The sequence below is a fragment of the Lissotriton vulgaris genome, unplaced genomic scaffold (genome assembly GCF_964263255.1).
Source record: "Lissotriton vulgaris unplaced genomic scaffold, aLisVul1.2 SCAFFOLD_1203, whole genome shotgun sequence".
Classification (NCBI taxonomy): Eukaryota; Metazoa; Chordata; class Amphibia; order Caudata; family Salamandridae; genus Lissotriton; species Lissotriton vulgaris.
In genome coordinates, this window is record NW_028248146.1 from 57513 (window position 1) to 201691 (window position 144179).

The window sequence follows — 144179 nt, forward strand, 5'->3', positions numbered from 1 at the left end:
GGCCAAACCAGCAACGTTCCAAGATGCAACATTATTATCATAAATGTGCAAGCACCCATCATTTTGCCCTGGTGAATCCTGTGGGGCTGTAAAATTCTCCGAGTTCAACGGGGGGTGCTACCAAGTCAATTACAGACATCCATGTTAGACAGAGGAGTATACCGATTAAACAACTACACCGGTGGTGGACCAAAGTCTTGTCACCATGTGATCATCTGACTTTAATAGTCCAAAAATGGACACAAAGTCGATTGAACATTCCAAGTAGATGGAAATCTCTGCAGAGGACTATCACGTGGAACCATATTGGTGGTGTTTGATTATGTGCACTCTGGATCTTCTGGTTTATAAAAAAACCAGAGTGGAAGGGCCACGATGGTTGACTTTGGACAACTAGGAGTAAAATGTGGGTCTGAGAATGAGATCCTTTCTGTTATGTGAGGCCTGTTGAAATTTACGATTGCACAATCCCCGTGCTAGATTTTCGAGAACTACCGATCCAGCTAACTCTTCGCACTATGTTAATGTTTTTCTCCACCTTTAGACCCAGGGTTGTTTTGTGCGATAACTAATGTAAAATCTTGTTCTTTAACTGGAAGAAGTCTTTCTTTATACCCTGTGTGAGGGTTGGCACGTTCCCCAATACCACTACAGAGGGGCTAGATTCCGTTGGAAGCTGAATCACTGGTAAGCGCTGCAAATGGGCTTCCCCTCGCCCTTGAGGCCGTCCCCCTGATGAATAGCTCTCTTCCAGGGGCCGAGCCTGCAAGGGCAAACTGCCCCTGTGGGTATGCTTGTCACTCTGGATGGGCACTGGGAGACTTGCAAGTGTATGTCCCCCCAATGGCTGGGGCTGTCCCCTGATGTTTTTGGGCAAGCTGTCTGAGTTGGAGGTGTGGGGGGTCCGGTACGATACTTTGACCTGGTTGGGCAGCCAGCACTCCCATTACTGGTGATGAGACACAACATTTAAGATCCAATAAACTCTTTTCGATTAAGGTCAAGCAATTGATTATCGGTCCCAGCTTGGAATCCAACAAATTCATCATCGTTGCCTGAAAGGATTCATGAGCGTCCGTCAGTTCTAGCTTGGATAGTGTTTGCATAGTTGTTGAGACTCTAGGGATCATATTGGGTTTTGACTTTTTAACTTTACCCCGTTGATTGGGATTTCCTTTTAGTACCTGTCCCTGTCCCTGTGCCTAGCCCTCCAGTCTCAGCCAGCGATAGCCTCCCTTGAGTGGTTACTTTTGATGTAACCGTGTACTGTTGTATAGCATTTTAGGACCCTACTGTAAATCATAGTGTGTGATTCGTATTACTGCGTCCAGTCTTACAATGAATATCTGCAGAACTGGGTTCAAAATGGTTTTAAAGACGCAAAAGGTGGCACAATCAATCATAAAATGCAATGGGAACAAGTAGTTCTTTTACAGGAAGAACTACAAAAGACTCACATGATCCATACACTGAGTCATCAGTGTGATGGCATTCACGTTGAAGGGAATTAATTTGCTGATGAAACCTCGAAGGCAGCTGTGCAAACGGCTTCCGTAGCTGCAATCACTCGTTCAAAAACAAAAATAGACGGTGGAACCATGCTCGCTGTCAATGCCACGAGCAAAGACAGAGGAGCTGCGTTACCTCTAAATTATCCACTCGAATATACATACATAATTGATGCAAACTCTGTTCCCTTCGCTCGAATCCCAGGAGTGGGGGATAGAGTAATCCCAAACAGGAATTGGAGAGATGCTTTGATTCAAGAAGCACATATGGGAGAGGGTCTGATACATCAAGGGATCTCAAAATCTCTACTAGAATTATAAGAGATGTACTGGTGGCCAGGGATGAGCGCTCACATTTACGAATTTGGAATTAATTGCGATGTCTGTTACAGAGATCACAGCTTGGAACGCCACCAGATTCCTTACTACAGTGTAGCCAGCCCAGTACAGACACCATTGTTAGATAGCATTAGACTATCCATGCTCAGACGTCCATATGGACAAAAGTGGTGCCACAATTATTAGGACAAGATTCCTTTGGATGAGGCCTCAGTGCTCAAATGACGCCCGAACTGTTATAAAAGATTTGCGAGTCTTTATCGGCACATATGCAATCGGCACGCTACGTTCTGACCAGGGTCCTGCTTTTAGCTCTAGGGCTTACAAGGAAGCCATGGCCAGCTTGGGCGTTGCATTGCAGTACTCAAGTCCATTCCATCCCGAGGGAAATTCAGTTGTGGAAACAAAAAACTGTGACATAAAGCAATCTAAAACATCCAGGGTATTAGGTTCGGGTGACGGGTAGGTCAAACATCTAATAAATGTCCAACGTAGTCTTAATTACCTGCCAAGAAATTCTCTGGGTGGAATCACTCCATATAAAATCCTTTTTGGTACTAGAATGATGGTTGAAGACCTCGATTGTCATACTTCAGTGGTAGAACAAAAACCCTTTGATATCAAAGAACGTTTGGCTGTTTTGCAGGACTTAAATGAAACAAGAAGGAGTCTAAGCAACACCATACAAAAGCCAACAACCACTGAAGAAAAACCACCTGTCCCAGCAAGACCAGTCTGGATTCCAAAGATTGGGGATCTGGTCAGAGAGAAAATAGCGATAAGAAGGAATGTGGGCCTTCTTGTAGAAAAGCTGTACCTGTACTAGCAATATACGGATCAAGAACAGTGTTACTGCTGCCCCTTGTGGAAGAAAGGAGAACCAGTTTGTGTTCATTGACCTGGTAAAACCACATAATGTGGCCATTAATAAGTAGCAGGCACAGTGGACTCCAAAGATGTAGCAGATGACCAAATCTTGCTACTATCCAAGAGGTTCAAACTGAAAGACTCATCACCTTTGAAGAATCTGCAGTGAGGAAAGAAGGACTATGCAGCAAAGCCATGGAACTTGTGCCTCTTGAAGCCCAAATAACAGTTTGTCAAGAAACTCCCGTTTACAATGATGTAGCATCTGACTATACTAACATGTCAAGGGAACAAGCAGCTCCAGCGATTTCAAATAACCCGGATGCGATACCAACAATTGACAGAACTGCATCCGGCTATTTCATCAACTTTGATACCTTTTTCTGAGGATACTAGTGAACCAGAAACTACACCAACAAACAAAACTTTCAAGAAACAAATAACGGAACTTGGTCATCAGCTTGCAAATACATATCTGGTTTCACCATTGGTTGAATTTTGGATTGGGTTAGGTGTACTTTTTCTTCTACTATGGCTCATTCTTGTTTTAAGTTTGGAAAAATATAGTAAAATGTAAACAGAAAGTAAGAACATCAACTTGCTCCTGAAGCCACATAAAGGATCTCATCCTGAACAATGAGACCTGTCATCAGTGAACATCACAGCCGTTACCCTACCTGGAGGAATAGCATGGGATAGAACTGATTATGACATTCATGGCAAGGTCGAGCTGTTGAAGATTCCACACCAATTTAAGGTTTTATTGAGTGACTTTGTTTCACCGAGTACATTTTCTGATGATTGGGACTGTGAGACTGTTAATAACATAATGGCTGACTCAGAAATGTTAGCAACATTTGGGAAACATGAATACTTAGAAGGTTCATCAAATTATGAAAAAATGTATTGTTTTAATCATTTTAGTCATCATTATTTGCACAAATCTGCAAATCCTAGAAATGTTTTAACTTGTAATCAATGGGAACATTGTCCAATGCCACCAAAAGGTAGCTCTAAAACATTCTATGGAAAATGTCCATACTTTACAGGTTTTAATGTCACATATCCAGAAACCTTTTACTTTAAAAATGTTTATATGACAGGCATGAAAACTATGTTAACAAATAATAATCACATTTATTCTGTGGCCTTTTATGCTCAATTGTCCACATTAGGTTAAGACTTTTGGAAAGACAACATGGAGACAAAAACTGTCTGGGCTGTGCAATGAGTGGCTACAAAAATCCACACTCCCAGAAATAAAACAACACTTAAGTTTACTTAAAAATGACATTGACTTGCGAGAATTCTTTCTTGGACCTCGCAAACCATGTCATAAACGTTTCATATACGCCGGTATTTACGCTGCTTACGCTGCTTATAATAAATCATGGAAAGTCACGCAACTGGAAACTGCAGAACGAATGCGAGAAATTGATTGTATTAATTTAGAGAAAGCACTCTCTGTAGTTGACAATGGATTAACAACTCCGTCGTCCTGAATTTATTCTTTGGACAGCATCGTATTCTCTGCCATAGACATAATGGAACAGGACTTGCTATTGCTACAACATGGCCAGTCTCAATTACGTTCTATAATGCTGTTAGCCTGGACTTTACAAAACCTTTGTTCTGGCTATGTGCTTTGGCGTCTAATCAACACCACATCATTGTTTACTGTATTTAACCTTACAGATAAACAAATCTCTTTGACACAGAGAGGAGCACACTATACGGTGCTAAGCCTAGAAAAACTGGAGAGATTACCATTGACAGTTTCTGAGAAACGATCCGTTGAATGGATAATACATGGCACCAACACGATACCAGTGACGATTTTCCAGTTTCAGTATTGCTTAAAACACATACCAGCAGGGCTGTATGAAAGGTTGGGTAAGGAGTACATAAAGGTGACCTGGGATTTACCATACACACACAAATGTTGGAGTGGGGGAAAGTAGGTATTTCTTAGTGGTAAAAATTGCAAAACCATATTAAGAGGTACACTTCTATATAAAAGCATTAATTTACATGGAGCCTGTGAGGGTTGTTCAAACAACTTACCATGCCACCTGCTGGGTTCCCCGGCAGCAGTGATAGATCCAATTTTTAGGCAGCTTTCCAATGGAAGCTACATAATGCTGAATGATCACAGCTTTTGTTGAATGATGCCAGGGACAGCCTATCTTTATAGTGTGTCAGCCAGTGTCACTTGTTTTATGCAAGTATTGTTTCCAAAAACTAAGACAGACGGGTAGTCGCCTTCACTGAACATCTCTTCTATACAAATTGATACTTTAAGCAGAATGAAAGCCATTCTTTTACAAAAAACTGTGCCACTGACCTCGTCCAGAGAGACGTATGATCTGCAAGTTGCAAGGTCCTCTGCGGAGATACATGCATTATTATCAACAAACTGCCCTACACATTTTGCAGAAATGTTAGGTCTTATCTTAAACATGTCTGATACCGGTGGCATTGTACATGTATTTAAGACAATTTTTTTGGGACTGTTAGCACCCTTTGAAGCAGTCCTGAGCATTTTTCCTAACTTCTTTGCACTCTATGTTCGGCGGCTTGCCTCTCATCTTGGGACTAGAAGCAGGGATACTATTTTTATTCCTCCTGCTTCGTTATGGCAAGTCCAGTCACCAGCGATACCCAAATTACCATGGAGAATGCTCTTCTGGCAATGCAGTATTGTGAACGCAAAACACAGATCCTTGGCTTTGAATGTTTGAGAGATCTGAATACCACATGGCTCCGGTCATTCAGACCAATCTGGCAAGATTGCATCTTACCTGTTCTATGATTCCTGCTTTGTGGAGAGAAATGAGGGTTAGATATCTGTCTAACACTTCCATCGGCAATGCCAACGGATGTTGACGCATTACTGGGTCCAGTAACGGCTCATGTATTGTGTTGCTCCCAAATGATACCAATCCAGATGGTGGCATTCATTGATATCTCACCGGCAATTCCAGCTGTAGGTGTGATACGCGGACCAACAGGCACACTGGTACCATCAACTGCAAACATTGCTAATGCGACTTACGCTGACGGCGATGCTTCTCATCTGTGTAAGATTGATCTACTTAATGAAGTGGTTCAACTTTCATCTACTGTGGTAGACAATTTTTTTGAAAGCCTAGACAAATTAATGTTTTCTCCTGACACCGAGAATAACTTTTGAAGTTAGCACACAGCGTTCTTTCAACTCTGAAATTCGACCTCCACTTTTTTAAAAACAAAAGCTTCTAACTTTGGAACTTTATTTTTTCTATAATTTGATTTGACTTTTTTACAACAATTATCCTTGGCACAGAGCAATCTGCTTAAAGTAGAACTATTCTTAGAGACAAGAATTCTTTGAACACTTCCTAGAAACAATATTGACATAATCAAGAAAACAAAACAGCTTATATATTCTGCCATGGTATGGTCTCAACCTTTTTTCTGTATTTAGATCCATTTCATGAATGTAAATTTTGTAATTCATTCGGTTAGCATTCCCAATATGATATTATGTGCTTACGATGAAATCATTGCTTTTAAATGCGTTCAGTACAAATTCAAATTTTTCGTGTACAACCATTACAAATGCATTTAATATGTATTTTGGGGTGGGATTGTAAACACATGCTATATGTTTTAGTGCTTGAACTTAGTTGAACATGATAACGTGGAGTGGGTTTTGTATAGCATTTTAGGACCCTATTGTAATTTTCAAGATTCCTGCCCTTATATAGGTATAAATCACCATATCCTTATATAGGCATAGAAATCATAACCATATTTAGACATAGCTCATACAGTCCAAATACGGCAGGGATACTTCCACTAGTTCCAAAAATCCACAACAATTTCTTGGAAAACTCAGCTTCAGCAGCTAGGGACTTCCCCTTGCTTGAATACTGACTTGTCCAAGAACTCATGGAGTTTTCAAAGAACTGAGACTCTTTACTGACGTTACTATGTCCACCTTTACGTCAAGGAATAAATATGCCCACACTTCCCTTAGCAAGCACAAGGTGGTTTGGAGCACTTCGACTATCTACCTCCACGACGCACCTTGCTACAGCAAGTGCCGAAGGAAGCCGACCCTTCAGCGGACGCACTGAGAGAGACGCAGTCTTTTCTCTTGCTGAGAAATCCAGCTCCAGTATTTCCAAGCTACCCTTGGGGGTTGTTGGGAAATCGAATCCTGAGCCTGACCTTCTTCATTCTAAACCAAGGTACGGAGCTGATTAGGCCCTTAGAGAAATCTTGAATAGATTCTTGGCAAAGAATACTACATTTATGCTACACCTCACTTACTCCTTCCCTCGTACTAGGCTTAGGTTAGGTACATGGGGGTAGGCGTATTTTAGACACACTAGATGAGTACTTTTTAGCCTCTGTTATTTATGTATGTATTTATCTATCATCTAGGAACCATACAATGCTCTTACAGTATTATTTTATTCTCCTCTTTTTACTGTATGCATTATATTTTGCAACCAGTATTACGATTGTAGCAGTTCATTTCTTATGCTTGAGAAAGAAGACTGTTCAATAAATACCTTTTATTGGAAACGCCCGTCTATCTACTTCTCTGCAACTATGTTGAAACTAAGCATGCACGAGGGCTGAGTAAAATATCTATCTATTGTTTCCACGACCCTGAAGATCAGCTTTATCTTGGGGAAATAAAGTTGTCATGTTTATACGGTTGTCGAAAAACTAAATCCCTTTTTGTGAACTCGAGAACGTTTCTAGTGACCTCTGAGCTAGCTGGCACTCACAATTAAAATTGTAAAAAAAAATTGTAAATTGTAAATTGATACTTGTATAGCGCACTACTCACCCGCAAGGGTCTCAAGGCGCTTGTACGAATACCGCTGTGGAACCCATCCTGGCTTTCCCTGTGAGCCGTCCACTCCTGGGCACCCCCAAGGTGGAGGCCAGGCATCCTTAGCATTGTGGGGGCCGTTGTGGAGATTAAGCAAGCTATTGCCCAGAGTTGCAGAGTGGGACTCCATGATAGGAATAGGCACAGAGGCGAGAATTATCAGGTCCATGGAATATTTGAGCCCAAGACCCGCCGAGGCGGGGTATTGAACCCTGGTCCCGGGCTAGACCTCTGCATCAGGGTCTGCCGCTCTAACTATTGAGCCACACTTCTCCATTAATTAAGTCTAATATATTCAATAGAGACCTAGTAGACATAAGTCCTACATCACATCTATAGGATATATTATTCCAATGCGCAGAGCCTATTGGGAATATAAGAACTGCACTACAGTACTTATTTGGGGTAATTATTGCGCCGCCTATGGTTTGAAGATACTTCGTTGACTCCCTTAATTCAAATGATAATAGCAGGAGAGAGGAGCAATCGTTGGGCTGCAGATTGATAAATTGTCCCGGAACAGTCCTGTGCTACCTCGTTCACCTCGGTGTTGTTTTGATGAATTGAGAGATCACCATCTTCAGTGCTGGCTGACAACACATTTGTGCCAGCATGCATAGGTAGCTGAGACAGAACAGGGGACCTAGAAAGACGTTGGTTAACCAACTCGATCTCCTTATCCAATACAGCTACAGCCTGCTGAAGGAACAAATCCATTGTGGTCACCGATGCAGTAGTATCAACTGCAACCATCCCTGGGGCTAGTATCACCTTACTCTGCCCATGATATAATCAAGGTTCAATGTTGCTCAGTGTTGCTTCCGAGGTTTAATACGTTTGTAATCTGAAGGGTATGTAACTTCATGGTGTTCACAACACAGAAAACTCTGCAAACCAACACGCTCCTTGCCAATCTGAGTGGTTAGTGCAGCTGCAGGTGCAGAAATAAATAATATAGAGTAAGGCCAGGCACCTTCCTACCTTCTCCTTGTCTTCTGGAGATACCACAGAAGTCGGATCTATAATGGAGCCAATCAGTGTTTCCAAGTAAGATGATAATCCAACATCGAAGCTGGCAAAATGACTTAATTGGGGCCAAGAGAGTAGGCCCAGCTGAGCCGCGTCCAGTCTCGGTTGGGCGCAGATGGGCCCTATCTTGGCCAAGGCATTGCCCGGGCATGGCCCGGGCATGTGTCCTTCGCTGCAGGAGCCCTAACTGCTAATTGAGCACCTCCTGGTGTGTGTGGTGATGATAGCGGCGAGCCTGCTGCTTGGCAGCTTGGGGATGGTAGTTCCCCTAGGCTCGCTCCCTTGCTTCCTCCAGGGTCAGTCTGGTGGCAGCATTCAGCAAAACAACCGCAGACAAAAGGAAAAAGAGCTCCCACACATTTATTCGTTTTTTCATTTAGCATATGTGGGTTTTAGATTTAGTTAGCTGAATATTAAAATCAATTAGAGAGTATATTCACTTTGCTTTGTTGCTGTGTAATATATTTTTTCAAAGTTGCTGTGTTGAGGAAAAACAGAGTCTTGTTCTTCTTCAGGGTTGGCTGTTTTTAGGTTGTTTGTTGTAAATTTTCTGGCATCTTATATATTGTTTATTTAATTGGTGGAAGAAGTTTATTGGTTGTTGTTGCCTGTAGTTTGATTTTATTGTCTGTTTTAGCATCTGCTTGCTTGTTATGTCAGTTAAGTCCTTATTTGGAAAACGCTATTTCATTATTTTTTTATCCTCATTTCCGATAACGTTCCCACCCTGGTCTATCCAAAGACTCAATTGCTAGAGAAAGGAACAAGAAGAGGACTCACCCTTGTCACCCTTGGATAGCGATGTCCCACTTCTTTATTTCCAATAAATACTCAATCTCCCAGAGCCTCTCTGCCCAGTGGAGAAGGTGCCAGCTGAAGTGGACAGAAACGTAATCATTGGACTTTTGTTTTTTACTTATTGTTCGTACCAATGTAGAAAAGTTATCCAGAACTCATATCTCTTTTTCCATTTATCTGAATGCCCAACTTGGAAACACTCTTAATAGCATATAACCAGTCTTCCTGACTTAGGGGAACCGAAGACACCCACCATTTGTAAATCTCTTCTTATTGACTATAATTTGTGGTTCCAAAGCACCAAAGATAACTAAAAAGGTGGATACCTTAATTTGTAGGTTAAAAAAATTAGAGAAAACCATACTCACGACCTCCCAAAAAGGTTGGATCATCGGGCAGTCAACAAACATGTGCAGATCGTCCTCCTTCATGCTACCACATTTTTGTCAGTCCACATCACCTCCAGACCCAAACTTGGACAATTTTTGGGGGGTCCAATAGGCCCTATGAATGGTAAAAATATGGTTCCTCCTCAAATATGCAGGTTTGACTATTTTATACATCAAAGACATAGATACTTGCCAATGATCTTCCAAGCTGAGCTCTGGCAATCATCTTCCTCAGAGATCCTCCGGTAAAGCAAAGACCCTGCCTTCTATGTTTATCATCAGCCAATACCAAAGCATGATTTCTTTTTTTTTGGTATGATCCCCAACACCATTTTCTCCTCATACTCATTTGCCCCACTGCCTGTGAACACCAATCCCAAGTAATCAGATGATATTCCTGGAATAATTGTTTCCACCTTAATCAATCAATCAATCAATCATGACACTTATAAAGCGCACTACGTACCCGGAAGGTCGCAAGGCGCTGGGGGGGTGTTGCTAGTGATCGAAGAGCCAGGTCTTGAGCCTGCTGTAGGTTGGTGGGGAGGGTGTTCCAGGTCTTGGCAGCGAGGTGGGAGAAGGATCTGCCGCCGGCGGTCATTCTTTGGATGCAGGGGACTGTGGTGAGGGCGATGCCGGCGGAGTGGAGCTGGCAAGAGGGGGAGTAGAAGTTGAGTTGTCTCTTGAGGTATGCTGGGCCGGTCTTGTGGAGAGCTTTGTGTGCGTGGATGAGGAATTTGAAGGTTATCCTCTTGTTGGGGGAGAGCCAGTGCAGGTCTCTCGGGTGGAATGTGACGTGGCTGCGGCTAGGGATGATGAGGATCAGACATGCCGAGTCGTTCTGGATGTGTTGCAATCGTCTCAGGAGCTTGGCCGACATTCCTGCGTGGAGGGTATTTCCATAGTCCAGCCTGCTGGTGATGAGGGCCTGGGTGACTATTCTTCTCGTCTCGGTGGGGATCCACTTGAAAATCCTGCGGAGCATTCCGGCTGTTCCTCATCCATTCGGCGACGGCCTTCATTCCTTTGTGGAGGTTGGTTTTGGCGGTGTGAGGGTCTTTGGTGAGAGAGATGATCAGCTGGGTGTTGTCAGCATAGGAGATGATGTTGAGGTCGTGCTGTCGGGCGACGTGGGCGAGGGGTGCCATGTAGATGTTGAACAGCATCGGGCTGAGGGAAGAGTCCTGGAGTACACCGCAGATGAGTTTGGTGGCAATGGAGGGGAAGAGGGGAGGTGGACGCTCTGAGTTCTGCCAGAGAGGAAGGATGTGGTCCAGTCCAGAGCCTTCTCTTGGATCCCGTTGTCGTGTAGGCGTGTACGTAGTGTGCAGTGGCAGACCGTGTCGAAGGCGGTCCAGGAGGATGAGGGCTGCTGCTTCTATGTTGTGAAGCAGGGTCCTGATATCATCGGTGGCGGCGATGTGGCCGGTTTCAGTCCTCGGGTTGCTGCGGAACCTGGACTGGGACAGGTCCAGGGTGCTACTCTCCTCTGGGAAGATGGTCAGTTGTTTGTTGACAATTTTCTTGGTGAACTTCCCCAGGATGAGGGAGATGGGTCGGATGTTCTTGAGGTCCTTGGGGTCCGCCTTGGGTTTCTTGAGTAAGGCGTTAATCTCGGCATGCTTCCAGATTTCTGGGAAGGTTGCTGTCTCGAAGGAGAAGTTGATTACTTTAGTGAGGTGGGGTGAGATGGCTGTGCTGGCTTGGTTGAAGATGTGGTAAGGGCATGAGTCTAATGGTGATCCAGAGAGGATGGTGTTCATGATCTCGCTGGTGTCCTCATCAAAAATGCTGATCCAGGAAAACTGGCGGTTGGTGCAGGTGGTGGGAGTGGGGGCGTTGTTTGTCGGGGCGGTTGTGGCATTGAAGCTGTCGTCAGCGCGTCGCACAGGTCTTGAAAAGGTGGGATGTCGTTGGTGTTGGAGCTGGGGTTGGAGAGTTCCTTCATGATGTTGAAGAGCTCTTTGCTGTTGTGTGCGTTGTTATCCAGGCTGCCTTTGAATGATGCCCTCTTTTCGGTTCTGATGAGTTAATATTCTTAATATCCTTAAAATTCAAGCCTCTTTTAGTGTGGCTGCGATCACATCCTTTGACCATTCTGGGGTACCCGGTACCTCCTAAATGGAGGCAAGCTACCTAAAATATAGCAAATTTACAGTCTTCCTAATTTTGTACCAAGTCTCGGCCATACCCATTAAAGTCTTCAACCTAACCTTTTCAAAGTACTATGGATCAGCGCACCTGTACATAAAGCCACAGTCTGCTTCCTTCTCTTTCTGCAACATTGCGTCAAATATTTTGCCAATCTCAGAATTTGTGGGTCTATTCAACACCATTGGCTATTTAATTTTGTTTAAAGGTGAATGTGGTAGTAAATGTGTACTTATGAAATTAAATGTATTTGTTTTATGTAGTAAATATTGTTAAATAGTGTAAAAGATATATTCTAGATCAAAAATTGTTCTTTAGCAAAAACTGTTAGGATTGAAGTTAATTTCCAATGATTCAAAATGTTTAATTTTAAGGAAATGTGTTTATTTATACGTGGGATAGGTTTTTATGTTATTGTTTATTTTGTTATTGTGATATTTAATGATTCATATAGTTTATTTGTATGTGTTACTATATTTATGTAGTCAATATTGTGAGTTCTGATATTTTGGGGATTTACTATGATCATTTAATGATGATGATATGGTTGTTTTTGATATATATGTCTTCGATATTAGTAAAATCGATGTTATTTATAAAGATATTATTCCTCAATTTTTTTGTATTTTTTTAAAATAAGTCTGACAATATGTTTGTTGTTGATGTAAGTTTGATGTTAGGTTTGTAGGTCTATATTAGTAGTAATAATATTATGTCAGTCAACCATTTCAGCATTTCACCTAATTATAATGTCCCTTTAACGTTTGCTTTTTCTGTGAATGTCTAATCTTGTTTTAATGTTTGGTAAAATGTTATCACAATTCCTATCTATGATTTTTTCATTGAGTTTCTACATGTTTTTAATGTAAAGTATTGCCAGGTCAGGACCTATGCCAAAATATCTGTGGGCACCCAACACCCCAAAGGTTGTATGTGCCATGGCGTTGGAGTTCCTGGTTTAAGACCAGCCCTTCACCCAACTCTCTGTAGGTATCCAGCACATGCCAGGCACAGCCTTCCCTAAACTGCAATGTGGGCTTGGGCTTGCATTTCACCCCTCGTAGGTTCGCAACCCCATTTGTTAATTTTTTTTAGTGCCTCTTATCATGAATTCTACATATTTTGCTGTCCATTAACAACGAAGATAAGCATACTCATGAAAGTGTATGACCCACCCTGTCCATAGCCAAAACTATTCCTATTCGGAGCCTGAAGTTTTAATAGACTTTGCCTTACCCAACTCTCACTTGCACCTTAGCACAATAATAACATATGTGTTACACATTTAAAAAGAGTGGTGTGGTGAGTGTAGTTATAAAGTTGTACAAAATATATAGTCAAATACATTATGCAGCATATATTTTATACACCATATTTTTCTACAGAAAAGTAAATGTATATTTGTAGCATCATCATTTTTAAGAACATATTACGTGATTGGAGAAAACTCTTGTCATTTAAATTTTGTATCCATATTAGCAGAAATATTTGTTTTTAATTTGGTTGTTGATTAATTCATTGACGTGCTGCAGTATGTGAATTATGTGTCATAAAAATGCCTTGTGACAAAGAATCACATAAACAAAATTAGAAGTCCAAAGGACACAGCAATGTTGTTTTGCTCAATGGTAGTGTTATCTTCTTCTTCCTCAGGATCAGCGTGTAGATAAAAAGGCCCCCTCCAGATCTATCCAAACCCAGTGTGATATAAAAGCCTTGGGCTAAGGAAGGATCAGATGAAGGCTGCAGGAACAAACGGGAAGGGAAGGAAGGGGACGGCAGGGAGGGAGAGCTGTAAGACAAAGAATAAGAAGGTTAGAAACTTTTCTTGTACGAATAATTAGTACTAACAGGTAAGGTCAGTTTGATACTCTCCCTACCTTTATAACACTGAATGACTGCTATACTCAGGAGATACCCCTCTTCTACTGAGAGCTGGCCTTGGCAGCCTAATGGAATCTTCCCCTCCTGTACTCCTTCCCTTCATGTCTCCAAAATATGGGGGTTCTAAGACAATGCCATAACGGTAGTCAACGAATGGTGGGGGTTACGTCACCCAAATAATGTATAGAAGAAATAAACAAGTACCTTTTCTTAGGAAGACTCTTGCCTGAAACCTCCGAGAGATGAAGGAGGGCGCCTGGTTAGACTCACCAGGACCAATTCCCCAATGAAAACGGACGAAGCAAACCCCCTGCAATAGCCGTGGAAAGAAGGCTCGCCAACAGAGGGTTTGAAAAGCAAAGAATAATAAACAATGAACCACTTCCGCATTAGCCGTGGAAAGAAGGCTCGCCAACGGAAGTGGTAAATGGACAAGGAAATGACAAACCCCGTTTCCGCATGAGCCGAGGAAATAAGGCTCGCCAACGGAAACGGAATGCTCACCTTGAGCACCTTTAAGTAGAATGTTCCCTCCGCATGAGCCGCGGAAAGAGGCTCGCCAACGGGGAACACGGGAATACTGCACTCGATTGAATGCAAAGAGCACAACTCCTCGGAGTAGCGGTTACCTCACCGCCGGTCTTGTTGGCACTCCGAACTCCTCTGTAAATCCTCCAGGGTCTCAGGATAAGGATCACGAACTACGGGACGGCCAGAACCATCAGCAGCAACCAGATCGAAAATGCGACATCCGGGTCAAGATTCAGGATATCCGACACCGGGCCTAGGAGGGTGGCTGCCTATATACCCCGCCTCTCGGCCGCTAAGCATTATGGGCAATGTAGTACTTTCCTCGGCGGCCTCACAGTGAGGCGTGATTTATTCCATAACAGTACATCCCCCTTCAATTAGAGCGCCGAACAGGACCAGGACGCAAAGGATGCAGCCTATGAAAGTCGTTCACCAGACGGGGAGCATGTACTCCGGACGCCGGTTCCCAGGAGTTCTCCTCCGGCCCGTATCCTTTCCACGCCACCAGATAACTCAAACCCCTTCCACGCCATCTAGAATCCAAGATACCACTCACTTCGTACTCCACCCCATCGGGAACAACCAATGGCGGAGGCAGTGGACGTACAACAACAGCTGCTGGCTTCAGTAAAGACACATGGAACACAGGATGAATACGGAGATGTTGGGGTAGCCTTAGTTTCATGGCCACCGGATTGATGCATTGTACTATTGGAAAAGGCCCGATGTAACGTGGATTGAACACACTATATCTTTTGAACCGGAAGTTTCTGGTTGACAACCACACTCTGTCCCCCACCTGATACATTGGCCCTGGACGACGTCTTTTATCCGCCGAAGCTTTATACGCCACCTTGGTCGCCTTTAGATCCGTCCTGACTCTTACCAGTATGTCCTTGAGCTTTGCAATCCTCATAGCTGCCTCAGGCACCGAATCTTCCTGAACCGGCTGTAAGAAAGGTAGAAACCTAGGATGACGGCCATACGTGCAGTAGAAAGGGGATACCTTAGTGGCCGAATGCATGGCGTTGTTGTATGCCACCTCAGCCAGCCACAAATATTCCACCCAATTGTCTTTCCCCTGGGATACAAAGCACCGCAGATACTGCTTCAAAGTTTGGTTGAGCCGCTCGGTCTGTCCATCAGTTTATGGGTGGAAGCTTGTGGACAGAGCAGTCTTAATGTGCGGTGAGGAACACCAAGACTTCCAGAACCTGGCGGTAAATTGAGAGCCTCGGTCCGAGACTATAACTGTTGGCAAACCATGCAGACATACTATGTGAACCATCAACAACTGTGCCAACTGACCTGCTGTGGGAACCTGAGGGCAGGCGATAAAGTGACCCATCTTAGTCAAAAAGTCAATGACCACTAACACTGCAGTACATCCCTGATCTCTGGGCAAGCCCACCACAAAATCCAAAGAGATGCGTTCCCACGGGGCTGAGGGGGTAGGCATGGGACAAAGAAGACCAGCGGGACGCCTATGATCTGCCTTTACGGTGGCACATACAGTACAGAACGATATCCACCTCCCGACATCTGACCCTACAGACGGCCACCAACATTTGCGAGTGATCAGTTCAACTGTTTTTTCCACTCCCATGTGACCAACACTAGGAGAGGTATGACACCACAAGTACATTTGTTTTCGAAGAGGTTCTGTAGGGATCAACAAACATCCTTGTTTGACAGGGAATCCGTCCCTAAGTTGCCATTCCGGATGTACCTGTAACCACTTCCTCCAGTGCTCCGAATCGACGCCCCTGCGTACTCCCCGAAGAAAAGCATCGGGTTGTATGGCGCCTATCACCCTAGCTGGACTCACTATGGAGGTGTCTACTCCCTTTTTGGGTGTTTTTGAGGATGACTGGCGAGTGAGTGCATCCGCCTTTCGATTATCCACTCCTGGACGAAAGGTGATGGTGAAATTGAATTCCGAAAAGAAAAGCATCCACCGTAGCTGCCTTGGGGTCAAATGTCGTGCCGCAGACATAAATTGCAAGTTTCTGTGGTCAGAATAGACTGTCACCTTATGTTTGGCACCCATCAGAAAGTGACGCCATTCGGTGAAGGCGATCTTGATAGCCAAAAGCTCTTTCTCAGCAATACAGTAGTTACGTTCAGCTCCATTAAGTTTCCGGTACATGTATTCCACCGGATGTAAGAGCTTAGTCTGTTCGTTCCGTTGGGACAGAACAGCCCCTATCGCCACCTCGGAAGCGTCTGCCTCAACGATAAACGGCAATTCAGGGTCAGGGTGCATTAACACTGGTGCAGACACAAACGCTTGTTTCAACGTAACGAAGGCATCTTGAGCTTCTTTACCCTACACAAATCCGTGATCCTTGCGCAACAACTTGGTAAGGGGTGCCACAACTCTGGAGAACTGATCTATGAAGCGGCGATAAAAGTTGGCGAAGCCCAGGAAGCACTGAATATCCTTAACGTTCCCGGGTACTGGCCAATCACGCACCGCCTGTACCTTTCCCTCAGACATTTCCTGACCCTGAGGGCTCAGCATGACCCCCAGAAACTCTACGGTAGACACGTGAAAGTCGCATTTTGACAGCTTGCAGTATAGTCCATGTTGACGCAGAATCGTCAAAACGGCTTTCACATGTATTTCATGCAAGGCCTCTGTCTCTGAATAGATGAGAATGTCATCTATGTATACTATGACATATCTGTCCAGAATCTCCAGCAGCACGTAGTTGAGGAAAAATTGAAACGCCGCAGGGGCGTTACAGAGCCCAAAAGGCATGACCAGGTATTCGACTAGCCCATACCTGGTCTTAATTGCCGTCTTCCATTCGTCTCCCGACCTCATCCTCACTAAATGGTACGCCCCTTTTAGGTCCAACTTAGTGTATATCTTAGCTTTCTTTACTTGTTCCAACAACACATTAATCAAGGGCAGCGGGTATCGATTCTTGATTGTTATCTCATTGAGGGCCCTAAAATCCACACACGCCCTCAATTCTTCATCCGCTTTGGGAATAAAGAAAAGAGGGAATGCAGCAGGTGATTTAGAAGGACGTATGAACCCTAATTCCAACAATTTGTCCAGATAATGTCTCAAATGGATGTTCTCTGGTTCGGTTAAGGCGTACAGGCGTCCTGAGGGCACCACGGCCCCTGGCACTAGGTCTATCTGACAGTCGTACTGTCTATGGGGGGGTAGTTCTTCTGCCAACACATCGTCAAACACTTCCTGATAGGCACTACAGACGTCTGGTAATACCACCTCTTTTTCGGCCGCTGTGGCCACGCTATTCCCGTTAGCAAGGGAAAAGAAGGGACTCTGAATATTATCGTAACAGTGATTCCTACAATACTCCGAGTTCATGTGTACAGTGTCTTTACCCCAATCGATCTCAGGGTTATGCCTCTTTAACCATGGTAAGCCAATTATTATTCCATACTGGGGGGCGTTTATGATGCTGAACGAGACCCTTTCACAGTGCCTCCCATATCTCATTTCCGTTTCAGCTGTCCGATAACAAACGGGACCTAAATCCAATTTCCTACCATCTACTGCATATACCTCATCACAACTCTCATTAGGTATTAGAGAAATCCCAATCCTCTCTGCCTCAGCTTTATCCATGAATATACCAGTGGCCCCTGAGTCCACCATAGCACAATTGGAAACTTCCACCATGCTGATCAAAAGTATGATGTTTATGAACAAATTATGTGCTCCCACTGTGTTTTTTACCATTGAAGGGATACAAACGCGACTCCAAGGAACCCCTTCTTTCACCCTAGAGTCTGTCAGTTTTCCGCTGGTTTTTCCAGGACATTCCCTAACAAAATGTCCTTTTTTCCCGCAATACAAGCAAAGACCATGTTTGCGTCTCTGTTCCTTCTCAACGGGTGTAAGAGCGGCACGTACTGCACCTATATCCATCGGTTCTGTGTTGGTGGTGAGGGGGCTATCTGAGGCTCTAGCAGGGCTGGATATTGGAATGGTTCTGGACCTGGCCTTGGAATCCCCCTTTCTGTTCTTGAGTCGGTGATCCAAGCGCAATACTAAACTAATTAAGTCTTCACATGAAACTGGCTGGGGATCGATTTGAGCAATGACGTCTTTCATTTCTTCTGTTAATCCCTGGTGAAACAAAGATGTCTGCTTTGCTTCTGGCCACTTAGTCTCCGTAACCAGCCTCCGAAAGGAATTCAGGTATGTCAAGATGTCCTGATTTCCTTGTCGGAGTTCCAACAACTCTTTTTCTGCCGTATAGACGAACTCATCCCTGAATGCCTCCCAGTCATGTATCAAGGGATCATTCCATTAAATCAGGGGAACCGCCCATTGAGCAGCATCCCCAACTAGGTACGATATTACAAACGCCACCTTGGACTGATTCGTGGGAAATGAGCGCGGTTTGCACGTAAAATGCATCAATACTTGTGTCAAAAACACTTGTACCGTACCAGCATCCCCTTTAAACCGTTCTGGGTTGGCAAGTGGGACGCTGGTCGGTATTTCTATTACCACTGGACTGGGAGGATTAGAACCAGAAGCCCCTGCGCTAAAGGGATTCCTCTGCATGGTGTCTAACCGATTGCGTAACTCAGTGTTTCCTGTCTAGAGGATAGCAGCTCAGCCTGTACTGCTACCAACGCAGCCAATACATCATCAAGAGAGGCCATATCTACACACTGAACGGGAGGATGTATAACCGTGGGTCGGATATTCTGTTATCTTCTTCTTCCTCAGGATCAGCGTGTAGATAAAAAGGCCCCCTCCAGATCTATCCAAACCCAGCGTGCTATAAAAGCCTTGGGCTAAGGAAGGATCAGATGAGGGCTGCAGGAACAAACGAGAAGGGAAGGAAGGGGACGGCGGGGAGGGAGAGCTGTAAGACAAAGAATAAGAAGGTTGGAAACTTTTCTTGTACGAATGATTAGTATTAACAGGTAAGGTCAGTTTGATACTCTCCCTACCTTTATAACACTGAATGACTGCTATACTCAGGAGATACCCCTCTTCTACTGAGAGCTGGCCTTGGCAGCCTAATGGAATCTTCCCCTCCTGTACTCCTTCCCTTCATGTCTCCAAAATATGGGGGTTCTAAGACAATGCCATAATGGTAGTCAACGAATGGTGGGGGTTACGTCACCCAAATAATGTATAGAAGAAATAAACAAGTACCTTTTCTTAGGAAGACTCTTGCCTGAAACCTCCGAGAGATGAAGGAGGGCGCCTGGTTAGACTCACCAGGACCAATTCCCCAATGAAAACGGACGAAGCAAACCCCCTGCAATAGCCGTGGAAAGAAGGCTCGCCAACAGAGGGTTTGAAAAGCAAAGAATAATAAACAATGAACCACTTCCGCATTAGCCGTGGAAAGAAGGCTCGCCAATGGAAGTGGTAAATGGACAAGGAAATGACAAACCCCGTTTCCGCATGAGCCGAGGAAATAAGGCTCGCCAACGGAAACAGAATGCTCACCTCGAGCACCTTTAAGTAGAATGTTCCCTCCGCATGAGCCGAGGAAAGAGGCTCGCCAACGGGGAACACGGGAATACTGCACTCGATTGAATGCAAAGAGCACAACTCCTCGGAGTAGCGGTTACCTCACCGCCGGTCTTGTTGGCACTCCGAACTCCTCTGTAAATCCTTCAAGGTCTCAGGATAAGGATCACGAACTACGGGACGGCCAGAACCATCAGCAGCAACCAGATCGAAAATGCGACATCCGGGTCAAGATTCAGGATATCCGACACCGGGCCTAGGAGGGTGGCTGCCTATATACCCCGCCTCTCGGCCGCTAAGCATTATGGGCAATGTAGTTCTTTCCTCGGCGGCCTCACAGTGAGGCGCGATTTAGTCCATAACAGGTAGGCAGAGATCTTGTAACTCTGCCTCTTTCTCTGCGGCAATAGCTTGTTAGTAAAGCTAATTACAACGTACAAGGAAGAAATGAAGCCTATTTATTGCACTTTCACTTTTCACTTTCAATAGATCTTAACTGATGCGGCAATTTGAGGTGCTATCTCTCTTTATTTGATTGAATTGGGTATTTTGTATCTGATGGCTTGTACCCAAACTAAAATCCAAAGGTCTAATAGTGTAGATAATCAATGTCAATAGTATGTTATGTTATGTTATGTTAATATGTACTTCTACAGCGCACGTACACCCGTAGGTTTCATGGCGCTATCTGCAAGGAACACAAAACACACACTCTAGGCGTAAGCTTGTTGGAATAGCCATGTTTTCAAAGACTTCCTAAATGTTAAAAGGTCATGGCAATGTCGGATGGTTAGGAGGAGGGAGTTCCAGAAGGTTGCAGCCAGGCAGTAAAAGCAGCTGCCTTCTTGCCGCTTTTTCCTGACTAGAGGGACTCTTACTGAACCAAGGTGGGCAGAGCGTAGGTAGCGTCCAGGGGAATAGTTAGTGATCATATTTCTAATGAACTTGGGTCCACTACCATGCAATGCTTTAAAAGTGATGCAATCCTTTGTGCCACTGGAAACCAATGAAGTTTTTCCAGTCCGGCTCTAATTGATAGCCACTTGAGTTGCTTCCAGATAAGTCTGGCTGCCTGATTTTGGACTATCTGCAGCCGTTTCAGCAAGCCTGCTGAAATGCCTAGATAAAGGCTGTTGGAAAAGTCCAGGCGAGAAAGTACAAGAGCAATAACTACTTGGATGCGTGCTGAATGTGTAAGTAGGTGAGCAATTTTTTTGATTTTCTGTAATTGAAAAAAGCTTGAAGATACAACAGCTCCTACCTGTCCTTTAAGTGACAGGTCGGTACTACGCGTTGTGGTACTGAAAATTCTGGACTCTGCTATTGTGTGGTACCGAAGCTCTACACTCGTGTCATAAATATCATCGTATCATGACGATTTTGTTACTAGCAGACCGGAAATGGCTTAAATACTAAACCTAAGCATTTCCGTCATGATCGAGTGACGAAATCACCCTGAAATTGTAGTTTTCGTCTTGAACCCTCAGGTTCCATTTTGTGAGCGGCATCCATTTTGTGATTGCCCTTACATAGCCAAATGACTAAGGCCGAATTCGATCTGAAAGGACACGTACACCTCTGCTGACTCCTCTGTGACCTGGGCGAGCTGACTCCACTGCCTCAAGCCAAACCTGTTCGGGCAGTTCCTCTCCGAGTGGCCGAATGAGATTAGTATCAAGGCACAACATGTCATAAACCATTCATCGCACACAAGCTATGCTTAATCTCACACACACCTGTCCCTGTTTCTTCTTTATGACTTGTTTTACAAGGAGGAGGTACCCGATTTTATTAGGGGTCCTTCGATATCTCATGGAAGTTCTGGGCCTTGCCGGGTAATCTATCATGAACTGTACAAACTGAAATGTGGGCTTGTCATCATGACTCTGCTTTTTCTTTGTAGTAGAAATATTTGTATGGTCAACTGTAAAATAGGGAATGTTTGCCTGAAGCTCATTATTTTGTATAAAAAGAGAAGGCTGGTTCTGTAAATTCGAGCAGTCTCCTGAGAACATACATGCTGTTGTACTTCTAGGATACCTGTTACTGGTTGCAGCCAATAAATACGATCTTTGACTTCACCTAGAAGACTCTGTGTTTCTGTAGTCTGAAACAGGAAGGACTCGAGGTCTTTGGGTGTTCTCCCTGGCACCGCCGGGTCCATAAAAACCCGGTACCTCAGTTGGTGCCCCCATGTGGGGCGGTATCAGCGGTACCGGTCCAAGCCAGAGGTTCGTGAGGAGCTTCGTGTGAAAATTCCGGAGGACGGCCAACCACTTCAACGACCCCTGTATGTCGACGTGGTCCGAAGGTCTTTGCTGTGAGGTTCCCCGCGTCCCGACGGCTACTAAGGACTGCTGCCCTGACTATCGCCCTGTTTTGGACCCTTGATGATTGGTAGAGCGAAACGATAGACGAGTCTTCTAGTGACGTCATCGATACTTCAGTTAAGTATAAGTGGAGCGTCTCCCAGCCCTTAGTTTGGTTCTTAGTTTGGTATCCCTCTGGATCGCTTTGATTTGGAACTTGCAAGTGCCAAAGCCGAAGGACTCGTGTATTCACGAGACTATCGTATTCGATAATCCTTTGAAGTTTGAAGCTAGACTAGAGAGCGAAGATGCCTGTTCTTAGCAGAATTGGGAATTTGTTTTGTCTTGGTTGTAGTAGGGACTCCCGATTGGAGGACTCGTGTCCGGTTCCTCCGATTGGAACTCCAACATATGAGCTCTATGTGAAGCATGGCGTAGGCCCTTTCACATATAACGAAGTATGGATCCTATACACCAGAAAGGATGGTGTTTTAAAATGGCCCCAATATAGTAGCTTTGACGCAGAAATTTTGGATAATCTAGAGGTTAAACTTTTTAAGAAGAAAGCCCGGCCGGCGATGTTTGACTCTTTTCGCCTATGGCGCAAAGAAGCCAAACTGAAAGAAATGAAATTAGCGAAGAAAAATAAACGAGAACGAGGTATGTCAATGGTACAAGCTGCTGTTGCATTTAGGGATAATGAAGAAGAACAAGAAAGTGAACAGATGAAACGAGTAAAGAAGTTAGCGGTAGATAGATGCTACCCAGCCTTGCCAACTAAAGAACAGGAAGCAAGGACCGATCTTGAGAAAGATCCGTTAATGTCACATTTCCTGAGTTCACCACCCCCTTATGCACAGAATGCTACAGCACCACCGCCACCAGTTGTGTCAGTACAACCTCCGATTATTGTGCCTCCTGTGTCCTCCGCAACCAGCTCCTCTTCCGTTGGTTACCATTCCTTTGACGCAGCCTCCTCAGGGGCCGCCAACTTTGCCGGCTACTGCTACTGCTACGTCTGTTCCTAATGTTCTTCCTGCTCCGACTTTGGATTCTTCCCTTATTCTCTCTTCTTCTCCTTCTACCAGACAGCAAATGACTGCTGCCGTTTCTGGTTTCTTTTCTCCTTTGTTGGGACATTTGGGTATGTCCCCTGCTACAGAGCATAGACAGTCACGCAGTCAATTGCCTGACTCTAGAGAGAAAGAGATATTGGATCGTTTGGCGCATAAATGGGTTACAGACGCGATACGATATGATTTGGAATCTATTATGGATGTTTTCCATCAGTGGGAAGCATCGAAGCAGAGATACGTCTTTGAGAAAATGTGTGTTTTCCTTTGTGAGGAATTAGAGGAAGATAATTTGGAACGCAATATGTCTGAGTTGTATTGTGTGCCGTTCGAGTTTGCGAAGGGCACAATTGTGGGTTCTGATGTTGAAAAAGCAGTTGCGACATTGTTGTCGTTTAGGTGTGAGAGTGTTTCTCAGTCGTTGTTTGACTCTGAGGTTAAGAAGAAGGGAAGACAATATCCCATGAGTGAGGTCCCCCCAATTTGGAGGGAAGGGAACGCAAATGTTGTTCCAGCCATTTTGCCACATTTTCAGCGTGTGTGGGTACATGTCCCATGGAAGCGAGCTGAAGTTTTGGCTCTTAAGCAGACATTGCCTGATCCCCGTAATAATCCTGCAGGATATTACAAAGAATTATCACAGACTGCAAGCTCCTGTATCATGAATTTAGCTGATGTAGACATGTTGTTTGGAAATGTTGTTCCACAGCCTTTATGGGGAAAGATTCGTCACGCGGATCATGATCAAGAGTTAGGCGACACATGGGTAAATATTGCCGCTGCTGATGCTAGACAAGTTGGTGGTGCTAAACCCGAGCCGTTAGTAGCAGAACTTCCTGGTAGGATTATTACGTATATGAAGACTCTGATGCCCGAATTGCGTGTTAATTGGGACAAGTTGTCTGCATGCAAGCAAAAGAAAGATGAGACTGTGTCTGACTTCTTCACGAGGTTCGAGGAGACTTTTGTAGATCATAGTGGTCAGGATATGTCTATGGAGGGTGGCCAAAGATTGTTTGTTGACAAATTTGTACATAATTTGCTTCCTGAATTATGTAATAAGTTGAAGGATTCTGAGAGTGCTTGGGCTGTTTCCACGTCAGCGCAGATTTTAGCTACAGCCCAGTACTATGAGAATAGGCGTAAAGATGAGTTAGAGAAAGCGGATAAAAAGACTAAGGAATTGAAAACTAAAGTCCATCTACAGCAAGCTTATCCACCCCGTAATAATAGTCAGCACGATTATCAGCAACCTCAGCAATATTCGAGGAACTCGCAAAGAAACGAGTCTTCTCAGCAACGTTTACCGTATGGTCCCAATCAGTGTGCGTATTGTAAAGAAGAGGGTCATTTCAAGAGTAGTTGTCCGGTTCTGTTGCAGCGTACGAATGGTGCTTCTGGTGCGAGAGGTCGAGGCGTTGAACAAGCTCCTAGAGGTAGGGGACGTGGAAATTTCCCCCAGAACGCACGTCCTTCTCGCCTCAGCATTCTATGAATAGTTTCGACCAGCAGAATAACGCGTTTGCTAGGATGGCTCAGTACTATGCTGATGACTACTATGCAGAAGATGGGTATATGGAAGGTGATGATTGCTAGGACAGCCATGGACAAAGAGAGGGAGTTGTTTCAGTTCCAGTAGATCAGAGTGGGCCTTATGTTGAGGTGATTACATCAGGTATGTCAGAGCCTTTTCTGTTGGATACTGGTGCTACAAAGAGTTCTATTATGCACTCAAAACTCCCTGGCGCACCTTTGTCTGGCGAAATGAATGTTTCAGTAGGTTTTTCGGGCGCCCCGTTTAGGAACCCGATTTCTAGTCCTATGTCTCTTTCTGTTGGACCTTGTGAATTCGAAGCACCCCTCATTCTTACAACAGGTTGTGGTGAAAACTTGTTGGGGTTAGACTTGTTGAAAAGATTATATGCGACTTTGTATTGTTCTCCTTCGGGAGTACAACTTACACTGGGTAAGAAAGTGGTTTCTCCAATGTATTTGTCGAAGGATAAACTTCCGATAGAATTGTCTTCTCTTCCGGATATTCTTTGGGCTACTGGCTCCAATGATGTGGGTCTCTTGGAAATAGCTCCATATGGTGTAACGCTGAAAGCCAATGTTAGAATGCCACACATTCCCCAATACAGGATCTCTAGTGAAGGTGAAAAGGCGTTGTTAGCGATCATTTATGATTTGATTGAGAAAGATGTAATCGAAGAGACAAGAGGCAACATCTGTAATAGTCCTGTTCTGCAGGTTTTGAAGCGTACTGATCCTTCACAGCCACCTGTTTACAGATTTGTGATTGATCTTAGGGAGGTCAATAAGATTGTTGTGCCACAGTTTCCCGTTGTCCCTGATATCACTGCCCTATTGACTATGATTCCAGATTCAGCCACTTGGTTCTCAGTGATTGACTTGAAGAATGCTTTCTTCAGCATCCCGATTGCCGAGGAGAGCAGGGACATTTTTGGCTTCAATTTAGGAGGCCGAAGTTTCCGCATCAAACGCCCTCCTCAGGGCTACTGTGAAAGTCCATCAATATTCAGTCAGGCTCTAAAATCACAGCTTGATACGATTGTTTTACCTGACGGCGCTACTCTTATTCAATACGTCGATGATTTGCTAATAGCTGCAGATACTGAGGATATTTGTAAAGAATCCACATTGTCGTTGTAGCGTCATTTGTACGATCTGCGCCACAAAGTCACTCTTTCAAAATTACAATATTGTTGACAAGAAGTAACCCACTTAGCTCACCTCTTATCGAAGGAGGGAAGGAAACTGACCCCAGAAAGAATTCAGGCAATTGCAAAATTGAGGGTCCCAAGGACGCAGAGAGAAGTGCGTGCTTTCTTGGGCATTACATCATATTGCAGACAATGGATACCGAATTTTTCCTTGTTGGCCAAACCTTTGGTGGCACTAACTTGTAAAGATACATCGAATCCCATTCCGTGGTCTGAAGAGTGTCAGAAAAGTTTTTCCGAATTGCGTGATGCATTGTGTTCGGCTCCTGTGTTGGGTACCCCCGACTACAGTAAGCCTTTTACATTGTATGTCCATGAGAAAGAAGGTTGCGCATTGTCAGTTCTGACACAGTCTTTTGGGGACAAACAGCGTCCATGCGCGTATTTTTTGGCGACTTTCCGGTAGCTAAGGCGTTGCCAAGTTGTTTGAGAGCCACTGCGGCAGCAGCTGTCTCTATTCGACAGTCTGCTGGATTAGTAATGAATAATATGTTCATTGTAATGGTCCCGCATGCAGTGGACATTCTGTTAAATAAAACAAAGACACAGCACTTAACTAGTGCTCGATTGTCAGGGTATGAGCTGACGCTGTTGGCAAGTCATGTGCATATAAAGAGGTGTAATACACTAAACCCAGCCACATTGTTGCCGATTTTAGCTGAGACAGATGATGATAGAGACACTCCTCTTCCAGAGTGTGATGGTACTTTGTGGGTTGATGGTTTGTGTTTTAAGTTGCCGAATGGTGATACGACTGCAGCATATGCTGTGATGACTTTGCATACTATTGTTGAAACTGCACGTATCCCACACAATTCAGCGCAAGCAGCAGAGTTGGTTGCACTTACAAGAGCATGTGTGTTGGCGAAAAGAAAACGAGTGAACGTGTACACGGACAGCCAGTATGCATTTGGTGTGGCTCACAGTTTTGGACGATTGTGAAAAGAACGTGGGTTCCTGACTTCGCATGGTGCTAAGATCCAGCATGGTCAGTTGGTGAATGAGCTTCTCGAGTCACTGACCTTGCCGTTACAGGTTGCAATTGTGAAATGCAGTGCGCACAAAAAGGTTACGGATGATGTTGGTCGTGGAAATGCGTTTGCGGATGAAGTTGCGAAAGAAACTGCTAGGAATGTAATGAGTCAAATGTATGTTGCAGGCCCTGGGAGATGGATTGGTGATGTTGGTATGTGTGAAGATATTATTGAGAGCGTGAAATCCATTCAAGCTGAAGCCACAGAGAAAGAGTTGAATGAATGGAGAGAAAGTAAGGGTAAATTGGATGCGAATGGTTGTTGGATTGAATTGTCAGAGCATCAGAGATGGTTGTTTCCCGATGCGTATGTGCTTGCAGTGGTGACAATGGCTCATGGAATGGCTCATATCAGCGCGAAAGGGATTTGTAAGTTGTTGGCTCCAGTATGGCAAAATGGTGGAATCCCTAAGTGTGCAGAGACTGTGGTGTGCCTGAAATACAATCCTGGTAGGGGAACCCCAACTCCAGCTGGTCGTTTTGCACCTCCAACGTATCCGTTTGAGGTTTTGCAGCTAGACTTCATCCACATGGAAAGGTGCAACAATCTGAAATATGTACTCGTTGTTGTTTGTGCCTTTTCAAGATGGGTTGAGGCATACCCCCTGAAGGACAATACTGCTTTGTCCACAGCCAAAGTCCTTGTCAAAGAATTCTTCCCTAGATTCGGAATGCCTAGAATGGTTTGGAGTGATAATGGGAGTGAATTTGTGGATCAAGTGATGAAGATAGTGTGTGAAGGGCTAGGCATTCAGCAGAAGTTTCATGCTGCAAATCACCCCCAATCAGCTGGACTAGTAGAGTGCTATAATGGCACGTTAAAACTGAAACTGGCCAAAATTCAAGCGAGCACAGGTCTTAAATGGCCTGACGCTCTGCCCTTGGCACTCCTATCAACGAGAATGACTGTTCACTCTAGAGTGGGACTTAGTCCCTATGGCCAACATATGGGGAGTGCCAAGGCCCACCAGGTTTAGCGAAATAGAACACCCTGTACTGCTTGATTATCTGTATGAATTGACGGCTAAATTGCGTGTTTTACACCAACAGGTCCACGACACTCTACCTCAGGCCTCTGAAGCTCCAAGGCATCCTATCGATCCTGGATCCTACGTGCTGGTTAAGAATTTCCAGTGAGCAAAGAATGACCAGCCCCGGTTGACCGGCCCTCATCTAGTTCTTCTCTCGACAAGATCTGCCGTTCGAGTATGACCGGTGGGTCCAGGAGGGAATCGCTAACTCTGAAGCTGAGACTGTGCCTCGTTTTCTACCCTTTCGCGATGCACGTATAAAAGGAACAACTTCTGAAAAGGAGAGCGACAACATTTTGCAAGAAGCTGTGCCTCCGTCAATTCGATTGAACACTACAGAGCCTGAACTTTTATTCCAAGACCAGACAGCACCTGGCAGAAACCGTTATAATTTGAGGCCGAGACCTATGACTATGGACAAATAAATTTCTTTTTACTTTTTATTGTGCAGCTCTCTCCTCCAAGAAACTTGCTCATTTTTGTTTTTTCGAACCGCCATCCGGTTCTGCTGCTAGGGTCTTTGGAGTGCAGCTGGAGACGGTTAGGTTGACAGTTCTGGTTGGTCCAAGGGAGTTACCCTGGACTGACAGAAGCACTCTTCAGCAGAAACACCCTACCACCGCGGGCAGCAAATTAGAGAGGATGGAGTTTTCTGAGATGGAGAGACCTGCCAAACGAATGAACTTTAAAGATAAAATGTGTATATTGATGTCAAAGAAGAGATCGTTAATATGATGTATCTTTATGTTGCTTGGTGTCATGATGTTTTTAATAGGATATGTTTTATACACTTTTCAAGTTTCATTTGCACCCACTACACAGCCCATACCTCCTCCTACTGTTTCCTTGCATTCTTTTCACCCCCTGCCTGAACATGAATCCTCTAGAAGATTAGAGTTTATTAATAACTCTTTCATTCAGCTCTTACACCAACACCAATTAGTAGTGAACACAACTAACTGCTGGGTGTGTGGTCTTATGCCACATACGACAGACAAGGGTAACCCGTACCTGGTCTTACCATTCAGCTACAATGGTTCATTAAGGGCGTTTCAAACAATGTTCATATTCGCCATTGAACCATATTCCCCGCATTCCATGAAAAGTAACTCAAGTAACAAAGCATTGGTAGTAGGAATTGCAAATATGAGCAGAACAATTGACTCGTATAGAACGATTCCTAAAGATGAGTTGCAAGCTTATGCTAGATGGAATATGACGAAATAAGGAATTGCTTTGAGTGAGAACCAACGAGCGAAGAGATCCTCCTCTATTTGGATTGTACCAATCAGGGTCACCTATGTCTGCAAGGTCATGGCAAGAATCCCAGAGCTCAGTTGGGGAAGAGCGTCTGCATGGAAACATATGTGTTTACGTCCCGAAATTCCCCTTTGTTCTTAGCAGCTATGGGTACTTATTTCATCTGCCATGATAGAGCCTATACATGGTTGCCCCCTGACTTCTCGGGCACATGTTTTGTCTCGTTCCTGTTGCCTCCCACCTACACGGCCGAGGCAGATTACCATAGGACAAGGATAGTTAGAGGTGTCATCAGTAAAGAAGACACTGCAGGACAAGAATTTGGAGATTTTGCAAAGGGTTTTCTGCCGTTTTGGGGGCCTATCGTGAACAGCAGGAATATAAGGCAATTAACAAGGGTGGTTGAATCCACTGTAGTTGAAACTGCTGGTGCCCTTAGTAATTTGACTGCTGAGCTCCAGTCGCATCGCCTTATGACTCTTCAGAACAGGGTCCCGTTAGATGTCATACTTGCAGACCGTGGTGGGGTATGTAAAGTGATCCAATCAAGTTGCTGCATTTTCATCCCCGATAACGCTCCGACAGTATACCAGGCCATCTCCAAACTGCATAAGATCTCTGAGTCCATTCACGTGGATGAAGGAGACTGGTCCTTGATGGGGTGGTTCTGGGAACTGATATCTGCCTGGGGATGGAAGATCCTGATAGTCATTGGGATGATCCTAGCCATTCTTTTCCTGTTCTGTTTGTGTGTACAGTGTGCTCCTGCAATATGTGGCCTTTGTGCTACATTATGTGTAAGGAAACCTGTATCAAGAGACGAACTAAGTAATAGGATGATGCTACAGCAGCATCTCAATGACTTTATAAATACAGACCTGGACTCAGATTAGCATGAGTATGGGTTATTGCCTATGTAAGGGCAAAAGGAGGGTCTGTGGTACTGAAAATTCTGGACTCTGCTATTGTGAGGAGTAGCGGGCGAAGATATATGTTAAATATCAGAGGGGATAGAGATGAGCCCTGTGGTACCCCGCAGGTCGATGGAGTCCTAGGGGCTATAAAAGTCCCTAGTTTCACTGCTTGGGTGCGGTTTGTGAGGAAGGAGGCTATCCAATCCTGGGAAGAGCCTCTGAGGCCGGCCTGTCCGACACGGTTCAACAGTATGTTATAGTCAACCGTGTCGAACGCGGCCGACAAATCAAGAAGCACAAGGGCCTGATGGATGCCCTTGTCCGCATTCAATCTAAGGGTATCCTGAACTGCCAGGATCACGGTCTCTGTGGAGTGGGATGGCCTAAAGCCAGCCTGATTAGGCTCCAAGTACTCAGATTTTTCTATAAAATTGGATAGACATCTTGATACATGGGCTTCCAGAAGTTTAGATGGAAATGGAAGAAGGGAGATGGGCATATAATTGGATAGGTCCAGGGGGTCAACTCCGGGTTTTTTCACTAAGGGGATCAAAGTGGCATTCTTGAAATTATTGGGGACTTTATCTTGTGCAGGGGATTCATTTAGTAGTGGGAGAATGCTAGATGGTATAGCTAAGCTGATTTCTTAAAAAATATGAGGGGGGCATATGTCATTGGGTGAGCCAGATTTAACGTGTGAGAGCAGTTCTGTAAATGTTTCTACAGAAATAAGGGGAAGGGCCTCCAATGTAAGTGGATTTTGAAAGATATCGTCTATGGGGTCCAACCCAGGCAGGTTTTGAATGTTCTTTTTAATAGTGGCGATTTTATCTGTAAAGAAACTGTTTAAGGAGTTACACAGTTCTTGCGTCGGAGTCGGGGTGGGAGCTGTCCTTTCACTGTTACATAATTCACTTACTATGTTAAAAACATCTTTAGATTTATTTTGGGAGTTTAAGATTTTTGCTGAAAAATAGTCTGTTTTGTTTTTTAAAATAATCTTTTGATAATTCCTTCGAGCCAAGATAAATACCTCCTTTTCTTGTGGCAAGTATTTTGTTCTCCACTTTCTTTCTTTTTGTCGAAGTTCAAGTTTTTGGTTCTTTAAATCTGTGGTAAATCATTTGTGGGCATCCATCCTACGTGTACGTGAAAATTTCACTAAAGGTGCATGGTTATCTGTGGCTTTTAAAAGCCATTCCGAGATCCTCTCTTCCATAAGATCTACATCCCTACATATTATCGGCGGATTAGCTGCCAAAGTATCAAGGAAGGCTGGGATGTCAATAGCTTTCCATGATCTTATTTGTCCACCAGCTTGAGATGATGATTTGATATAGCCATTTATAGTGATTGTAAACTGTACTATAAAGTGATCAGACCAGATGCAGGGGACAGTGAAAGATTATGAGACCAAATTTGGTCCAGGCTATGACCTTTTTCATGCGTAGGGGATTGAATGTGCTGAGTCAAATTGATGTTTAGTAAAAGGTCTTGAAGTTCCAATGCCTTAGTATCACTAGCAGTGTTATCAAACCAATAATTTAAATCACCTATTAAAAGTATTTTCGAAAAATCCGTCACCAATGCAGCTAACTGTTCTGTCAAAGATATCGGAAATGTACTCATGGTATGAGGAGGACAGTAGAGCAGGACAAATACTAGAGCCCCGCTCTCTGAGTCGGTCTTAATGACTTAGCTCTCAGTGTCAGTTAAGGTCAGTGAGGGAAGTCTCACAAACCTATGATCTTTATGAATGATAGCTGCTACCACCCGCCCATTCTGCCAGTAGGGCGGTTTGCTGCGATGGTATAGTATTCAGAAGGAAGTGCTGCAAGAATAGTAGGCAGAGGTCCTGAAACTCTGCCCCTCTATTTGTGATGACTGGGTGATGGTATATCTGTTAATGAAGTTCATTACTTTCTTACCCTATTTATTGCATTGGCACTTTTCATTCTAAATAGATCGTAACCTATGAGGCAACTTGAGTTGCTAGGTCCCTGTACTGATAGAATTGTGTATTTTGTATCTCACAGTTTTTATCTCTCCATACTTCTGATGTAGTTTCTGTATTCTTCATATTGTTAAATGATTATGTATATTTTTAATTTATGAAGAAAATGTCATGACATGTACAAAAAAAAGTGTTTATTTGCAAAATAATAAAAAATTTAAAAAAACATCGTTGTTTTGCTGTCTGACTATACAAACAAGTATGTGTGATTAATAATAGAATTCATATTATTTTTTACTTTCCTTGGAGCATCCTTTTTCTCCAGCCAAAAGCAAAATAGTGGAATATTGAATGTAGACAGTCTCTTGACTATGCCTTCATAAGATGGAGGCCATTGAGGTGGAGTAACACTAGCTGGTGATCATGGAGGACGAGGAAGCCACCACTACATTAATTCACCAGTTGGAGGTGTCCCAGCCATGCCATTACCACCACCACTGGCAGACAAGGTCCAGAGCATCCAGTCTACCCCAATCACATAGTCTTTCCTGAAAATGTTCTGACAAGATTGGAGGAGGTAAAGGAGGCCTAGGAGAGCTTTGCCAGCACCTAGCAGGACATTTCAAGGAGTTTGGAGGTCACAGAGGGAGAGTTTTTTTTAGAAGCCCTGTGCCTGTTTCTGTTTCAGTTCAGAAAAGTTAAGTTTTTCCATAGGTTACTTTTGTGGAATTTTGAGGCTAGAGAAAGGGGGTGGATCTAATGCTGGAGATGAGGGAATCAATTTAGAGCTATTTGTTAATAAATGGGTTTCTATTTCATCAATACGTATTTATTCATTTTAATTTTTTAAAAGACACCACTGGTTAGTGTAACACCCCTGATAATTAAACAGAAGGATTCTCCAATGTAGTAAAGAAGCTGATCAAAGAGCAATTCTTAACAGTTTCCACCCCTATAGCCCTCTCTTTAATCTCACTCTTCTTGAGTTCCCTTGACAGCTTAAGTAGGTTACCTTACCTTACCTCACTTAATTCACTCCCTGCAATCATTGTTGGAAAACTGACCACGAACTTACCCAACCCTCCCCTTTAATACCTTATTCAGGCTGAGTAGCATTCACTTTCCCATCCATACTAGTTGTATACTTGATGACATTGTGCAACCTCTGTAACTATTGACACTAATGTTGTCTGCGACATCAGAGCCAACATAGCACTCCATCCTTACCATTCCTAGAAATATGTTCTGGTCGCAGTATGGTATGGTCAGTATGATCTTGTGCCCCTGCAGGCAAAAATAAAAAAGCAGAACATCAGGGAGATTTGTGCAGTCAAGTCAATGTAATACACACGATCATCAACTTCATCACAAATGCTTAACAATAGAGTATCCGTGTATAACCCATTTTTTGCTGGACAATGTATAGGAAAAGCTAACTTGATAACTAAGGCTAATGTTACCCATATGGAAGGGAAGAGAAAACAAATAAATTAATAAAATATTAGCTGGTGTCCCTCTAGGGCCATTGGGCCCCTATGGGAAACAAGGAGGAGGCAAAAATTGAAAAGAAATGCAGGTGTTCCCCCAGAATCCTTTGGGCGCTTATGGAAGGAACGTACAATGAAGAAATGAAGCAACATAATGAAACTGCAATGTAGCACTGACTACTACAACCAGCCACATGCACAAATAAATATTTCAGGTGATACATATTAAGAAAAAAAAATGAACACAAATATAATGGGCTTCTTCTTTTATCAATATCGCTAGAATATGGAATAAAATGGTAAATATTCAGAAACACCCAGTTGGTTCAACAAAGTGATCGTCGCTCACTACCTGGTCTGGAACAGCAAGGCAGGAAGAATGTAGAACACAGGCAAAACTTCCCATTCATAACACGCACACTCTCTGCCCCCAAAATATTGGTCACCTCATGGAGGCATAGTAGACAAAGAGAACATGGCTGGCCTGCCATATCATTGAGACCTTTTCTTATCCTCCAGAAACAAACTTTTGCAGGATTGTAGGGAAATGCTTGCACAAATTCACACCCAAAATGGGACTTGGCATAGCTGTAGGTCTGCTACTGCACCAGTAAAGCAGCAACATGCAAACAGTGAGAACGTTTTAAACTAGACTTTAAGAATGTTACAAATACAACCAGCAGAAGGCAACAATTACTACTGATGAAGTAAATTAATAGCTGAAGAAAAGCAAATAATCAAGAATGTGAAAAATACAAAAACAAATACATCTAAGGCCATACAGCACACTTGGCCCCAAAAAAGTTAAATGCACAACATTATGAAGAGAAATCCAGACAAAATTCTAAAAAAAAATGGAAGTAAATAGAGATAAAATATAAGTAACCTAGGCATTCAGCATCCCAAACATATACAGGCATTATCACTTTAGAAAACATATTCTACCATGGGCCTGTACCCGAAAGCTCCTTTTCATCCAGTAACAGAAAAGGAGCAAAAATAGTGAATGCCTTCCCTCAAACAACATATATTTTGTAAATTATGTCTTTGAACTTACTTGATTTTCCCCATAAAGTAAACGTCTTAAAACTCTAAGGGTGTGGATGCAACAGAGATTGCAGACAAAAAGAGAGTGATATTTTCCCTCCAAAGTCTAAATGCAGAATGATCAAGAGCAGCACCTAGCAGATGGAGTCTGAGGAAGAGGACATCTCTACTGCATACACAGCAGCCTTCTCATATCTAAAACTGTAAAATAAAGAACATAAATAAAAATTAATTTTGCACTAAATAAATTACTTGAATGCTTCACTCAGTTAAAAATATACTTAATAATGTATGTTGGAGTTGATTTTCAGACACCCGCTGTGAAATAACTGCCACTCACAAATGGGACAACAGTTTTGACCCTATATTAGTCGCTAAATAGTATGATGAGGTGAACAAATCATCTCAAAATGTAGGGTGACTGCCTGTGTTAGAATTGCCTCTCATTCTTGGAAAATGCTGCTTATGTTAGGATTTCACCCAGAATAGTATTCTCATTACTCAATGGGGTATCATGGCAATATAGCGTAACCTTGGGCATTAAACATGAATTCAGTTATGCCACATCACCAAGATTGCACCAAATTATACTAATGTAATGAAAATTACGGCCAGGCATATTTGAGAAACACTCACCCTAAACCCAAACCTAAACCCAAAATTGTTTTTAGCTGTATTGATTTATATTTTTTTGTGTAAGAGTCACAGCATAGACACTCCTCATATTGTTGCCAAGGGAGATGTCATTGCTTTATTAAATAGCTTAGTTTTGCATTTTAATCAGAATGTAATCTTATACCATGTGTGTAGTGACATAATATGAGAGATAAAGTACCCCTGCTGTACATGATACGTTTATTAAAATTCACTGAGGAGTTCAATAACCATGTAGAGGAATGAGGCCAAAGGCTGAGTTCCTTTATAAGGATATGGAACTCCAAGATGACATGCATTATTCTTATCGTGTATGCCAGGGGATGTTTACCCCATAAAATACATGGTCACTCCATCATCTTTCCCACAAGTCACTTACAACGTTGGTGCTTATCTCTTCCATATGAAAGAGCGAGTATGTTGACAAACATGAATAATAAAAATTCAACCTCTAGAACAAATTGGAACACATCAAAAATATACTAGGTATTTGTTACAAACAGATATTTGAAACAGTCCAATTCAAGCCACTAGCCTGCTAGCACTAGCTTGGAATGAGTGGAAACATGCAGAAACATTCTGGCTTTTCTCTAATTAAAGAGTGAAAAAAATAAATCTGGCCTCTCTGCTTGTCATTGTAAGCTTTAAGGGAATTTGGGATGTATTAAAAAAAACTAGCATTGGAAATGCAATAGTTCTTGCATTTGTTTGATTTTGCCATTTTGGTGTTGTAAATGGCAAAGTTTTGTACCCATGTGTTATGGAGTGTATGTTTGTGGTGTGTAGTGGAATATTTTGAGTTGATTAGAATTGTTATTTGTGGAGCACCATGAAGCATCAGGAAGGAGATTGAGGAGGTGAAGAGCAGCATGAGGCACAAGGACGGAGAGTGAGGAGAAGAGAAGCATGAATCAGAAAGAAGGAGAGTGAGGAGGAGAGCAGCATGAGGCACAAGGAATGAGAAGAGCAGTGTGAGGTACAAGAATGAAGAGTGAGAAGAGCAGCTTGAGGCAAAACAAAAAGGAGAGTGTGGAGGAGAGCAGCATGAGGCACATGGAATGAGAAGAGCAGTGCGAGGTACAAGAATGAAGAGTGAGGAGAGCAGCTTGAAGCAAAAGAAAAGGAGAGTGAGGAGAAGAGAAGCATGAATCAGAAAGAAGGAGAGTGAGGAGGAGAGCAGCATTAGGCACAAGAACGGGAAGTGAGAAGAGCAGCATGAGGCAAAAGAAAAGAAGAGTGAGGAGAAGAGAAGAGAAGCATGAGGTACAAGGACGGAGAGTGAGGAAAAGAGAAGCATGAATCAGAAAGAAGGAGAGTGAGGAGAAGAGAAGCATGAGGCACAAGGACGGAGAGTGAGGAGAAGAGAAGCATGAATCAGAAAGAAGGAGAGTGAGGAGGAGAGCAGCATGAGGCACAAGGACGGAAAGTGAGAAGAGCAGCATGAGGCACAAGGAATGAGAAGAGCAGTGTGAGGTACAAGAATGAAGAGTGAGAAGAGCAGCTTGAGGCAAAAGAAATGGAGAGTGAGGAGAAGAGAAGCATGAGGCACAAGGACGGAGAGGGAGGAGAAGAGAAGCATGAATCAGAAAGAAGGAGAGTGAGGAGGAGAGCAGCATGAGGCACAAGGACGGAAAGTGAGAAGAGCAGCATGAGGCAAAAGAAAAGAAGAGTGAGGAGAAAAGAAGAGAAGCATGGGGCAGAAGGAAGGAGAGTGAGGAGAAGAGCAGCATGAGGTACAAGGACTGAGAGTGAGGAGAAGAGCAGTGTGAGGCACAAGTACGGAGAGTTAGGAGGAGAGCTGTGTGAGGCACAAGGACAGAATGAGCAGACGAGCAGCATGAGGTAGAAGGGCAGAGGGTGAAAATAATCACAGAATGACGTACAAGGAAGGCGAGTGAAGAAAAGAACTGCATGAGGCACATAGGAGGAGTGTGAGAAGAGCACCATGAGGCACAAGGAAAGGAGTGAGAAGAGCAGCGTGGGGGCAGAAGGATGGAGAGTGAGGAGGAGAGCAGTGTGAGGCAGAAAGAAGGAGAGTGTGGAGTAGAAAAGCCGTGCGAGTCATAAAATGGGAAAGTCAGAAGAAGAGCATCATGAGTCAAAAGGAAAGGAGTGAAAAGAGCCACATGAGGCATAAGGATAGAGAGTGAGGAGAAGATCAGCATGAGGCAGAAGGAAAGAGGGTGAGGAGAAGAGAAGCATGAGACACAAGGCTGGACATTGAGGGCAAGAACAGCGTGAGGCATAAGGACAGAATGAGAAAAAGAGCAGAGTGAGACAAAAGGAAGGAGAGTGAGGGTGATCGCAGCATGAAGCACAGAGAAGGAGAGTGAGGAGAAGAGTAGCGTGAGGCACAAGGGTGGAGAGTGATGAGAAGAGCAGCGTGAGGCACAGGGTCAGAATGGGGAGAAGAGCAGCATGAGGCAGAAGGAACGAAAGTGAGGGTGATTGCAGCATGAAGCACAGAGATGGAGAGTGAGGAGAAGAGTAGCATGAGGCACAAGGGTGGAGAGTGAGGAAAAGAGCAGCGTGAGGTACAAGGAGGGAGAGTGAAGAGAAGAGCATTCGAGGCACAAGGATGTAGAGTGAGGAGGAGAGCAGCTTGAGGCAGAAGGATGTAGAATGAGGAGAAAAGCAATGTGAGGCAGAAGGAAGGAGAGTGTGAAGAGAAGTAGGAGATACAAAGAAGGAGAGTGAGAAGAAGAGCAGCATTAGGCAAGAGGATGGAGAGTGAGGTGGAAAGCAGCGTGAGGCAAATGGAAGGAGAGTAAGGGAAAAAGCGAAGCAGTGTATATATACTCCTGCAAAGGACCTCAGGTTCAAAGAAGCTTCACATTGAAATGCATACAAAACACAAAATAGCAAACAATGTATAAGTAAGTAAAGCAACTAGCTGTAGACATATATAATAAGGGAAAAACTCCTTATTTGTTCTCTTTATGAAAGTAGGAAAAAGAAACAATATTCAACAATCACTAAAGAAGGCAGCTCTTCACCTTTCCCTTGTTTTATTTTTTTAATTATGGTACCTTGTCTCTTCAAATGAGAAAGGTAAAACTAGTTTGCTACTGCAAAGTCTAATAGCAACATTAGAAGCAGGTACGGGCAGCTTTGAGTATATCTGGTCAGTGCTCTGAACGGAATTCTTGGTCAAATAGACATCAAGGTATCTCTCCAGTAAAGGCAGCAATAAAGATCCTAAGATCGAGCCAAAATGACAGCTCCGCTTGAGCTTGCAAGCAAAGAGTTTTACATTATGCTAGCTGCATCTGGCACTTGCAACATAAGGATGTCCATGCAAAATGCACATGTGCGGTGTGGCTCCTCTCGGCATCTGAGGCAATAACTCAACTTGCAAAAGCCATAATTGACATTTATGGAGTGGGACACTTTTAGAAAACGCATTTATTGATACTCTAGTGTGTACACTGATATGATTTTGAATGATGCTGTGTCCTTTTTTCCTAGTCTGATGTGTACATCCTAGGGATAATAATATGCAAAACAACACAGTATCGAGAAAAATGTACAAGCAGGAAATGTGGCCAGCCAGCTCCCAGAAATAAAATTGGCCCCCACTAGCTGCATAAACAGCCTACCACCATGCCAGCTCACCAGTAAAACAACAGTCCGGCCTTGTTGGAAACTCATAAACTGTCACCCTTTCATTTCCAGCTGCCTGTTACTTTCTGAGACAGAGCAGAGCTGAAGAGGGCGGGCTGTGGTATCTACTAAAACAAGCATTTGCAATTCAATTGGTCTTGCATTTACGCAGGTTCGAGCTATTGGCATTGTAAATGTCATTGCCTTTTATTTACATAGCTTAAAGGCATTCTCATTTACACTGCTAATAGCTTAAACTCTTGCAAATGCAAGACCTATTGCATTGCATGTGCTGCGTTCGCTAAGCGAGACCTATCAAGCATGTATTGCATCTGCCACTTACATAGACAATAAACATCTCCACTGCCCCCTCGTGGGTCTATTGCTTTTGTACAAACAGCGCTCTCATTAAAAGACGCATCGGAAGGAATGGTTGGGCCAAAATCTTCATGGCCAATTACCCCACATGGCTTATGCTGCTGTAAAGTATGCCTGTCCAGTGTTTAGCTTTGGAGGGTGTTTGTAGCCTGCTCGAAATTGACTATTTATATAAAGCTTTGTTTCTATTAAAAAATAAATACATTTATGATGTATTCCCAATATTTTTAAACTAAATAATATTTATACTTAGCACTTCAATAATAACAAAAAAGTGAGGGGGGGGGGCCCAAGGGAATTTAAAGACCAGGCAAAGACACGTTCCCTTAACTGAAGTATAAAACACAAAAGTGTCAATGGGTCTAGAAATGAAAGTCTATATGTGACACATAAAACCTATGCTGCCTGTGGCATCCTACCTAGAAACAAAGAAAAGCCAGAAAAGCTGGGAGGTACCCTGATCTCAATGTGATCTAAAAGGATACCCATCAGTCACCACACGGAACCGCCCTTCATCATTTGGGATTCCTTATGGACCACCCACTTGGAAACCTACCGGTAAATATGGAAGGACAGATCTTATAACCTCCAAAGAACCTGGTAGTGACCAGTGTGGTCTTAGTATTGATGGTACTAGTTTGTGGATAAATGTGTGACTGATTTGCAGTGCATGTGAAAAAGATAGTGAATAATGGAGAAAATAAAATTGGGTGAGGGAGCAAATATGAATTTTTATTCTGTGCTCTGCTCGCTCCAGCAATATTAAATGAGCAGCAAAGGTAGTCTTAATAAATAACTACCTGGATGGAAAGGGTGGTTGACATGTTTCAGCAACAAAGTTGGACTAGTGTGTCCATTGCCTCCATCAGGACCTAGATATACATTATGCTACTGCAATTAAATAGTGATAAATGAAAAGAATAGTGACTGCATGAGTGTCATGCTGCGACAAGGAAAAAGATCACCTGATTTCCTAGGTGTAGTCTTGACCTGTTGCGGTCATTTTTGCATGCCACCTTGTCATAGGAGTTTGAAGCCTCGTCTCGCCTGGCAACGGCTCAGGGAACGAGGGAAGCACCGCTCTCTCCGTCGGTACTTCTCTGTCGGCTTCCGAGCCAGTTGGGGAAGCCGGCAGAGAAGTACCGACGGAGAGAGCGGTGCTACCCTCGTTGACCGCAACAGGTCAAGACTACACCTAGGAAATCAGTTGATCTTTCTTTAATGGCCCAGTGCTTGTGGAGGACCATAAACTTGGTTTTACTAGCATTCATATCCAGCCCAGGTTCCCTACAAAATCCCTCGAACCTATTCAAGGCCCTCTGCAATCCACTCTCCGTTTTAGAAATAATGAGAGTATCGTCTGCGAACATAGGTATAGGTGTTCTTACACCTGCAAGTGATGGTGCATCGGTCAAGAACATAGAGAAATAAGCTGTAACTCCATTAATAAACAATTAAAATAATGTTGGCACCAAGACACACCCCTGCAGAACCCCTTTAGATAATGGGAATTGGTTGGTCAAATTGCCCTGGGTACTCCAACGTACTTGTGCATACTTCTCTGTGTACAGGTGTATCACAACAGATAGTAATTCTACAGGCATACCTAGATCCTTAAAAACCTTCCAGAGTTTATTTTGAGACACCAAATCAAAAGCGGATTTTAGATCCACAAAGGCGGCATAAATAGTACCACCAGCCAGCACAACAACACTCCATTATATTAAAACGAATCTAAAAACCTGATCTACAGTGCTTACATTTGTGCAAACTCCTGCCTGAAATGGAGACAATATATTCTTATCTTCAATCCAGTAAAATATTCTATTGAGTACCATTCTTCCTATAATTTTTTGTATGGCATCTTTGAGACTGATTGGTTGATAATTGCCTGGGCAGAAACGACCGTCTTTTTTATATATCTGTAAAATGTCCGCAACCTTCCAGAACATGGGAATCTGTGCATCACTAGAAATTGTGTTCGCTAGTATAAGTATATAATCTAGCCAGAATACCCTATCATTTTGAAACAGGTCGGCCAGTACGTCATCAGGGCTAGGAGCTCTATCACTGGCAACCAAACCCAGCGCTATTTCTACTTCTCCCCTTGCAAATTGGAATACAGTGGCACAGGTCAGTGCAGTGTAGACATCCTCATTCTCACCCTCTGCCCCTAGGCCAAATTGTGATGCATAATGACAGACCCATGGCTATGGTCCTACATGGTTGTGGGGCCCAGGTGCTTGTCCCCCTCTCCCCCATTTTACCTGTTGCCAAAAGGACTGTTGGTTCCTGCTTTTGCTTGCCTCATAAAGATCTGCCCAATTTCTGCTCCTCCCAGTCCTTTTTTGCTTGTTGCATTACTGATGTATACTTCTTCCGGGTAAGGGAACTAGACCACAATTGTTTGTTCAATAGCAACTGCCAATTGTGTATGTGCTGCCCTACAATTCTCATTATACGAGTTGGCATCTTTTCTTTTCTGTTTATTCATGCCTCTATCTGGTTTTAGGGAAAAAAGTTCTAATGTTACAAAATAGTTCTTCATGCAGAACCGTAAATCTATTGCTTAGCTCAGGCTTTGTGGTAATAGCTTGTAGCTCTCCCAGTGTTTTTGAAACTGTAGTCCTTATACCCGTGAGTGCTTGCTCATTACTCACTTTCTTGTCCCATTTTAGCCTTCTCATGTTATTGCACAACTGAACCTCTGTAGTAGAACATAGCTGGACCGGGATTGGTGGTTGAGCTATACCCATAGTTTCCATCTTCAGTGAACGGGGATTATGGTCACTTTCAGCTCTCTCTAGATTCTCCATATCATTAATTAAGTACCAATATTCCAGATTGATAAGCATATAGTCGATCCTGCTTGAGCTTACACCATTATTAAATGTGTTGGCTCCCTGTTTGTCAGAGGGGAAGCAACCATTTACAGCTCTAAGCCCCCTCTCCAAACACAATGCTTTCATTTGAAGAGCTGACTCCTTCCATCGTTTTATTTGGGGGCAGCTATAGGATGGGAAGATCCCATAAAATGTCTTCCTCCTCGGTCAATTTAAAATCTTCATTATCAAGGGGTTCAAAGATAGTATTAAAATCCCCTGCAATGATTAGATTTGGGACACTAGTCAATCCCCCCACTAAGATGTCAACTGTGCTAGACAGTCTACCGACACCAGGACCTCAGGCATAAACATTAACAACAATGATGCATGTGTTGGAATTGGACTTTAGACAGATGGCCATAGTATCTGGGCTGTCAATCGAGATCGTACATATACTAAAGGGCAAATTCTGCTTGACCCATATGGTTAGACGCCCTGACGGTCTGCCCTTTTGCCCTTGCATTGCTGGTTTATAAAAGTTTAGGTATCCTAACCGATATATTGGTTTGGTAGACCACGTCTCCTAAAATACACAAATCTCATTCTGCTCAATTAGTTGCTGCCAGTCCCTTGACTCTATCTGAGACTGTAGCCCTGCAATATTCCAGCACATATAGGATAATAGTGCAGGTGTAGTTGGTTTCGTCATTTCTTTAGCACCAGTCTGCTCACAGAGTTGATCATTCCTTTCTTCCTTGTTCGATTTTACAATATGGGGCACCACTATCCCGGTATTACTCTCGGGACTAGGGAGTTCAGGGAGAATTAGTCAATCACACTGGTCTAAGCCACTAAGGGGAGCAAACCTATTCTCTATTGTTACCCCCTTGTATCCAAAATTACCCAATGTGTCATGCTTTACCCCTCGTGTGTGCACCCTTTCCTCCAACTTCGGGATTCAATACATATGGTGGTTTAAAAGAGAATGCATAAGGCAGTGCTCTAATGTGGGTGCCACCCCCTGTAGTCCAGCCCAGATGATCTACAAGAAATCTTTGTATAAAGCGGTTATTAAAGTTTAAGACCACACAATCTCCCGCCAGCGTTTCTGACCTGCTCCCAGACACTCAACTCTTCTAGCCATTTGTAAGTTGGCTAGCGAGCGAGTCCCCCCGAATATGGGGGAGAAGTGGAGAAGTGTGGCTCAGTGGTTAGAGGCGGCAGACCCGGATGCTTGGATCGACCGTGGACCAGGGTCCGATTCCCCGCCTCAGCGGGTCTCGGGCTCAAAATTCCACGGCTTCGACAATTCTCGCTCCGGTGCCTACTCGACTCACGGGGTCTGACTCTGCAACTCTGGGCAATAGCTTGCTTAATCTCCACAACGGCCCCTCGCGGCGGGATGCCTGGCTTTCACCTTGTGGACCCTTCCGGGGCCTCTCACAGGGGAATACCAGGAAGGGTTCCCTAAGCAAGCGCCAGGGTGCCCTTTGGGTGACAGGTTGCGCTATATAAGTACACCTACATTTACATTTACATTTACATTTACATATCTCCTATATTTACTTGATGGGTCAGCCAATGCAAAGACTTATTCAGCAATTGGGCAGTTGATTCTTTCTGAACCTCTCCTAATGGAGGGACATTTCCTAATATCAATACAAGTGGGGATAATGCCTCAAGGAGGATTAACGGATGATACGCATCGTGGGCTAGCCTTAAAACTCCCCCACTATGCATAGCATCGGCCCTCCTCTACCCCACCTGCGGTGGTAGTCCAGTACTTGAACCCTCTCATGTTGTGTTAGCTGTTGGATTTGTCCGTGAATTGGGTTTTGGGTTTACATTCCCACCCTGTTTCCCATTGTTTAATACACCTGCAACAGAATTATATGCACCTGGACTAGAACCCTCTATAATGGGTTGTTCCCTCGAGGGACCACTTATCGCAGATATCACTAGGGTATCAGAATATTCAGCTACTACAGGGTCTACACGTTCACAACAACATTTCCTAGTATTTGGAGGTAATCTATTTAACCTTTCAATTTGTGACAATTTTTCCTCAATTGACAACAATTTGCTTAGTAAGGGGTTTAATAATACTGTAACTAGCGTCTCAAGCTTTTTCCATTGTTCGGAGTCACAATCAGGGACCTGCGGAGTATATATGCACTTGTTAGGCATAGGCTGCAATGTTGGGCCTTGTGCGGCATCCTCAGCCACTAAATCAGAGTTTGCGGTTTGAGGGGCGGATGCTTTGTTTTTGACTTTGGCTTCTGTTTACACTTTTGCAAGGAACCTCCTCTACTCTTTTTTGGCCAACGATTCATCTTTAGCTACTATAGTCGGCCTTGTCAAACCCTCCCATGTGTTTTTTTGGGATCTGGTTGAGACCACATGAACTACCGGATCGGGTATTGTTGATGATGGCGCAATGGGAGCAATAGCTGCTGTGGGATCTAGAGACATAACCATCAGCAGTGGCACTTCTGGTGCAGTTACAGGAGTAGCACTAATAGATTCTCCCATATTAGAAGAGTCACAGCCTGTCAACAATGGTATGTGCTCTCCCATAACCCCAGCCGTGATCGGTCTCCCAGGATCAGTATGCAAATGTTTGTCAGTCACTCCAGGTGGCACAGGGGTTACAGGGGATTTGGCCAAGCTTAAATGACCCATTGAAGAGCGCTTCTGCATAGCAAAGGTATCCTGGGAGAGTCTATTTTTGGTCAGCTTGATTTCATGGTTCAAAATTGGCTCGCCCTAGTTAAAAATGCATCTAGCGTCCCCATGATGCCCATCCCTGACGATGCACATGTCTCCTTCCTTTTAACCATACTTTCCCAGAGTATTAAACAACTGCTGCTACACCAGTGTAATAAACACAATTACAGTTACTATTCAATAGCTATTTGTGTAGATACCGTATTTGTCACGGTACCCTGAGAATAAAATCCAAGAGCCAGGGCCCAGCCTCCTCTGGGCTCAGATGGGCCCGCCATTGGTCCAGGCTTCGTCCGTGAGCAGCCCGCAGGCGTCCCATGCAGCGGGGGTCGAGGCTGCGTTTTGTAGCGCGATGGGCACGTCTTTAATTACACAAGAGAGGTTACAATAGGTCTCGAATACTCAACCTAATAAAAAAGAAACTTTTCTGTATCATTTTTTAATGGCAGGCAGTGGCCCCTGGGACGATTGCCTGCCCTTAAAAAATGTTTTTAGAGTCACTCATAAAAGGGGAAAGGGTCCCCTGGGGACCCCTTTCAGTTTGTAAGTGGTTTACCACGCTTCACAGAAGAGTGGTAAACTGTGACTATTTTGCGTCCCCAGTTTGCCATCGCAAAACAGTCATACATATATTTTGGAGATTGAAATTAGGAAGAGAAGCCCTTTTCGAATAGTGAGTCGCAAAACACTATTTTGCGAGTCGCAAAATAGTGTTAGTGCATTGCGCAAACTGGTCGTACATCTGGCCCTTACTTTCTGCCTTTTCAAGTATTATAGTGAACTCTTGTGATCCAATGTCTTCACTTTCAATCTCCTGTTTTTCTTTAAAAAGAAAAATACAGTCAATATAGTAAACCAAATTTATTCAGAGTTACATGTTCGTTAAAAACTATTGGCTGAGATATTTAGGCACATTTCTTACAAGTAACGCCTTTAATAAGATTTGTCCTGTTAGTGAGTTTCTTTTTCTTTCAAATGTGCAATTTTAAGCTGATGGTTAGTAGCATTTCTAAGGCACATGAGATTGTTTTGTTGCAGAAGAAACTGATGACAGCATGGTGTTTGTAGCCGAATGTGCCCATCAGCGCCAAGGAAGCGCTAGGGGCTAGGGAGGCCAATGCCACTAATCACCTTGACTCAGTAAGTTTTACCTACTCCCTATGTGCAATTCTAGCTTTGAGGCCATCCTGGCAGCCCTGTCATCACAGGCTTTCTCCCTAGAGACTACGGGATGCACTTAAGTGCTGCTGTACTGAGGGGGCTAATAATGGCACCCCGCTCCCATCGTTAGCAGAGAAGGACATAAATAGTTCCCCCCCCTACTAGGGAAACGCGCTTTTTAACCAATGCCCGAACCCTAGTTAAAAACAACATTGCTTTTATAGATTTTGTTTTGGAAAGGAAGCCCTCATGGGTCTTTATTACTAAAACCTGGGCCTCTGAATCCTCCGGACCTGAATTAGTCAATGCTATTCCCGAGGGCTACGCCCTCGTGAGACTGGACAGAGAATGGCGTAGGGGGGGGATTGGCATCTTACATAAAAGCTCTATAAACTGTCGTATCGAGTCCCTCCCTTCCCCTCAGGATTCCTTCCAGGCCCTGCACTTCACGTTAAACTCCACCCCAACGGTCTCTTTTGCGGGCATCCTCATCTATAGACCTCCTGGCCCTAGGGCTGCTTTCAGCCCTGATCTATTGGAAATCTTGGAGCCATTTATTGTTAAACCTAACTTTACCATTCTTGGTGATTTTAATTTCCATCTGGAAAACACTAACTCGTCTGATACTAAACTTCTAGTAGATTCGCTGGCATCCTGTGGTTTCTCGCAAAGAGTGGAAACCCCCACCCACTCTGCGGGCCAAACTCTGGATGGGGTATTCTCCAATGACTTTAGGTTGGAAACAGGCCTTCCCCTCCCGCTGTCCTGGTCAGACCATATGGCTTTCCCATTTGAGCTCATTTTGCGCCCTCCTGTCATGCCCTCTAAGGACACTAACAATCGGGTTCTGAAAAGGAATTTTAGGGGCCTGAATAACGAGTCCTTAGGCCCTTTCATAGCCAATTCTAAGTTCCCTTCAACATTGGACACGGATCTGGCTGCCCTCGAGCTTGACAATACCATCTTGAATGCCTTAAACATCCTAGCCCCGGCTAAATCTTACTATTCTGCCAGGAAACGTCCTTCGGCTCCCTGGTTTTCCTACTCCCTCAGACTGCTTAGGCAGGATTGTAGGAAGCAAGAAAGACTTTGGAGGTCCCATCTCGACCCCAATGAAAGATCTAAACACAAAGGTATGCTTAAAGGATATAAAGCTGCAGTTTTGGCAGAAAAGATGGCATATTTCACCAAACTGACTACCTCCCTTAGCTCGCCTAGAGAGCTATTCAAAATCGTAGACTCCCTATCCCTTGCTCAACTTCCCGATCCTATTATAGCTACCCAAGAACTGTGCGATCAGATCTCCTCTTTTTTTCACACCAAAATCATGGATATCTATACCGTCTTAGAAGTCCTCAATTCCAATCTGTAGGCCACCCCTCCCCCGTCACATATTCCCTTCAGGATCCTGTGACCCTGCCTTGCGGCAACCTGTCCAATTTTCCTCTTCTTACCCCGGAACGTCTCAATCAGCTCCATGACAAGCTTAAATCTGGGTCCCCCTTTGACCCTTGTCCCTTAAAGACCCTGAAGGAGTGCAGAAATGTTCTGCTACCCCCCTTACTGGAGATAATGAACCAAGCCATCTCCAAGGGTGTCTTCCCTGCCCCCTGGAAAATATTCCTGCTTCCTGCCCCGCCAAGATGCTTGAGGCCCATCTTAACTTCCATCTGAGCGCCTTCCTGGATAAATCTTGCCTGCTAGATTCTTCTCAGCATGGCTTCAGGAAGGCGCATAGTACGGAGTCAGCTCTCACAGTGGTGGTTAATAACATCCGCACCAAGGTCGACAGTGGTCAGACTACCCTTCTCATCCTGCTAGACCTTACAGCCGCCTTTGACACCCTGTCCCCCACTATCCTCGTCTCCCGTTTTAGTGAGATGGGAGTGAATGGATCCGCTCTGAGCCTCTTGACGTCGTTTCTCAATCAGCGCAAGCAGAGGGTTAAACTGGGTGACTTCCTCTCCCCCGCAAAGCCTGTGCAGTGTGGGGTCCCTCAGGGCTCATCCTTGAGCCCCACACTCTTTAACATCTATGTGGCCCCACTTGCCAGGCTAGTAAGATCGTTCGGATTGGAAGTCCTGTCTTATGCTGACGACACCTAGATCATGGTTTCCCTCTCTCAATCTGTGGAGACTGTGGCCTCAAATTTTAGGAATTGCAAGGAAGCAGTGGCAGGCTGGATGACCAAAAACTTCCTCAAATTAAATGGGGAAAAGACCGAGGTCCTTATCTTTGGAGGTAAACAGGAGGTCTGGTCAGGTAACTGGTGGCCATCTTCCCTTGAAACCTGTCCTACACCCTCCCCTGCAGTTCGCAATTTGGGTGTAATTCTTGATACCACACTTTCCTTCGACAGGCATTTAAATAGGACCGTTTCCACCTGCTGTGGGGTCCTAAGGATACTGAGAAAACTCTCACATTATCTTTCCCTGGATGCCCGGAAACAACTTGCTGTTGCTCCTATCTCCTCTCACTTGGATTACTGTAATGTTCTCTATTTAGGCATAAATAAGAAGCTGGTCCAACGCCTACAAGTTGTGCAAAATGCGGCAGCTAGGTTCGTTGTTAATGCCCCCAGGCGATCATCAGGCTCTTCTATCAGAAAAAGCCTCCATTGGCTCCCGATGCAAGCCAGAATAAACTTTAAGGTCCTATGTCTTACCCACCGTGCCCTCCATGGATCTGGCACAGAAGACATTAGGTCTCTTGTGTCCCTCTAAACTCCTGGCAGGGATCTGCGCTCCGCCAACAAGAATCTCCTGTCAGTCTCACGAATGGCTAAGGCCAGATGGGGAGGAAAGGCCTTTTTCGCCCTTGCCCCGAAACGCTGGAACATACTTCCTGCTGAACACAAGGGACTTGTGCCCCTCGCTCTTTTCCGCAAAGCCTTAAAGACCTGGCTCTACACAGAAGCCTACCTGTAGATGACAGCCTGTATGATCTTTTTTTCAGCTGTTCCACCTTATGCGCCTTGATGCCTTTGGGCTAAGTTTGCGCAATACAAATCTCACTTCATTCATTCATTCATTTCATTATCACATAATTGGAAGCACCGTCCTAGTATTCCCTGAGTTTTCCTTCTTGTTGTTGGCAGCGCTGTGTTGTCTGTAAAGTTATGGGTAGGCCAGGCATAATTTCAATTACGCCCGAGTAATCATCGTGATTCCTGTAATTCAGCGTTATTCTTTGATGCAAAATTGCCAATAATAACGAGATTATGCACTCTTGCATAATGAAGAGTATTTTTGGGGGGAAATCCTACAACAAGAGCACCTTTAGCAGCACAAGTGGAGGCTTGCACTGCTGATTATCTTTTGTTAGATTTACTGCTACTTCTTAGTGCAAAATGCATTCTCACGTCATTTTTAGATGCAAGGGAGAGTTTTTGCTCAGATAAAACAGCACCAAATACAGAATTACTCTCCTCACATAATTCTGTGGAATCTCACTGACTTGTTTGGTACTTCTGTGTGAATACGCTAAGCACAATTAAGTGAGTTACACCCAGTCCATTCATGAGTTGCATAGCATTCACAAAGACAATGCATCCTACATTTCTATATGTTAATGTCGCTGCTGGGGTTTGATATTTAAAATTTCATATGGAATGCAGGTTGTTGCTTTATTCATTATGTGGTCCATATTTTAGGTCCACAGGGCAGGCCTTGGCCACTGAGCCTCAGTCACAGAGGCTAGGGTTGTCCCCTCTCTGGTCCCATCCTGCTATATCTTTGTAAAATGTACCCAAGTCTAACCCCTCCAGCAGTGGTAGCAACACAGGTAAGACTGGATATATGAATGATATTAAGGCAGGTTCAAGACTGATTTTAATGTGGCTGGGTTCAAACTGAGGTCGTATGGTGGACAAAAAGTTGTGAGTTGGAATGCTGCTACCCTGAGCAATTGCCAGTGATTAGACAATTTGCAAAAATTCCTGAGTTTACCTTTTGAGTGTTTGAAGTACCACCCAAAGTGGCACAGGAATGCCCAGATGTGGGATCCATGCTCACTGTGACCAAACTTCACCTGACTAAAGTGCTTCGATCAGGGTGAAACCAGTCTTGGGTTGGTTGTGCTCTAGTTCAGTGTGGATCTGGCCTGAAAGTTCGGACTGGAATGTTTCTATTGGAGCAGGGTCAAAACTGATTTGCATATGGCTGGATCAAAACAGGGGTGGCATGGTGGTCAAAAGAACGATGGGTTGTAATGCTACCCAAGCAATTACCAGTGATTAGACAGACTGGAAGTATATCCCATCACCTTCTGTGTGTTTGAAGCAATGGTAACGAACCATAGGTGTCTCTGTGTGGTTAGTATGGGCATACATTACACTGTTTCAGTATAAACATGCACTTTATAATCAATATAAAGCAGGAACATAATCTGCTGGTATGAGGCAAAGACATCTATGTTTGCTGATATCCTGTGACTTAACTCTTTGAATTTTGTAGAGTAGATTATGTTATGTTGATGTGTATTGAACACTAATCACTCGAGAGAATATCCAGGTTCTATTAAGCAAGATACACAGTGTAGGTGAAGAACAACATCTTAGGTATTAAATAGACTCTGTAATTGTATTTTTGACACATACTCTCATGATGTCTTTGGGCCGAAGCATGCGACAGAGACCTTTCCCTTTGTAGGGCCTAACTTACATACTGTGCTTTGTAGTACATTTTGTAGTCCTACAAAACACACTGCAAGTTTTACCTATAGCTATGCAAGTGTAATTCTCACAGAAGAGTCTGTGGAAAAAGGGGCACTTACTCCTAAATAGGAAGGGGTTATAGAAGAACAAAAGGGGTTTAGGGACAGTCAGGCTGGACTTTAGGGAGGAACGTTGTTGTATCCTAACTGACATAGCTTAGTTGTATTTTATTAGTTCCTTTATTAAGATCAAGTTGCAGAATGGCATTCAAGTACAATTAGTAGGTATCCATGTACATCTACCCTTCACCTGGGTAGGTAGTCCTTATACTACAGCCCCACCAGGAGCAGCCTGCCTGCTACTCAGCCTATCTTCCAACTGTCACCACTAATCCACACAGGCACCCAAACATTACAAGCATCACAGTCACACCAACATTCCACTCTAAACAATCACACTGGCTGAGAAGCTGGTAAATAGATAAATTGGGATACATATGATTAAATAAGCAGGATATAACTAGGCTGTCCGGAATTCGGTTAAAACCGACTCTACCCTACAGTACCCTACCGGATGAAAATCAGCTGACCCGGTTTAAACCGAGTGTCACTGATTTTCTTAGTTGTTGCAGCACTTGGCCACTTGATGGAGCCAAAGCATTATAAACTGTGGTGCCTGGTGCGGAAGTGTCAGGGGAAAACAGTGCTTCTGGGCCGGTCCGGCACAAGGGGAGCCGTGGTGTCAATGGCCCAAGGGCCAGAGCAACACCAGGTCCCCTGCCTGGCTCACGTGTGGGGAGAGGAGCTGTTGTGCTCTGCTGTTGTAGTGTGGCTGGCTGCACCCAAGTACTTCACAAGTCTTTAAAAAGACCATTTACTTAACAAGGCCTTGATGTTAACAAAAAGAGGAGTGGGCGACGGGGGTGGGCACCGGGTGATGTGTTAGAAGAGGCAGTGGCATGCCCACTGGAGCAATCTCTATGCACCAACGTGAGTAACTGAGTTCAGAGTAGTGCTTTGAAGCTGTATAAACTCCACTTTAACACTTAACTAAATACAAGTTCTGAACGAGTGCGGTCAGGGGTACACCTTGTTACGCTTGGTATCAACTTTCTAATGTTGTTTTTTTCTGGATGTGTGTGGACGCGTCACCCTGGTGTGTACAGCCTACAGCCTTACTTTCGAGATCTCCCTGGTTTTGGGGGGCCAGTCCGTAGGTCTTGGCTGAAACTCCTGACAGTAGCCAATAGGATGAGGATGCCTGCTGGCTGGGAAGGCCCCCTTTCTACTAAAGCAAGTATTTTCTTCCACAGAGCAGTTTTTTATGAGGGAGGCACATTTGTTAGGTCTATTGTAGAGCCCAATGGGCGCTCAACTGAAAAATCACCCATCGAAGCAGGCTAGTATTCAGTTTAAGCCCCCATCAGAGCCCTGTAGGATTGGTTAGGTGGGTGGTTGGGTGAGGTGTACACTGCTTTTAGATAAGACTAGGAGGTTATTTTAAGAGCACACAACTATCACTTATTACCCTTAAATTACTCCTTCCTCAGCTCACCTTTGTGGTACTCCCTTGGGTTGCATTTTAGCGAGCCTGGTCCCCATTTCAAATGTCTGTCCCATTGGGTCTATTCAACATGCTCACCAGGCAAGCAGCCCATCCTGTGGCCTGTGGATTGAACTGATCTCCTACATGCACACTGGACTAGAATGGTGTAAGGATTAGAGTTCTGTACACCATGCACACTAGGCCAGCATTTCACCCTTTGGTGTGAGGATTATAGATCTGTGCAACATGCACACCCGACCACCATTTCACCCTTTGGTGTGGGGAATAAACAGATTTTGCATACTAGGCTAGCATTTCACCCTTTGGGGTGAGGATTAAACAGATGTGTGCAACATGCACACTAGGCCAGCATTTCGTCCTTTGATGTGAGCGTTAAACAGATCTGTGCAACATGCACCCTGGGACATTTTGTCAACCTGTGGCACGCAGGTTACACCGCTCTCCACACCGTGCACACTAGGCCAACATTCACCCTTTGGTGGAAGGGTTAAACAGATTTGTGCAACACGCACAGTAGGCCTGCAATTCATCCTTTGGTGGAGGATTAAAAATATTTGTGCACCATGCACACTAGGCCAGCATTTCACCCTTTCGTGTGAGAGTTAAGCAGATGTGTACAACATGCACAACAGGCCAGCATTTCATCCTTTGGAGTGAGGGTTAAACAGATGTGTGCAACATGGCACCCTGGGACAGTATTTCAACTTGTGGCTCTCAGGTTCCACTGCTCTCCACACCATGCACACACTAGGCCAACATATATCCTGTTTAGTCTGCAGTTTATAGATCTGTGCACCATGCACACACTGCACCAGTATTTTTAACCATCGGCTTTCAGGTTGAAAAATTCTGTGCTATTCGCACACTGGGGAAACTTGCAATGGTTTCGACGAGTTTAAAGTTCAGGAATAATTTTGTAAAGCTGGTATTCCGGGGAAAAAGTATTAGCAAAGCCCATCTTTTGATAGTGCATCACTTACAGGAAAAACGCATGGGCTAAATCCTTCTTTCCAGCAAAGTTTTCCACTCTTTCCGGCCGTCACAAAATGCAAACGATATATTGCAGGTAAAATGTACATTTTGTCCGCTCTTCAACCCATATATTTTCGGAGGGCACACAGCTTTGCTCTCTGATGTACCAGAGGGCCGCACTGATGCCTGCAGGGGGTAGGCTGGGGCAGTGGGTCTGTAAGGTGGGTGTAAGTGAAGCAACGCATGTACATCTAATTGCTGAATTGAATTGCCCAATGTGGAAACATAAAACCTTGGGGCCATTCCTGCTTCCCCCAGTTGACCATGGCCCGAAAACTGCCTTTGGCCCTCTGAACTTTTACATGCGGTACCCTGGTCTACAGCTGCGCTGGGCTGCTTTTTATTAGATTCAGCTCTAACATTAAAAAGATATTGATTAGATAGGTAAGCATTTGTTTGGAGGTTAATTGAAGTTTAAGAAATGAATTAGCACCGCTCAATTTTAGGATTATCCAAATTTTTACAGCCATCTCGAAGCAAAAGTGTAAAAATGGTCTCTTCAAAATAAAGTGTATTTCAGAACCGTTTCACTATAATACATCAGATTATATCAGTGTACCTAAGTCTTGTCAGGCCTCACCTATGCAAAAAAAATCAAGTGCAATAGCAAATCCCCAAATACTTATTATTTGTTTTTGCTAGAGGAAGTCTTTTTCTTAACCCAATTTTTTTAACTTGCATATGCCCCTTCGGCCATACTTCAATTTCATCATAGCATTTTAAAAAATTCTCCATGTATATTTATTGGCAAACGCTCAGTGACAATTTATGCTTTCATTTAAAAAAAGCATTTTCGATGTAATAGGTCTCGCATCTATGCGAGTTTGAGCTGTTGACATTGCAAATAACAATGCCTTTTATTTTAGTTTTTGTTTTTAAAACATAAATAAAAGGTTGTGTCATTTACAATGCCAATAGCTTAAACTCGCATAAATGCGAGCTCTATTGCATTGCAAATGCTTGTTAAATCTGAGCTGCAGAATCATAGGGCAATGGAAAGTATTTCTTGACTGTATTAGGTTCTGAAATGTAGAGCAAAATACAATTTCTGAAGAAAATGGAAAAAGCAATAATAAGAGCAAAGAGTTCTATAAACACTGGTAAAACACTGTTTCAGTTGATTTTTTTTGGCGTGAAAATGAGTAACCACTTAAAAGCACTGTTTTTTTAAGGTATGGAAATCACTGGAAAACACTGAAAAAACACCACCAGAATTTACCAAAAATAGAAACTGAAAACAGGAAAGCCTATACTACAATTCCCATCATCGTTTGGAGAGACTACAATGCGTAATATTAATAACCATAAAAAGTGACTTGGGAATTTTCTCTGATGACTGGACTTGAACAGTTCCTGGCACATCAGCAATGTGGAGAATTGGTTTATCACTAAGCTTAGATGGCTGTGACTAGAATAACTGCTCATCTTGTTTAATGGTGATTCTATATAAAGTCAATTGGGCACAAACACATGTGTTTACCGGATATTGTTGCTCAAAGAGGTTATTGTAGTTGATAATTTGTTGTCTCTTCTTTCAGGATTGTCCAGACCTTGACGCACTGCATCACCAGAAGGGGTACTTCACCACCCCTCTCATATACCCATCAGAACCAGAAGACACTGAGCTGCGGGTTTCTTTCATCTCTCTTTCCATATCACCCTTACCCTCTTGGGACACCTGCCAGGATTCCCTGACCCAGTGGTGGGAGTGCTGAGAGGTGTTTCAGGAGGTATGGGGACCTGACATTGCCCATGCAGAATACCTGACATTCATGTGAGTGGGGTTAACACTTTTAGGAGTCATTTATTACATAATGGTATATATAATACATGGAAGCCATTATTGATTTGAGGAATACAGTCCCAGAAATAATGAAGTTAGCATTAAGATGTTGAGAAAAAAGTGACTTACCTATTTCCCACAAGATGGTTAGTTGAGTTATCTTATTAGTGCACCTATTGCTCATGTAAATGTTTAATTAGAGTAGCAGAGGTGATAATTGGAATTTCATACATTGCATCCATGTTAGGTCAAATGAAAGCAATTGAAAAGTAACATCAACTTTGTTGATAGATAAATGTCTTACCCACCTTTTCCCCAGACTGTTACATGAAGAATGTGCAGTGCCAATGGGGATCTCCTAATTGCCAATAATCAGACTACTCTGTTCCCTCCATGTTTCTTTTTTTGTAAATGATTTCTATTGATTTTGACAAAGTAACATCATTAACATCTGCATAAGGATATGATCCAACACTGACATTGTAAAATGACAATAATTTGACTGGCATAAGCGTGATGCCAGGGAAAACTCACTTATTATGCCAGGAAGTCCACCTTGTTAGCTCTGCTGCACCGTACTGCGGTATAGTACATTTCTGAACAGTAGAATAGGTGAGGAGAACCAATGGGCAATCCACCATTGTTACACAGAGCAATTTCTCCATTAGATTTTATATCAATAACAAAATAGAATAACCTGAACAAGAGGAACTCTTATATTCCATATAGGTACCCTATATGGACGCAGGTAACATTGCAACCTTTCACCTATATCCTTCCCAATATTACATACCTAACGGTTCCTATGGACTGATCTTTTACCTTGATCCAACACTGCATTCAGAACGCTGGTTTTTCCCTTGTTCGAATCTCATACATTATGCATGAGGCTTCTTGGAAGCACAGCAGGACTGACATCTCTGGTATAATATCTCTGTATAAAGTTCAGGCCCAATGTCATCCTTTAGGCCGACACAGTAACACAGCAAGGTAGGACCCCTTGGTAGACCTATTGGTATATATATATATCATGTAGTCTAACATCCCTCGTGGGGTGTCCAACTTGAGACCAGGATGGGGACCCATATTCTCTCATTCCCAGGCATAACCCCTACACAGATGTTTGGTACAATTAGGTACATTTAGTTACATCTAGGGAGGGAGGCATCATAGGAGTACGCAACTTTTATCATGTGTTTTATATACTTTTATGTATCATGATTGTTACAAAATGGTAGAGCTATACCATCCATTTACTTTCTTAGTGCTTCTAATCATATATCTCTCCTACTGTCTAATTGTTGTTGCAGCTCATCTATTTTAGTTGTGCCCTACCATGGGAACGCCCAGGGCCCCCGGACGACCTGGTGGTGGAACGCAGGGAGAGGAGTGGAGCCGGAGGACATTAGGAGCAGTGGTGAGTGGCCTGAGCACACTGCATTGTGGAGACACAGTCTGGGGGCGGCCACCGAACTGGAGGAAGACTCTGGAAGCTGGCGGGCCTGATAGCTATGGTACTGGTGCAATGAGGGGCCCAAGATCTGAAGGTAGAGCAAGAGGGAAGGAGACCCTGAGACGCCCCGCCTGACTCCAAAATGGTGGCCGTCCCTCCCATTTTCAGGTATGACATGGGGGCACCCAGAAACACCCTTAGGGGAGAAAGCATTATTAGCAGGACCCCAGGAAGGGTCTTAGCAATCATTGAAAAGGACCCAGTTGTGGGGACCCACAGGGGTTTTCACTCCTTGCCTGACCTTAAGATGGCAGCTAGGGGAGACTTTTCACCATGAGGAGCTATGAACCTGGAGTCTGTCCCTTCCTCACCTCTCCACTCACCATCTTTGTCCCGGTTGCCAGCTGGAGAATGTCGTGGAAGGCTCTTCCCAGTAACACCAGTACCAATGTCTCTCCTGACCTTACATCCCTCCTCCCCCTCCTCCCTGCCCCCTAACCCTCTTGAGTCTTGACTGTGGATCACCTCCTGTTCCTTTCTCTATTCTGGTGGAACCGGAGACGCATACATGGCCAATTCCCGGTAGAGCTGCACCGACAGCTATAGGGGAGACTGGCTCCAGCACACCACCATGGCTTCACCTACCCAGCTGGATTTCTGACATTTGTCTTGTTTCTTCCCCGCCGCTGCTCATGTCATGTCATCTATAATGCAAATTAGGAGGCAGGATGTAGTTTAATCTTACAAAACTTTTCTAAGGCAGTCTGAATAATTGCCGTATCCGTGAAATATGGTGCATTCATAACACATTGGGTCTTGGGCTCAATGTCCGCGGACTCGATAATTCTCGCCTCGGCGCCGACTCTAATCATGGGTCCCACGCTGCAACTCTGGCCAATAGCTTGCTTAATCTCTACAACGGCCCCAACAACACTGGAATGCCTGGCTTCACCTTGGGGGTGCCCAGGAGGGGCATCTCACAGGGAGAGCCAGGAAGGGTTCCACAGCGTTATACAGCGCCGGGACGCCCTGTTGCGGGGGCAGCTGTGCGCTTTACAAGTATACTACATTTACATTTACATTTACAATAAATTACTTGGTGATGAACACTGTCATATATATTATAAATATGAGGAAATTATTAGTCTCTACTTTGTTTCAAGATGGTGCTGTTGTGATTGAGACACATTTTATTTATATTGTGATGCAGGAGGCGCTATGTTGCCCTACCTGACATGAGGAAATCGCTTGTTCTTATGCCATTCCAAAATGGTGCTGCGTTTAGATCCAGATCGGCATCATCTACAATGTGACGTAGGAGGCGCAATGTTGCCTAGCCGGACCTAGCCTGACTAAGTGTCACTTTGTGAAATAATTTTTTCTTTTTCTTCTATTGGTTATTTTAAGATTGTATCTTAACATTGTAGGACATAGGTAATTTGGAAATGCTGTCCGTCTGTTTGGTGAGAAATATTCATATATACGTGTTAAAACATGAATTTACTGTTAGATCGGGTCTACTCCAAGATGGCGCTGCCTTTGATCTATATCAAAGTCATCTTTTATGCGACGTAGGAATACTATGAATTGGACACTAATTAACAAATTAACCAATTGTCTCAGTATATAAATAAGGGGGCAATTTACGAAACTTTTGCCACCGTCGAACCAGATGACCACATGATTGACGGCACGTGTACTGCTGTGGTTAGCTGGATTATAGTGAGGGGTAGATTGATAAATCTTGTTTGGGAATTGAAATTCCCTCTTTCTGTTTGCAAGCACGTGCATGGTGTACTATCTATTTACAAACTTGTGACTCGTGTTATCATCGTTAAATTAGGATGCAAATGAAGCCTTGCATCGAGGTTTAAAGATGGCCGCTTTTTCAACTCTCCCTTGCGTGATAAGAGTGTGGGGGTTTTGTGCACCCTACAAACTGGGAGAATTAATATTTACTGTAATTCTGTGTTATTATTTTCTTTTTCCTCTTATGACTGTTCTGGCACAATAGACATCATACACAGTGTTTGTTGTAATGTTTTGGAAAAGAAGGGAAATAACAAAAAGTCATACACCCCCCACATTTATGTACAAAAAACGGTGTGCTCACTTTTTTCATAACACTATATATTTTTGGGTTCTGAGGGAAAATTGACATATATGCGTGTTTTCCATATATTTCTAGTGTTTGTGATACCGTTCTTATAGTTCAAAGATGGCACCACAAATTGCTTACTGGGTCTAATATGATTAAGTATGTTTTGTAAAACTGATTCTACCTGGGGAATATTACGTTAGACGATTAGGCTTTGATATTGTCCAAATTATCTTGTACGCTATTTTAGTGTCTCGTGAAATATCATTAGACCAAGATGTTCTTAGCCCCTTATAATATGGCTACATTATTTGGTGAGAATTAAATTGAACAATCTTGCAAAATCACTACAGGGGCTGCATCACGTAACAATATACAATGATGGATATGTGTTGGGCTTTTTAGGCACTTAAATAGGCATTTTTTTATGCATAATTATATTTTGGGTGTTCTTTATTTGTATGGCTAATATAGGTCCAATTTATTTTAGGTTATACTTTTCCTGTATCTACTTAAAACCAAACGCCTTCTCTATATTGCCAAAATAATTGATAGGCAATGTTTAAAGTAAGTGTGAGGTGCTAAATAATAAAATTGATATAAGATAGACAAACTATCTGTATGGCCACAATTGGGGGGAACCAGGTTTTTGAGTTGTGAAATAAAATAAAATCACAATTCTGATGTTCCAATCACATGTGGCGTTTTACACTACATAAATACTGTTTTGCTATATTAATGTTATATTTAATCAAAAAAGTTTATTTGAGATGGGATTATGCAATACACCTTATTTTTATTAGAGGCTATATTATAATGGCATATGAACTTGAATTGTATAGAACATCAAGTCCAGTGTTTTTTGATAGCGAATATGATAAACCCAATGAGCATAAGAGTGTATATTTAACTTTGTTTACAGACTACCTGGGTTCAATTGATTGCCAACAGGTCCACACACCTTGGACTATTATACACTTGCTGTGGTATGTCTGCATATGTAAAATACATGCATCAATGCTTGTCTTCTGTTTTGTTATATACATATCTGGCTTTATATATTCCAGACAGGATTATATAATATCAATATGAATTTGTGTCATACTATGATCTAGAGATCTCCTGAATTGTCCATATCCTGATGTAAAATAATTTCCTGAAGTGAATATATGTGTATTGGAAGTTTAAACAAATGGACGCTGCTTTGCATTATCTGGTTTTTAAATGTTTTTGAATGTTTGTCAACAGATTTGTAAAAATAGTTTGTTTTGTGTATTTTTGTAGCCCTGAAGAAGTCCGTTAACGGACGAAATGCGTTGGCTATTTTATTAAATAAGAAAATTGAATAAAGATCAAGTTTTAAAATTCAAGAGCCTGTGACTGACTTCACTTTTGGAAAATGGATTTGGATTTTAAAATTTGTAAGGAATAATGCATAAGGATTATCATCTAGAAATACATGTAAATTTGATTTATTAGAAGGGTGCGGAGCCATAATTTTGTGCATTTAAAGATAATGGGATCTTTTTCTCCTAATCTTCATGGGACATAGGGGATTGTGTCTCAGGCTATCAGCACCTTCATTTTGTTGCTCAGGAACTGTAGGGGACGTTTAGATTAGTACGGGAATTTGTGCTTTGATCCCCTTCTCTTTGGTTATGAATCTATAGTAATGTAACGCAGTACAAATCATTGTGTTGTGTTACTCAGCCCTTAGAAGGTGTTCCTTAGGTGGAGCTTGTGGTTCCGATGCATCCACCCATGGATAAAGGAGCATTCCCAGATTTCAATAAAAACTAAAGAGAGGGACCCCTTGGTGCTATCAAGGGAAATGAGGTACTATTACCAAGAACAAGAAACAATTCCCTTGACCCAATAGCTTCAAACACAATAGCCAACAAACCATAAAATATTAACTCCGATATTCACTGTATGATCATTACATTTTATTTTTTGTTTTTAAAAAAAATTATTTTTTTTCCTTATCGTACCAGTGTACAAAAACTAAAATCACATAAAGTATTACACTCACAATACATAAAAAGCAATTCTCCCCTGTTTAAAAAACATGCATTACATTTAAATCAAAAGATCATGTTCCAACAATTAACTGTTATGACCAGCATAATAGAGATAAACAAATGTATGACACCACCCTTGTCAAATACCACTACACGTTCAATTGGACTCAGGGACACCACAGTTGGTATGTTGATCCAATCGATATTCAACCAAATTGTGTCGGTCCTTGAATTATGTTATTAACAGCGTCGATGCGTTTTGATGGTTTCCAAATTATAACACCATCTTTGTCAAGACCCAAATTTTCTGTCTCTATTCTCGTTTATCCACAGTTTATCTTTTCTCTACATCAAACAAATATATATAGTCAATAACCACATTACTATTTGCTCATTACATGTTCAGTTGCTCCTACAAAATACAACTGTCTTATGTCTATAGTCATTCTTGAGCATCATTTTCAATAACACTGATATATACAAAGACATTCTTACACATCTTCTTCAAAGACCCTGATTTATACATAGGATTTATAGTGAGACATTTGGGGCATATGTGGTTATTCATAATCATTCCAGTACCATTCCAATAGTCAAAACCCTATCCCCAAACAATATCAGCCCTTGTGCCCTCCTAAAAGGTTTCCTGGTAAAACCCATGTCTTTCGGACTTTGTATCTGTCTGGTTATTCTGTTATTTAATACAAACTCTTTCTCGTATTTCAACTCACTACCACTAAAGTCAGCATTAATTGGGCTGGATTCCCACTGTTGATTCACTATATGAGCATTCTCTGACTTGTAAAGGCTTTTCATAGGATTCTATCCAAGGCTTCTATTTTCATATGACCGATATCTTTATAGTGATGCCCTAAATCTATTTACTGTCCCCCCCCCTGAAAGAATGCCCTTCCCTCACCTCAATTGGAATTGATACCTGGCGTTCTTTAATCTCAAATTACTTTGTTCAACACCAAGTTGCGTATTTCTTCTTTAAAATCGTGTTTGGGGGAGATATTAAATATGACACCATGTCAAGATATAGTATATATAAACTATAGCAAGTTGATACAGAAACACTTGTCTCCTTTCCTATTTGTTGTTGTTTACCTTAGTCAACAAGTCTTGCTAGCATCCCACTATTTTAGAATAAGGGGGGTATGACCTTTCAACTTGCCCCGCTTCCACAGTTGAGAAAGTGATCCCTCCGTGAGCTATTAAAGAAGATTCAACATACAGTCGATATTAGCCCCTGCTTCTGGTTAAATTCCATCTAGTCTGGCTATAAACATGTCCTCTCCCTCTCAAAAAGGCGTAACCCGCTTTACCTTATACTGTCTCCCATGCGCTACACTTAACGTGGGCTTTTGATATTCCAATGTTCGTTCTCTGTGGCTGCGCAGCTAGATCGTTTGTCTCCGTCTGCAGCTGTTATATAAAGGGACACATTGCGGTATTACTGTAAATATATTCAGTACTCTCTCTCATGCCGCTTAGCATTCCATACCTTTCTATGGCCATAATCCTTGCTTCTCTGAGTGTTGGGTAAAGGCCAAGTGTTATCCACCGGAACTCATGAAAGCCCCTTCCTAGATTCCCAGATTTACCATTACCATTACCGCAGACCAGATAAATGCATCAAAATGCTTCGCCTTCCAAGGTGAGGAGTAACAAAGAGAAATATCTTTACTTCACTTTGTTGCTTTTTCTTTCTATGGTTGCTGCATTCTGGGAAAAATGCCTTGAAGGATTGGTCTTGTGCAAGTAGGTGTACCTTCCTGCACAAAAAACTATTTTGCTTGCAAAGCAGGCACCCTTGCACCATTTTGTTAAACAACATTTTTGATGACATCATATAATAATTGTGACACTTTATATGGTTTGTGGGCCTACTGGCAAACAATCTCTGCAAACCACTGTAGGTGCACTCAGGGTTTGCCTTATTTAGCAAGGAGTACCTCTTCAACCGCAAACTTTGTAAACTGTGCTCCATCTAACAGCTAAACTGCACTGGCACACTTGACTTCAAGCAGAGCAATACCCAAGCAAAGTATTGTTATGCCGGAACTGTAGTTGGCTTGAACAAAGTTCAAATATTCATAATGGGTTCTGTGCCTCTCAACTTCTTTTAATTCATACAAAAACAGTAAATAGGAGCTCTAAAAGATGTGAAATGTTAACGTGTCCAAATGTATCTCATTCATTAATGTTATCAAACTCCCACCCACATCAATTTAATTTTATCCTATTTTTAGGTAAATAAATTCCTTCAAAAGATACATTTCAAGACACTGGCAGGAGCTGAGTTTGGTTTGGATGACAATGGGGAGGTGCCAGCTCTCTATGATGTTTTTACTTGGGATATCACTCCTAATGGAACTGTCTCAAGCCTCCAAGTTGGAACTTTTGATTCCTCCGGTCCACCAGGATGTCAGCTTTCCGTCAACGAGAGCACCCTCATCTGGTATTTCGCCGGATCTCCAAATGGACATGTAATTGAAAGTCTGCCTCAGGTATCCCTTCTAAGCTACGCCCTGTGTAAACTTGACTACAGTGAGTTTGCTTGAAATGCTCTATCTTCAGTTGTTGTAATTACAAAGGAAGAATAACTTATGAAGAGTTTCTTTTTGTTACTCAATTATATAAAGTATAAATCTATGCATAATCTCTGAAGTCTGTGATTTCATTTGCATCCACAGACTCTTAGAGCATAGGAATATATGCTAATAATGAATGAGCATGTTTGTGTGTGTGCCTTGCTCACTGATGTACATCACCGCATTATCTCCATAGATGTTACATTGCTGAAGTATTCATGTGAAATTAACAAAACATATTTTTCCCTTGTTTATTTTCTCCTCATGCAAAATGTTTCCCCTTTTCCCTATTGTAGGAAATTGGGTTCTGTTGCAGTAACCCCCCCCCCACACTTTTTGCCAGACTACTGATACACTTTGACTTGATGTGCCCTGGGTCCCTGCCAATCTGGTTTCCAGGGCCTTTGTTCTTTCCCCAAAACTAGCCCAATTGGCATCAATAGCCACAGGTCAGTCCATGGTAAATGGTACCACAGGTACCAAGGGCACTGTGACCAGAGAAGACCTCTAAGGGCTGCGGTACTTATTGTGCCACCCTTAGCAGTCCTATACCTTTACACACAAACACACACACTGCCTTTGCAGGCAGTGTGTTTTAGTGCAGAACCAAAGTGAAGAGTCAACATGGCACACATCTCTGTGTGCCATGCCTACAACTCTCTGCCCTGGCATAGGTCAGTCACCTCTCTCACTGGGTGCACTATACCAGTGGTGAGGGTACAAGTGCATGAGACCTATACCCTTAGAGTGTCTAAGTCCATTCTTAGACATTATAAATGCAGTGCTGCCATTAAGAGTATATGGTGCTGGAAGTCTGACATTACGAAGTCCACATCACCAAAATGGCTACATTGAAAACTGAGAAGTTTGGTATCAAACTTCCCAGCATATTAAACCCACACTGATGCTAGTGACAATTGCACCCATCTTAGAGATGCCCCCTGAAAACAAACCTACCACTAGTGTCCCGGCTGAGTGGCTGCCTTCACTTGCCATTGCAGGACATGTTTCTGGAGCCCTGGGTCAAGAGCCTGCTGCTTTCTGGGGCCTAAAACAATGCACATCCTGGAATGAGGTGCCAAGCCTTCTCCCCAGGATGGGCAGGGTTCACAAAGGGGAAGCTTTAAAGGCTTGCTGCCTTTTTGATCTTCCCAGGCCACTGTTGCTTTCAGCAACTAGCCCTCACTGGTACTGACCCCCAATTTGGGTGGGAATACTGGTGAGAAAAACAAGTGAGGAAGAGAGGTGTGCCCACCTCTGCCAACTTGACCCCTCAGGTGGGGGAGGCGAGGTAAAGCAAAACTCTCAGTCCATGCCATCTTGAAGATAGGGGACTCAGTTAACCAGGGACAGGCTCATGCCTCCCTCCCACTTGAGGGTGGCATAATACGGGGTGTACCCACCCCAGGAAAGGTACCCATTGGTCCCTGCCTTTTAGCCACATGTAACACCCCTAAATCTAGTATTTAGGGGCACAGCTGAACCTTGCTTCCTCAGAGAAAAACCTGCTACAAGAAAAGAAAAGGAGGACCGAACAGCCATGCCGAAGCTAACAAGAGGAAGACGCCCACTGACTTGGCCCCAGCCTGTTTCCACTTCAAACCTACTCCTGCAAAGTCCTGCTGTGTCCTGCAGCCAACAACCTCAAAAACCCCGGAGGACCTGACTGCCTTCAAGCACAAAACATTGTCTCCCGGATTTGTTCACCTGCAACCTCAGGTTCCGATCAGATATTGCAAACCCACCCCACTCTGTACCCGCCATCCACGGCCTGAGCTTGAGTGGGCAACCACCATGAGGCGGTCACTCCAGTGATCTTGCCCTGAGATCCAGTAACCCCTGACCTGCCTCAAGCCTCCAGCCGAAGCCTGCAGTCTAAATCCTGAAGGCACCCCTAACCGCGACCAAGAGCTGGTAAGAAGATCCAACCCAAAAAGGCACCCTGCAACCAACATCCCACACCCTTGTGTGCCCAAACCAATCATGCCTAACCAACTCCTAACTTCCCAACTTACCTCTCAAAGTGATGGTCGCACCTAGAAGACCTTCATCTCCCTGCCTGCAGTGCTTTTTCAAACCGGAGGTTCTCCATTGAAAACAACAGGGCGTTCAACGTTGAAACAGCACCCTGCACCCGGCACCCTAGTGGTGCTGAGGGTACACCTTTGCTGCTTTTTTGTTTCCCCATTTGCCCTGAGCTAAAGTCCAGGAGCTTTGCTCCCACAGCCGAGTGGCCTGCTAGCCAGCAGCCACCAACCGGATGACCCTATCCCCTATTGGATAACATTGGGCCTCAGCACTCTGCACCAGGCGCCCGAGTGCCACTGAGGGTGTAACAAGAGTGCGTCCTCGACCCTGGGGTACACCTGAGTCTATCCCCAGAACCTCAACTCTCACTACCAAATATTTACCTCAGAACCGATAACACTATTTTCCTCCGTAAGATAACATTGTTACTGTGTGAAAAAGTTTTTAAGTGTGGAGTTTGAGAAACTAAAGAAGTTCTTTAAAATTGCATAATCTAACAAAAACGATTTTACTTACCTGTTTTCATGAAATGTCCCAGACTAGTATCTAGGTGTACTACTCTGTGTAAGCCTAGTAATGTCAAAAGTTACTTTCCTGCTATTTTGCTGAAAAACCTACTCAAGTCTATGTACTACATCTACTAAGTATTGCATTTCTCTGCATCCCTACTGTAAATCAAATCACAGTGCATATACCAATACCATTCAAACTGTATTTCAATTGCATTAGTACTGTAAAGTTATTATGTCTTACCTGTGCCAGGCTTGCTTCGTTCTAGAAAATAAAATAACTAAAATAATATTTTTATACAAAAACAATTGGTCTGAAGTTCAGTCTTTGAGTGTGTGAATTCACTTGCTGACTGAGTCTGTACAACAAATGCTTAACACTATCCTCTGATACTGCTTTACTGCTCGGCCACACTACCACAAGTATAGAATAAGGTTCTATTTAACTTTACCACTGCCTACGTTTTGGGGTTTCACTGGCCTCTGTGCACACTATACCTCACTTTGGTATAATATATACATAGTCATCTTCCTACACTGGTGGATCAGCGGTGGGATACACAATTTTGCATTTGTTGGACTACTTGACTACCACCTGATGACATGATAGAACTCTTAAATTGTCTGACTTTTCAAATTGGCATTTTTTGCAAAATTACTAAAGTTTTGTTAGGTCCTTTGTTAACTCCCTTTTGGATTTTAGAAAATAAAAAGTCACTGTAGCTAGGGTAAAGGTTAGAATTTTTTTTACAATGTCTTAAAATGAGTATCCAGCTGTTAGTGAAAATAACCATAATGACATAGAGGACAGGGTTGAGGAGCTTGGCCTCACCCTTTACCTTCACTTGTCTTACAAGGAGGTAAGGTCCCTATGCAAACTTATAAACATAGCCTTGGATCCCCATCCCACCAAACAAAAGCTCCAGGAGCTGTTGGTTGGGTATGAAAGGACCACCCATCTGAAAATGGTGAAGACCAATCCAATGAGGAAGTAGAGGAAGGGGATGACCTGGTAGATCAACCCCTCCACTTCCTGGGGAATAAAGGGTTCAAGAACCCCTGACTCCAAGAATCAACCTCTCAGTACCTAGATCCCACACAGCCGGGTCAGGCACGTCTGTGGACATTGAGGGCAGCCTCAATGAGAAGGACATCCTGCTAGCCCGGCTGACCAAAATATTAGACCTAGAGACCAAACTCCTGGCTCTAGAAAAAGAAGGAGAGGAGATTGGCCTAGGACTCATCAATGGGGGCAGCAATTTACTAAACAAAGATAAAGAGCAATCTTATGATCCTAAAATCCCCAAAGGGATTGTGCCTAAATATGAAGAGAGGGATGATATCACAAAATGGTTTACAGCCTTTATTGTAAGATAGAATTGGAACCAAGTACCAATCTCCCTTGTTGCAGAATTTAGGCCTTAACTAAACGAGAAGACGCACATCTGAAGGATTATCTGCAAAGGTACCTTGAAAATGGATTTATTAGACCGTCACAATCCCCTGTCTCTTAATCACTTTATTCATTCCGAAGAAAAATGGAGAGTTGAGGAATTGCATAGACTATAGGGCAATCAATCGAATCACCATCAAGAACAGATATCCTTTGCCCTTGATTTCAGTCGTATTAGATCGAGTAAAAGGTGCACAAATCTACACCAAATTGAATCTGAGGGGAGCATATCCTCTTGTTAGAATTCGAGAAGGTGATAAATAGAAAACAGCCTTAAGAACTAAGCATGGGCTCTTTGAATACCAAGTGATGCCTTATGGCCTATGTAATGCTCATGCAGTATTCCAGCATTTCATTAATGATGTATTGAAGGAGTTCATTGGCCGGAATGCAATAGTATATATTGACAATATACTAATTTATTCAGACACAGTGGAGGAACATCAAGAACATGTTAAGTAGGTGCTACGAAGATTACAGGAAAACAGTCTGTTTGGAAAGTTGGAGAAATATGCATTTAATGTCTCTACAGTAGAATTTCTAGGGTTTGTGCTCTCCCCTGGAGGAATCACCATGGATGAAAATAAAATCAAGGCAGTGATTGATTGGGAATCTCCTAAATCAGTGAAAGAAATTCAAAGTTTCATTGGTTTTGCAAATTTCTACAGGAGATGTATTCAAGATTTTTCAAACAAGTTGATTCCTTCAACCAGATTACTGAAAAAAGGTGTGAGCTTTGAATGGTCGAAGGAAGCAGAGGAAGCTTTCACCCAGTTAAAGAAGGATTTCACCACGGCACCAATTTTACTTCACCCTGATCCATCTGAGCCATTCTTTGTGGAAACAGACGCCTCTAACTTAGCGTTAGGGGGAGTGTTGTTTCAAAGACATAAAACTGCAAGGCAATTGCATCCAGTGGCCTTTGGTTCAAGGAAATTGACCTCGGGTGAAGTCAATTATACTATAACTGAAAAGGAGCTATTGGCCATTAAGGATGCATTTCAGGCATGGAGACATTACTTGATAGGCGCTAGACATGTGGTCACTTTCTATACTGATAATCGAAATCTGACATTTTTAAAATCAGCCAAATCATTAACACCCAGACAATTGCGTTGGTCTTTATATTTCGCCGACTATGATTTCCTCATCACTTATCGGCCGGAATCATAGAATGGTAAGTCTGACGCTTTGTCCAGATTGGGTACTGAAAGGTTTGTCGGAAGAAATCAAGGAACAGAAAATTGTACAAGCAGAAAGAGTGATCAGCACCATTTTAAAAGAGTATTTAAAGTAAATGATCAGAATTCAATGACCCAGGAAGAAATAAGGACTTGGTTGGAGGAAGATCCCAGACAAGAAATTTGAGGAGGCTTACTGTATCAAGATGGAGCTCTCTATCAACCCACACCAGAAATGCAACAAAAGGCCTTAAGGAAATGTCATGATAACATATTAGCAGGCCACAAAAGAATCTCGTAGACTGAAGACTTGATCAAGCAACGTTTTTGATGGCCAAATATGATTAAGGATATACGTCAATATGTAGCCACATGTGAGACCTGCGCAAGGAGAAAACCAGTGAGTCAAGCTCCCAAGGGTCTATTACAGCCTTTGCCCACCCCAGATATAACAGTGGGTACCCACCGGCAGAACATTAGCACATATTTTTCGCCAAAACATAGTTTGAGCTCATGGTATACCTAAAGTTTATATATCTAACAGGGGCTCCCAATTTCTCTCCGATGTTTGGAAGGCCTTCACTGAGAGGTTGAATATAGAAACAAGATACACTACTAGTTATCATCCAGAGACAGACGGCCAAACTGAGAAAAAAAAATCAGGAGTTGGAACAATACCTTAGATTGTATTTGTTGGATCTAGAGGGTGACTGGTCAGACTATCTGTGGGCAGCTGAGTTTGTGCATAATAATGCAAAAAATGTGTCCACAGGTTATTCCCCTTTTATTTGAACACAGGAAGGCATCCCAACCAATCATTAAATTTTCAAGAATCAGACGTGCATAGTTTAGCCACTAAAAATGTAACCAAAGCTAAAAAAGATTACACACATTATGCAGATAAGAAGAGAAGAAAGGAACCAGAATTACAAGTAGGAGATAAGGTTTGGTTAAACACTTAAAATCTTAGACTCAAAGGAAACAGGAAGTTTCCTTTGAGTCTTGTAGGCCCCTATTTGATTGAGAAAAAATTAAGTGCATTAACTTATCGGCTGAAACTACCTAAAGGGTTGTCAATTCATCTGGATTTTCATGTCTCTTTATCAAAAAAAGCATCAAATGATGTACGTATAAGCAAACCTCCTAGACCAATTCAAACAGAGAAAGGAGAGGAATTTGACGTGAAACAAGTTTTAGATGCAAAGATACAGAAGGGGCATTTATACTAAATGCTGGATTGGAAAGGTTATGACCTGATGAAAGATCCTGGGAGCTGTTCTCTGATGTGCATGCGCCTAGATTGATTAAGGATTTTCACAATATGTTCCCAGACAAGCCCAGGCCAGGAAATTCTACTTTGAGGGAGGATACTGTCAGGATCACTAGTCTTTCACAGAGGAAAAGACTTTCAGTGAGCGTCATTACTCTTAGGTCCAGAGTTAAAAGAAGAGAAAGTCAAATGCTGTTTAAGTTGCGAGTGGTTGTCATCCAAAAATGGCATCTGGTAGGCAACTTCTAGAGCCACATGTACGCATGCTAGTGCATGACTGCAATCTGGATTGTCCAGGAGCTGTGCCCGCGCTGTTGCGCACTTCACCTGACTCTGGAGGAAAGTTAGACGTCTGAGAAGATATCGCGGAGAAAATTTTGCGGAGTATACTTTTGTCATGTTTCTACCTTATACTTGGGAAGAATTGCTTCTTGAAGACATTTTGAAGAAGCCAGCAGTAAGACTGTTCCGTATCCGAGTCTATCGTAGAAGTGGAAGCATTATCGTTTTCTATAAAATGTAATAATGTAGAAATATTCCCAGGTCTATTAATTTATAGACCCCCTGGACCTAGAGCGTGTTTTCTGAATTCCATCCATAGTTTCTTGGAATCCTGTCTAGATTCTTAGCACTTCACTATACTAGGTGACTTTAACTTCCATCTGGAAGATAAAAATAACTCTGATAGGGCATGCTTACTAGACAAATTAGCTAGCTTTGAACTCAATCAGATTATCGCTGAACCCACACACATAGCAGGACACACGTTAGATATTACAATTCCTGTATAGAGATTAAGAGGGTATGCCCTGTGCCATGGACCGATCATTATGTAGTGCATTTTGACACCATGCCTGTAACATCAATTAGAGGAAGGAGGATCGGGCATGGAAATCAGTAAGCAAATCAGATTTTGTGTCGGCACTTAGTAAAAGGCCTGTAACATCCAATGACATAAATCAAGCCGTCACTGATTTCTATAACTGGCTAAACACAGTGGCTGATAAGGTTGCACCTGAGGTGGCTAAGAAACCTCGACTTAAAAAGATCTTGTCCCCCTGGTATTTGTCCAATCTCAATCTAATAAAGATCAAGTGCAGACAAAAGGAACGAGTTTGGAGATCCCAATATGATGATGCACATAAGAAAGAATATTGCGCAGCCTTGGAAGAATACAAAGCTGCAATTATACAGGCTAAAGATACCTATTACACTACCAAAATCCAAGATACTGCTAACTCCTCAAAATAATTATTTCAAACTATCACTGCCCTGCTGAAATGCCCGCGTGATGTAATGTTTACACCTGATAAAAAATTTAAAGACAAATTAGTGGCTTTTTTCCAAAGCAAGGTGCAATCCATGTACGACAGTTTGGAAAAATCAACAAACAACATAGGAACAGAAGCCCTAGTTCAATCTGAAAGTAGGGTAGGCCATGAAGGTCTGTTATCATTTCCATTAACCACAGAAGAAAAGGTAGCAGAATTGGTGGTAAACATTAAGGCTGGCTCCCCACTGGACCCTTGTTTACCATATATACTGCATTTGGCCCCATAGGAGATCAGTATATCCTTATCCCCAGTAATAAATATAATTTTGTCCGTAGGAGTCTTTCCCAAAGCATGGAAAAAAGCTTGTATTCCTCCCCTGTAAAAAAAGCCAAAGCTGGATCCACTTGACGAAAAGAACTATCGTCCCATCTCCTGTTTACCTTTTGCTGCCAAAGTGTTGGAGAAAGTAATAAACCTAGAACTAACATCATCCTTGGAGACTAATAACATCTTAGATACCTCGCAACACAGTTTCCGTTCAAAACACTCTACGGAGACAGCTTTGATCATGGCAACTGAGGAGATCCGTAAGGTGATGGATGAATGGGGAAGGGCGGTGCTGGTCCTGCTCGACCTAACAGAGCCTTTGATACTGTAAATCATATGGTATTAATTCAAAGGTTACAGGATGCAGGTATCAGCGGCACAGCTCTCTCCCTCCTATCATCCTTTTTATCATCTAGAAAACAAATGATCTCTTGGGATGGATATCGATCTGAGGAATTCTCCCTGCCGGGGGGGAGTCCCGCAAGGTTCGGCCTTATCACCAACACTCTTTAATATTTACATAGCCCCTCTGGCCAGACTGGTAAAGAACTATGGCTTTTCATTGGTGTCTTACACCGATGATACTCAACTTATAGTCTCTGTAACTGAGTCTGCAGATGTTAGGGCAGCTGATTTCTGTAAATGTACCTCAGCTTTAATGACCTGTATGAATTTGAACTTCCTGAAGCTGAACGCAGAGAAAACGGAAGTCTTGGAGTTTGGCACGAAAGACCCAATCTGGAATCAGCTGTAGTGACCTAGTACAGCTGGCACTTGCCCAGTGCCAGTCACAAAGGCCAGGAACTTGGGAGTTATGTTTGATAAAAATCTCACCTGGGCGTCGCAGATTAATCAGGTCACGTCGGCATGTTTCTTTACTTTAAGGGGCTTGAGAAAGATTCTCCCTTATATTCCTTTCTCCCTGAGGAAAACGGTGGATGTAGCCACCATTTTGTCTAGAATCCATTATTGTACCACCCTCTATCTAGGAATGGGTGCTGCTCAATTGGACAAGCTTCAATCTATCCAGAATGCGGCAGCCAGAGTTTTGCTCGGACTGCCCAAGCATCAGCCAACATCGAAAGCGATAAAGAATCTCCACTGGCTTCCGGTACGAAAACGTGTTGAATTCAAATCACTCTGCCTGGTGCACAAAGCTATGTTTGGAGCTGGGGCCAAGGGTGTGCAAGCTCTGTTCTCACATTACTCTCCTCCCCGGACTCTAAGGTCATCCACTCTTGGCCTTGTACAAATCCCGAAGATAAAAAGAGCTTGTTGTGGAGGAAAACGGTTTTCCTTTCTAGCCTCCAGACTTTGGAACACACTACCAGTACATTTGAGAAGATTACCTAACAGATTGGCATTCAGGGAAGAAATTAAAACATGGCTCTTTTGCCAACACTAACGTATGTGTTTTATGTCTTAGCTAATCTCTACCACAGCGCCAAGACACATCGGCAGTAGTGTGCTCTACAAATACCATCAGTCAGTCAGTATTAATTTGAACTTCACAAGAGTCAATAGTATTTCGTTCATGAGTTATTTTGGGTGACAGTGAATAAAAAGTTATTAAGAGAAGAAATAGAATTACAGAAGAAACACTTACCTAATTAAGGGCTAGATGTAGGTAAATTGGATTTACCGATTCTAAAATACCAAATTTTACCGATTCAGTATTTTAGAATCGGTAAATCCTATGTAGGTAAAAAATCGGTAAAAAATACTGAATCAGTAAGATTTGGTATTTACTGAATCGGTATTTACCCATGCGGTATTTGTCATTGATTCCTATGGGCCTGGAGGCCTATAGGAATGAATGTCAATTACCAAATCGGTAATTACCGATTCGGTAAAATTGGGAAAAAGTCAAGAGTGGCAGGGTGTCACTTTAAGACCCTGTTGCACCCCTGATTAGTGCTGGTGTGCACATGTGGCGTACATACATGCCCTAAGGGCATGTATGTCTGTCACATGGCACAGGTGTAAATGCACATTTATGCATTTACATAGGAATTCCTTATTTACCACCAACTAATTGTTGGTGGTAAATAACAAATTCTTAAAGCCCAGAAGCACTCTTTTAGGTGCTTCCTACATCTCATTTACCGAATCGGTAAAAAAGCCTTCTACTTAGGAAAAGGTCGGTAACAGCCAATTTCGGCCGTTACCGACCAGTAAAAGTCTACCTACATCTGGCCCTAAGAATCCAAATTAAGACAAATGTGGAGATTACTTGAGGTAGGAACCTGCAATAAGAGAGAAATAGAAAGATTAGATAAACTACACTAGAAATATAAGTACTAACAATCTTAAATATTTAATTTACAGAATACAACAGCCAAGTATCACCCAATAAGAAGAGGAGCATAGGTCACACCAAAAATACATGCAGGCCTATGACAAAAGCAAGAACACTAGCTACCACTACAACAAAATGGCACCAGCCACATTGTCACTCACAAGTGACAAAAACAAGCAGGAGGCCTGGAAAACAATGAACTCAAGCAGGCCTATTATGGACACAGAGTTTACAAAATGGCCTCTGGCCTCACGGAATCGCACAGCCAAGGCAAACGCTGGCCCACTATTACAAACAAACACACTCATATGCTGACCAGACAAAGGAGGCATGCTAAACAACACAGCTTTAATACAAAAATGCCAACAATTAAAATCCACAGGGCTAAAAAAGGTTTGCAAGTTACACAACAACCAAACACATCCAACAAAGATATGTATTTAACACACATGAAAAAAGTGAAACAGCCCAAAAAACACACTTTGCCTTTCAAGTAAGCCTGGGCGTAGTTCGCGTAGCCGCACTCCGCGAGCTACGCGAAGATGCACTTGCACTCCGCGAACTACGCATAGCTCCGCAAGCATGCGTAGTAGCTTGCTTGACCCGTTCGAGAGCCATTTTTCGTCTTCGGGAGCGCCGTGGAACTCTGGAACCTGCTCGACACCACATCTCCAGACGTCGCCTTCCTCACGGAAACATAGATGAACGCCTCCTCAGCGCCCGACATCGCCGTCGCCATCCCGGACGGATACAAGATCACCCAGAGAGACCGCGTCAACGAGACAGGAAGAGGCATCGCCATCGTCCACAAGAACACCATCCGCATCACGACCAACTCAGACGACACCCTCACAGCCGCTTAACATCTTCACTTCCAGATACACACCGACCCCAAGACCACACTCAGAGGCACCCTTATCTACAGACCCCCAGGACCTCGCACACAATTCAGCGAAGACATCGCAGACTTCATCAGCCCGCACGCCCATGCCTCCGCTGGCTACATCCTCCTAGGGGACATCAACTTCCACCTGGAGAACAACAACGACAACACCACCACCACCACCACCCTGCTGGACAACCTCGCCAACCTGGGACTCATGCAACTGGTGAATACCCCCACCCACTACGCCGGACACACGCTTGACCCAGTCTTCTCCTCCAGCAAGTACATCTCCTTCAGCCACTCCACCGGACTCCACTGGACAGACCACAGCTGCGTCCACTTCAGCTTCAGAAAGACCCCGACTCACCACCACCCGCAACAGGTTCCCCGCAGGAACTGGAACAAGATCACCACCGACCAGCTCACCACTTCACTGAGCCAGAACCCTCCCGCCAGCTCAACGGACCCCAACCAAGCAGCCAACAACCTCACACAGTGGATCACCAATTGCGCTTGCCCAACCAGCCTCGACCACTCGCAGTCCGGCTTCCGCGCCAACCACAGCACCGAGACCGCCCTCATCACAGCCAATGACGACATCTGAGCCCTGCTCGACAACTGGGAAACAGCGGCCCTCATTCTCCTGGACCTCTCTGCAGCATTCGATACGGTCTGCCACCGCACCCTAGTGCAGCGCCTCAGCAACATCGGAATCCAAGAGAAGGCACTGGAGTGGATCATCTCGTTCCTCACCGGAAGAACCCAGAGAGTCCTCCTCCCCCCATACAGATCCAAGGCCACCGAAGTCATATGCGGCATACCACAAGGATCATCACTCAGCCCCACCCTCTTCAACGTCTACATGAGCCCCCTTGCAGCCATCGTACGCCAACACAACCTCAACATCATCTCCTACGCCGACGACACCCAGCTGATCCTCTCCCTCACCAACGACCCAGGAACCGCCAGAACCAACCTACACATAGGGATGAAAGACGTAGTCGAGTGGATGAGGAACAGCCGCCTGAAACTGAACTCAGACAAGATGGAAGTCCTCATCCTTGGATCATCACCCTCCGCCTGGGACGACTCCTGGTGGCCCCCTGCCCTGGGCAGCGCACCCAAACCAACGGACCACGCACGCAACCTGGGCTTCATCCTGGACTCCTCCCTCTCGATGACCAGACAAGTCAACGCCGTCTCATCATCATGCTTCAACATCCTACGCATGCTCCGAAAGATCTTCCGATGGCTCGCCACCGAAACCAGGAAGACGGTCACACAGGCACTCGTCACCAGCCGACTGGACTACGGAAACACCCTCTATACCGGAACCACAGCCAAACTCCAGAAAAGACTCTAACACATCCAGAACGCCTCCGCACGACTCATCTCGGACATCCCCCGACACAGCCACATCTCCGGACACCTGAGAGACCTTCACTGGCAGCAAGAGAATCACGTTCCAACTCCTCACCCACGCACACAAGGCCCTCCACGACCTGGGCCCCAGGTACCTCAACAACCGCCTGACCTTCTACACTCCGTGCCACGCATCCAAAGATCCACCATGGGAGGAAGATCCTTCTCCTACCTGGCAGCCAAGACTTGGAACTCCCTCCCCATCCACCTCCGCCTGACCCAAGACCACCTCTGCTTCAGGAAGCAACTCAAGGCATGGCTGTTCGAGCAGTAGCGGTCCCCCTCCCCCAAGCGCCTTGAGACCCTCAGGGTGAGTAGCGCGCTATACAAATATCCTGATTGATTGATTGATTGATTGCCTGCATGCTCGGGATGTGTAGTGCGCAAAGTTACCCATGAGGTTTGTCCCGCCCGCTCGCGTCCCCTTATTTCCGGTCACTACTAACGTGTTCGCGAGTTATTCTGTGCCAAATTGCAGTTTCTGCGTGTTCGGCAACTCGATCTTACCGACAAGCATCCTCGCGCACGCGAACATGCTATTGAGCGCGTGAGAACTACGCTACGCAGCAGTTTGCGGAGTATTCGACAACTTCGCGTTCTCCGCGGAGCGCGGAGTTGCCGAAACTCCGCAAACTCCGCGAACGGAGCGTAGTTCTTCGCCCAGGGTTACTTTCAAGTAGCTCTGGTCCTATTGGTCAAAAAAACCATTGGCAGACTAGACCACACAGTGAATCAATTCAAATCAACAATATAGCAAATATATTAGAAAATGTAGTGAACTGTGCTTTATTTTTTGCTGGATAAAAGAAGAAAAAATTGCATGCAAAACAATAACCAGCTACAGGGCATGGCCAACACAAAGAGGGCTTGCAGGCATAATGCAGAAGGACACTGGCTGCCCCTTCACAAAATGGCCTCCAGCCAAATGGCCAGGCCACAACAACAAGAAAGGGAAGACAGACAATCCAGGCCTATGGCAAAAGCACACTGGCTCCCTTAACAGCATGGCCACCAGCCACATGATCAGGCAGGCCACATCAACAAGTAAGAGAAGACAGACAATCCAGTCCTATGCAAAAGCACACTGGTGTCTTCCCAAAATCAAAGTCAGACACATGGCCAGGCAACAACATCAAGAAAGTGAAGACAGGCAATGCAGTCCTATAGCAAAAGCACACTGTTTGCCGTCACAAAATAACCGCCAGCCACATGGTCAGGCAGGCCACAAAAAGAAGCAATAAGCCAAAAGGAACAAAGGAAATAAGACATGCAGGTCTATGGCTAAAGCACTACCACCACAACAAAATGCCCACCAGCTGCATGGTCACACACAACAACAACAACAAGCAGGAGGCCTGGAGAACAATGAACTCAAGCAGACCTATATGGACACAGACTTTACAAAATGGCCCCTGGCCACACAGGGAGGCTCAGCCAAGGCAAATCCTGGCCCACTATTACAAACACACTCACACACTGGCCAGACTAAGGAGGCCTGCTAAACAACACAGCTTTAATGTACAAATATCAAAAATGAAAACCCACAGGGCGAAAATAGTTTTGAAAGTTACAACACACACATCCAGCAAAGCATTTATTTAGCACACATAAAATAGTGAAATACTAAACAAAACACATTTTGCATTGCAATCCAATGCGATCCATACCCTAAATGATGTTTGAATTCAACAGACACTACAGAAACAGCTGTTTCATGCGCCAGTGAGTAGCTCTGGGCCTACTGGCAGAAAGGCCTATTGGCAGACTACTGGGCTAGTGAATTAAGTAAATTTGCAAATTGATACCAAACGTTGGAGAAAATGTAGTGAACTTGATTTGATTTGATTTGATTATCAGATTTATAGAGCGCACGAATGCCCGAAGGCGTCTTGGCGCTACAAATAACTGAATAATGCTCGCAGAGGGAGAAGAGAGGTATATCAATGTCAAATGTCATTCTGAGGAGTTTTTTTTCTCCAAATCATAATTTTGAGAAAGTTTTAATGCTGATTGAGAGAGATTCTTCTCCAGATTGCAAATTCTGCGTGTTCGGGATAGCGATCTTGACAAAACTTCTGCCGGAACTCAGATGGCACGCCCAAATGACGTGTTCATGATTGCACGCTCTCGCGGGACCGTGCGACTGCCTACCAAATCTAATGGCGCTCAAGAATCGATGGGGAATCTCATTGGCGATCGCAGGCATCCTGGTAAGTCACTCATGCGCACACAAAAACTTATTTTGAGCACACAAACAAAAAAACTCCGCTCCTCTGCGGAGCGCAGAGTTTTTGGTAACTCCATGTTCAAAACAGAATGCAGAGTTGCTAAAAATCTGCAAACTCTGTGATCAGAGCGGAGTTTTACGCCCAGGGTTAATACCAATAAAGTCAGCCCCAATAGATGCAACCTAGATACGGAGCCAGTGGGGCAGGTGGAGTTTGGCCTTCCCTCCTCAGCCCCAGATAATATCTTGAGGTGTAGGGGCTTGGCCAGCTCCAGGACATTCCAAGCCATTCACAAAATATTCAAAACAAAAACAAACAAAAAATTAGCACAAAGCTGCACAGAATGAAGAAAAGTGACTTTGCCACTCAATATATGCACTGCACCAGAGAGGAGCGCTCCTTAACAGCCTGTGAGGCCTTTGTCTAGACATATTTTTTCCTTCGTGGTGCCCCAAGGAGTGGCAAGGGCTCCAACAATGATTCATTTATGTGTTGTGGAGGGATGCAGGGAGCACAGGGCTCTGGGAGAGCTTTCTATCATCTCATCTTCACAGAAAACCAAGCTAGAGATGTATGTTTTTCTGCCAATACAGCCTACTGTTAGTTCTAAGGCTGCATTATGTGGTCAGAAGAGTGTTAAAGAAAGACTCAAACATGTGTATATGGACTTTTTGATTAGGAATGTTTTTTTAAATGCCTGGGTGCTATGTTCATGCTGGACACGCACTTCGCACATTTATTTCGGTTTTAAGGATATGTCTTCCATATCCAGGTATCCACTCACAGAAAAGTAGTTGTGCTATTCCTGCAAATGCCCCAGCAATATACTGCTACTTAGGATGGTGATACGTTTTAGGAGATTAATATGAGGTTTAAAGAAGAAGTTTATTAAAGTCCCCGCTCTCCACCTTTCTCACAGAAATAACTGACATTGCTAACATTATGAATCAAGCTCTGTGGAACAAAGAAAGAGGGGTAAAAGGAGGGATGGAGTGGGAAAGGGAAGCAGAAGAAAGTACCAGACAGCACAACACACAGGGTAACATTTAAGACTTAAAAAGAATATAATTATAACATTTCTGCCTACCCCCAGTAACCTACAAACGATAAGGGGCAGATTTACAAGCGCCTTGTGCCACCGGTGCATTACTTTTTGTGACGTACTAGTGGAGCATTTTACTGCTCCATATTTACATGGACAGAAAAGCCACCCTGTGTGACTTTTCCAGTCCATGTAAATATGGCCCCTTGCAGGCAGCACTTTGCGTGAAAGGGGTGTTCCATGGCAGTTGCTGTGGGTGTTTCCATGCAACACCATTGGAAACAGGCACATTATGAGATTTAAATACACAAAAACCAAGGAGTATCACATATTCAAATACATATTTTCAAAAAAGCCAGATGTAGGCACAGTTTACGTTCAAAAGAAAAACTCTTTAGAGCAGGCTTTGCTTCTTCTTTTCGATTTTTATTCGTACTTATTTGCTCCAATCCAATACAGTCACTTCAAATGTTGATCATTATCTTACAGCATTACAGCCTACGCGTTTCGTCCTCACAGGGACATCATCAGGGCTAGTTATAAGTAAGAGTTGTTTGTCATGAAAAATCTTCCTATGTGGTCAAGCTGTTTTAGCACGGATGCAGCTGCAGAAGTATCCAGTATTAATGACTTGCGTCCACTAATCAATCAAAATTCTTCCAACGAAGTACATTCCATCCCTTGCCCTTGGAAATATCCCGGTAATGGGTAATTTTTCTCCGTCTGTATATATCCGCTGTATCAGCTTCACTCGCATCCGCTCTCCACGCCGACCCGCCTGGTAAAGAGTCGACCACATTATGAGATTTACAAGAATTGGTAAATCTGGAAATGCTTGTGAATGCTACACCTCTCCACGGGAGGCGTAGGGAGGTGCAACGAGGAGAAATGAATTCATCTCTCCTTGTTTTCTTTTCTTCTTTCTATGTGTGCTGCATTGTGCAGCACACATACAAAGAGGGAGTCGCCTCTAATGATTGTTTTTGTTCAGGAAGCGTTTCCTTCCTGCACATAAACAATCATTGAAACAATCATGATTTTCAACTTCTGTGTGAACTAATGCAGCACACATAGAAGTTGAAAAACTGCATTTCAGATTGTTTTCGCGCAGGAAGGAAACCATGGTGCCAGGGTGCCTGCGCTGGTGCATCCCAGCAGTTTGTTTGCCAGTGCAAGGGAAAGCACAGAGATGCAAAATATTTTTGTAAATATGTTGCATCCCTGTGCTTTGAAAGTGACTCATTGCTGCACAGCCAAATGGCTTGCGGAATGCACTGAGTCACTTTCTTGTAAATCTGCCCCTAAATCTTGAGAACCAGTTAAAACTGAAAACAACAATAGTAATTTATGAGATTCACATGGCAATTAAATGTTCATACTATCATTGCCATAAAAGGAAACAATATCAATTTTATGAGATTTACATGGCAAGTGAATGGCCATAATATCATTGGCATAAAAGAAAAATGACAACAATTTAGGAGATTCACATGGTAAGTGCGTGATTGTACTGCTATTGCTGTAAACAATTACCCATTCATGTTGTAGTCTCAATGATATATGGGAGCCCTGCGGAAACTTTGATTTTCAGAGTATCTGGATGAAGGGTTAGAGTGTGAAAAGGAAGAGGAAGGGTTCCCTTTGTTTCTTCTATTGGTAGCAGGATGAGATTGGGACAACCTATCCATGCTCCATGTGTGGCCATTGTCCATGATAGCTATATTGTGCTTGACAGTCACAATCTGCATGGATCTGGAGAAGTTGGAGTCACTACTTCCTATCCTAGGATCCATGACACATACTAAGTCCCCAACCCTCAACTGTGGAAGTTTAGTGTCAAGTTTGATATCATAATATGACTTGTATTTGGCATGATATGCAGCAATCTTGAATCTGGTGTTCCTGGTTTTCTTATGTATGCCTACACCCCCTCCCAACCAGTTGGGAAAGAATTTTGTGCAGAGTTTCCTTCACTTAAGGGCAGGGAAGGGTGATATACCTGTGACATAGTTGGAAGTGGTATGGTACGGCCATAGCATTTCTTGGATGGCTTGTTTCACTGGAATAATGTTGGTGCAGGCCAACTGTATACATCCCTTGATCATTCTATTTATTCTCTTTACTAGGTCGTTTGCCTTAGGACAGTAAAGGGAAGTTTTAAGATGAGCAATGACCATTTTCTCAAGAAATTCCGTCATGATGGAAGAGGCAAATTGCACCCTGGTTTCAGTGAAAATAGCAAGTGGGATACCTTCCATTAGGAACTGTATAAAAAGATACGTGATAATTTGATTGACCACCATCATAATAGTCGAGTGGGACTGGTATTCTATCAAAATAAATGCAAAACTCTTCAATACACTTTTCCTGTTTATAGAACCAATAATGTCTAAAGCCAGCTTCTCCCATGATTTGTCTAGAACTGAGACTAGTGAAAGAGGAACATTTCAAGTTATTTTAGATTTGTCACTGTTTGCACAAATACAGCAATCTTTGACTTTGTTTTCTACCATGGAATCCATGTTAGGGAACCATTGACGTTCCCTGAGCCTGGCTTTGGTCATGCTTCTAACTAAGTGACCTTTGTGTACTAGATGTACATTCTTTTTTTATATATTTTTCTTTTTAATTTTATCCTTGTTTGCCTCAGACCCCAGTAGACAAAATAAGCCAACTGTACGGTTACTAAATATAGAAGAGACGGAGGCTACTGGATGGGAACCAGGAGGTACCACCCCACCTGATACACAACAGTCTAAAAAGGACACTGGCCCTAAGAAGGCAAGGGATGGTCACACTTCCCTCCAGTTCAAATAGACCCGGTGACTATTAATGGTGACCTGTAAAGAGAAAGACTTAAAGGCCCAACACAGTCAAGGGGGTTGCAAAGAGGCATAATCATATGATCTAGATTTCTTTACAGGTGAAGACGTGAGTCATTATTAACACTATATTTTGAATTCCCAAAACTAGGCATTGGACCAAGGTAAAAAAAATCCCATAGTGCTTTCTTTTTACTACTCTGCGTTCTACACAAAACTATCCTGGATGATGTAAATAAAGAAGAAAGCCACTCTGAATGTAAAGGAGGTGCAACTTCTATCCATCTTTTATAAATTTCCCTCCTAGCCAACAGTATTGCGTACAAAAAGAACATCCTAGCAGGGCGGATAATTGGAAGTCCCAAAAATCAGAGATAAATAAGCATTATGAACCGTAAACAAGTGGTTCCTCTCCAGCCAAGTTGGTTTTCCAGCAGCAAACAAGATGTTAAAGGATGTTTGCCACAGATTTTCCCACTGTTTGTTTGGCAAGGAAACACCCCATAGTTCTTCAGCCATATTAAAATCTCCATCAGTAGCCTCTTCAATGGTCTGATAAAGGAAAGAAACCTCCTTCCTCCCTGACAGTCTTATCACTAGCTGTTCCTCAAGGGTGTTTCCTATGCCTATAGGTTTTTTTAGCTTTTGGGACCAACTCTGCAACTGAAGTGGTAATGCTAGCCTGTCTTAGAGGCAGTCTGGTACGCCTGGGGAGACCCACAGGGGGGCCAGATTTGAAAAATAGTTGAGACCAGTGCACTTTTTAATACTAGCCTATGTGTGAGCCACCCCCAGCAGGACTTTTAGCTTAATCTTTTTGAAGAACTTCTGTTCTCCAAACTTGAACAGAAAACCCTCCTGAGATAGACCTGCACCCTTTAACATTGCGGAAAAAAAGGCCCCCACTCCTGTGTAGTCTGGAGTTTTTAACACCATTCTCGAGTACGACAGCTGGAAGGCCCATGCATAATATTGCAGATCAAGAAGTGCAAGGTCACCCTTCTCTCTCCTACACCTCAGCTTCTCCCAGGCAATCGTCATAGCCCTATAAGCCCAAACAAACAAATTGATTGCCTGCTGCCTGCTGCCTGCTGCCTGCTGAAGTTTAGCTATGGCTGTTTTTTTTAAATGTAGAGGGACGGTATTTAAAGGTAAAGTGATTTTCGGTAGCACTACCATATTAACCAAGTTAATCCTCCCCAGGATGGTCAAGGGGAGATGGGACCACGATTTCATTCGTTTCTGACACTCCCTACAGACATTTGCCAGGTTGGTCCCTGCGATCTTATCAATGTCCTGCACTTATCTCACCCCCATGTCATGCTTGGTCTGATGTTGACACTCCTCTAGGTTCCAAGTAATAATTTCGGTTTTCTCTGCGTTGACCTCATAACCGGATACCTGCCCGAAGTCCTGTGCCAGGCCTATGACATGGGGCAGAGTCATTACGAGATCAGCAGAAAGAATTAAAACATCATCGGGAGTGCAGGGCTACCTTCCTCTCCCAAGCCCCAATTTTTGAATGGCAGAATTCTAGTCTCCTCTCTTAAATGCTGAGCAAAGGGCTCAATATATATATTTAAAAGAAGAGGGGAAAGGGGGCAGCCCTGCCTTGTACCCCTGGTGATCATAAAAGGTTTAGTCAATTTACAATTTGCAAGGAGTCTCACTGAAGGGCCCTGGTAAATAAGCTGAATGGCTCATCAAAACTTCTCACCCAAGTAAACTTTTGCCATAACTGCCAAGAGATATAACTAGTTGACCCTGTTGAAGGCCTTAGGGGCATCTAAAGTCATTGCTGCGAGGGGTAGCGAGAAGGTGGTGGCCAAATCTATTGCACCCACAAGGTCATAAGAGGGGTCAGCTAAATTCCTTCCCTTAACAAAACCTTTTTGATCGGGTGAAGCATGCCCCCGCTACTGAACCCTACCTCACCATCCTGGAAAAGATCTTATAATCTATGTTCACCAGTGAGATAGGTCTTTACGACCCACAACTCGCTGCTTTCAAGATCAGATTTATAGTAGCTTTCCCCATGAACCTGGGAGCCTTGTACCAACAGATAAAATCTCATTAAAGAGCAGTGTCAGAGTTGGTATTATCACCTCCCTCAAAGATCTATAAAGTTCTGCTGGGAGCTCATCGGGCCCTGCTGCTTTCCCTCCTATATAAGCAGGGATGACCTTCCTCACCTCCTCCTAAGATATGTCCAGCACTAGTTCTTCCTGCTGAGACATATACAGGGGGGCGAGCGTGGTGCCCCGCAATCACTCCATAGCCGTGGTTTTAGCTACGGCACTATCCTCTGGATACAACTCCTAAAAGAAAGTGAAAAAAGCACTCACAATCCCTTTGTCTGTAGACAGAGCAATAGCCCTATTTGCACTGTCATTTTGTTTTATCAGATTAAGTGTCCTATCAGACTTGGACTTCCATGCGAGAAGCTTACCTGCACCTTCTCCGTACTCAAAATGAGCAAGCTTACTTTTACTCCCACCTGCTAGTGACCCTCATCCAAATGATAGTATCTAATTGATCCTTTAATTTGCTTAATTTAGCAAGATTTTCCTAGTGCTTTTCAGAGTCAGCTTTCAAGTTGAAACTGAGCTCTACTATCTTCATCTCTGCCTCCTTATTTGCCATCTCCTCCCAGTATTATCTGTTCTTATGACATACCCTGCTCATAATGACACCCCTTAAATAAGCCTTTAAGGAGTCTCAAACCACCTGAGTCCTAGCCAATGCCCGATTTGTGTTAAAAACACTCAGTCTCCTGAGATGAATACTGCATCTCAGCTTCATCAAGAAGTAAAGTTCGATCAAGCGTGCCCCTGCACGTTTTTTACTTTTCCTTGTGCCTTTACTTAGAAACACTGTGCTTGTATGCACCCCCGCTGCCTGGCCCCTCAAAATGTTGCCGCGGTTGCAGAGGAGATGGCAAAGGCTCGTTGTGTCCAGAGACCGGGTGCAAGCCGATCACCTCTGCGAAGGCAGTTCTCTCCAGAGTGAAAGAAAATCGCCCAGTGCTGCCGCTGCCGGAGTCGACCTGGAGGAGACCACGAGCTGCTGCTCTGCGGCACCTCCTCAGCTCCAGGGCGGCGACAACCCAACCCGGTGAAAGGATGGGATGAACTGTTGTATAGTGTTTTAGGACTCTAGTGTAATTTTCCCAATTCATGCCCTTATATGGGTATAATTCACATTACCCTTATATAGGCATAGAAATCATACTCATATTTAGACATTACCCACCCAGTCCAAATACGGCATGGCTACTTCCACTAGTTCCAAAAAGCCACAACGATTTCTTCGAAAACTCGGCTTCAGCAGTCAGGGACATCCCCTTTCTTGAATGTTGATTTGTCCTAGAAATCATGGCATTTTCAAAGAACTACCATTCCCTCTGGGTTCTTTGGTGACGTTATTATGTCCGACTTTACGTCAAACCAGGCACCTTCAAGGTATAAATATGCCCACACTTGCCCTGGCAAACACAAGGTGGTTTGGAGCAGTTCAACTATCTACTTGCCCAACTCAGCTCGCTACAGCAAGTGCTGAAGGAAGCCGACCCTCCAGCTGACGCAATGACAGAGAGGCTGCCTTTCTCTCGCTGAGAATCCAGCTCCAGTGCTACCAAGCTCCCCTTGTGGGGTGTTGGGAAATCGAGTCCCGAGACAGAGATACCAGACATCCTTCATTCTAAACCAAGGTACGGAGCTGATTAGACCCTAAGAGAAATCTTGGATAGATTATTGGCCATACCATGCTTTTACAGTATTATTTTATAATACTCTACAATCTTGTTGCACAAGAGTTCAGGTGGTATAACTTTGTCAATTTTTAGTAAGAGATACTGGTTTGGATTAAGTTCAGGATGAACTTCCCATTTTTTTTATATTCTCACTAATATAGCCAATAGATTTAGGCCGCACTTGAATGTTGTAAGCTTTGAGCTAACTCATGGTCTTATCGTTGCTCGTGCATTCCATCCACTCTTTTGACAAGATGGTTGTGTAATTGACTAGTAGAATGATGTACTCCATAGTATCAAATTGCTCCTCCTAGTTTAAGTGCGATTTAGAAAGGAAATCAGCCGCAGAATTTAAGTTACCTGTAATGTTTTCTACCTTGAAACAGAAACTTGCCAAACCCAATACCCATCTGCCACTTCAGGGAGTACTGCAAGAAGTGGCTTTATGGTTGAACATGAATGTAAGAGGATTATGATCAGTACGTATGCAGAATTGTATCCCCCAAAAGAAAAACATGAAGTGTTTGACAGCCCAAAAACTTGTGACGGCTTCTCTTTTGACTACAGAGTAGTTATTTTTCAGATAATAATGCAACAACCTCAAAGGGCGCTAAACAATATGCGAGAATATTAAATTCAAAGCCATCACGGGATTCGACTCTCACCAGATGTTAATTCAGGTCTGATATTTCATCTCCAGATTGGCACACACGTGGAAACGCCGAGACGAGTGACTGTGTAACCGTTATGGGTAAACTATGACGTATATAACATCTACAAGATATACAATGTGCTCTGTGATAATCAAAATAGAACTAGAGGAGTGGTGTTTGTGTGATCGGAGGAAGTTTAATAAAGTAAAAAAGTTGCGGAGCAAAGTTCAACTCGCCATAAAAGGGACTCTATAAACTAAATATGCTCGAATGGGTGCCACACAAAAACAAACCTGTGATTCTAAGTAATAAAAAAGGAACTCAATAAATTAGAAAACGAAGTTAACATACTTCTGTGAAAGTAAACAAAATTAATACAAATGTACCAAAGTGAGAATAAAAGGAAAAGGAAAGAGTGAACGTGGTGTGGTAACCAAAACTCAATAGGCATGTATAATCATCCAAATAAGAATGACAATGAGTATGAGTAACCGGGCCACAACATACCAACAAAATTAGTTGTACAGATGAAGGATATACAAATGAAGGATGTAGAAGGAAATCAGTCAATGCCATGGTGTAACCCCCAGTGACTACCTGTACTAATATTACGAAATGCTCTGCTATGTAAAATAGCGGTGAGTACCCACATACTCTTGAAAATTACATGCAATATTCATAGTCACAAAATGGTTTCCTATGCTAATACAATGCAATCCTCTCTCTGAGATCCCAAATTGATACAAGACACATGTGAATTCTGAAAAACACTAGCTCATTGAACACTCAAATCATTACAAAAAACAAGCTAGTTCAAATTTATCGTTGAGCCCTTTTTGGGACATCGTGTCAAGAAACCAATTTGAGTGAGACTTTCGCTGAGATAAACATTTTGACATATCTCTATCTGAAGCAATATTCACCATTTCACATACACTGAATCTCAATTAAGCTATTGTGTGAGGATGTAGTAACCAATGTTAAGCCAATGGAGAACTCACAGTTTTTGTTCGAATCCTGTTCTTATGTTCTGTTATACAAGTTCTCAATGATCTTTACATTTTACCCACATAATACAATCCACAAGGACACTTAATGGCATATATAACATGTTGACTGTTACAGTTAGCTGTGAAATTCAGTATGATATTTTTGCCAGAACGTGGGTGTGTGAAACTCTTTCCTGTGATTACATTATTGCAATGAGAACAATTAAAGCACTCAGGGCCATATGTATCAAAATGTTGTTTTGCGATTCTCAAATAGCGATTTTTTGAGAATCAATATTTTAGAATCACAAAATGCGTTGTATGTAGGATTTGAAAAAAGTTTTGTGAATCCTACATATTCCTTAATTGCGAATTGCAAATGGGATTCGCAATAAAGCAATACCTCCCTATTCATTCCTATGGGCATAGAGGCCCATAGGAATGAATGGGGACACATTCGCAATTTGCAAGTATTCATTAGGTACTCACAAATTGCAAATGTACTTTCAAGGATGCAAGGGTGTCAAATAAACACCCTGTTGCACCCCTGAAATAAGCATGGGTACAGATGTGGCACACATACATTCCCTAAGGGCATGTATGTTTGCCACATGGCACTTTGAAAAATGCAATAAACGTGCATTACCACCGACCTGAAGTTGGTGGTAATTTGCGATTCCTTATGCCGAAATTGCACAACTTGAGTGCTTCCTACATTGCATTTAAGGAATCACAATTTGCGATTCCTTAAATGCAATCGCAAAACAGGGAATCACAAATTACGCAATTCCTTATTTTGCAAGTGGGATTTTGTGTGATACATTGCACACTGCTAAATTGCGATCACAAACGTTGAAATTCTGCTAATTTCAGCATTTGCGATTGCAATTTGGCATTATACATATGGCCCTTAGTCATGCCTTTATGATGAGTTAAGGTAGATGTTACAGATTTATTCAATATATCCTTAAGATTGTTCAATAGTTTGTAGGCAAATAAAAGTGGAGTAGAAAATATGCCTCTAAAGGACGATTCTCCTGGTAATAAATCCCAACGGTTAAGGATTATTTTTTTGATCATCCAAGAGTGTGTAGAATATGTAGAGATAAACACCTTGCGGGGAGTCATTTCCCTTTTTTGGGTATTCTTTAACAGGTCTTTCCTGTCAAAAGCTTGAACATGAGTTTCTGTTTCATCAAGGAGCTCTTTAGGATAACCTCTATCCCAAAATTTTTGTTTCAACTTTTGAAGTGTGTCATGGCATACATTCATATCCGAAGGGATATGCTTAATCCTCATGAATTGCGAAAATGGATGGTGACGCTTTAACGGCCAAGGATGAAAACTGTTACACAATAGAGAGTTATTCCGGTCAGTGGGTTTACTAAATACGCTGGTGGCGATTGAATTACCTGAGCAATTGATGCTTACATCTAGGAATGCAATCTTCTCTAAATCCATATTAGAAGGGAATTGGATTCTGGGGTTCCTATTATTCAATTGCTCAGTCTGACGTTGAAAATCATTGCATGAGCCATGCTAAAAAATTTAAATGTCATTGATGAAGCGTTGATATAATATATGTTCCTCCTCAACTTTCATCAGGAAAATATTTGCGTAGCTAGGGGCCCATGGAAACCCCATTGTTGTCTCATTAGTTAGGAAATAAAATCTATCGTTCCATTGAGAGTAACTGTGGAAGAGGCAGAAGTGTAAGAGTTCAAGGATGAAAACCTTTTCAGCTTATAAATTATCATGCCTTAAAAGTGCCCATTTAATGGATTCAATTCCTTCAATGTGGGTAATGGAGGTGTATAAAGACACAACATCTACTGTACATAACCAAACCTGTCCAGTTTCCGGAAAGTGTTTTTCATCAAAAATGTATATTAAAAGAGTAATGTCATGCAAATACGATGGACCTGCTTGAACAATGGGTTGTAAAAAAGTATCAAGGTACAAACCCAAAGGCTCATGTATGGATCCACATCTGGTCTGAGAGGAGGGGTTGAGAAAGTCTTTATGAATCTTAGGAAGCATGTATAGCTTCGGACTCCGTGGATAGCTTGGTGACAAGAATTCTTAGTTTTTTTCAGTAATCCATTTCATCTTGACAGCTTCAGTTAATATAGAGGTGACAAGAACTTGAAAAGAAAAGATGCTGTAGGAGCTTCATTGAGTGGTAAATAGGTGGAGTCATCCCACAAAATATCCTCAATTTTATCTTCATAAAATCTCTGGTCCATTATCATCATAGCACCACCATTGTCAGCGTTCGTGAAATATAAAGATTCATTCATCCTAAGTGACTTTAGAGCAGCATTTTCCCTTTTAGACAAATTTAAAAGAATAGATGATTTTGTAGGCAGTTTTGAGCAATCATGTTTTACCAGAGCCTCAAACGTATCAATGATCTAATGTGAAATGGGAGAAGTGAAACTGCTCTTCGACTTGAATTCATGGTATTCATAATCCAGTGTTAGTGTAGGTTGGGTACTGATGGTGGAAAAGAAATAACGAAAATGCAGTTTCCTGGTAAATTTATGTAATGCTACCTCAGTGTCTAGAGGTCTAGAATTGAATGTAGGTATAAATGAGCTTCCTTTGTTTAAGATTGAGATCTGATTATCAGTGAGTTGTTGAGATGAAACATTAATCACTAGTGATTCTTTTGATGTCCAGATCTGCCTGGTTTTGCCGAATGGGGGTTTGTTTGTTTCCACATTTGATGGTTGTGGAGGGTTGTTTGCTGCAGGACTGGTTTCTAAAACATAAACCTTAGGAACACTAGATACTGATGTTGCAGTTGTGCAGGCACTAGTAGAAATGGTAGACAGGACAGGCAGACGGGTCAGCTGTGTGTCACTTATCGAAGACAAACTTTCTTCTGATGAGGTCGCGCCTGGTTTACTGAAATTCAGGTTTTTGAGCATATACCACAGCCCAATAGTATACCTCGTTGAGCTTATAAACCATGGTATCTCGAAGGAACTTACAAATCTTTCACTCATGGATTTCCTTTAGATCTTTTGATTAATTTCAATCAGTGTAGATTGCCATGCTACCTGTTAGTGACATGTTGTAGTGCGCTCAGGGCTCTTGGATACTTATTAGAGGCATGAACTTTCCAAAATTGGCATTTGAATGAAAAATCTAACTTTACCAATGAAGAGGGTTTATCATTACAATTTCATAGGTAACAAACATGTAATATCTACCTGCTCCAAATCAGGAATTACAGCTTATTAAATTAAATAAGGCATTTTCAATCGTATCATGTGGAAGAGGTGAGTTACAAAGTAGTAAAAAATGAATTTGGGAGGTTTTCACTATTAGGAGATATGAAACTTAAAAGTGGATGTCCAACCTTTTAATTGCACAGCACACTGCCCTATGGGCTACTTTGGGCCTACCTTAGAGGTGCTGTATATGTCATACAAGAGTTGTTTAAGGCTTGGTAAGGGATTTCAATAGCAAGTCAACATTATGTTATAGTTATATGTTATGTTATAGCAGTTTTATATCGCGCACAATTACTCGTGAGTATTCTGGCGTGTAAAGTTACCCTGACCTGAGGAGCAGGAGATTAGACCAGCTGGTGAAAGAGGAAAGTTTTAAGTTGTTTTTTAAACAACCTGGAGTCCTGGATAAATTTTAGATCCAAGGAGAGAGAGTTCCATGCTGTGGCTGTTCTCACAGAGAGGGACTGGCCTCCAAGCCGAATCCTACAGAATCTGGAAATCATCATCGGCTTTGGGTGGCTGATCGCAGAGATCTAGTGGGGCATAGAAAGCAAAGCGCTTCCTAAGGTACATTGGCCCAAGACCATGCAGACCATGCAGAGCTCTGTGGGCCAGAGTAAGAGCTTTAAATTGCACTCTGAGGGCCACCGGAAGCCAGTGTAGATCGCGAAGATACTGTCTTACGCTTGTTCTTCTGGAGATGTTAAACAGAAGTGTAGCTGTAGCATTCTGAATGGTCTGCAATATTTGTACCAGATAACCCGGAATGCCAATGTAGAGAAGTGTGGCTCAATGGTTAGAGCGACAGACCCTGATGCAGTAGTCTGGACAGGACTAGGGTTCAATTTCCGCCTCGGCGGGTCTCGGGCTCAATTTCCTCGGACCTGATAATTCTCGCCTCAGTGCCTATTCTAATCATGAGTCCCACTCTGCACCTCTGGGCAATAGCTTGCTTTTTCTCTACAACAGCCCCAACAACGCTGAGGATGCCTGACTTCACCTTGGGGGTGCCCAGGAGTGGGCTCCTCACAGGGAAAGGCCAGCAAGGGTTCCTCGGCGGTATTCGTACAAGCGCCGTGATGCCTACGGGTCGTGGTGCGCTATACAAGTGCGTAATCATTTCATTTCATTTCCAATGTACAGAGCATTGGCATAGTCAATGCGAGAAAGAATAAGAGACCAGGCGACCGTTTCCTTAGCTGGCCTAGGAAGAAGGGGGAAAAATCTACTTATAGATTTAAGAACGCCGAAGCACAGCCCGGTGAGTTTCTTGATTTGCATTGAAAACCAAAGTTCTTCTCCAAACCATATGCTCCTACGTGGTGGATCTCTTTCGAGACTCATTGCCTGAACTTACCGGATGGAATTGGGCTGTTGAAATTCCAAGGGCTCACCGTGTTCCTCTTACTTTGAAACATCCACAGAAGCCTGGAGGGTAACCCCGTGCCATATTGGTCTATTTCGGCAACTTCTTGCTACGACAGGCGGTCTTGGAGAAGGCCAGACCTGAGGCAAAAAGAATTAGAAATGAAGTTTCGTACTTTTTCCGCCCCGACATCTGTCACACTACCGTCGAGAGGCGATGGAGGTTGCGCCAACTAATTAAGCTGTTCCAGGATAAAAGTGCGCAAGCTTACCTCAACAATGCTGCTCGACTTAAGGTGATCTGGGAAGGGCAGACAACATTTTTTGTCTCAGAAATTAAAGCCAAAGAATATTTGGATGAAATATCAGCTTAGGCTAAGATAGCACAGCACCAGCAATATCGATAGCTTTGGTAGGGAAAATGTTTCCTTTTTTTTGTTTTTCTGTCCCAGAAATGACTTAGGCGCTACATGGAAACACGTTTTTTTGTATGCTTGTGTTTGGGTTGCGGGGGGCAGGTGGAAATCATGATATAGCATCATATAGGTTTTTTTTTTGGAGCTCTGTATGTGTAATATTAGAAACAAAACAATGAGCTCTAGTCATATGTTGCACGTCCATCACTTCGTACTCTTATAGAGTCTATTTGTCTCAATTTTGGTGGGAGGTGTGCGGGATGTGGGGGTGGGGTAGCTGGGGGGGAGGTGGGAGGCTGGGGGGTGGGTTGAAAACTAGAAAAAGAAGCAGCTCCAAATTTAATATCATAGCAACACAACAGAAAGTGATAATAGCAGCAACATTTTGTTTATCAAAAGAATACAATTTGACTTGTTTGAAAAGATTTCTTGAAGCAGCAGAGGGTTTTGTGAAACATTATATTAAACTGTAATGGGGAGGTTAACATGCTGCTCCTGGAATGTGGCTGGCCTAAATGATAAAATCAAGAGGGCTCGTTTTTGTGAATTAATTAGACAAGGCTCTTTTGATATTGTCTGTGTGCAAGAAACTCACCTTCCCTGGGAAAAAAGAGAACTTCTCAAAATTGCTGACTATAATATACTTGCCTCCACAACTCAAACCTCGAACACCCGTGGGGTTGCGATTATGGCCAAAATATGTTTGGGGGTACCTAATCGCAAACTAGTTGACTCCCAGAGGAGGTGGGCTATCGTAACACTGATATCAGGCATTGCCATCTGCTCAGTTTATGGTTCAAATAAAGATGAACCACAAATATTTGAAAATCTTAAACTTGAGCTTGCCTCTTGTCCAAAGTCAATAATATTCTGTGGGGATTTAAATATTTCACTAGGACTGACATTTAGCTAACATACTCAAGATAAATATACAGGCCGAAAGCCCAAAGTGTTTAATGCTATTAGTCAACTGTGATCTAGCCAGGATCCAAAAGATATCTGGGATTTAAAGAATTGTCATGATTCCGGATATACCTATTACTCATATCCGCATAATAGATATGTTAGGATGGGATCATTTTCTTATATCACGCAACCTAGTCACCAAAGCAGAAATAAAGAAATTCGCTAAAATTATCTCACACCACAACTCTCTACTTCAGATATTAGATATAACTAAATGTACCAGGCCACATACTAAATGGACGTTTGATAGAAAGCTCCTAGCTGATGAAGACTATGTGAATTTTATTAAAAAATGGGCAGAGGGATTTTTTTATATGAATCGATATAGTGCCTCTAGGGGGTTGTATGGGATTGATTTAAGGTGGCCCTCAGAGGAGACACGATCAGCTACGTGGCTAGGGCAAAGAAACAATGTGAAGCCAGGAACTCGCAATTAATATATGATTTGATAAAAGCTGAAGAGGAACATTTTCTAGCAGTCACGCAAGATAAGGATGGAGTCCATATTCTTCACCGAATATTAATTCTAAAAACTGAATTAAACAGCTGGCTAACTAAACGCTCAGCGGAGATATTTCAGATGTATCGTAACAGCTTATACAAGAATGGTGAGAGAGTTGGTAAACAGTTGGCGCTACGCACCCGGCAAAAGGCCTCATATAACTCAATAGCATGCATCAATTTAAATGGCACTGATTATACTGATCCCAATGAAATAATTGAAGGGTTTCGGCAATATTATTAGGGACTGAATACGGACCATATCCCTCAGAGCGCCACAGAAGTTAGGAATGTGGTGACTGAATTTATAGGAAATACCCCACAAGCTAGAACATTAGATGATATAACCAAGGAGGATTTGGAGAAACATCAGCATTGCCGAGATACAACTAGCCATCTCTGGCTTGGCTTCAGGGAAGGCTGCTGGCCCTGATAAAATTCCTCTTGAAATGTATAAAATATTAGGCACTTTGATATTACCCTTTTAATTTGATCTATTTACCGGTATACAACGAACCGGTAAATCTGGAGACTCTTGGGGCAAAACAGATCTAATTATTTTCCCCAAAAAGAATAAACCTGTCGAGAAACCATCATCATACCGACCTATCCCTCTGATTAACTCAGACTCTAAACTCTACGCTAAGATCTTAGCCAATCGGCTCGGGAGGGTTGTTGAACATCTGGTCTCCCCCTGGCAACATGATTTCATTCCGGGTAAGGGCACTAAGGATCATATCTGTAGAGCCATTGCACTGTTTGATTTCATGTCCAGTGTGGGGGGCCATATGTCTTAAATAATAGACTTTTTTTTATCCTTTATGTGGTAATATGGGAAAATTAGGAGATCACTTAAATTTCTGACGCTACCGCAGCATAGAGGAGGCCTAACACTCCCCAATATTGCGCTATATCATTGGGCTGCCTTTCTCAAACAAATGTCTCCCTTATTTAGTATTTTTGCTCCCAGTACAGAAATTCCACTACCAGAAATACCCTCGATATATGAACTACTATTGGAAAAAAAATATCAAGATTTTCTTTTAAAGATATTAGATCCCAGTTATTTAAAAAAAAACTAAATTTAAGATAGTCAAGAGTGCGTGGAGAGTTTGGTGCAAGATTTCAAGGTTTTTGAAAATCCCAAAATATAATAGATATACCCCTTTATGGGGCCCTCGCTACTGCCCCTGTTAGTAAATGATGATGTGGCAAAGAAATGGGAAATGCTAGGCATAAGAACAGTCTGGGATTTCTGTGGAAACGAAGCAGATTGTAAAACAGCCGAAGCAAGGAGAGCAATGATGGGGGAGGTGGTGCTATGGCCAATGTAAGAGGATCAATGGATGGGGATGTGGGGGAACAGCCAATCAAGGGTAGCAATGACAAGGGAGATGGGGGAACAGCCAATGCAAGGGGATCAATGAAGGGGGAGGTGGAGGGACAGCCAATGCAAGAGAGCAATGAAGGGGGAGGTTGCGGAACAGCCAATGCAAGTAGATCAATGAATGGGAGGTGGAGGAATGGCCAATGCAAAGGGAGCAATGAAGGGGGAGGTAGAGGAACATCCAATCAAAAGGAGCAATGAAGAGGAAGGTGGAGAACCAGGCAATGCAAGTGGAGCAATGATTGGGAGGTTGGGGGAACAACCAATGCAAGGGGAGCAATGAAGGGGAGGTGGGGGAACAGTCAATGCAAGAGGAGCAATGAAAGGAGAGGTGGAGGAATAGCCAATGCAAGGGGAGCAATGAAGGGGGAGGTGGGGGAACAGCCACTGCAAGGAGAGTAATGAAGGGGGAGGTGGGGAACAGCCACTGCAAGGCGAGCAATGAAGGGGGAGGTGGGGGATCAGTCAATGCAAGAGGAGCAATGAAGAGGGAGGTGGGAGGTGGGGGAACAGCCAATGAAAGGGAGCAATGAAGGGGGAGGTGGAGGAACAGCCAATCAAAGGGAGCAATGATAGGGGAGGTGGAGGAACGGCCAATGCAAGGGGAGCAATGAAGGTGGAGGTGGAGGAACAGGCAATGCAAGGGGAGCAATGAAAGGGGAGGTGGGGGAACAGTCACTGCAAGGGGAGCAATGATGAAGAGATGGTGGAACAGTCAATGAGAGGGGAGCAATAAAGGGGGAGGTGGGGGAACAGCCAATGCAAAGGGAGCAATGAAAGGGGAGGTTGAGGAACAGCCAATGCAAGGAGAGCAATGAAGGGGGAGGTGGAGGAACAGCCAATCAAGGGGACCAATTAAGGGGGATGCCTTAAGGGGGATGCGGTGGAACAGGTAATGTTTTAATTTATATAGATCTGGCTAGACCCAGAGGTATCAGAGCGCTTTACATGATCATGATAGAATAAGGCCACAAGTGGTATAAAAAGCATAATAACAAAGTCAAAAACAACCATATTACAAAATCAAGAAGGAATGAAGCAAGGGATGAAGCAGTTTAATACTGGTAATATAGGTACATTTGATTACAGTAAGAAGGCCACTATATTACAGGGACAGATATGGTATAGTGAGATGAGATCAGGAGTCAGGCACAAGATTAGGAACCCCTGTAGTAGTTAAGGAGGTGGGTTTTGAGGTCTTTTTTGAAGCTGGCTTACGAGGGGTTACAGCGAAGGTTTTTTGGGAGGGAGTTCCAGATAGTAGGGGCATTTCCAGAGAAGGAGCGAGATTGTGTTGCTTTCTTTTTGTGCAGAGGAGGGATTAGGAGGAGGGCGTTGGAGCTTCTCAGAGGACGAGTGGTACCAGCGATAAGGAGTTTCTTGGATAGGTACTGCTGAGTGTTTTGGTGGAGAGCTTTATGAGTAATGCAGGCCGTTTTGTAAGTTGATCTCCCTTCAATAGGGAGCCATTTAAGCGATTTGAGAGCTGGGGAGATATGGTCGAAGCATTTGGAGTCTGTGATGAGCCTGTCTGCAAGGTTGAGCACAGCTTTAATAAGAGCAAGGTGGGCCTTGGGGATTCCGTTGAGGATGGCGTTGCCACAGTCAATAAGTGAGAGAACCAGTGATTGATCTGCAAGTTTAAAATCATCAATGGGTAAGAATGGTTTGATTTTCTTGAGGTGACCAAAAGTGAAGAGGGCTCCTTTGGCAGATTTTTTGATGTGAATGTTTATGGTGAGGGTGTTGTCGATAGTAATGCCAAGCGATTTGACGGAGTTGGACAGTGTGAGTGGGCAGTTGAGTGCATTAAGGTCTGAGATCCACGATTGAATGGGAAGACGGTTCTTTTTAGGGGCGAAGAGGATGATTTCAGTTTTATTTGGGTTTAGTTTGAGATGATTTGACAGGGAACAGGATTGAATCTTGTGAAGGGAGTTGTTAAGGTGTAAGATGTCAGCATGAGTTTTAATCCTGTAATAGATTTGGGTGTCATCAGCGTATAGGTGGTAGTTGATGCCTGCTTGTTTAAGAATGAGAGTGAGAGCTTCCATAAAGAGGTTAAAGAGGGAAGGGGAGAGGATAGAATCTTGGGGGACTCCAAGGGAGACAGGAGAGGGGTTAGAGAGACAATTTTGAATTTTTATTTGCTGAGTTTGGTTTCAAAGGTATAAGGTGAACCATTTGAGGACAGTTTCTTTAAGACTGAAACGGGCCATAAGAACATTGAGTAAGGCTGAATGGCTGACTGTATCAATCAAGGAGAGAAATGAAGAGGGAGATGGGGAAACAGCCAATGCAAGGGGATCAATGAAGAGAGAGGTGGAGGAAAGGCCAATGCAGGCGAGCAATGAAGGGGGAGGTTAGGGAACAGCTAATGCAAGTGGATCAACGAAGGGGGAGGTGGAGGAATGGCCAGTGCAAGGGGAGCAATGAAGGGGGAGGTAGAGGAACAGCAAATCAAAAGGAGCAATGAAGAGGGAGGTGGAGAAATAGGAAATGCAAGGGGAGCAAAGACGGGGGAGGTTGGGGGGAACAGCCAATGCAAGGGGAGCAATGAAGGGAGAGGTAGGGGAACAGCCACTGCAAGGGGAGCAATGAAGGGGGGAACAACCAATGCAAGGGGAGCAATGAAGGGGGAGTTGGGGAACAGCCAATCAAGGGAAGCAGTGAAGGGAGAGGTGAAGGGAGAGGTGGAGGAATGGCTAATGGAAGGGGATCAATGAAGGGGGAGGTGGAAGAACAGCCAATCAAGGGGAGCAATGAAGAAGGAGATGGGGAAACATCTAATGCAAGGGGATCAATGAAGAGGGAGGTGGAGGAATGGCCAATAAAAGGAGAGCAATGAAGGGGAAGGTGGAGGAATAGCCAATGCAAGGGGAGCAATGAAGGAGGAGGAGTGGGAACGGCCAAGGCAATCGGATCAATGAAGAGATAGGTGGAAGAACGGAAAATGCAAAGGGATCAATGAAGGGATAGATAGAAGAATGGCCAATGCAAGGGGATCAAGGAAGAGGGTGGTGGGGGAACAGCCAATCAAGGTGAGCAATGAAGGGGGAGGTGCTGGAATAGCCACTGCAAGGGGAGCACTAAAGGGGGATATGGAGAAAAAGGCAATGCAAGGGGAGCAATGACAGGGGGAGGTGGGGGAACAGTCTATGCAAGAGGAGCAATGCAGGGGGGGTGGGGAACAGTCAATGCAAGTGAAGCAATTAACGGAAGGGTGGGGGAACAGCAAATGCAAGGGGAGCAATGAAAGGGAGGTGGGGGAACAGCTAATGCAAGGAGATCAATAAAGGAAGATTTGGGGGAACAACCAATGCAAGGGGAGCAATGAAGGGGAGTTGGAGGAACATCCAATCAAAGGGAGCAATGAAGGGGGTGATGGAGGAACAGTCAATCAAGGGGAGCAATGACGGGGAGGTGGAGGAATGGCCAATGCAAGTGTGCAATGAATGGAGAGGTGGGGGAACAGCCAATGCAAGGGGAGCAATGAAGGAAGAGTTGGAGGAACAGCCAATCAAAGTGAGCAATGAAGGGGGAGGTGGGGGAACAGCCGATGCAAGGGGAGCAATGAAGGGGAAGGAGTGGGAACAGATATTGCAAGCTGAGCAATGAAGGTGGAGGTGGGGCAACAGCCAATGCAATCGGATCAATGAAGGGAGAGGTAGGGGAACAGCCTTTGCAAGGGGATCAAGGAAGGGGGTGGTGGGGGAACACCGAATCAAGGGGATCAATGAAAGGGAAGGTGCTGGAACAGCCACTGCAAGGGGAGCAATGAAGGGAGAGGTGGGGGAACAGGCAATGCTAGGGGAGCAATGAAGGGGAGGTGGAGGAACAGCCAATGCAAGGGGATCAATGAAGATGGAGGTGGGGGAACAGCAAATGGAAGGGGATCAATGAAGGGGGAGTTGGGGAACAGCCAAGCAAGGGGATCAATAAAGGGGGAGGTGGAGAAACGGACAATGAAAGGGGAGCAATGAAGGGGAAGGTGAGGGAATAGCCGATGCAAGGGGTGCAATGAAGGAGGATTTGGAGGAACAGCCAATCAAAGGGAGCAATGAAGGGGAGGTGGAGGAACAACCAATGCAAGGGGAGCAATGAAGGGGCAGGAGTGGGAACAGCCGATGTAAGGGGAGCTATGATGGAGAGGTGGAGGAACAGCCAATGCAAGCGGAGCAATGAAGGTGGAGGTGGTGGAACAGCCAATGCAATCGGATCAATGAAGGGATAGGCAGGAAACCGGCCAATGCAAGGGGATCAATGAAGGGAGAGGTGGAAGAATGCCCAATGCAAGGGGATCAAGGAAGAGTGTGGTTGGGAAGAGCCAATCAAGGGGAGCAATGAAGGGGGAGGTGCTGGAATAGCCACTGCAAGGGGAGCAATGACGGGAGAGATTGGGGGAACAGTCAATGCAAGAGGAGCAATGAAGGGTAATATGGGGGAACAGCCAATGCGAGGGGAGCAATGAAGGAGGAGGTGGTGGAACAGCCACTGCAAGGGGGGCAATGAAGGGGGAGGTTGAGGTACAGCCAATGCAAGGGGAGAAATGAAAGGGAGGTTGGGGAACAGCCAATGCAAGGAGAGCAATGTAGGGGAATGTGGGGGAACAGTCAATGCAAGTGGAGCAATGAAGGGGGAGGGGGGACATGAAATGGAAGGGGATCAATGAAGGGGGAGTTGGGGAACAGCCAATCAAGGGAGCAATGAAGGGAAAGGTGGAGGAATGGCCAATGCTAGGGAATCAATGAAGGGAGAGGTGGAGGAACAGCCAATCAAGGGGAGCAATGAAGAGGGAGATGGGGAACAGCCAATGCAAGGGGATCAATGAAGTGGGAGGTGGAGGAACAGCCAATGCAAAGGGAGCAATGAAGTGGGAGGTGAGGGAACAGCCATTGGAAGGGGATCAATGAAGGGGGAGGTGGAGAACAGCTAATCAAACGGAGTAATGAAGCGGGATTTGGAGGAACAGTCAATCAAAGGGAGCAATGATGGGGAGGTAAAGAAACAGCCAATGCAAGCTGAGCAATGAAGGTGGAGGTGGGGGAACAGCCAATCAAGAGGAGCAATGAAGGGGGAGGTGGGGGAACAGCCAAAGCAAGGGGATCAATGAGGGGGGAGGTGGGGGAACAGGCAATGCAAGAGGAGCAATGAAGAGGGAGGTGGGGAACAGCCACTGCAAGGGGAGCAATGTTGGGGGAGGTGGGGGAACAGTCAAGCAAGTGGAGCAATGAAGGGAGAGGTGGGTTAACAGCAAATGCAAGGGGAGCAATGAAAGGGAGGTGGGGGAAAAACCAATGCAAGGAGAGCAATGAAGGGGGAGTTGGGAGAAAAACCAATGCAAGGGAAGCAATGAAGGGGAGGTGGGGGAACAGCCAATGCAAGGGGAGCAATGAAGGGGGAGTTGGAGGAACAGCCAATCAAAGGAAGCAATGAAGGGGGAGGTGGGTGAACAGCTGATGCATGGGGAGAAATGTAGCGGAAGGACCTAGCTTGGGATTATACGGAAAATCTGCTCACTACACCTCTGGAAACCCTGTCTAATGATCAGCTGGGGCAATTAGGGCACGCCGACTCAGCAACCCCCTCACCCATAGACACTATCTTACAGGCCATCTACATACACCACGTGGATACTCATTAGGACGCCCGCAAGAACCAAGCTGCGATGCACAAGATGCAGGGAGTTGTGCGTAAACTCACTAAGACATGTAGTTTATTTGGGGACCGGCTTACGGAGGTGGAGACCAGGATGGTCTCCAATGAGGCAGAAATGGTTATTCATCAAGAACACACAGACTCACACGAATCCCAGCTAACAAATATTAAATGGAAGCTGGAGGAGTTTGAGAACCGCCAGCGAAGAGGTAATCTGCGAGTTCTTGGAGTACCTGAAGGGACAGACAGGGGGATGCTCGCTCCTATGTGGTGGATCTTTTTCGAGATTCATTGCCTGAACTTACCGGATGGAATTGGGCTGTTGAAGTTCAAAGGGCTCACCTTGTTCCTCTTACTTTGAAACATCCACAGAAGCCTGGAGGGTACCCCCGTGCCATATTGGTCTATGTCAGCAACTTCTTGCTACGACAGGCGGTCTTTGAGAATTCCAGACCTGAGGCAAAAAGAATTAGAAATGAAGTTTCGTACTTTGTCCGCCCCGACTTCTGTCACACTACCATCGAGAGGCGATGGAGTTTGCAACAACTAATTAAGCCGTTCCAGGATAAAAGTGCTCAAGCTTACCTCAACAAGCCTGCTCGACTTAAGGTGACCTGGGAAGGGCAGACTAATTTTTTTGTCTCAGAAATTAAAGCCAAAGAACATTTGGATGAAATATCAGCTTAGGCTAGGATAGCACAGCACCAGTAATATCGTTAGCTTTGGTAGGGAAATTTTTTCCTTTTTTCTTGTTTTTCTGACCCAGAAATGATTTAGGCGCTACATAGAAACACTTTAATGAAGGGGGAGGTGGAGAACAGCTAATGTAAGGGGACCAATGAAGGGGGTTGTAGGGAAATAGACAATGCAAGGGGACCAATGAAGTGGGAGGTGAAGGAACAGCCAATCAAAGGGAGCAATGAAGGGGGGGTGGAGGAACAGTAAATCAAAGGTAGCAATGACGGGGAAGGTGGAGGAATGGCCAATACCAGGGGAGCAATGAATGAGGAGGTGGGGGAACAGCCAATGCAAGGGGAGCAATGAAGGGGGAGTTGGAACAACAGATAATCAAAGGGAGCAATGAAGGGGGAGGCGGGGTAACAGCCGATGCAAGGGAATTAATGATGGGATAGGTGGGGGAACGGCCAATTCAAGCGGATCAAGGAAGGGGAGGGGGGAACAGCCAATCAAGGAGAGCAATGAAGGGGGAGGTGGAGGAACAGCCAATCAAAGGAAGCAATGATGGGGGAGGTGGAGGATCAGTCAATTAAAGGGAGCAATGATGGGGAGGTGGAGGAATGGCCAATGCAAGGGGAGCAATGAATGAGGAGGTGGGGGAACAGTCAATGCAAGGGGGGCAAAGAAGGGGGAGTTGGAGGAGCAGCTAATCAAACGGAGTAATGAAGCGGGAGTTGGAGGAACAGCCAATCAAAGGGAGCAATGATGGGGAGGTAAAGAAACAGCCAATGCAAGCTGAGCAATGAAGGTGGAGGTGGGGGAACAGCCAATCAAGAGGAGCAATGAAGGGGTAGGTGGGGGAACAGCAGATGCAAGGGGAGCAATGTAGGCGGAGGTGGGGGAAAGTCAATGCAAGGGGATCAATGGAGGGGGAGGTGGGGGAACATCCAATGCAAGGGAGAAATGAAGAGGGAGGTGGGGGAACAGCCAATGCAAGGAGAGCAATGAAGGGGGAGGTGGGGGAACATCCAATCCAAGGGAGCAATGAAGGGGGAGGCGAGGGAACAGCAGATGCAAGAGGAGCAATGAAAGAGAGTTGGGGGAACGGCCAATGCAAGGGGAGCAATGAAGGGGGAGGTGGGGAAACATCCATTGCAAGGGGAGCAATGAAGGGTAAGGTGGGGGAACAGCCAATGCAAGGGGAGCAATGAAGGGTATGTGGGGGAACAACTGATGCAAGCCTAGCAAAGTCTGGGAGGTGGAGGAACAGCCAATGCAAGGGGAGCAATGAAGGGGAAGGTAGGGGAAAAGCCAATGCAAGGGGAGAAATGAATGGGAGGTGGGGTAACAGCCAATGCAAGGAAAGCAATGAAGGGGGAGGTGGGGGAACAGTCAATGCAAGTTTAGCAATGAAGTGAGAGGTGGGGGGACAGCAAATGGAAGGGGATCTATGAAGGGAGATTTGGGGAACAGTCAATGAAGGGGAGCAATGAAGGGAGAGGTGGAGGAATGTCCAATGCAAGGGGATCAATGAGAGGGGAGGTGGGGGAACAGTCAATCAAAAGAAGCAATGAAGGGGGAGGTGGAGGAACAGCCAATCAACGGGAGCAACGATGGGGGAGGTGGAGGAACATCCAATGCAAGAGGAGCAATGAAGGTGGAGGTGGGGGAACAGCAGATGCAAGGGGAGCAATGAAGGGGAGGTGAGGGGACAGCCACTGCAAGGGGAGCAATGATGGAGAGGTGGCAGAACAGTCAGTGCAATGGGAGCAATGAAGGGGGAGGTGGGGGAACAGACAATGCAAGGGGAGCAATGAAAGGGAGGTGGGGGAACAGCCAATGCAAGGAGAGCAATGAAGGGAGAGGTGGGGGAACAGCCAATGCAAGGGGAGCAATGAAAGGGAGGTGGGGGAACAGCCAATGCAAGGAGAGCAATGAAGGGGGGGTGGGGGAACAGTCAATGCAAGTGGGGCAATGAAGGGAGAGGTGGGGGAAAAGCAAATGAAGGGGATCAATGAAGGGGGAGTTGGGGAAGAACCAATCAAGGGGAGCAATAAAGGGAGAGGTGGAGGAATGGCCAATGCAAGGGGATCAATGAAGGGGGAGGAGTTGGAATGGCCGATGTATGGGGAGCAATGATGGGGAGGTGGAGGAACAGTCAATTCAAGCAGAGCAATGAAGGTGGAGGTGGGGAACAGCCAATGCAATTGGATCAATGAAGGTATAGATGGAAGAGTGGTCAATGCAAGAGGGTCAAGGAAGAGGGTGGTGGGGGAACAGCCAATCAAGGGGAGCAACGCAGGGGGAGGTGCTGGAACAGGCAATGCAAGGGGAACAATGACGGAGGAGGTGGGGAACAGCCAATGCGAGGGGAGCAATGAAGGGGAGGTGGGGGAACAGCCAATGCAAGGGGAGCAATGATGGGGAGGTGGCGGAGCAGTTAATGCAAGGGGAGCTAGGAAGGGAGAGATGGGGAACAGCCACTACAAGGAGAGCAATGAAGGGGGAAGTTGGGGAACAGCCAATGAAAGAGGAGGTGGGGGAACAGCCAATCAAAAGGGAGCAATGAAGGGGGAGGTGGTGGAACAGCCAATGCAAGGGGAGAAATAAAGGGGAGGTGGGGGAACAGTCACTGCAGGGGAAACAATGATGAAGAGATGGTGGAACAGTCAATGAGAGGGGAGCAATGAAGGAGAGGTGGGGGAACAGCCAATTCAAGGGGAACAATGAAGGGGGAGGTGGGGGAACAGCCGAAGCAAGGGGATCAATGAAGGGGGAGGTGGGGGAACAGGCAATGCAAGGGGAGCAATGAAGGAGAGGTGGGGAACAGACAATGCAAGGGGAACAATGAAGGGGGAGGTGGGGGAACAGCCGAAGCAAGGGGAACAATGAAGGGGGAGGTGGGGGAACAGCCAATGCAAGGGGAAAAATGAAGGGGGAGGTGGGGGGACAGCCAAAGCAAGGGGATCAATGAAGGGGGAGGTGGGGGAACAGGCAATGCAAGAGGAGCAATGAAGGGGGAGGTGGGGAACAGCCACTGCAAGGGGAGCAATGTTGGGGGAGGTGGGGGAACAGTCAAGCAAGTGGAGCAATGAAGGGAGAGGTGGGTTAACAGCAAATGCAAGGGGAGCAATGAAAGGGAGGTGGGGGAAAAACCAATGCAAGGAGAGCAATGAAGGGGGAGTTGGGAGAACAACCAATGCAAGGGAAGCAATGAAGGGGAGGTGGGGGAACAGCCAATGCAAGGGGAGCAATGAAGGGGGAGTTGGAGGAACAGCCAATGAAAGGAAGCAATGAAGGAGGAGGTGGGTGAACAGCTGATGCATGGGGAGAAATGTAGCGGAAGGACCTAGCTTGGGATTATACGGAAAATCTGCTCACTACACCTCTGGAAACCCTGTCTAATGATCAGCTGGGGCAATTAGGGCATGCCGACTCAGCAACCCCTTCACCCATAGACACTATCTTACAGGCCATCTACATACACCACGTGGAGACTCATTAGGACGCCCGCAAGAACCAAGCTGCGATGCACAAGATGCAGGGAGTTGTGCATAAACTCGCTAAGACATGTAGTTTATTTGGGGACCGGCTTACGGAGGTGGAGACCAGGATGGTCTCCAATGAGGCAGAAATGATTATTTATCAAGAACACACAGACTCACACGAATCCCAGCTAACAAATTTTAAATGGAAGCTGGAGGAGTTTGAGAACCGCCAGTGAAGAGGTAATCTGCGAGTTCTTGGAGTACCTGAAGGGACAGACAGGGGGATGCTCGCTCCTATGTGGTGGATCTTTTTCGAGATTCATTGCCTGAACTTACCGGATGGAATTGGGCTGTTGAAGTTCAAAGGGCTCACCTTGTTCCTCTTACTTTGAAACATCCACAGAAGCCTGGAGGGTACCCCCGTGCCATATTGGTCTATGTCAGCAACTTCTTGCTACGACAGGCGGTCTTTGAGAATTCCAGACCTGAGGCAAAAAGAATTAGAAATGAAGTTTCGTACTTTGTCCGCCCCGACTTCTGTCACACTACCATCGAGAGGGGATGGAGTTTGCAACAACTAATTAAGCCGTTCCAGGATAAAAGTGCGCAAGCTTACCTCAACAAGCCTGCTCGACTTAAGGTGACCTGGGAAGGGCAGACTAATTTTTTTGTCTCAGAAATTAAAGCCAAAGAATATTTGGATGAAATATCAGCTTAGGCTAGGATAGCACAGCACCAGTAATATCATTAGCTTTGGTAGGGAAATTTTTTCCTTTTTTCTTGTTTTTCTGACCCAGAAATGATTTAGGCGCTACATAGAAACACTTTTAAAAAAATAATTCTAAAATGTTATAACAAAGTTTTTTATGTATGCTTGTTTTTGGGGTGTGGGGGCGGCAGGTGGAAATCATGATATAGCATCATATAGGTTTTTTATTTGGAGCTCAGTATGTGTAATATTAGAAACAAAAGAATGAGCTCTAGTCATATGTTGCACGTCCATCACTACGTACTCTTATGGAGTCTGTTTGTCTCAATTTTGGTGGGAGGTGTGCGGGTGTGGGGGTGGGGTAGCTGGGGGGGAGGTGGGAGGCTGGGGGGTGGGAGGCTGGGGGGTGGGTTGAAAACTTGAAAAAGAAGCAGCTCCAAAATTTATTTCATAGCATACAACAAAAATTGATAATAGCAGCAACATTTTGTTTTTCAGAATATTATGATTTGACTTGTTTGAAAAGATTTCTTGAAGAAGTAGAGGGTTTTGTGAAACCTTATATTAAACTGTAATGGGGAGGTTAACATGCTGCTCCTGGAATGTGGCTGGCCTAAATCATAAAATCAAGAGGGCTCGTTTTTGTGAATTATTTAGACAAGGCTCTTTTGATATTGCCTGTGTGCAAGAAACCCACCTTCCCTGGGAAAAAAGAGAACTTCTAAAAATTGCTGGCTATAATATACTTGCCTCCACAACTCAAACCTCGAACACCCGTGGGGTTGCGATTATGGCCAAAATATGTTTGGGGGTACCTAATCGCAAACTAGTTGACTCCCAGGGGAGGTGGGCTATCGTAACACTGACATCAGGCATTGCCATCTGCTCAGTTTATGGTTCAAATAAAGATGAACCACAAATATTTGAAAATCTTGAACTTGAGCTTGCCTCTTGGCCAAAGTCAATAATATTCTGTGGGAATTTAAATATTTCACTAGGAACGACATTTAGCAAACATACTCAAGATAAATATACAGGCTGAAAGCCCAAAGTGTTTAATGCTATTAGTCAACTACGATCTAGCCAGGATCTAATAGATATCTGGGATTTAAAGAATTGTCATGATCCCGGATATACCTATTACTCATATTCGCATAATAGACATGTTAGGGTAGATCATTTTCTTATATCACGCGACCTGGTCACCAAAGCAGAAATAAAGAAACTCCCTAAAATTATCTCAGACCACAACCCTCTACTTCTGTAAATGTACCAGGCCATATACTAAATGGACGTTTGATAGAAAGCTCCTAGCTGATGAAGACTATGTGAATTTTATTAAAAAATGGGAAGAGGAATTTTTTTATATGAATCGATATTGTGCCTCTAGGGGGGTGTATGGGATTGTTTTAAGGCGGCCCTCAGCGGAAAAACGATCAGCTACGTGGCTAGGGCACAGAAGCAACGTGAAGCCAGTGAGGTTCTGTAAATTACGAATTCGTTCGTACTCAGCCTCCATTTTGTGATCGCCGCCATTTTATGTTGCCCTCACTCAGGCAGCTCGGCGAATGCGATGTTTTTGTCGTTTCTGCTTTGCGTGTCAGGTGGCATCCTCGCCTATGTTTACTAACGAGTGTCAGGGTCTGGACGAGTACACTAATTCCTGTCTGAGCTGATTAATCCCCGTCCGGACTACATGTCGTTTCACACCATTGTTTCCTCTAAGTTATCTTATCTGCTGTCCTTCGCTACATGTCTCATGCATTCTCCTGTTTCACTAACTGTCCTTCTACAACAAGCAGCTGTGTTTTCTCTGCTTGAGTTGCTTTAGCCTTAAAACATTGTCTATAACGTTTGCCTTTCGCTCATGCTCGTGTGTGATTGCATTTTGCATTGTATTGCATCATATATAAGCCTGTGCGCTACAGAGTTAAGTGGCAGTCTCTTTTGAACCTCGTTGCACTGACGACTTCTAAGACAACTGTACTAGCCGCAGCTAATAAATATCATCTTCTACGCCAGACGAAGAGTCCGTGTCTCTGTTTTTGACAAGGCAGGTGAACTCCGGGGATTTAGGCGTACCCTGCGCCACCGGGCCTTAAGGCTGCGGTTCTCCAACTGGCACCCAACGTGGGGCGACTTCAGCGGTTGCGGTTGAGCCCGAGGGTCATGAGGATCCCCGCAAGAAAATTCCGGAGGAAGCGCACCACGTGATCGACCCCTGTATGTCGAAAGTGGACCGAAGGTCTTTTACAGCGCGGCTACTCCTTTCCGACGACTGCTGACGACTGCTGCCCTGACTGTCGCCCTGCCTTGGACCCTTCTGAAGAGTTTGGTAGAGCGAGATGATAGACGGACCTTCGCTGGTGTAGAACGATTCTTAGTTAAGTATTTGGTGGGTCGCTCCCACAGACCTTTGTTTTGCTTTGTTTTTGTTTCTATTCAGATATTGCAATAGCTGAAGCCAAGGGGTGAGTACGATTGTTCTGTCTCACTGATTTATACCCCTTGTTGTTTGTGATCAGTCTAGAGAAGTGACGATGCCTGGGCTGAGTAAGTTTAAAAGATTTTGTTGTTTGGGTTGCCCAAGGGATTCCCAGTTGGAGGAATCATGTCCGATCCCTCCAGTTGGAACTCCCACTTATGAGCTCTATTTGAAACATGGTATTGGTCCCATTACCTTTAACGAGACATGGGTCCGATACACGAAAAATAGTGGTGTTTTGAGATGGCCCCAGAATGGTAGCTTTGATCCTGCTATATTAGATAATTTGAAAACGATTTTGTTTAGTAGAAAATCCTGACAGCTATGTTTGACTCCTTTCGCCTTTGGCATAAAGAAGGCAAAAAGAAAGAAATAAAAAAAGGGGAAAAGGATAAGAAAGCACAAGATATGTCAATTCTACAGGCTGCCCAGCAGTTTAAAGATAACGAAATAGATGATGCAAAGGAGGTATTAGAGAGACAACATCGTATTGCGATAGATAGATGCTATCCGATGTTGCCTACTTCCTCTTCAGATAAAAGTAAGGAATTAGAAGTAGATCCCTTAATGTCTTGTTTATTGAATTCTCCTCCGCCCTATGTTCAGAATGTTAATGCACCTCCGTTACCCCTTCCTGTCCCACAACCACTGGTTGCTCAATTACCGATTGCCCAGCAACCGGCTCAGCCCCTTAATGTTTCTTTGCTTGCTTCTGCTCCGCCTTCGCAGCTTGTACTTCAGCACCCATCTTCTCCTGCTCCTACTCTTCAGCCTACTACGTTTCAGTCTTTGTTGCCTTCTACATCTGTGACATCTCCTACACTCTCGGATGCTGTGTCAAATTTCTTTTCTCCTCTTGTTAGGTCTATACAAATATCTCCAGCTTTCTCTAGACGACAATCTTGTGGTCAACTTCCCCTTGCGAACAAGAAAATAGTTTTAGGTTCTCTCGCTCATAAATGGATTGAGCATGGACCAGAATATAGTACTGAAGATATCATGAGTTGTTTTCGCCAATGGGGAGAGCCCACACAGAGATATGTTTTCAACATTATGTGTCAAAACCTTATTAGAGGTTGGGAAGATATGGAGTTAGATACAGTTCCTTTGGAACTACTAAAATTACAAGCTGATTTTGATAAAGGTTTTATTGTAGGAAATATAGTTGAGGAGGCAGTGAGTGGACTCATTGAGTTTCGAACAATGTTTTTAACTATGTCTTCTTCCAAGGCTGATCCCGCTAATAAGCAAGGTAGCCAGAATTATCCGATGCGTGAAGTTCCTCGCGTATGGAGAGAAGCGGTGGTTGGTCCACCTGCTGTCCCTGCTCATTTCCAGCGTATATGGGTTCACGAACCCTGGAAGAGGTCCGAAGTATTATCGCTTAAACAAACTCTTCCCGACCCCCGTAAAAATCCTGCTGGATATTACAAAGAATTGTCTCGAAAAGTTGATGCTTGTATTATGAATTTGGCCGACATTGATATGCTATTTGGAAATGTTGTTCCGCAAGGTATATGGGCACGGATTTGTAGGGAAAACAATTTAGCTGAATTGAGTGGTGATTGGGCTGCTATTAGAGCTGCGGAAGCGAATCAGGTGTGTGGTGCAAAACAAGAGGATTTGATTACGGCTCTTCCAGGTAGAATAATTGAATTGATGAAGACAATGATGCCTGCAGTGCGAGTAAATTGGGATAAGCTAGCCGCATGTAAGCAAAAGAAAGATGAAAGTGTTTCGGATTTCTTCACTTGCTTTGAAGAAACGTTTATAGACCACAGTGGTCAGGATTTGAGTGTAGAGGGTGGTCAGTGATTGTTTGTGGATAAGTTTGTATATAATCTGCTTCCCGAGTTATCGAATAAACTAAAGAGTTCTGAAAGTGCATGGGCTGTCTCTTCTCCTACTAAGGTACTGGCTACTGCACAGTATTACAAGAATAGGAATAAGGAGGAGAAGGAGAAGCAAGAGAAGAAAAATAAAGATTTGAAAACAAAAGTGCTTTTGCAGCAGGCGTATCCGCCTCGCTCGAATCAGCATCAGCAGAACTCTCAGTTTCATCAGCCTCCACAGTTTCAGAGACTGTTACAAAAGCCTGAGTATTTTACGCCACGACCTTCATTAGGTCCTAATCAATGTGCATACTGTAGGGAAGAAGGACATTTCAAGAATAGTTGTCCGGTCTTATTACAGCGTAATAATGGGATGTCTGCTCCCCGAGGTCGTGGTAATTTTCAGACAGGACCTATAGGTAGAGGACGAGGTGCGTCCTCCCAGGAGCAGCGTTCTCTTACACCATCTACTTCGAATTACTTTGATCGGCAGACAGTTCCGTCTACGCAATATTACAGTGATGATTATTGCACTGAGGAAGGGACTGATAATTTTCAGACTGAATAGGACGGCCATGGACGAAGTGAGGGAGTTGTGTCGATTCCAGTAGATCAAAATGGGCCGTATGTCACTGTCAATACCATGGGTGTTTCAGAACCGTTTCTTTTGGATACTGGTGCGATGAGAAGTTCTATCATTTCTTCTAAACTCCCTGGGGCACCTTTGTCTGGCTTAATAAATACATCTGTGGGATTTTCTGGCGCTTCAGTCCGTAATCCAGTTTCTTGCCCCTTGCCTGTTTCAATTGGTCCTTATGACTTGGAAGCTCCACTTATCTTGACAACGGGTTGTGGTGAGAATTTACTGGGTTTGGATCTATTGAAAAGACTGCATGCGACTGATGTCCCCCATGTATTTGTCACAGGACCAGTTTCCACCTGAGTTACTTTCTCTCCCAGAAAGCCTTTGGGCCATGGGCCCGAATGTCGTGGGTCGTCTTGCGATCCCACAGTATGTTGTCACAGTTAAGGATAATGTTAGAATGCCACACATTCCCCAATATCATATTTCTAGTGATGGAGAGAGAGCACTGTTGGCTATTGTTGATGATTTTATTCAGAAAGGTGTGGTCAAAGAGACTAGAGGCAATGTTTGTAACAGTCCTGTTCTTCCTATCCTTAAGAGGACAGATCCTTCACAGCCTCCTGTCTATAGATTTGTCATTGACCTGAGGGAAGTCAATAAAATAGTGGTACCACAGTTCCCTGTTGTTCCGGACATTACAGACTTAGTGACAATGATTCCTGCTTCGGCGGCTTGGTTCTCAGTGATAGACATTAAGAACGCTTTCTTTAGCATTCCCATTGCTGAAGAAAGTAGGGATATTTTTGGTTTCTCTTTGGGTGGCCGAAGTTTCCGATCTAAGAGAGCTCCTCAAGGCTATTGTGAAAGTCCCTCTATCTATAGCAAAGCTGTTAAATGTCAACTCGATACTTTCTCTTTGCCTCCAGGCCCTACGCTTGTTCAGTATGTGCCGCAATTTCTATTAGACAATCTACTGATTAGTGTTGGATAACACACTCATTGTTATGGTTCCACATGCAGTTGATACTTTGTTAAATAGAACCAAGACACAGCATCTCACGAGTGCTCGTTTGTCTGGTTACGAGCTGACACTTCTAGCGAGCCATATAGATATCAAAAGATGTAACACGTTGAATCCAGCTACACTGTTGCCACTCCCAGATGAGAAAGACGATCAGGAAAAGCATGATTGTTTTCTTCGAACTGAAGAAGAAACAAAGGGGAGGATTGATTTGAAGGACACTCCGCTCAAGAACCCGGACGGGATCCTGTGGGTGGACGGTTCTTGTTTTAAGCTTCCGAATGGAGAAACCACTTCTGCCTATGCTGTTACCACCTTATGCACTATTGTTGAGACGGCACATATTGGACATAATTCAGCCCAAGCAGCTGAATTGATAGCCCTGACTAGAGCGTGTGTGCTGTCGAAGGGAAAGAGAGTGAATGAGCATATGGATAGTCAGTACGCATTCGGCGTTGCACATAGTTTTGGAAAGCTATGGAGTGAGAGAGGATTCTTTACCTCCCACGGGACAAAGATTCAACATGGTCAGTTAGTGACTGATCTTCTTGAGTCACTTACTTTACCTGCACAGATCGCGATCATAAAATGCAGTGCACATAAGAAAATCACAGACGATGTAGGTCGTTGAAATGCGTTTGCAGATGAGGTAGCGAAAGCTACAGCTAGAAACATCACTAGTCGAATGTATGTGGCAGGTCCTGCGAATTGGGTGAGGGAAATTGGAATGTGTGAAGACACGATCGAGAGTGTGAAAACGATTCAGGGAGAAGCTACTGAGAGAGAATTGAGTATGTGGAAAGAAAGGACAGTAATGTTAGACTCAACGGGTTGTTGGACAGAATTGTCGGAACATCAGCGTTGGTTGTTACCGGACGCTTATGTGTTGCCAGTCGTGACTATGGCTCATGGCCCAGCTCACATTAGTGCAAAAGGCATATGTAAGCTTTTGGCTCTGGTATGGCAGAATGAAGGAATCCCAAAATGTGCAGAAAATGTGGTTAAACATTGCATTGTTTGTTTAATGCATAACCCCGGAACAGTTACCCCAACCCCAGCAGGTCATTTTGCTCCCCCCCTCTTATCCTTTCGAGGTGTTGCAGACTGATTACATTCATATGGATCGCTGCAACAACCTCAAGTATGTTCTGATGGTGCTATGTGCCTTTTCCCGTTGGATAGAGGCCTAACCTTTGAAAGATAACACTGCTTTGTCAACTGCTAAAATACTAATTAAGGAATTTTTCCCAAGATTTGGTTTACCGCGATTTGTCTGGAGTGACAATGGAAGTGAATTTGTGGGCCAGATTATGCAGAAAGTATGTTCTGGTCTTGGAATTAGACAAAAATTCCACGCGGCAAACCATCCACAGTCAGCGGGTTTGGTTGAGTGTTACAATGGTACACTCAAGCTTAAGCTGGCGAAGATTCAAGCCAGTACAGGTTTTGCTTGGCCTGATGCGCTGCCCCTAGCTCTTTTGTCAACCAGAACTACTGTGCACTCTCGTATGGGACTTAGCCCATATGAAGTAGTATTCGGACGCCCAGCTAATGTTTGGGGCGTCCCCCGTCCCAAAAGATATTCAGACATACCATATCCTCTGTTAATTGACTATTTACATGATCTGACTACTAAATTAAGTGTTATTTGTCAACAGGTGCAAAGTGTTCTGCCGGAGGCCTCCACAGACCCAGGTCACACCATCTTGTCCGGTGACTGGGTCAGTGTGAAGAATTTTCAACGAACTAAGAATTTGGAGCCTCGTTGGTCTACGCCTACGCAAGTTCTGCTCATCACTCACACGGCTGTCAAGGTAGCTGGAAACGAAGATGGGTACATGGAGTGCGCTGTAAAAAGGTGACACTTCCGTTACCCTTTGATCAGTGGATTCGCAGTGGTGTAAGAGAATCGGATACTGCAGCGGTCCCCTGTTTTGTTCCATTCAGTGACGCTCAGATTTATGGAACTCAGTCTGAAAAAGCCGATGACGATATTCTTCAAGCGGTTGTGCCTGTACATCATCGAATAGACACTACGAATCCAGAAACACGGTTTAAGGAGCAGACTGTGCCGGTTAAAACACACTACAACTTACGTCTAAGGGCCAACAAATAAGAACTGAATATTTTTTTAACACTTCTTTTATTGATTAAAGGACAATTTTTGATTTGGTTCTTTTTGCTTTGTTTTAGTGTGACTCTAGTATTAGATGTGCCATCTGTCTCCGTCGCAGGGTCACGGTAGGAGACTCAGACTGTAACCTGATTTTGTTCTTTTAGTAAGTGGCTAGTGCCTCAGGATATACAAAAGTAACTAGCTGAGTGATTGAGGAAGAGTGCTGTGAGCGACATTTTTTTAGAGAAAGATGGATGGTACAACAATTGTAGGTAGGGAAAATAGGAAGCAGGAAATGAGATCAAAATATAGTAAATTATTACGTAGTCATTCATTTCATAAGGCTTTATTTGGAGCAAAAGACAAGTCCATAAAAGCACAGCATAAAAAGACAACAGTATAAAACAACAGTCAAAAGCAGGAGATACAGCAGTTTAAAAAGGTTAAAAAAGCATACTTTTCCTTATGTTAATTGATTTAAGGAGAAAGGTAGCCGTATAAAAACAAACGGCAGGGTGATGTAAGTTAAAAAGCAGGCTCATGCAGTCACGTATTGTCCTGACTCCAAACTTAGCAAACAGGGGTTTCAAATGAGCAATCCACAGGTATTTGTGCAACTGACAGAGCAAAAGAAAGTGCACAGTGCTTTGAGGGGTGGTATTGTCTCACGGACAAGGGCCAGCGGGATGTGAATGCTGAGAGGGGAAAGCAACAAGGTTGTGGACTACTCCGGTTCTCAGTCTAGTCAACACAAACCGATGTGCCTTCCAGGTCACTTGTGACAAATATGGTTGGAAACCCACAAATTCATTTAAATCATAATAAAGAACACATGATGAGAGTTCAGAGCTATTTTGATGCCTCCTGGTGGAAAGCTGTTGTAAAAAACAGTGCTTAAGTTCGATTTTAGACAGCTCAGTAGCCCCACATCGATCTGCAATGATTGTAATGTTAAAGATCTCGTGAAAATTATCCACAATATACTTTAACTATGGGATCTTTAAGTGATGGTCCAAAGAGAGGCAATCAGAAATAATGGCTCTGCACAATGAGGTCTCTTCTTTTATCCAAATAGAACGCCATAGCATCAGTGGCCTAAGGAGGATCAAGTCGGCAAGATGGTGAATACCGAGTTCATTGTGCACTAAAGCATTAGAAACAGAGCTTGGCAGGCACAAAAGTCTCTTCAAGAATGCATTCTCCTCAACCTGAAGAGACCCTGCCGGGGCATGGCCCCAAATGCCCGCTCCGTACAGGGCAATCGAGACACAACGGGACTGAAAAATTTTAAGCATGTCATGGACCCGCCTGTCTCCCAGTTTCGTAGCCATTGTGAATATTTCATGAGCACGCCTCGCCATCTTAGCCCGGACATTCTTATGTTCATTGGCCCAAATGTTATTATTTGAGAAGGTGACCCCCAAGTACAAAAAATTGTCAACAGCCTGGACCTTCTGTCCCTCTATAAAAAATAAAAACTGTTTCTTTCTGTTCCTTCGCCCGCATTCCATAACATAGGTTTTAGATTTATTTAGCACTAACTTTCTGCTTTTAATGAATTGCAAAAAGCCGTCCATCAGCCGTTGAAGGCCGATGGGGGTGCGTGAGATTAGGACCGCGTCATCCGCGTAAAGTAACACAGGGACGCTGTCCTCATTGATTTTGGGAGCATCCACTGCCAGAGATTTGAGAAAAGAATCAATCTCATTGATGAAAAGAGTAAAAAGCAGTGGGGCCAACACACATCCCTGTCTAATTCCACGCCCGATTTTGAACTTAGTAGTACATTCCCCGTTAGAACCGTAACGGACACAAGCACGTAGTTTGGCATAAAGACGTGCTAGGAAGAACACAATGCCCTTGGGTGCCCCTATTTCAATTAGCTTTGCCCAGAGAATGCCATGGTCCACCAGGCCGAAGGCACTGCTCAAATCCGCAAAACAGAGATAAATAGTGCCGGTCTTTGCCAGGGTATATTTACCAATGAGCAGGTCTAAATTTAGACACTGCTCAATCGTACCACGACCCTTCCTGAACCCAAACTGGCTCTCTGCTAGAATGCCATTATCCTCCACCCATTCTTCCAACCTTACTAGAAGCACTCTACTCATTACTTTTACGGAAGAATCCAACAAGGATTACGTAGTCGATTTGGCGTAACTTTGTGTGTTCTTATGTCTTTGTGTATTTTATTAGCTTGCACAGGTTGGGTTGTTCATTTCTTTCAATCAAGAAATGTTGTTAATTCTACGACTCCTTTACCTTCTCTTCTTTCTGTCTTTTCACACAAAATGCATACTCTACCCCCTCATGAACAGATAAGGAGAGGTGAGTATATGAATAATACGTTTGTTCAGTTGTTACACCAACATCAGTTGGCCATTAATATGACTGATTGTTGGGTGTGCGGACTCATGCCACACAATACACAAAAGGGAATGCCATATTTGGTTCTTCCTTTCTCATACGAAGGTTCAGCTTGGGCCTATTTGACAATGTTTTCAGCCGCATACCACAACAGACTTAGAAGCCCTGTGAGAACTTCTGGAAACGGATTAGATTTAAGCCATAGTTCCTTGATCAAAGGTATAGTGGTAATGGCCAAGATTATAGAGAAGAGTAAGATTCCATTAGATGAGAAGAAGGCCTATGATGGATGGAATGTTACCCACTATGTCTCTATCATTGGTGACAAAACTAAAAAGGGCGAGTCTTCCCCAGTATGGACTGTGCCCCATAAAGGTAATTTTTGTCTCCAAATCAATAGCAAGAAAGCCGACGACAATCAGAAATGTACATACACATATATTTTCTCGTCTCTTGATTTCCCTCCGTTAGTTCCGTCTCAAGGAACATATTTTGTTTGTAACGATCAAGCTCATACTTGGCTACCTTCCAACTTTTCTGGAATGTGCTATATAGCTTTCCTTCTTCCCCCTACATATACGGCTTCGTCAGACCATCAAAGAGTTAGACATAGCAGAGGGGTAATAGATGCCAAAGACAACGCAGAAAAAGAGGGAGGAGACTTTCTTAAAGGATTCCTTCCCTTTTGGGGCCCGATGGTTAATAGTGGACACATCAGGCAACTGGTTCGAGTGGTTGAGACCACTATCAATGTTACTGCAGGTGCGATAGGTAACATTACAGCAGAACTTCAAGCTGACCGTCTTATGACGCTTCAAAATTGAATTGCGTTAGACGTGATCTTAGCAAACCGAGGTGGTGTCTGTAGATTGATCGGATCTAGTTGCTGCATTTATATTCCAGATGACGCTCCAGCAGTATACCAAGCTATTTCCAAATTGCGCACTGTCTCCGAGTCGATTCATCAGGACGAAGAGTATTGGTCTTTTATGGGATGGTTTTGGGGAATATTGTCAACTTGGGGATGGAAGATCTTAACGTTCCTTGGAGCAATTTTAGCCGTCATATTCTCTTGTTGCCTGTGCGTTCAGTGTGGTCCTGCAGTCTGTGGCCTGTTGGCTACTTTATGTGTTCCACGATCTGCTGCTCAGAAGACAGAGAATATTAGAATGATGTTGCAGCAACAGCTTGAAGATCTTATGAACATCAGTGTTGATTCTGACTCAGATTAGAATGAGTTGATCTGTTTTTTGCCTGAGTAATGGCAAAAGGAGGGTCTGAGGTTCTGTAAATTACGAATTCGTTCGTACTCAGCCTCCATTTTGTGATCGCCGCCATTTTATGTTGCCCTCACTCGCCTATGTTTACTGGCCGAGTACACTAATCCTGTCTGAACTGATTAATCCCCGTCCGGACTACATGTTGTGTCACACCATTGTTTCCTCTAAGTTATCTTATCTGCTGTCCTTCGCTACATGTCTCATGCATTCTCCTGTTTCACGAACTGTCCTTCTACATCACACAGCTGTGTTTTCTCTGCTTGTAAATCGAATTGTGTGGATTCATTTGTGATTTACTTAAGGGGTCGAATGACAAACAAGAACCGGGAACTTGAGTTGCCTTAGCCTTAAAACATTGTCTATAACGTTTGCCTATAGCTCATGCTCGTGTGTGATTGCATTTTGCATTGTATTGTATCATATATAAGCCTGTGCGCCACAGAGTTAAGTGGCAATCTCTTTTGAACCTCATTGCACTGATGACTTCTAAGACAACTTTACTAGCTGCAGCTAATAAATACCATCTTCTACGCCAGATGAAGAGTCTGTGTCTCTGTTTCAGGGAATTTAGGCGTACCCTGCGCCACCGGGCCTTAAGGCTGCGGTTCTCCAACAGGAAGTCACAATTAATATATGATTTGATAAAAGCTGAAGAGGAACATGTTCTAGCAGTCACGCAAGATAAGGATGGAGTCCATATTCTTAACCGAATATTGATCCTAAAAACTGAATTAAATAGCTGGCTAACTAAAAGCTCAGCGGAGATATTTCAGATTTATCGTAACAGCTTATACGAGAATGGTGAGAGAGTTGGTAAACAGTTGGCGATATGCACCCGGCAAAAGGCCTCATATAACTCAATAGCATGCATCAATTTAAATGGCACCGATTATACTGATTCCGATGAAATAATTGAAGGGTTTCGGCAATATTATCAGGGACTGTATACGGACGATATCCCTCAGAGCACCACAGAAGTTAGGAATGTGGTGACTGAATTTATAGGAAATACCCCACAAGCTAGAACATTAGATGCTCTAACCAAGGAGGATTTGTAGAAAGAGATCAGCATTGCCAAGATACAACTATCCCTCTCTGGCTTGGCTTCAATGAAGGCCGCTGGCCCTGATAAAATTCCTCTTGAAATGTATAAAATATTAGGCACTTAGGGTCAAACAGATCTAATTATTTTCCCTAAAAAGAATAAACCTGTTGAGAAACCATCATCATACCGACCAATCTCTGTGAATAATTCAGACTCTAAACTCTACGCCAAGATCTTAGCCAAACGGCTCAGGAGGGTTGTTGAACATCTGGTCTCCCCCTGGCAACATGGTTTCATTCTGGGTAAGGGCACGACGGATCATATCCGTAGTAAGCATGGGAGAATTTTGCGGATCTCGCGTTCGCGGATTTTGCGGATTTGCGAACTCGCAATCCGCAAAATCCGCGAATTCTCGCGAATTTGCGGATTTTTTTTTTTTTATGTTCGCACAGGTTTCTGCAAGTTCGCGAGGGTTTTGTACAATTTCGCAAATTGCGAAATTGTACAAAACGCGTGCGAACTTGCAGCAACCCGTGCGAACACAATAATATGAAGAGAAAGAAGCTCCTGGTCACAGGAACAGCACGGGGATTGCGCTCATGAAAGTCAAGGATGCAAAGGCCTCTACCCAGCATCACAGCTGACTTTCCACGGTAGATTTGGGAAGAGGCACACCTGTCCAGCCTCGAAGACGCTCATGATTGTTTTTGGGCTAATGAATGAGTCACTGAATTTGAGCATCAACTAGTTCGAGCGACCATGTGTGTGTTACTATGCAATCGCCCCGAAGGGCGCAGGGGTCCCTTGAGTGAGCTGTCCATCATAGTGGGTGAATGGCGGGAAGATGGTGCAAACCGCGAGTGTGTGTGCTGGGCCAAACGTGCGGGGCTTCCATGCGAGTTCACATGCCTCTTGTGTGCATAAAAGGTCAGAGAAAGATCAGTTCAGCAGATGAAGAGAAAAAGCTCCACAGGAAGGGTCACAGGAAGGGCATTTGTAAATATTTTAGGATGGCGCCGGCAAGCTGCCAGCGCCATCCTAAAATACTTACTAAATTAGCTTCAACAGGAAGCTCTAATAGATAAAATAAAGCAGCTGCGAGCACCTGCTTTATTTTATCTATTAGAGCTTCCTGTTGAAGCTAACTTAGTAACTATTTTAGGATGGCGCTGGCAGCTTGCCGGCGGCATCCTAAAATAGTTACAAGCAACAGGGCAGCCTTGAACTTTTGCCCCCGGAAAAATCCGCCGCTCGCGGATTTGCGGATTTTCGGTAAATTCGCGGGAGTTCGCGGATTGCGAATTTACCGAAAATCCGCAAAATCCGCGAGCGGAACGGATTTTCCGCCCATGCTTAATCCGTAGAGCCATTGCACTTTTTGATTTCATGTACAGTGTGGGGGCCATATGTCAATGATCCTTCTCGATGCCGAAAAGGCTTTTGGTCGTATGTCCTGGGAGTTTTTGTGGAGGGTACTTTCTTTAAACAATTTTAGGTCCAACTTCATCAATTCTATCAAAGCCATGTATCATCATCCAAAGGCAAAACTACAGATACTGGGTAAAGAATCTAGTTTCATTAATATATCTAGGGGAACAAGACAAGGCTGTCCTTGTTCTCCGATTCTTTTTGCCCTTTATATCAATCCTTTAATTACTAGATTATTACAGGAACAAAAAATGAAACCCATAAGCAAAGGCAACTATGAGGCGAAGGTCTTAGCATATGCCGATGATGTGGCTATATTAACACCAAACCCCACGGAGGCAATTGCAGAAATTGACATAATTACTCATCAATTAGGCTTATTTTCTGGATACTCACTTAACAAGGAAAAAACAATTATTATATGCCTTGATAATACAGTATATATTGATCCTCGGAGAGTAGAGCAGACTGCTTATCTCGGGATATGTTTAACATCAAAGGTAAAAGCGATCAATAGATTAAATTACTACCCCCTAATTAAAAACATCGAGAAGGACCTTAAGAGAGTTAACAGTTTACACTTATCTATTATGGAGAGGGGGAATATTTTTAAATGAATGTACTCCCAAAGTTTCTTAATTAATTTTGTGCAATACCATTAGCAGTGGAAGATAGTACTCTTAAAATGATAGACTCTTTTTTTATCCTTTATGTGGTAATATGGTAAAATTAGGAGATCACTTACATTTCTGACGCTACCGCAGCATAGAGGCGGCCTAACACTCCCCAATATTGCACTATATCATTGGGCTGCCTTTCTCCAACACACGGCTCCCTTATTTAGTATTTTCGCTCCCGGTACAGAAATTCTACTACCAGAAATACCCTCGATATATGAACTACTATTGGGAAAAAAATATCAATATTTTTTTTAAAGATATTAGATCCCAGTTATTTTTAAAAAAAACTAAATTTAAGATAGTCAAGAGTGCGTGGAGAGTTTGGTGCAAGATTTCAAGGTTTTTGAAAATCCCAAAATATAATAGATATACCCCTTTATGGGGCTCCTCGCTACTGCCCCTGTTAGTAGATGATGATATGGCAAAGAAATGGGAAATGCTAGGCATAAGAACAGACTGTGATTTCTGTGGAAACGAAGCAGATTGTAAAACAGCCGAAGCAAGGAGAGCAATGATGGGGGAGGTGGTGCTATGGCCAATGTAAGAGGATCAATGGATGGGGATGTGGGGGAACAGCCAATCAAGGGTAGCAATGAAGGAGGAGGTGGAGGAACAGCCAATGCAAGAGAGCAATGAAGGGGGAGGTTGTGGAACAGCCAATGCAAGTAGATCAATGAAGGGGGAGGTGGAGGAATGGCCAATGCAAAGGGAGCAATGAAGGGGGAGGTAGAGGAACAGCCAATCAAAAGGAGCAATGAAGAGTGAGGTGGAGAAACAGGCAATGCAAGGGTAGCAATGATTGGCAGGTTGGGGGAACAACCAATGCAATGGGAGCAATGAAGGGGGAGATGGGGGAACAGTCAATGCAAGAAGAGCAATGATGGGAGAGGTGGAGGAACAGCCAAAGCAAGGGGAGCAATGAAGGGGAGGTGGGGAAACAGCCAGTGCAAGGGGAGCAATGAAGGGGGAGGTGGGGAACAGCCACTGCAAGGCGAGCAATGAAGGGGGAGGTGGGGGATCAGTGAATGCAAGAGGTGCAATGAAGAGGGAGGTGGGGGAACAGCCAATCAAAGGGGAGCAGTGATGGGGGAGCTGGTGGGACAGTCAATGCAAGGGGAGCAATGAAGGGGGAGGTGGTGGAACAGCCAATGCAGGGGAACAATGAATGGGAGGTGGGGGATCAGCCAATCAAGGGGAGCAATTATGGGGAATTTCAGGGGAACAGTTAATGTAAGAGGATCCATATATGAGGAGGTGGGGGAACTGTCAATCAAGGGGAGCAATGAACAAGGAGATGGGGGAACACCCAATGCAAGGGGGTCAATGAAGGGGGAGATGGAGGAACAGCCAATGCAAGAGAGAAATGAAGGGGGAGGTTGGGGAACAGCTAATGTAAGTGGATCAATTAAAGGGGAGGTGGAAGAACAGCCACTCAAAAGGAGAAAAGAAGAGGGAGGTGGAGAAACAGGCATTGCACAGGAAGCAAAGACGGGGGAGGTTGGAGGAACAGCCAATACAAGGTGACCAATGAAAGGAGAGGCAGGAGAACAGCCTCTGCAAGGGGAGCAATGAAGGGGGAGGTGGGGGGACAACCAATGCAAGGGGGGCAATGAAGGGGGAGGTGGGGAACAGCCAATGAAAGAGGAGTAATAAAGGGGGAAGTGGAGTTACTGCCAATCAAAAGGAGCAATGAAGAGGGAGGTAGAGGAACAGCCAATCAAAAGGAGCAATTAAGGGGGGAGATGGAGGTATCGCCAATCAAAAAGGGCAATGAAGCGTTGGGGCGGAACAGCCACTGCAAGGTGAGCAATAAGGGGGAGGTGGGGGAAAAGCCAATGCAAGGGGAGCAATGAAAGAGAGGTAGGGAAATAGTCAATGTAAGGAGATCAATGAAGGGGGAGGTGGCGGAACAGTCAATGCAAGTGAAGCAATGAAGGGAGAGGTGGGGGAACAGCAAATGGAAGGGGATCAATGAAGGGGGATTTGGGGAGGAGCCAATGAAGGGGAGCAATGAAGGGAGAGGTGGAGGAATGTTCAATGCAAGGGGATCAATGAAGGGAGAGGTGGGGAAACAGCCAATGAAAGGGAGCAATGAAGGGGGAGGTGGAGGAACAGCCAATCAAAGGGAGCAATGATAGGGGAGGTGGAGGCACGGCCAATGCAAGGGGAGCAATGAAGGTGGAGTTGAGGGAACAGCAGATGCGAGGGGAGCAATAAAAGGGGAGTTGGGGGAACAGCCACTGCAAGGGGAGCAATGATAAAGAGATGGTGGAACAGTCAATGCGAGGGGAGCAATGAAGGAGGAGGTGGGGGAACAGCCAATGCAAGTGGAGCAATGAAAGGGAGATTGGGGAACAGCCAAAACAAGGAGAGCAATGAAGGGGGAGGTGGAGGAACAGCCAATCAAAGAAAGCAATTAAGGGGGATGCGGTGGAACAGGTAATGTTTTAATTTATATAGATCTGGCTAGACCCAGAGGTATCAGAGCGCTTTACATGATCATGATAGAATAAGGCCACAAGTGGTATAAAAAGCATAATACCAAAGTCAAAAACAAACATATTACAAAATCAAGGAGGAATGAAGCAAGGGATGAATCAGTTTAATACTGGTAATATAGGTAAATTGGATTACAGTAAGAAGGCCACTATATTACAGGGACAGATATGGTATAGTGAGTTGAGATCAGGAGTCAGGCACAAGATTAGGAACCCCCGTAGTTGTTAAGGAGGTGGGTTTTGAGGTCTTTTTTTAAGCTGGCCTGCGAGGGGTTACAGCGAAGGTTTTTTGGGAGGGAGTTCCAGATAGTAGGGGCATTTCCAGAGAAGGAGCGAGATTGTGTTGCTTTCTTTTTGTGCAGATGAGGGATTAGGAGGATGGCGTTGGAGCTTCTCAGAGGACGAGTGGTACCAGCGATAAGGAGTTTCTTGGATGGGTACTGCTGAGTGTTTTGGTGGAGAGCTTTATGAGTAATGCAGGCCGTTTTGTAAGTTGATCTCCCTTCAATAGGGAGCCATTTAAGCGATTTGAGAGCTGGGGAGATATGGTCGAAGCATTTGGAGTCTGTGATGAGCCTGTCTGCAAGGTTGAGCACAGCTTTAATAAGAGCAAGGTGGGCCTTGGGGATTCCGTTGAGGATGGCATTGCCACAGTCAATAAGTGAGAGAACCAGTGATTGAACTGCAAGTTTAAAATCATCAATGGGTAAGAATGGTTTGATTTTCTTGAGGTGACCAAGAGTGAAGAGGGCTCCTTTGGCAGATTTTTTGATCTGAATGTTTATGGTGAGGGTGTTGTCGATAGTAATGTCAAGCGATTTGACGGAGTTGGACAGTGTGAGTGGGCAGTTGAGTGCAATAAGGTCTGAGATCCACGATTGAATGGGGAGACGGTTCTTTTTAGGGGCGAAGAGGATGATTTCAGTTTTATTTGGGTTTAGTTTGAGATGATTTGACTGGGACCAGGATTGAATCTTGTGAAGGGAGTTGTTAAGGTGTAAGATGTCAGCGTGAGATTTAATCTTGTAATACATTTTGGTGTCATCAGCGTATAGGTGGTAGTTGATGCCTGCCTGTTTAAGAATGAGAGTGAGAGCTTCCAAAAGAGGTTAAAGAGGGAAGGGGAGAGGATAGAACCTTGGGGGACTCCAATGGAGATGGGAGAGGGGTTAGAGAGACAATTTTTAATTTTTATTTGCTGAGTTCGGGTATAAAGGTTTAAGGTGAACCATTTGAGGACAGTGTCTTTAAAACTGAAACGGGTCATAAGAACATTGAGTAAGGCTGAAGGGTTGACTGTATCAATCAAGGAGAGCAATGAAGAGGGGGGTGGGAAAACAGCCAATGCAAGGGGATCAATGAAGGGGGAGGTGGAGGAATAGCCAATGCAAGAGAGCAATGAAGGGGGGGTAGGGGAACAGCCACTGCAAGGGGAGCAATGAAGGGGGGTGGGGGAACAACCAATGCAAGGGGAGCAATGAAGGGGGACATGGAGGAATGACCAATGGAAGAGGATCAATGATGGGGGAGGTGGAGGAACAGCCAATCAAGGGGAGCAATGAAGAAGGAAATGGGGAAACAGCTAATGCAAGGGGATCAATGAAGAGGGAGATGGGGGAATGGCCAATGAAAGGAAAGCAATAAAGGGGAAGGTGGAGGAATAGCCAATGCAAGGGGAGCAATGAAGAGGGAGAAGTGGGAACAGCCAATGCAATTGGATCAATGAAGGGATAGGTGGAAGAACGGAAAATCAAGGGGATCAATGAAGGGATAGGTAGAAAAACGACCAATGCTAGGGGATAAAGGAAGAGGGTGGTGGGGGAACAGCCATCCAAGTTAGGCAATGAAGGGGGAGGTGCTGGAACAGCCACTGCAAGGGGAGCAATAAAGGGGGAGGTGGAGAAACAGGCAATGCAAGGGGAGCAATGACGGGGGAGGTTGGGGGAACAGATAATGGAAGGGGAGCAGTGAAGTGGGAGGTGGTGGAACAGCCACTGCAAGGGGAGCAAAGAAGGGGAGGATGAGTTTCAGCCAATGCAAGTTGAGCTATGAAGGGGGAAGTGAGGGAACAGTGACTGCAAGGGGAGCAATGAAGGGGCAGGTGGTGGAAAAGCCAATGAAAGGGGATCAATGAAGGGGGAGGTGGGGGAACTGCCGAAGCAAGGGGGGCAATGAAGGGAGATGTGCAGAACAGCCATTGCAAGAGGACCAATGAAGGGGGAGGTGGGGGAACGATCTATGCAAGAGTAGCAATGAAGGGGGAGGTGGGGAACAGCCACTGCAAGGGAAGCAATGATCGGGAGGTGGTGGAACAGTCAATGCAAGTGGAGCAATTAACGGAGAGGTGGGGGAAAGCAAATGCAAGGGGAGCAATGAAAGGGAGGTGGGGGAACAGCCAATGCAAGGATAGCAATGAAGGGAGATTTGGGGGAACAACCAATGCAAGGGGAGGTGGAGGAACATCCAATCAAAAGGACTAATGAAGGGGGAGGTGGAGGAACAGTCAATCAAAGGGAGCAATGACGGGGAGGTGGAGGAATAGCCAATACAAGGATGCAATGAATATAGAGGTGGGGGAACAGCCAATGCAAGGGGAGCAATGAAGGAGGAGTTGGAGGAACAGCCAATTAAAGTGAGCAATGAAGGGGGGAGGTAGGGGAACAGCCGATGCAAGGGAAGCAATGAAGGGGAATGAGTGGGAACAGATAATGCAAGCTGAGCAATGAAGGTGGAGGTGGGGCAACAGCCAATGCAATCGGATCAATGAAGGGAGAGGTGGGGGAACAGCCTTTGCAAGGGAATCAAGGAAGAGGGCGGTGGGGGAAACACCCAATCAAGGGGACCAATGAAGGGGGTGGTGCTGGAACAGCCACTGCAAGGGGAGCAATGAAGGGAGAGGTGGGGGAACAGGTAATGCAAGTGGAGCAATGAAGGGAGAGGAGGGGGAACAGCAAATGGAAGGGGATCAATGAAGGGGGAGTTGGGGAACAGCCAAGCAAGGGGATCAATAAAGGAGAGGTGGAGGAATGGCCAATGCAAGGGGATCAATGAAGGGGGAGGTGAAGGAACAGCCAATCAAGGGGAAGGTGAGGGAATAGCCAATGCAAGGGGAGCAATGAAGGGGATTTGGAGGAACAGCCAATCAAACCGAGCAATGAAGGGGAGGTGGAGGAACAGCCGATGCAAGGGGAGCAATGAAGGGGGAGGAGTGGGAACAGCCGATGTAAGGGGAGCTATGATGGGGAGGTGGAGGAACAGCGGATGCAAGCGGAGCAATGAAGGTGGAGGTGGTGGAACAGCCAATGCAATCAGATCAATGAAGGGACAGGTGGGAGAACGGCCAATGCAAGTGGATCAATGAAGGGATAGGTGGAAGAATGGCCAATGCAATGGGATCAAGTCAGAGGGTGGTGGGGGAACAGCCAATCAAGGGGAGCAATGAAGGGGAAGGTGAGGGAATAGCCAATGCAAGGGGAGCAATGAAGGGGGATTTGGAGGAACAGCTAATCAAAGCGAGCAATGAAGGGGAGGTGGAGGAACAGCCGATGCAAGGGGAGCAATGAAGGGGGAGGTGTGGGAACAGCCGATGTAAGGGGAGCTATGCTGGGGAGGTGGAGGAACAGCGGATGCAAGCGGAGCAATGAAGGTGGAGGTGGTGGAACAGCCAATGCAATCAGATCAATGAAGGGACAGGTGGGAGAACGGCCAATGCAAGTGGGTCAATGAAGGGATAGGTGGAAGAATGGCCAATGCAATGGGATCAAGTAAGAGGGTGGTGGGGAAGAGCCAATCAAGGGGAGCAATGAAGGGAGTGGTGGGGGAACAGCCAATCAAGGGGAGCAATGAAGGGGAGGAGGGTGAACAGCCTCTCAAGGGGAGCAATGAAGGGGGAGGTGCTGGAACAGTCACTGCAAGGGGAGCAATGACGGGGGAGATTGGGGGAACAGTCAATGCAAGAGGAGCAATGAAGGGGGGGACATCAAATGGAAGGGGATCAATGAAGGGGGAGTTGGGGAACAGCCAATCAAGGGAGCAATAAAGGGAAAGGTGGAAGAATGGCCTATGATAGGGGATCAATGAAGGGAGAGGTGTAGGAACAGCCAATCAAGGAGAGCAATGAAGAGGGAGATGGGGAACAGCCATTGCAAGGGGATCAATGAAAGGGGAGGTGGAGAAACAGCCAATGCAAAGGGAGCAATGAAGTGGGAGGTGAGGGAACAGCCAATGGTAGGGGATCAATGAAGGGGGAGTTGGAGGAACAGCTAATGCAAGGGGACCAATGAAGGGGGATGTGGGGGAACAGGCAATGCAAGGGGACCAATGAAGTGGGAGGTGGAGGAACAGCCAATCGAAGGGAGCAATGAAGGGGGAGGTGGAGGAACAGCAAATCAAAGGTAGCAATGACTGGGACGGTGGAGGAATGGCCAATGCCAGGGGAGCCATGAATGAGGAGGTGGGGGAACAGCTAATGCAAGGGGAGCAATGAAGGGGGAGTTAGAACAACAGATAATCAAAGGGAGCAATGAAGGGGGAGGTGGGGTAACAGCCGATGCAAGGGGATTAATGATGGAATAGGTGGAGGAACGGCCAATATAAGCGGATCAAGGAAGGGGGAGGGGGGAACAGCCAATCAAGGAGAGCAATGAAGGGGGAGGTGGAGGAAGAGCCAATCAAAGGGAGCAATGGTGGGGGAGGTGGAGAAACAGTCAATTAAAGGGAGCAATGACAGGGAGGTGGAGGAATGGCCAATGCAAGGGGAGCAATGAATGAGGAGGTGGGGGAACAGCCAATGCAAGGGGAGCAAAGAAGGGGGAGTTGGAGGAACAGCCAATCAAAGGCAGTAATGAAGGGGGAGTTATCCTGTGCTATATAAGAATATAAATAAATAAATAAAGGGAGAGGTGGGGGAACAGCAAATGGAAGGGGATCAATGAAGGGGGAGTTGGGGAACATCCAATCAAGGGGAGCAATAAAGGGAGAGGTGGAGGAATGGCTAATGCAAGGGGATCAATGAAGGGGGAGGAGTGGGAATGGCCGATGCAAGGGGAGCAATGATGGGGAGGTGGAGGAACAGTCAATTCAAGGGGAGCAATGAATGAGGAGGTGGGGGAACAGCCAATGCAAGGGGAACAAAGAAGGGGGAGTTGGAGGAACAGCCAATCAAAGGCAGTAATGAAGGGGGAGTTAGAGGAACAGCCAATCAAAGGGAGCAATGATGGGGAGGTGAAGAAACAGCCAATGTAAGCGGAGCAATGAAGGTGGAGGAGTGGGAACAAACCATGCAATCGGATCAATGAAAGGGGAAGCAGAGGAACGGCCAATGCAAGGAGATCAATGAAGGAATAGGTAGAAGAACGGCCAATGCAAAGGGATCAAGGAAGGTGGTGGTGGGGGAACAGCCAATCAAGAGGAGCAATGGAGGGGGAGGTGGGGGAACATCATAAGCAAGGGGAGCAATGAAGGCAGAGGTGGTGGAACAGCCAATGCAAGGGGAGCAATGAAAGGTAGGTGGGAGAACAGCCAATGCAAGGAGAGCAATGAAGGGGGAGGTGGGGGAACAGTCAATGCAAGTGGGGCAATGAAGGGAATGGTGACACGGTGTCACATGAGATTCTTCTCGGTCGTCTGAGGGAGGTGGGCATAGGAGGCACGGCTCTGTCCTGGTAGGAGAGTTTTCTCACTGGCCGCTCACAAGAAGTCAGATTGGGCTCCCACCATTCCATCTCAAGTGAGCTCACCAAGGGAGTGCCACAAGGCTCATGTCTAAGCCCTACACTTTTTAACGTGTATGTGGCCCCCTTGGCTGACATTGTGAGAATATATGGGTTCACCCCTGTGTCGTATGCTGACGACACCCAGCTTTTGTTCCCTTTTCAGTCCCTCACACCTGCAATAAAAAAATCTTTTGCGGATGGTATGAGGGCAGTATCAGATTGGATGTCCTCAAATTGCCTCCAATGCAACGTAGGCAAAACAGAGGTTATGCTGTTTGGAGAGGCCCCCCTTCTATGGTCTCCAGAATGGTGGCCTCTCGATTTAGGGCCAGTACCAAGCCCTAAACAGACCGTAAAGAATCTTGGTGTACGACTAGATCAGGCACTACTGCTTAAAGAACATGTTAGTCAGGTTACCGGATCCTGCTTTCGTGTTATCGGACTTCTAAGGCGTGTGTTTCCATTCTTGGTTCTCAATGCTCTATCTAGGACCCCCTCACATCCCCTTCTGAATAAACTTCATTGGCTGCTTGTCCAGCAACGTATGAAGTTCAAAATCTGTTGCACAATACATAAGAGTCTCTTTGGATCTGGCCCTAAATATCTGACTGAAAAGCTCAGCCTCTATTGTCCTGGACGTTCCCTGCGTTCTAGCAATCAATTACTACTTCAGGTCCCCAGGATCAAGAGGATTAGGCAGGGAGGCCGAGCTCTCTCCTACAAAGGCCCCATTCTCTGGAACTAACTCCCTTTCACTCTGAAACAAAATACGAATTTCCAGTCCTTTAGGAAATCTCTCAAAACATTTCTATTTTCGACTTCCTAATTACTTTACAGACTATAAAACCTGATTGGGCATTTCCAGCAATAGCGCAAGCGCGGAGATACCCCTTCGAGGGTCGAATCCTGTGCTATATAAGAATATATATAAATAAATAAAGGGAGAGGTGGGGGAACAGCAAATGGAAGGGGATCAATGAAGGGGGAGTTGGGGAACATCCAATCAAGGGGAGCAATAAAGGGAGAGGTGGAGGAATGGCTAATGCAAGGGGATCAATGAAGGGGGAGGAGTGGGAATGGCCGATGCAAGGGGAGCAATGATGAGGAGGTGGAGGAACAATCAATTCAAGCGGAGCAATGAAGGTGGAGGTGGGGAAGAGCCAATGCAATCGAATCAATGAAGGGATAGGTGGAAGAAAGGCCAATGCAAGGGGATCAATGAAGGCATAGGTGGAAGAACGGTCAGTGCAAGGGGATCAAGGAAGAGGGTGGTGGGGGAACAGCCAATCAAGGGGAGCAATGAAGGGGGAGGTACTGGAACAGCTACTACAAGGGGAACAGTCAATGCAAGAGGAGCAATAAAGGTGAAGGTTGGGAACAGCCAATGCGAGGGGAGCAATGAAGGGGGAGGTGGGGGAACAGCCACTGCAAGGGGAAAAATGAAGGGGGAAGTTGGGGAACAGCCAATGCCAGAGGAGCAATGAAGGGGGAGGTGGGGGGAACAGCCAATCAAAAGGAAGCAATGATGGGGAGGTAGCGGGACAGTCAATGCAAGTGGAGCTAGGAAGGGAGAGGTGGGGGAACAGCCACTACAAGGGGAGCAATGAAGGGGGAGGTGGTGGAACAGCCAATGCAAGGGGAGCAATGAAGGGGAGGTGGGGGAACAGCCAATGCAAGGGAAACAATGAAGGGGGAGGTGGGGGAACAACCGAAGCAAGGGGATCAATGAAGGGGGAGGTGGGGGGAACAGTCAATGCAAGAGGAGCAATGAAGGGGGAGGTGGGGAACAGCCACTGCAAGGGGAGCAATGTTGGGGAGGTGGGGGAACAGTCAAGCAAGTGGCGCAATGAAGGGAGAGGTGGGTTAACAGCAAATGCAAGGGTAGCAATGAAAGGGAGGTGGGGAAAAACCAATGCACGGTGAGCAATAAAGGGGGAGTTGGGAGAACAACCAATGCAAGGGAAGCAATGAAGGGGAGGTGGGGGAACAGCCAATGCAAGGGGAGCAATGAAGGGGAAGTTGGAGGAACAGCCAATCAAAGGAAGCAATGAAGGGGGGAGTGGGGGAGCAGCTGATGCAAGGGGAGCAATGAAGGACCTAGCCTGGGAATATATCCGGAAAATCCGCTCACTACTCCTCTGGAAACCCTGTCTAATGATCAGCTGGGGCAATTAGGGCACGCCGACTCAGCAAACCCCTCACCCGTAGACACTATCTTACAGGCCATCTCCATACACCGTGAGGAGACTCGCCAGGAAGCCCGCAAGAACCAAGCTGCAATGCACAAGATGCAGGGAGTTGTGCGTAAACTCGCTAAGACATGTAGTTTATTTGGGGACCGGCTTACGGAGGTGGAGACCAGGATGGTCTCCAATGAGGCAGAAATGGTTATTCATCAAGAACACACAGACTCACACAAATACCAGCTAACAGATATTAAATGGAAGCTGGAGGAGTTTGAGAACCGCCAGCGAAGCGGTAATCTGCGAGTTCTTGGAATACCTGAAGGGACAGAAGGGGGGATGCTCGCTCCTACTTGGTGGATCTTTTTCGAGACTCATTGCCTGAACTTACCGGATGGAATTGGGCTGTTGAAGTTCAAAGGGCTCACCGTGTTCCTCTTACTTTGAAACATCCACAGAAGCCTGGAGGGTACCCCCGTGCCATATTGGTCTATTTCAGCAACTTCTTGTTACGCCAGGCAGGCTTTGAGAAGGCCAGACCTGAGGCAAAAAGATTTTTATTTTTTTATTGAAGTTTATGTCAGTAGACAGACACATAATAAATCAACCATAAAAAATGAAGAAAAAAACTTAAAAGGACTTCAGCATGTACTTGGGTTACAGAGCAGTTATGCAAATTAGGTACAACTTAAAAAGATTCATTGCCATTGGACTAACAAATAGCATTATACACATATAAGGAGGAAGAACATAAAATACATTAGTTCATATTCACAGTTTACTTCAGATTACGAACCTATCCACTTAGCAATGGGATGCCATAGTTTACTTCCCCGGTATTTTCCTTCTAATACCCTTGGTTCTGTATAACGCCATCTCAAGATGATATGTAGAGAGCAGCCTGGTTTGACAATTAATAAAAGTTGGAGGTGCGCAGTCCAGCCATTGAGAGGTAATACATAGACGGAACATGGCCATGCAGATAAATACAAATCCCTCCTCAGCGGGCGATCAGTCATACGATAAATTTTCTTGACACCCGAAAATCACCAACGTTGGTGATAATTGTACTGGTATGCCCAGGCTAACCGTAATAAAGACCTCAACATCCTTTATAAATTTAGAAAGCTTGAGATGGGAGAAAAACATGTGGGGAGCATCGGCCACATACTGACCACACCGATTACAACCAGTCCCCCTGCCAGAATTCCATTTAGCCAATTATCTAGGCGTGTAATATAGCCCAAAAAATGACATAAAATGCTGACTCTTTAAAGGTCTATTAAATAATACGTTAGTTGCGAGCTCTATACTTCTTATGAGATTGACCCCCCCATCCCTGATTTGTTAACCAATTTTGCCTCGCAAGCTTCTAGATCATCCTCGACTTTAACCATGAATAACTGGTAAAGTTGGCCCATTTTAACCCTTAATCTAAGTGCTTCCGTAATCTCAATTTTATTTAATATAATCGCATTCTTATATAATTTCTGCTCACAAAAACTACACACCTGAAGGTATTTAAAGAAATCCCTTCGAGCTAAATTATAATTCTTCTGTAAAAATTCAAATGATACAAAATGAGTCCCCTGAAATAAATACCTGAGGTGACAAATTCCCAAATTGTGCCATCTTGCCATTATATGATCACCAAAAATCTCAGGTAGCAGAGAGCAATTTTGAAGTGGGGTATATACACTCAGATTCTGGCCTATACCTAATTTCTTCTTTGTTTTCCTCCATACTACATACGCAGCAATAACAGCCTTGAATTTTGTTTTCTTATAATAGCTTGGCTCAATTATGCGATTTAAACACTGTTTTGCTTCTGAACCCAATAGCATCTCATAAATTGAGGGGGCAGCAAAATCTGGTGTTGGATCTTCCGGCAAAATTAGCACCTCCATATGCTGCAATATAGCGATCCAGTGGTATAGTTGAAAATCGGGAACCCCCCAGCCTCCTCTCTCTCTAAGTAAAATACACCTTTTCAAAGCTCGTCTGGCACGGTGATAGCCCCAGAGAAACCTTGAACACATTCTCTCAATCCGGGAAAAAAAAACAGCAGGTATTAAGAAAGGAATGGCACGAAATACATACAAAATGTTAGGGAAGATAAACATTTTTAGGACGTTGCTGTGGCCAAAATGTGAAATATGTAAATTGTTGATCCTTTCTAATGTTTTATTAGATGAGGCAATAATGGGATCAAGATTTATAGGGATGATATCCTCGACCTTCGGTGTGATCTTAATACCAAGATAAGTTGCCTCAGTCTCGAAAATCATATTTTCAGGGCAGCCGGCCTGTGAGTGAATCAATTGAGTTTTAGTAACGTTTAGTTTATACCCAGAAAATCTCCCAAACACTCCTGGGTCCTCAATAATTCGGGGTAAAGCATCCGCAATATTCAACGTTACCACAGCGATGTCATCTGCGTACGCAAATACTTTAAAACATCAGCTGTTTATCTGGCCGGGTTTTATTACACTATCTTCCTCTAAAGTAGCTATAAAGGGATCAATATATAAGGCAAACAGCAAGGGGGAACAGGGACAACCTTGTCTCATCCCCCTTGCTATCGCGACCTCCCCAGAGACATCCCCGCTTACCCGAATTACAGCTGATGGATGAGAGTACAGAGTTTATACAGCTGTAATAAACTCTAACGGGAATCTCCTTCCAAGCCAAGAGTGCCCACAGGAACCGCCACGAGACCCTGTTGAATGATTTTTCAGCATCCAACAGGGCCACGCCGACGGGAGATTTACCACTCTGTGACCAGTCCAACATGGAGACAATCCTTTTAATATGGTCTGTAGTGTGTCTGCGTTGAATGAACCCATGCTGCCTTACTGAGACTAATCCAGGGATCAGATCTTTCATCCTGTTAGCCATGATTTTAGAATAAATCTTACTGTCTGTGTTCAATAACAAAATTGGCCTATATGATCCCATTTCTGTTTCTTTTTTCCCCTTCTTTTTGAAGACTACGATTGTTGCTTTAGACCATGAATCTGGTGCCTTGCCCAGAAAAGCCTGTTGACATACTTCCACCAGTTCATTCTTTATTACGTTCCGGAACGTACAGTAGAATTCTAAAGGGATGCTGTCGGGGCCCATAGCCTTACCCTGTGCCAGGCCTAAAAGTGCTGATTCCACCTCAGTCCAGTCCGGCGGGAATGTTGTTTTGCAATGATCTGGCAATGTCTCAGAAGCCAACTCACGAAGGTACTCCTGCTCATCCCCACCACCCGTTTCAAACCCCGGATTGCTATATAATGCTTGGTAAAATCCTTGAAACGCCTCGGGGACACCCACCTTAGTTTCTTGCATAATTCCTTGTAAATCCATAATTTTTGGAATATCATTACGAACTGCCCTCTCCCTTAACCTCTTTGCCAATAATCTGCCTGTATTATCACTAAATTCATATGCCTCTTCTTTATGCTGTGTATATTTTTCGGCGATCTGATCAGCAATATTAGCATACGCGGACGATCTAGTGATAGTAAAATCCTGTGGAGCCTTTTGAACTAAAGCTGGCTCCAAACCTAGGCGTATTAAATCAGCTAATTTGTGCTCAGCAGTAATGACCCATGCAAAATCTTGTTGATGCTTAATCAAGACCTTCCTACGTTTAAATTTGGAGAAGCTGAGAGTTTCTCCTCTAACAACTGATTTAAACGTGTCCCAGACTATCTCCTGTGAAGCCGTACCCTTATTGATATTAAAGAATGCCTGAATGATCTTAGACATGAATTGACAGTACTCCTCATCAACTAATAATTTCCTATCGAAAGACCAGGGTCGTGGGCCTACTTGAAAATCAGTCCAGAGCCAGCTCTAAAACCACCGGATTATGGTCGGAGACCACTTTGGGCTGAATCAAAATGTTGACTTTAGATAACAAAGCTGCTGCAATAAAAAAATAATCTAATCGAACAAATTTGGAATGTGGAGCAGAAAAAAAGGTAAAACCGGGATTATCAGGATACAATACGTTCCAGACATCATGGAGACCATGCTCTATCATTAGGCCCCGTAGTGCAGAATACATTAACTTCTTTCTTCCTGTATACACATGATTTGATCGGACATTGACAGCAGCAGCAATATTTATATTAAAGTCACCGAACAGTACCACAGGTTGCGGCCATTGTGCTATTTCAACATTAATAAAATCCAATAGTTCGGCATCATCCAAATTAGAACCATAGATATTACATAAGGTAAATGTGTAATGCCCGATCTTAAACTCTCCAATAGCCCAGCGACCCCATCTATCTGCTGCTGACTTACTACAGTTACCTACTCCTCGTTTTATCAGTATAGCAACCCCTCTTTTCACCCAGGTTTGTTTAGAACATACTGCCAAATCCATACCTAAATTTTTCAAGTATCCCCTATTATCCCAGGCAGCATGGGTCTCTTGTAAACATAATATGTCAATATGTAATATTTGCACGATTTTAGCCAATACCTGCCGTTTCTTAAAGTCGTTGGGACCACATATGTTCAACGTACAGATTTTTATTTTCCTATCCATTGTCATCAAAAAACAACTTAACCGACATACATACGACTATCTCCGCCGACAAGGCCATAGAACTCTAAGGGCGGATATTGCTCTTCCTTACATCATTTATGACCACCTGCTTCTGTTCTGCTGCTGACTTTTCACCCACGCACAACCTAACCCCCGAATCCAACCCCTTCCCCCCACTCCCACTTTTCGCAGCCACCCACCCCCCCTAGCACCCTACCCAGCACATGAGGCCCAGGGACCATCAGTCCCTGCAGAATGTGGAATGCCGTGTCCCCCTCCCTCCGGGTCTATCCAAAAAGAGCTATATAGAAATACATTTAAATACCATAGAGGGCGAAAGAAACCCAGAAAAAAAATGCAAACCCAGAAATAAACTATTTCAGAATTCCCCCCCCCCCCCCCCCCCCTGCTCTACTTTGTAGCATCCAGGTATTCTTTGGCCTTACCTTCAGACAAAAAGAATTTTGTTTGCCCCTTAAACATGACTTTAAAGTTTTCCGGGTTCTGCAGACACACCACTGCCCCTTTTTGTTGAAATTCGGGTATCAATTGGCGCAGATGCCATCGTTTAGACAGGGTGGCCTGACAAATGTCTGGTCTAACAAAGAAGCTGCAGTCCTTAGCGAGTGCTTTCTTATCAGGTCGTGCTCGCAAAAAAATTTCTTCCCGGGCTAGGAAATTATTAAAGCAGACTAGAATTGCTCTTGGAAGGTCCTCTTCTCCTTGACGTGGCTGTTTCTTTGTAAAAGGGAAACGGTGCACCCTTTGGATTTCCCTTGACCAGTCCCATGTTGCCAACTCAGGAAAGGCTTCTTGCAATAGTTCAGCTACAAACTTCCGTGTATCTGAGCCCTCCTTGTGTTCAGGTACCCCAAGAAGCGTAGATTATTTCTTTGGCTATGATTTTCCAACTCCGTTAGTTTGTAACTGAGATCATCCCGATGGGCTTTGACAAACTCTAACTCTGACTTCTGAGCAACAGCCTTGTCTTCCAAAACAGAGATTCTGGCCTCAGTATCCGTGACTCTGTCAGCTGTCTCAGCACATGTTTTGATTGGACCACAATCTTGACTTTACAGCATGTATCCTGAGTACGTAAATTCTCTGCTTTACTCTCCTCTCTATGATTTATCATTGTATCATAGATAGTGGCCAGAATGATCTCCTGGGGAGCAGGTTTTTCCTTATCCAGAGCCACTATATCCGTGTCTGCTACGACCCTATTCTTGTCCAGTTCCATAACCCCATCTGCTTTAATACCATGTAACTGCAGCGCTCTCTTCTTGCGTTTCTTGACCGTTGCAAAACTGGGACTTGGTGAAATTACACTTGACCTTAAATCCTCCGTTGAGGTACTACCCTCGCTAAAATCCACCCAGTCTCGACTAACGTTTGTACTCTCGTCAGAGGATGGATCCAACATAGAGTAACATTTTTCACCTGTCTCATGTGTTGCCCTAATAATCTGCGCACCTTCAGAAAAAGCAGCCAGATCGGTCTCTGTCTCAATTGTCAGATTGTCCTTACTGCCAATCAACCTCTGTTTAGTTGCACCAGCAGTTCAGTGACAGTCTCCATCTCCCATAATACAGTTCTCATCAGCCCTCGAGCTTAAATTCAGGCTACGGTGATTTTCCGTTACTTCTATAGGGGCAACATTATCCTCATTAAGCATAACCTGAAAATTCGTGACTCTGGGGGTGCCTAATGGACTAGGAAAAACAAGTTTGCTGGGGGCAGCTACCATTGCACAATTGATATCTGGCACAATATTATCCAAAGCTGTTATAATTGATGTTGCTGTTTCAACTAAAGCCGGTTGAACTCCCATATTTCTCGAGTTCTGGTGCTCAAACATAGCCAACAAATTTTGTGTCCCTTGCTGAGGCAAACGCGGGGCTGCAGCGCTTTTAACTGAAGAGACAGCACCTTTCTGTACACTAATAAGGGAAGTTGATTGAGTACTCTCACCTCCACCGGCTGCATTACTTTTGACACCCCCGCCGGCATTCTTAACCACTTCCGCTTCAACTTTGTCGCTGCGTGTGGAAATCTTCGTGAGTGTTTTGGTCGGCATTTTCTTACACACCTCCTCGGCCACGAATAACATGGGATTGAAATTCCAGAAACAATGCTGGGAACCGCCAAAGAAAAACTCGGCGGCGGTGTGAGAAGTTGGCCTGGTATATAATGCTCACTAATTCTAGTGATCACTTTCTACCATGCCAAGCAACCCTTATGATGATTGGTTGTAAGTCAACCTTATAGACCAGTTATCCTAGTGGTAACGTGGACAAAGCAGTCTTAGGCTAAACTCTGAAAGGCATGTGAAGCCAGCTGTATTACCATACACAACCCCCTTGAATACCAAATGAAAGGACACCACACAGATATATATTGAAAATATATATATATAGATTTATTAACTAAAAGTATCCCCTGGACTCTTTATGAGCACAGAAGCACAAGCGTTAAAACACAAGACAGTTTAAAATACACAAAAGTTGCACAATATGGATGAGCCCTAGGGGCCACCTAAACCATATACTAAGAAAGTGGTATAAGAGATACCAATCTAAAAGGAAACAGGCCTAGGGCCTTGGGAATCGCTGGAGCTGTTCGGGACTAGCAGTGACTAAGTCGGGAAAGGTCCGCGGGACTCGGGTGCAATGTTTAAAGTGCACGCACTCACCAATGCAAAGTCTATGGTGCGTAAAAAGTACAAAGTTAGTTAGTTCGGACCCTTCCGAGTGACCTAGAAAGCTGAAACTTGAGACACAGGCCCTAGAGATGTGTACCAGTGTAGGAACACCGGCGGAGCTGAGTTACCTCACCCACAGGAAGCGGGTGCACAGGGTCGAGGTAGTGTCGGGTTTCGTCACGCTGGTCGATGGTGCTTGGAGCTGAAGATGCTGCAGGCGGCTCGATGTGAAGAGTTCCGGTGGATCCAAGGGTGGATCTGAAGATGTGAAGACCTGAAAGCAGAGGGGACAATGTTCAAAGTCACTGGCCAGTGACTATCGTGGAACCAGATTGGAACCAGGCGATGTTGGGTGCAAACAGGCGTTGAGGTGTAGCTTCTCTCTGCAGCCACGTGGACACCGGGGGTTGAGGACGTCCAGGAGTCGGTCACGAGCTGTCCCACGCAGGCTTCTCGTTGTTGGCGGTGTCGGCAACTTGATCAGAGCAAACAGGCCTTGGCTAATGCAAGCCACGCAGGAGTAAAAAAAGGCTTAACACTCGGACCAGCAAGGTCAGAGCGGGTGCTCCTTTTTACAGGAGCTATGGCAAACCTGGAGCAACCAGACCCGCAGTGTAGTTCTTCGGTTTCGTCGCCAAGATGGCCGCTGACCATGTGGCTAGTGGCCAGGATGGCGCGTCGAGTGGCACAATGCAAAAGGGCTCCACGCAGATCGTGGAGATGCTGGGGGGCTGTTCTTCGGTCCCACGTCTCTCGGTGCCTCCACCGGTCCCTTCTTTGCAGGGACTGTGGATCGGACTGTGAGAAGTCTGGGAGTCTGGGTCTTGTCAGGTTCTGGGCTTGGGCTCCGGCGGGAGGCGGCGGCAAAGCAGACGTCGATTCGCTGGTTGGTACCTGTATTCACAGGGTGGCCACTCCTAGGCCACAAGGGAGATTCTCTTCAGTCTTCTGAGCAGCATAATGTCGAAGTCCAGTTGTCTTCTTAGTTTCAAGTTGATTCAGGATGATCTGCTGTGCAATGGCACTGCTCCCACTCTTATTCCCAATCTGAGGGGTGGATCACCTACTAGGTCCCTGCTCTGGGTGGGACCAGGAAGGGGGGCGGTTACACCCCCTTTCCTTTGTCCAGCTCCTCGCCAGGCCTGGGTCTGGAAAGTCCCAGGACCGGTTTGGACTGGCTTATGCACGGGGATACCCTGTGTGCCCCGGGCATGTCTCAATCTATTCAGCCCTGTCCTACCCAATACACAAAACCCTGTCTGGGGTGGTGCTCGCACCTCCCAAGGCAGGAAACCCTTTGTCCAAGCCTCCCTCGCTGGAAGGACTCCCAGCAGCAGGAGGTCAGACTTGTGTCTGTGGTGGCACATCCATTTTGTGATGCTAAGGCTCTGGTTAACTTTAACCGGGGTTAAGGCTACACACATGTCGTGTCCCTCTAGAAGGGTGGAATGCTATCCCCGTCGACAGAACTGTCGAGGGGATAGTATTCCAATTCGTATGACACCTTACTCGACATGTTTTGATAAAGCCAAACCAAAGATAGCATATAACCACGAGGATTATAATGCACTTAAGAGTATATGGTATGGCAATATCCCGGAACAGCTTAGGGAGTGGTTCCCGACAGCTGCAGACAGGCTCAGCTCATGCTAGAGCACCATCTCACATATTTCCAAGCACTCTGCCTCCAGGATTGATGAGGCCTTCCATAGGAGTGGCTGATAGGAACATATGTGTCCAGTTTAGGGTTAGATATAGGGATACTATATCTAAGTAAGAGGTGATTACACCAACTTACCCCAGCTGAGTGATCATCCAGTTCTGTCAAATATGGAGGCCAGGCCAGGGGTGGCACAATACATGCTGCAGCCCCTGGTAGGCCTTGGATGCACCTATGCCCTGGGTACCTATGGTACACTGTTACAGGGGCCAACAAGGTGAACCAGTTCCAATTGTGTATGCACCTAAGGTACATGGAGTCCATTTTAAGGAGAGAGCAATCAGCCTGGGGCCCTGAATAGCAGGATCCCAGGCCAACTATGTCAAAAACCAGCTAAACACCAGGCAAAAAGGTTGGGGGTAACCATAGTCAGATATCCACCTTCCTACATAACCCCCCCCCCCCAAACGAAAGGAGATAAGGCTATCCTTGTCCAGGTAAGCCTAAATTGCCTAAGTGGCCATATAAGGAAGTACCAGCTCTGGCTTGGTTACCCCCTGCCTCATGGTCCACTAAGCAATCCCTCACCCTAAGGGTATCTGAGGGTCTCCACCATAGGGAATCTCTACCTGTGGTGTGTCTTTGCAAAGTCACAGGCTGGTGTTGAGATGGAGTACTGAAGTGAGTTTCCTCTGTAGGGCTCAGCTTCCTCCAATCACTCACCACCATGTGTGCCTTTCTTTCTTTGACTGAGTTGCACTGTGCTCTCAGGGTCAACCTCTGGCTACCTAAAGCTGGAGGCTGGGTCCCTCTGTTTGGCTTACTGGAGGGACAGTTCAGGTTTGGGCCCTTAGGGTCCCAAGTTTGGCTGTGCCCAACAATATCCATCTGGGGGAGGTCCCTAACTACTTTTAAGGGGAATCCCTCAGGAGTTTTTAAAGTTTGCACCTCACTAGGGCTACTAGTTTCGGTGCCCCTAATCTGTTGATGGGGTGCTTTATTTGACAGGGGCCCCTTAGGGTCTCACTGTCCTTCTTGTCCTCTGCAGCCCTGGGCTGAGTAAGGCAAGGTAGAGAGGGGCAGGTTACCTGCTCCAGACTGGGTCCCACCTGAGAAGGGTCCACTGCCATCAGAGGCTCTGTCAGGCCAGGCCTAACGACCTCTGGGACAGTTCCTTCATCAGGGATAAGATCAGTTCCCTGAGGAGGCTGATCCTTTCCTAAAGTCTGGTGGGAGGGAGATTTCTCTTCCTCCTCAATGCTCTCAGTTTGGGTGGAGTGATCCATCATTTCAGGCTTCACTACCCAGGTATCAGTTTGAGTTTGGGGTGTGGCCATCACAGCCCCACCAACCTTTTCAGGAGGAGACTCAGTTTGGGTATGGCCTGTTATCAGTACAGCCCTGCTACTCTTTTCAGGAGGGAAGTTAGCTACAGATGGGGCTGAGGTTTGCTCAGCCCTCCCAACCTTTTCAGGAAGGACATCTTGGATTGGGGCTGTAGCCATCACAGCCCCACTAACCTTTCCATGGAGATTTACCATTCTAGAATGGGTTTGCTGTTCAACCTCAGCCCAGGCTGAGATTTCCAAATCATTACCCAGTAGGCAATCTACAGGCAAGTTTGCTGACACTGCCACTCTCTTTGGGCCAGTGACACCTCCCCAGCTAAGATTGACTACTGCCATGGGATGATTGGTTTCTATAATGAGGTAATATGAATTTTATGGTCAGTTGTGTCCCCTATCGTAGACCCCACCGGCTCCATGTACGTGTTTCTAGTACATGTAAGTTCCCTCCATTTCCAGCTATGAAGACGCAAATACATTTGCGTCCAACGTTAACATGTTCTCTCTCTTATCCACCATGAATGGGTCAGATATTCCGTTCCTAAGTGTGCCTTGCCAACGTCTTTATATGGTGCACTTTCATGATTTCTAGCTCTGGCGAGTTAGGCCCTGATTTCTGCCATCAAGCCTTTTCCTGCCTTCTGTATCTGAAAGCCGCAGCTTGCTGCTTCCTGACCCTTGACTTACTCCCTGCGCGGCGAGCAGTGCCTAGCTCGGCCTGCCTTGCCTGCAAAGACTGTATTCAACCTTCAAGTTATCTGCTCCGCTCCTCGAAAATACATTCCTGTCTAGTAGTTTACGAAAACATCCTTCCCAGCTGCAGAGCAAAGGGCCCGGCCTCACTGTCTCCATGCAGGAAATTCATAGCTTCCGTTACCATGGTAGGCCCATGGCCCCTCACATCTCATGTAGACACGTAGTCGCATATGCACGCACTAGCAGTCAGTATAGAATAGCCTCTGCCCGAGAGACCTTTCCTTCTAGATAATACAGTTCTTTAAACACAAGATATACCCAAGATATAGATATGATTTGGGTTTAGGTTGTTCTGACACTCCAGACTTTTGTCTCCACATGTAGGGCTAAATGTCAAGTCCCCTTCACCCTCCAGTTCCACGTCATTCACACGTCATACTGCTGCGCGCGCATCTCTGCCAGGTATTTCTGCTGACTCTGCAGGATTCTACTAAGGATCCACCCACATGTGACACCTCTATGTGACGTTTCTAGCACACACCTCCGTGTACGCCCTCATGCACGCCTTCTGCTACGTACATATGTTCTTATCTTTTTCTCTCAGCTGTTACGCCTTCTGAACCCATCACCACTGTAATGCATTGACTATATATATGATGTACTTGTAATAAAGCATTGTAATTCCCTTCCTGAACCTTCGTGGTGATGGAATATGAATGAACCTGGTTCGAACCAATTCCTTTTTAAGGAATAAAACCCCTTTCAAAACTCAGATGCCACGGATTCTGCCTTTCATTTTGACTGAGTTATTTTATTTGAACTTTACCGCATAAATTCCGCATAGGTAATTAAAATTTACCACATAATTGGCGCCCGAACAGGGACCCCTCCCCCACCCCACGCGCCGGAGGTGCGTTGCAGGCCCGGTCCCCTGCCACAGCGCTGACGGACAATTACGCGTACCCACAGGATTTCCTGTATCTCCCTCAGGCCAACGGAGGTGACTGAGGCTGCGATCGACACCCAGACGAGGCGGTGAGGAGTGCAGAGGATCCCGACCAGAGCCTAGCTGAGAGAGCAGAGTCCGAGGTATTTGGAGGCCCACCAGATTCCGAAGTTCCGAAGTACCTACGTCACGAGTCCAGTCCAGTCGAGTCCAGGGTCCAGTCCAGTATCGAGTTTCCGAGGCCTTCTGTTCCGTGCTTCCCGGTGAGTACCGTTGCTGGGGACGCATCTAGACGTGCGCATTAGTTTGTGCCGGTCAAGACAGGTTTGGGTACACAGACCCGGTCTGCACTGTTTAGCAGTGTATCTGTACTGTTTAGCAGTATATCAAGTATGGAAGTAGCTAGTTTCATTTTAATCATTGTTGTTCGTTTTAAAATTTTTTAAATGTGTTCTAAATGTCGTGGTATGAATGATTGTTCGATCTACATTACTGTGTTCATTGTATTAATTGTATTAATTGTGTTCAAATCCAAGTAAGTATCAAGTACCAAGTAGTACGGCGGAGACATGCCGCTATTTTCTAAGCTAAGACAGATAGGAACTAGAAAAGGATACTAGAGGAAGCTGTTCCCATTCCACCCAGGGACACTCCAGGGTACTTTATGTACCATAAACATGGCCTAGACGCTGTATTATATCTTGATTTGTGGGTGGATTACACTAAAGATCAAGCAGAGAATCAAAGATGGCCCTCTGCAGGGACATGGGATGCCGAGTGCATCATGAGAGTAGAAGAAGCATTATGGAAAAAGAAAGCCAGACAGTCACAGAAAGATGCCATTGAATTAAGGCGTAAAGAATCGCATAGACGCACAGAAAAAGCACTCAGAAAAGCAGAGAAAAGTAGAGAGGATTCAGACAAAGCCCGAGAAAATCTTTTAGTTAAAGAGGGGATACGAGTCAAAACAGAACTAGTAGACAGACAACGAAACGCTCTTATGAATGGTATGTATCCTCTCCTGGCCGAGGGTTTACCTAAGGCCACACCGGAAATACCAAAGAATCTGCCCCCTCCATTGGTCCCGATTAAAGTACGTCACAAGGCCACAAAGGACATTTTCCTCTCTTCCTATTTAGACGATGTAGCTCCTGAATATGTTAATGTTCCGCCGCCACGCACACCACCTGTTGATGGCACTCCACCCCGAGATAATCTACCGCCAC